Source organism: Mus caroli, unplaced genomic scaffold (assembly GCF_978045245.1).
Source record: "Mus caroli unplaced genomic scaffold, Mus_caroli_1 scaffold_19, whole genome shotgun sequence".
Taxonomy (NCBI): Eukaryota; Metazoa; Chordata; class Mammalia; order Rodentia; family Muridae; genus Mus; species Mus caroli.
The window spans coordinates 28,104,358-28,248,536 of NW_028227274.1; positions in this window are offsets into that span (position 1 = coordinate 28,104,358).

Here is a 144,179-nt window from a genome sequence, read left to right on the forward strand (position 1 = left end):
CAATGCATCTACAAAGATGAGTTGTGTTTAACTGACCACAAGTGCACACACATCTATTTAATGCACCTGAGTTTTCTTTTTTTTTTCTTTTTTTTTAATTTTTAATATTTTTATTACATATTTTCCTCAGTTACATTTCCAATGCTATCCCAAAAGTCCCCCATAGCGCCCCCCACTTCCCTACCCACCCATTCCCATTCTTTTGGCCCTGGCATTCCCCTATATTGGGGCATATAAAGTTTGCAAGTCCAATGGGCCTCTCTTTCCAGTGATGGCCAACTAGGCCATCTTTCGATACATATGCAGCTAGAGACAAGAGCTCCGGGGTTCTGGTTAGTACATCATGTTGTTCCAACAATAGGGTTGCAGATCCCTTTAGCTCCTTGGGTACTTTCTCTAGCTTCTCCATTGGGAGCCCTGTGATACATCCAATAGCTGACTGTGAACATCCACTCCTGTGTTTGCTAGGCCCCGGCATCATCTCACAAGAGACAGCTATATTTGGGTCCTTTCAGCAAAATCTTGCTACTGTATGTAATGGTGTCAGCGTTTAGAAGCTGCTTATGGGATGGATCCCTGGATACGGCAGTCTCTAAATGGTCCATCCTTTCATCACAGCTACGAACTTTGTCTCTGTAACTCCTTCCCTGGGTGTTTTGTTCCCAATTCTAAGAAGGGGCACAGTGTCCACACTTTGGTCTTCATTCTTCTTGAGTTTCATGCGTTTAGCAAATTGTATCTTATATCTTGGGTATCCTAAGTTTTGGGCTAATATCCACTTATCAGTGAATACATATTGTGTGAGTTCTTTTGTGATTGTGTTACTTCACTCAAGATGATGCCCTCCAGGTCCATCCATTTGGCTAGGAATTTCATAAATTCATTCTTTTTAATAGCTGAGTAGTACTCCATTGTGTAAATGTACCATAATTTCTGTATCCATTCCTCTGTTGAGGGACATCTGGGTTCTTTCCAGCTTCTGGCTATTATAAATAGGGCTGCTATGAACATAGTGGAGCATGTGTCCTTTTTACCGGTTGGGACATCTTCTGGATATATGCCCAGGAGAGGTATTGCTGGATCCTCCGGTAGTACTATGTCCAATTTTCTGAGGAACCGCCAGACTGATTTCCAGAGTGGTTGTACAAGCTTGCAATCCCACCAACAATGGAGGAGTGTTCCTCTTTCTCCACATCCTCGCCAGCATCTGCTGTCACCTGAATTTTTGATCTTAGCCATTCTGACTGGTGTGAGGTGGAATCTCAGGGTTGTTTTGATTTGCATTTCCCTGATGATTAAGGATGTTGAACATTTTTTCAGGTGTTTCTCTGCCATTCGGTATTCCTCAGGTGAGAATTCTTTGTTCAGTTCTGAGCCCCATTTTTTAATGAGGTTATTTGACTTTCTGGAGTCCACCTTCTTGAATTCTTTATATATATTGGATATTAGTCCCTTATCTGATTTAGGATAGGTGAAGATACTTTCCCAATCTGTTGGTGGTTTTTTTTGTCTTATTGATGGTGTCTTTAGCCTTGCAGAAGCTTTGCAGTTTCATGAGGTCCCACTTGTCAATTCTCGATCTTACAGCACAAGCCATTACTGTTCTATTCAAGAATTTTTCCTCTGTGCCCATATCTTCAAGGCTTTTCCCCACTTTCTCCTCTATAAGTTTCAGTGTCTCTGGTTTTATGTGAAGTTCCTTGATCCACTTAGACTTGACCTTAGTACAAGGAGATAGGAATGGATCGATTCGCATTCTTCTACATGTTAACAACCAGTTGTGCCAGCACCATTTGTTGAAAGTGCTGTCTTTCTTCCACTGGATGGTTTTAGCTCCCTTGTCGAAGATCAAGTGACCGTAGGTGTGTGGCTTCATTTCTGGGTCTTCAATTCTATTCCATTGGTCTATTTGTCTGTCACTATACCAGTACCATGCAGTTTTTATCACAATTGCTCTGTAGTAAAGCTTTAGGTCCGGCATGGTGATTCCACCAGAGGTTCTTTTATCCTTGAGAAGAGTTTTTGCTATCCTAGGTTTTTTGTTATTCCAGATGAATTTGCAGTTTGCACTTTCTAATTCGTTGAAGAATTGATTTGGAATTTTGATGGGGATTGCATTGAATCTGTAGATTGCTTTTGGCAAGATAGCCATTTTTACAATGTTGATCCTGCCAATCCATGAGCATGGGAGAACTTTCCATCTTCTGAGATCTTCTATAATTTCTTTCTTCAGAGACTTGAAGTTTTTATTATACAGATCTTTCACTTCCTTAGTTAGAGTCACGCCAAGATATTTTATATTATTTGTGACTATTGAGAAGGGTGTTGTTTCCCTAATTTCTTTCTCAGCCTGTTTATTCTTTGTGTAGAGAAAGGCCATTGATTTGTTTGAGTTAATTTTATATCCAGCTACTTCACCGAAGCTGTTTATCAGGCTTAGGAGTTCTCTGGTGGAATTTTTAGGGTCACTTATATATACTATCATATCATCTGCAAAAAGTGATATTTTGACTTCATCTTTTCCAATTTGTATCCCTTTGATCTCCTTTTGTTGTCGAATTGCTCTGGCTAGGACTTCAAGTACAATGTTGAATAGGTATGGAGAAAGTGGACAGTCTTGTCTAGTCCCTGATTTTAGAGGGATTGCTTCAAGCTTCTCACCATTTACTTTGATGTTGGCTACTGGTTTGCTGTAGATTGCTTTTATCATGTTTAGGTATGGGCCTTGAATTCCTGATCTTTCCAAGACTTTTATCATGAATGGGTGTTGGATCTTGTCAAATGCTTTTTCCGCATCTAACGAGATGACCATGTGGTTTTTGTCTTTGAGTTTGTTTATATACTGGATTACGTTGATGGATTTCCGTATATTGAACCATCCCTGCATCCCTGGGATGAAACCTACTTGGTCAGGATGGATGATTGTTTTGATGTGTTCTTGGATTCGGTTAGCAAGAACTTTATTGAGGATTTTTGCATCAATATTCATAAGGGATACTGGTCTGAAGTTTTCTATCTTTGTTGGGTCTTTTTGTGGTTTAGGTATCAGAGTAATTGTGGCTTCATAGAATGAGTTGGGTAGAGTACCTTCTGTTTCTATTTTGTGGAATAGTTTGTGAAGAACTGGGATTAGATCTTCTTTGAAGGACTGATAGAACTCTGCACTAAACCCATCTGGTCCTGGGCTTTTTTTAGTTGGGAGACTATTAATGACTGCTTCTATTTCTTTGGGGGATATAGGGCTGTTTAGATCATTAACCTGATCTTGATTCAACTTTGGTACCTGGTATCTGTCTAGGAACTTCTCCATTTCATCCAGGTTCTCCAGTTTTGTTGAGTATAGCCTTTGGTAGAAGGATCTGATGGTGTTTTGGATGTCTTCAGGATCTGTTATGTCTCCTTTTTCATTTCTGATTTTGTTAATTAGGATGCTTTCCCTGTGCCCTCTAGTGAGTCTGGCTAAGGGTTTATCTATCTTGTTGATTTTCTCAAAGAACCAGCTCCTTGATTGGTTGATTGTTTGAATAGTTCTTCTTGTTTCCACTTGGTTGATTTCGCCCCTGAGTTTGATTATTTCCTGCCGTCTACTCCTCTTGGGTGAATTTGCTTCCTTTTGTTCTAGTGCTTTTAGGTATGTTGTCAAGCTGCTAATGTGTGCTCTCTCTAGTTTCCTTTTGGAGGCACTCAGAGCTATGAGTTTTCCTCTTAGAAATGCTTTCATTGTGTCCCATAAGTTTGGGTATGTTGTGGCTTCATTTTCATTGAACTCTAAAAAGTCCTTAATTTCTTTCTTTATTCCTTCCTTGACCAAGGTATCATTGAGAAGAGTGTTGTTCAGTTTCCACGTGAAGGTTGGCTTTCTATTATTTATTTTGTTATTGAAGATCAGCCTTAGTCCATGGTGATCTGATAGGATGCATGGGACAATTTCAATATTTTTGTATCTGTTGAGGCCTGTTTTGTGACCAATTATGTGGTCAGTTTTGGAGAAGGTACCATGAGGTGCTGAAAAGAAGGTATATCCTTTTGTTTTAGGATAGAATGTTCTGTAGATATCTGCCAGATCCATTTGATTCATAATTTCTGTTAGTTTCACTGTGTCCCTGTTTAGTTTCTGTTTCCATGATCTGTCCATTGGTGAAAGTGATGTGTTGAAGTCTCCCACTATTATTGTATGAGGTGCAATGTGTGCTTTGAGATTTACTAAAGTTTCTTTAATGAATGTGGCTGCCTTTGTATTTGGAGCATAGATATTCAGGATTGATAGTTCCTCTTGGAGGATTTTACCTTTGATGAGTATGAAGTGTCCCTCCCTGTCTTTTTTAATGACTTCGGGTTGGAAGTCAATCTTATCAGATATTAGAATGGCTACTCCAGCTTGTTTCTTCATACCATTTGCTTGGAAAATTGTTTTCCAGCCTTTCATTCTGAGGTAGTGTCTATCCTTTTCTCTGAGATGAGTTTCCTGTAAGCAGCAAAATGTTGGGTCTTGTTTGTGTAGCCAGTTTGTTAGTCTATGTCTTTTTATCGGGGAGTTGAGTCCATTGATATTAAGAGATATTAAGGAAAAGTAATTGTTGTTTCCTGTTATTTTTGTTGTTAAAGTTGGCATTCTGTTCTTGTGGCTGTCTTCTTTTAGGTTTGTTGAGGGATTACCTTCCTGTTGTTTCTAGGGCGTGGTTCCTGTCCTTGTATTGGTTTATTTCTGTTATTATCCTTTGAAGGGCTGGATTCGTGGAGAGATAATGTGTGAATTTGGTTTTGTCGTGGAATACTTTGGTTTCTCCATCAATGTTAATTGAGAGTTTGGCTGGGTATAGTAGCCTGGGCTGGAGTTTGTGTTCTTTTAGTGTCTGTATAACATCCGTCCAGGATCTTCTGGCTTTCATAGTCTCTGGTGAGAAATCTGGTGTAATTCTGATAGGCTTGCCTTTATATGTTACTTGGCCTTTTTCTCTTACTGCTTTTAGTATTCTGTCTTTATTTAGAGCATTTGTTGTTCTGATTATTATGTGTCGGGAGGTATTTCTTTTCTGGTCCAGTCTATTTGGAGTTCTGTAGGCTTCTTGTATGTTCATGGGCATCTCTTTTTTTAGATTTGGGAAGTTTTCTTCTATAGTTTTGTTGAAGATGTTTGCTGGTCCTTTGAGTTGAAAATCTTCATTCTCATCCACTCCTATTATCCGTAGGTTTGGTCTTCTCATTGTGTCCTGTATTTCTTGGATGTTTTGAGTTAGGATCTTTTTGCATTTTACATTTTCCTTGATTGTTGTGCCGATGTTCTCTATGGAATCTTCTGCACCTGAGATTCTCTCTTCCATCTCTTGTATTCTGTTGCTGATGCTCGTATCTATGGTTCCAGATTTCTTTCCTAGGGTTTCTATCTCCAGTGTTGCCTCATTTTGGGTTTTCTTTATTGTGTCTACTTCCCTTTTTAGGTCTAGTATGATTTTGTTCATTTCCATCATCTGTTTGGATGTGTTTTCCTGTTTTTCTGTATGGACTTCTACCGGTTTGATTATGTTATCCTGTTTTTCTTTAAGGATTTGTAACTCTTTAGCAGTGTTCTCCTTCAATTCTTTAAGGGATTTTTGTGCTTCCTCTTTACTGTCTTCTACCTGTTTACCAGTGTTCCTTTGTATTTCTTTAAGTGTGTTATTAAAGTCCTTCTTGAGGTCCTCTACCATCATCATGAGATATGCTTTTAGGTCCGTGTCTAGCTTTTCCGGTGTGTTGGGGTGCCCTGGACTGGGCGAAGTGGGAGTGCTGGGTTCTGATGATGGTGAGTGGTCTTGGTTTCTGTTAGTAAGATTATTACGTTTACCTTTCGCCATCTGGTAATCTCTGGGGTTAGTTGTTGTCATTGTCACTGTTTAAAGATTGGAGCAGAAGCTGTGTTCCACTCACCAGAAGTCTTAAGATCCTGTGGCGGGTGTTGTGGGTAGCTGGCGAGTGTCAGCCGACCCTGCGCCCTAGCTACCCCGGTGCTTTTCTGACCGGAGAGGCTTGAGGCCCTACTGAGGCAGGATTTCTGCCTCCCCAACCAAAACAGTCTCAGGTCCCGTGTGATTGGACTGGAGCAGAAGCTGTGTTCCACTCACCAGCAGTCTCAAAATCCTGTGGCGGGGGTCGTGGGTAGCTGGCGGGTGTCAGCCGACCCTGTGCTCTAGCTACCCCGGTGCTGGTCCAGCCGGAAGAGGCCTATGGTCCTACTCAGGCCGCTTTTCTGCTTCCCTAACTAATGCAGTCTCAGGTCCCGCGCGCAATTGGATTGGAGCAGAAGCTGTGTTCCACTCACCATAAGTCTTAAGATCCTGTGGCAGGTGTTGTGGGTAGCTGGCGAGTGTCAGCCGACCCTGCGCCCTAGCTACCCCGGTGCTTTTCTGACCGGAGAGGCTTGTGGCCCTACTCGCACCTGAGTTTTCAAGTGCACCACTGTAAAGTAAATTGGAAAAACTTTCAAGCACACAAGTCTTAGGTAGACACATCCTTGAAGATTAATTGGCACTTAGCATTTTCAGCTTTCACATATGAAATTGCATGGAAACTAAAGTCACTACTTTGAGGCTGAATAAAGGACACTGAGTACAAGCGCTCCACCATCATGGATTTGGCTTGAATGCACATCCAGCTCTAGACTGACTGAAAGGCATTAGCTTTTGTCACCTACCTGGTGACTTATGGAATGATGTAAGCTTCTTTGTTAAGTTCTGACGATAGCCATAAGCAACAACAAAAACAATCCTTCACATCTGATGCTCACTAGTGATGCTGGAACTTCAGGGGAAGAGTCTCTGATTAGATTGGTAAATCAAATTAGCATTTCCCTGGCCATGCTTAAACTGTTTAACCCTCTTTTTTTTTAGAAGAAAGTGGTTTCAAGTTGTTCTCTGGGCATCATCCATTAGCATAACATGGCAAGTTATGACTGGTTTCTCATTATGACAGCACCCCTTCCCCACTTTATCCCATGGAGAATTTGCTGAGGGTATAGGACTCTAGCAATCCACAGGAAAGGTTCAATTTCAATTTCTTTTTCTTCCTTTGGTTTTCTATCTCACAAACTGAGGAATAAGAGGGAAGATAGTAATCAGCGTCACTATTTCATCTGTGGGGACAACAATATGCTGGGATCTGCATGTCATTTTATTTGGGGAGGCAAAACACATGGTGCAGTTGAGAAGCATCTTTCTGTAAGGGTTGGTGTTGGCTGGGCTTTGTGTTCTTGCTCTGACTATGGATCTTAGATACTGCTATCTTGGAACTCTGTTGCTTACTCTTAAGGTAGCCTGGACTTCTCAGGATCTTTTGACAAAACTGGATTCTAAAGTATGCAGGATTTTACCTTTCCTAACATGTCCCCAGGAGTTCTAGGTCCATCTGCAATCTGAACCTCCTGGAAGGTCTTTGTTACTTTAATGGATATCTGTTAGATTTACCTGGAAGTCATTAATTTTTTTTCACACATGAATAGTGGAAACTAGTAGAGACAGCACTACCCAACCCGAGGATCCATCCCATAATTAGCCACCAAACACAGACACTATTGCATATGCCAGCAAGACTTTGCTGAAAGGACCCTGATATAGTTGTCTCTTGTGAGGCTATGCCAGTGCCTGGCAAATACAGAAGTGGATGCTCACAGTCATCTATTGGATGGAACACAGGGCACCCAATGGAGGAGCTAGAGAAAGCACCTGAGGAGCTGAAGGGGTCTGTAACCCTATAGGTGGAACAACAATATGAACTAACCAGTACCCCCGGAGCTCATGTCTCTAGCTACATATGTAGCAGAAGATGGCCTAGTCAGCCATCATTGGGAAGAGAGGCCCCTTGGTCTTGCAAACTTTATATGCCCCAGTACAGGGGAACGCCAGGGCTAAGATGTGGGCGTGGGTGGGTAGGGGAGCAGGCAGGCGGAGGGTATAGGGAACTTTTGAGATAGCATTTGAAATGTAAATAAAGAAAATATCTAATTTTTAAAAAAGGAAAAAAAAGAAAAAGAACAACAAACTGAATACTGCAGCTACAAGGTAAAAGGAAAATGGGTCCTCATACTCAGTCCCAAAAGTTAGTTTAGTGTCAGAAATACAATGCTTATGAACATCAAATAAGGGAATGGCTAACTCTTGTGTGCTAGTTAATTTTGTCAATTTGGCAGGATCTGAAATAACCTGGGAGAGAAAATTTTTGTCATGCCTGTAAGAGACCTTCTAGACTGGTTTAACTGTGTGGAAAGAATAAAAAAAGCCGAAGGCCATCACTCTCCTCTTTCTGACTACAGAGAGGACATGATGGTGTCCCTTGCAATCTTGTCCTCTTTTTGACTACAGAGATGACATGACGATGTTCCTTACAATCCCACTGATGTGGCTTCCTTGTGGAGATGGACTGTACCATCCAACTTTGAACCAAAAGAAACTCTCCTGGCATCAAGTTTAATATGGGAGTCCTTCTGTCCTAATTAGAATAAAAAGGTGACATACATGTCACATATGTTAAGTGATTACTGTAGGGCCAGCAGAACGGTCAATCAACCCCCAACCTCTTACTCTTTTTGAAAATCGCTGAAGATGAAGGTAGCAAGCTACCTTAAGTCTAGGCAGGATGGCTATGAGGTCACAATGGGGTTGGCAAGACTATGGTAAAGATACTTTGTTTTTGTAAAAACAAAGACAGGGTAGTGAGGCATCTTCACCATCACTGATGCCTCTGGCAAACACCTGCTTGAAGAAAAATATTTCTGTCCCTTCCTGAGTGATATTTCTGGGGGATTTTCTTAGAAAAGTGACATCCATCATGCTTTACCTAATTAACCCCTGGAAATTAGGTTTAATAAAGTATCCAATTCTGCAATTTCCTTACCTCCTTATCTTCTCCTCCATCCTAATTCTTTTGTCATTCAATCCTATTTTATTCTAGATTGATATCAATTGAATCAATTTCCCTGGGTATCTTAATGACATTTTCTCTGAGAAAGAAATATCAGATCTTGATTTCCCTGGTGCATTAGATTTTGGAGTTATCAAAACAAAATCCCAAGTAGTTAACATAACAGAAATGTACATTACTACATTTATGGGGTCTAGAAGTTGGAATTAAAGATATCAATTCCTTGGTGCTAATTCTGAAGTGTCTAGGAACTTGTAATTTCTTATCCCTTGCTCCTTGTTATTCTTGTCAATCCTAGCCTACTGACATTTTTGTGTCAGACTGTAATTCTGTCCTCAGAAGGTGCTTTACCACTGTTGGTTTTTTGTTTGTGTTTTTCTTCTTTATTGCATTGATGGGAATTGAACCCAGAGCCATGCAAAAGCTATACAAATAAGGTATCAATGAGCTATGTTCTCAGTGGCCTCTGCTTCCAAATCTACCTCTTCTTGTCAGCCTCTTCTTGTTAGCTCGCCACTTATATTTAACTAAGGAACTACCCCACTCCTTTATGACCTCATATTAATGGTATTTATGTGGATTCAAATGAAGTAAAACAGGTTAGAGATAAATGTGAATATTCAACAAAGAAACTATTTAAACCAGTATATAGACTAAGGAGCACGTAAAGGAACATTTCATGATGACTTTTGTTTCATATATACATTGTGTTTCAGAGATGTTCATGGTCTTCAGTATGTGAAATAGTTTTATACATAGTGGATAATTATTGAAGAATCAAAAGCAAATTCAAAGAGAGCACTGACAATGATTTCTGAGGCTGTCCCCTTCTACTGCACACTCCTGCATCTGAGTTCAGCTTTGAACTAACTCAGACATGATGTCAGAGGGTACCTGAGTTCCAACACATTGGTACCCGGGGTCCCCACTGTGTTTCTGAAGTCATCATCTGGCAGTATGTTCGTGAACCTCTCAATATTTGGAGCTTGAGGTAATGCTTTCAAGTTCAAGCCTGAAGGATGAGGGATTACGTGTTCAACAGTGTCACTGAGAGATGGGTCCTTAAATGGATGTTAGATAGTATTTGTATTGACAGTAAAAGTAGAGACAGTTAATCTACAGATTCACGTGTCAATGTAAAGTCAGCTATTTAGCTAAATCCTCCTGTTCTCTTCAAAAAGGTCAATATAGTACAAGTCTAAGCTTTAAAGTTGCCTTATAGGAAGATGCAGTACTGTGTGGCCTAAGGATGGCACTTTCTAAATATCCCATTTGGTCACTGTGAAGCAAATAGACTTGCAGTGTATTCATCCCTCCAGTGAAGAACAGTAATGCTGAGGGGAAGATGTGGCAGTCTCAGAATTGGAAAGGGTGAAGGGAGAATGTCAGCATGGTACCTGTGTCATTATCCCTGTTCCTCCTAAGCATCCACCTCCTTCCCATTGTCAGGCATGCTTGAATCATTAGAGTTTATTTCCAGAATATTTACTTATCCTGAACAAGTTGCTGCTAGCATCTTCATCGGCCTTCACCATGCTCCGGTTTGTTTAGGAAACACTGAGCTTTGGAGGGTTACATTACTTTTAGCATGATTTTACTTCTCATAGTCTTTTCTTTTAAATCACATCTTAAATACAAACAAAACTGAAAGGCAATAAAAGCTTGGACAAAGAGTATCAGATCAGTCTGCTTACTAGTCCTGTGTGGTTAGGGATGATCTGTGGCCTTCCTAGTGTGTGCAAGGGTACCACAACAGTTTGAGAAACAGCAAATGCTGATCCTGAAACTTCGGCATTGGCAGAGGAAAAATGTACAGAGATGGGGAAGAAGAAGCATAGATGTGAACTGGTCATTTTCGTTACATTGCTAATGAGATTTTGCCCCACACACCAATGGCTCGGGACCTATTGATGTTTACTGTGACATGTGAATGTTTAGTACACTATTGATTCTGATGTCAAGCCCGGTGCTTAGGTGCTATTTTTATGTGATGAATGAACAGCCAAAGAATACCAAAAGAACCAAGGAGACACATACATAGACTCACAGGTGCACATACGTTTACCTACTCACACCCCTATCTTCAGAATGTCAGAAAACACCAACACTAATTTTAATGCATGCTTAATCACAGCTTACTCTCAACCTTGCCAGGAGTAAAACAATAATATTTGGAATGTCACTCCATAGTTTATGGTTAGCTTCAAAGAATAAGATGCTCCTAAGATTAATTCTTCAGTATTTGAAACCGGTGTAATTCAACTGCTGTTTTTAAGAAAGCCTACGTGGTACCTAACATGGTTTCTAACAAGATCATGAACACTCACAAACTAAATCCTAATGAAAGAGGAAAACATCAATCGTCACCTCATTCATTAAAGAAAATTAAAGGAATTTAACAGAATCAAATTGATTGAGAGAAGGTTTGGAAGAGTGATTTTTCTCAAAGTAGCTCTGTAAACGCTAAGATAATTTCACAGACATAGTTTTAAATAGTTGAAAGACCATGTACCAGTTATAACAACCAATCAATATTCTGTGACTCTTTGGAATTTTGGAAGCATGAGCTCGACTATTCCCCAAAGCTGTTTATAGCCTTCACAGCTTGTATTTTCACAGGTTCACAAAAAACATTTAGAATTCTTTTGGCCACAGTTCTCAACATCTATCATTTACTTGCTGTTCAGTAGCGAAGGTCTCTGCCCTAGTTAGTACTAACAGTCAGCTTGACACAGCCTTCCCTCCCCTGAGAATGGAGTTCATTTGGGGGAAGGCTCATATCAGACTGGCCTGTGCTCATGCCTTTGGGGATTATCTTGGTCATTAATTGGTGAAGAAGTGTTCAGCCCCGTGTGGGTGACACCATTCCCTGAGCAAGTAGTCTGGACTGTATAAGACAACTAAGCACCAACTTGCCAGTAACATTCTTCCATGGTTTATGTTTCCAGTTGCTACTTGAGTTGCTGTCCTAACTCCCCTTGAAGATGGACTATAGCATGGAAGCTGAAATAAGTCTCTTCTTTCCCTACCTTGTTCTTGGCTAAAGTTCTTTATTTATCACAGAGGCAGAATGAAACTAGACCAGCTCACCTAACAAACTCGCATACCCATAGGCTTTTTATCCACACTTCTTTCCTTCCTCTTTTCCATCTTATTCCCATGTACATTGAAGCTTGCTTCTTCCATCTTATTTTATTTTATTTTATCTTATTTTCTGATGTATGGAGAACTGAGTTTAGGGCTTCTCCTATCCTATACTATCATCTCATACTAAACTACACTCTACAGCCCTTTTCTCTTCTGTTACAGAACAATAAATAATAAACCCTGTTGATATCACTAGTCCAGCCACTGATTTTTAGTCATACTTATAAATTAAACCATCTAACATAACTCTTTTAGGAATTTTACATAACATGATTCAGTTTTTTTTAGCTCATTCACTTTTTCAGATACAGATACATCCTACATACATAAAATAATTTTAACCAAAAGCTAGCTCTATCTTTAGTGTAAAATAAACAAGAATGATAGGCTGGACTTACAGCTCAGTGGCATAGACATCCCTAGCACAGGAATGTCCTGTACTTGACATCCAGCACTGAAAATAGTAAAGAATATGTGTAAACGATAATACATGAAAAAATAAAATTGGTAAGCAAATGTCTACCTCCTACATATCTGAAAAATATTGGTATTTATGTCAAAGAACAGGAAATATGAGATTAAAATTAGATAAGAACATTTATGGTTCAATGATTAGCTATGAAATTACCTACTATGGAAAATCTTGAGCCCTGCTCCTTTCTACTTCTAACATGCAACTGAGGTCAGAAGGGCCTGCAGAGACCAAGTTTCTTACGTAATTGCAGGTGTTTCTGTGTTTCCAGCTCAGTGCTCCATGCTGTTCTACAAGATAAAGTTACAAAATTCTTTCTGTACTGTGAAGAATGGTACACTTGTTTACTATGATTGAAACCCTACAGCAGCTGTCTAGATTCCCCACAGCCCCAAACCTCAGCAGTAAACCACTCTCTCTGTCAGTTTAAACTCTACTTCCATAAACCATAGTCTGCAATCTCTAGGGCCCCAAAGCCAAGGTAAAGTTATGTAAAACTCTCTGTGAATTTGAATTGAAAACGGGCAATGCAGATGATTTATGGCTTGAAGTGTCTCATGACATGGCCTGTGGAGCATCTTGGAGGAGAGCAGTGTGCAGCTGAGTTTGCCGCTGGGTTTTGGACTCACCCCCACATGTTGATAACTTGCAGACCTTCAGGCTGATCCTGGGTGCTGAGGGCATCCTTTCATGTTCCCTCACAAAGATAAGGGTTGAATGCAGCTTGCCAAGCCTTTACAGAATTATCCTAGGGTTTTTTTTTTTCCTTCAAAAGTCAACTTAAATGTGATCAAATCAGATAGCTGAGTGCTCTTATTTGCAAGGTTATCTGCTCTGGCATATACAAACAGCTGATGTACTTACACCAGCAGGGCGTTTAAATAGGTCACAACACCAGAAAAAAAAGGATGGGTTTCAAAGACTGTGCTGGGACCTAGTGTAATCCAATGCAGCAGATCTGATTTTGTTGATTACACTTGACACACTAAACATTTTTAGTCAGGATGAGGAGTCCCCTAACCTCACCTATGTCAATTCTTGTGTGATTATAGGTCCCCAAGACAAAAGTATCTGACTCATTATCATGAAGTATTGTCTACACTGTCAAAAGAATAAGATGTTTTTCTCAGACCTAAAGAGATGGAAAGATAATGCCACAGTCAACTGTGTGTGTACATGCATATGTGCTTCTCTCTCTCTCTCTCTCTCTCTCTCTCTCTCTCTCTCTCTCTCTCTCTCTCCCTCTCCCTCTCCCTCTCCCTCTCCCTCTCCCTCTCCCTCTCCCTCTCCCTCTCCCTCTCTCTCTCTCTCTGTGTGTGTGTCTATGCCTATGTCTATGTGCATGTGTGTATGTGTGTGTGTGCCATCTGTGTTTGTGCTGAATGTAGTGTGCCTGTGTGTGCATTTGTGTAGGCCAGAGATTGATAACAGGTTCTTCTTCCACCTTATATAACAAGACAGGGGCTTTTGATGAACTTTTAGTTTATTGGCTCAGCCAGCCCAGCAAGCCAGCTTACTTGGAACATGTCCCATCTTTTGTCTTTCATCTTTTCCTCCTGTGTGCTGGCATTCCCAGCTGGCAACCATGACTTCGCAGCAGCATCTACATGAGTGTTGAAAGTCTGAACAACCATCCTCACATGTGTATGCTAAGTGCTTTACCTATCTTCCCAGCCTCCCATTAGCTATTTTAAAAACAATGGCTTGTTTGAGGAAATTCAATTTTGTTAGAATAGAAAAAAAATATGCATGTTTTAAAAAGTGGTGGGTATGATTCCAGATTCATGTATTCAGCTTGCAAGAGATACTGCTTTTAATAATTACTTTTAAAATAGTATTTTACTCTCACCATATTCACTCTCTATTCCTCTAACTTCTCCCAGCCCTAGCCACCAACCTCTAATTCTGTGATCTTTTCATTTTTAACAATAGACTGAGTCCAGTTTATGCTGCCCATGTACTCATGGGTTGGAGTTATCCACAGGTGAGTGGTTGGCACAACATGGATGACATCCTTAAAGAAAACATGCCCTCCCTCCTCCAGAACCCATAAGCTATCTGTAGCTCCTCAGCAGTGTTGTCTCGTGAGCCCCTGTTCCCTAGATGCTACCATGTTGAAAAGCTTGATCTTATGCAGGCAACCACAGCTGCTGTTTCTAACTTAAAATAAACACCATGCTTCTGCCACATCCAAGAGGCCCTATTTCAGTCCATTCCTCTCTACCCTCTGGCTCTTACTATCTTTCTACTCTTCTCTCCATGCTGGTCCTTGAGGTTTGCAGTAGGAGTGATACAGATATTCCTTCAATGGAGAAGCATTCCATTGGCATGTATTCTCTGCACTTTGACCAGTTGTGAGTTTTTTCATTAACAACTGTCCACTGCACAAACAAACTTCTGTAATGAGACTAGAAAACTGAACCTACCCAAAGGTAAATAGGAACACACTTAGAGGACATTTTGATAACAATGTTCATTTAGCAGAATAATAGAAATATGTTTCCTGGGGTCCAGGAGCTCCACAACTATGGGCTCTTGGCTGGATTTACAATGCCAGACATTATTGTTTTCTCCTATGTATCAGGTTTTAAATCCAATCAGAAAGGATCTAGCTATCCCCACAACATGAATGCTACTATTGCATCCGTGATCATATATTCCCACACCTGCCATTATTGTAGTGCCCAGGGATGACATCTAGGTAAGACTGCTGATAACATCTCCCCTCCCCACAACCTGCCCTATCCCAGTACTATAAAAAGCTAGCCAGAAGGAAGGTCAGCACCGACTTGATTTTTCTATGCCCCGTCACCAAAGTGTATGATTTATTTTCTTAAGTCAGTCCTTTCCAAACCCCAGAGTCTGACTTGCTGCCATTTGAAGGTAAAATGATGTCAGGTTATTTGTGGTTTGGGCTTCAGGAGCTTGTCAAGGGTTGTGTCAACTGACTGTAGTTTGTACCTAGGAGGTCTAGGGAACCATGGTCCTCAGTGTTTGTGCTGCTAATGGGTGTGATGTTAAGAACGCTTGTTTGGGCTCCCAAGAATCTTTAGTCTTGAATCACCACCTGGTCTGTGTCTTTAAATAGACACATGGAGCTGTTTGTTGTCATCTAGAGCTTGCTCTACTTTGCTCATCCTAGAATCTTGCCTGATTCCCTAGGTACCCTTGAGTCCTTTGTCTTCATTCCTCCTCAGATGTCACCCTTGCCAGCTTTAATTAATCAAATCAGAAGTCAAATAATTAAGTCAATGAGTTCAGCAAGCAGGTGGAGGCATCCATGTTGTCTTAGCCAATTATGTTAGAGGGAAGGTATGTCTAAGAGTCACAAGATTGCTAACGTCTATTAGTAATGACAAGAGCAAAGGTTCTTTCATGAGTTTTGCCAATTTTTTTTTTAATTTCAAGTTCACTTTAAAAGTAAGTTGATCTATTGTTTTACATCCCAAATGAGAATGGCCACCAATTAGGACACATGCGATTATCATTCCACCAATGTGAGTATTTTAAAAATGAAAAAAAAAAAAAAAAGATGGAGGTATTTTCTCAGAAGGTACTGATTTTCAATCAATGTCTAGCCCTCTCTATGGCAAATACTTCTCTTATCCTGAAGGTCAAGTGATGAGATGCATTGAGGAATAGATGTGGAAGCAGGAGGAAAATACTTCTGAAAGCAGAGATGCAGTCTTTCACAGGCTTGATTATAAAGACGATGCCTTGGACTCAGAAACACAGTTTAGAATGATATCTTATTTGTTTATTGACTTACTCAATTTTAATTTCTCGTTTACTCACTAGATGAACATCTATCTGTTTTTTTTTGTTGTTGTTGTTGTTTTGTTTTGTTTTGTTTTGTTTTGTTTTGTTTTGTTTTTTCGAGACAGGGTTTCTCTGTGTAGCCCTGGCTATCCTGGAACTCACTCTGTAGACCAGGCTGGCCTCAAACTCAGAAATCCGCCTGCCTCTGCCTCCCAAATGCTGGGATTAAAGGCGTGCACCACCACTGCCTAGCTATCTGTTTTCTCTTAAGATACTGTCTTTCCAGTTTTGCAGTCTTCCATTCACTCCTTATTTTTGTAACCTCAAACTGTAGCAAGATTATTTTGAATTATTTTTAAAAAGACATTTAGGATGTTATTGCAAATGTGAGTCTATGGTGGTCCACTAGAAGAATTACATGTTTTCTTTGTTCTTCTGTTATGTTCTCTGTATTGGTCTCCATTTTGTCTTATGAATGAAGCATGCTACTTTCAGATCATCAGAATTGCCAGCCAGGGATAAAACCAGCAGTTGCGTTTGACTCCAGGCAACAGGGTTGACACATCTTCATGGGGTCTAACCCTCTCAGTTTGAGAAAATCCAAGTTCTTGAAAGCTGCCTTTTAAAATGAAAGGCCACATTTTCTAAAATCCAGCTGGGAATATGACTGTCCCCCTCTAGCAGCTGGGCTCTAATTACTGCACATAAACAAACATCGTCTGGAACAGAGCCATCTCACAACCCTGGCTACAATTCATTTTCAAGCTGACCAGGCTCATTTATTACTAATGACAGTAGTCTGTAGCAGGCTGGAGTTGGCAGAGCCAACTCCCTATGTATGCATCCTTTCAAACTGGCTCTATGAACCTTAAATTACACACTGCCTAAACTCATGGTTCTCCAACCTCCACCCACTTCCATGCCCTGTGTCACTACATTGTCTATTTGTTGTCCATTTAAAATATGCAGACAGAGCTCTGTGTTGTTAAATGTTGCAATTTGATTCTTGTATGTTTCTACCATGCCTCTTTATGTGATAAATAGGGGTCCTTTTAGAAAGCACCTGTTTAATGTTTGAATTATTCAAAGCTGTAAGCAGAGAATTTTGACATTGTTGAATGTGTAGAGAAAATAAACAGGGAACCATCTGAGGCACCATCCTGTTCTAATCTGAGAGATAACAAGCGGAGAGCAGCCTGGCAGCAGAGTCTGAGCTGCAGTAATCATCTCTTCTTCCTAGAGTCAGGAAGAGCTGGAGCCTGTCACTCTCATTTCTACGTTAACAATGATATTATCCCTATTTAATTATCCTTGTTTCTTATTTTAAGAAAGAGTAAGATACAGAATGTACCATCCTTAATATAGGCTGGTACCATTTTTTTCTTTATGTTTTTAATTATTTAATTTTTTATTTGCTGTTTCTACCATGTTTTCTAGATCTTGTGTCTGATAATTACTCTATTTCCCTTTTTAGGTGCTGATAATAATTTTGAGGGACATGTACTATATACCAAGCAGTATTATAAACACTAAATGTATTTTTTTTATTCTCCAAGTACTATAGAACATGTAGTATTTATGTATACATATAGTATATGATTCCATTTCAGAATTCTGAGAAAACTGAGGTTAAGAGAAATTAGGATTTTTCCCAAGGTCCCAGAGCCAAGCACATTAGCACTTAAATGCAGCAGCCTCATTCCAAAGCCCATTCTTGTCATACTCTGTCTATATTTTTAACATGATATCTTTTGAAGAGATACTAGTTGTTGCTTCAGTGGACATAGCTGGTTACTGTCTATTCTCATTATTGAGCTAGAGAACATTTGACCAGAAAGTCAGTCTTAATGGTTCCTGAGCAGTTTCTGACCTTGGCCTGGAGCTGAACATGAATGTTTCTCAGAGAGCTGATAAAAATAAAAGTCTGGCTATTGGTTGTGAATGACAGTAAAACCATGCCAGGAAGTTTGGTGAGATAGAGCAGGATGAGACCCAGAGGCTCTGTAGGCACACACCTGAGACTTAGATGACTGCCCGCTCTCTGCTAGACTGCTGGCCTGGAACATGTACCATGCTCCTCACATAAAAGAAATGAGCCCTATGGTCATGTAGGCTCAAAACAGAGTTCTCCATGCTAATGAGGTACGCAAAGGCCAGGAGGATTTAGCCAATAAGCTTCCCTTCCCAGACTTTCCTCCCTTCAAAAGGTATTTAAGCTCAGGCCTACCCCGAGAAGTGGGTTTGGCACATTATACATCCATTTTCTGCCATGAACAACCAGTAAACTATTTAGAACCATGGACTGTCTCTTTCATGAAGATCCGCCATGGGCAGCCATGGAGAAGGCGTTCAACTAAAGAGCCTCAACTTAATTCTCCCATAGAAGGCCTCTCTGTGCTCTCAGCCACAGCTGCCATCAAGCCTGCCTCTGCCAAGCTAAGGCCAATCACTCTTGGGACAAGCCAGAGCTCCCAGAGCTTCCCTTTCCCCTGGCCCAGGGCTAGGTGCTATCACCAACCTAAGGGCCCCTGACTCTGTTCTCGGCTCCTCTGAAACTCCCAGTAGTGTTAGGATGTCCAAGAGTCTGAGAACCCCTCATCCCAGCCTCTGCAGGCCTGTGATGCCCAAACCAGCTCCAGTTTCCCACATCTCAAACTGTGGTTTTACACCCCCAGTGCTTCCCTATAGCCTAACACCCACCCTGGTGGTGATGTGGGACAAACACAGTCAAACTCCCCACATTCTGCCTTCCCAAGTGGCCATGCCCAGTGACAGAGCAGACACAGACAGTCCAAGAGTAAGGAAGAGTCATGGCATCTAGGATATACTCTCTGTCATAGAACTGATTAGTTAGAGTAATTCATGAATATAGCCTTGATTAAAAAAGAATTGAATTAGTAATATGGGTTAGTAACAAGGACCATAATGTGGAAGAATGGAGGGGGTCTGTAAAATAAATGGAGCCTTACCACCAGAAAACAAATGGAAAAACCTATATGGGACACCAGAGTCCAGGAAGTAAGTTGGGAGGTAGACAGATACATGAACAATAGAGATGCAGGTAAAAGGCAAACCCTATATGAACTTTTCCTTCTTTGCCATACAGACAAAAGTAGCAAAAATAAAGTATCAGGGTTTACATACTGGCAAAGAAGATGGACCAACCAAGCCAGGGCTAAGAGACACAGTGTACCCGTGTTTTGAAGAACAGCTCTATCCAGAACTCCTCATCCTCTTGGAAGTTTGCTTGACCCTAATATAGTGCTTATCACTAACCTTGCTTTCCTTCCCATCATGCCCAGAGCACTTTCCTTATATAGCTTATTATATGTTTATGTTCATTTATGTTTGTTTATTTTTTAACATTCTAATTGACATAAAATTACATTACTTTCTCTCTTACTGGCCTCCAAGTTAACTTCCCACAAGACCCTCCCTTGTCTTCCTACTCTTGAGGTGATAGCTTTGTGTGTACATGTGCGTGTGCGCATGCACGCGAGTGTGTGTGTGTGTGTGTAGGTGGATGTATATATATGTATGCATATATGTATATATATGTATGCATATATGTATATATATATATATGCATACATATATATACATCCTGCTGAGCCCTTTTTGTTGGTGATATGTATGGCTTCATGTTGACCACTTCACACTGATCAACCAATAAGGACCTGGCTCATTCCTAGGAGAGTCTAATTTTCCTTCTTCCTGAATCCACTGGTTTCCAGATTTGTCTTTGTTTTTGTTTTGACTAAAGGTGGGAACTTATATATTTTTCAGTCTTCCACAGTACATGTCCATTGGTATTTCCATTGTTCTAGTCTTATACAGCCATTTCTTATTTATATGGTCTTTCTAGAAAGGACTGTTTGAGAACAAACTTCCTAGTACCTTGGATCTGATGATCCTTTTTCTCCCTTTCCTATGATGGTCTCTGTGTCATGGATGCAGAAAGTGTAAGTGTAGACTTGTTTATTGAGACTAGGCTCCCCACAGTCTGTTGAGCTCTGAATTATGCTCAGTTGTGATTTTTCAGTGATTGTCTCCATCTGCTATAAAGGAAGTTTCTTTGAGGAGGGGTTATAGCTGCTCTTATCTGTATGCATATAAGATTTAGAATGTAGTAAAGGATTATGCTAGTCTAGCAAAATGACCTTAGGAGATTTATTTTAAGGTTCTTGACATCGCTAGCCCTAGAAAGCTGGCTAGCTACCTTTTAAATGCCAGACATAATTTCCCTCTTGGTGAGTGGGCCTTAAGTCACACTAAACAGCTGTTGGTTGCCACTGATGTGTGTGTGTGTGTGTGTGTGTGTGTGTGTGTGTGTGTGTGCACGCGCGCACGAGCACGTGTGCTCGAGCACCTTATGCATATTTTGCCATGCTGGTGGTAGTAGTTGTCTTGATTTGTGGTTGGTGCATCTGGGTAGGACTGCTTAATTGCTTTCCTTTCCTCTCTTAGGAACTTGCACAGTATTTTCTGGAACCACAGAAACTAGATCACAGAAAACAGGCTTTTAGGTTAAATGCAGCTTGACTCATCCAAGTCCTGTATCCTATTCTGTATCCTAAGCATTTAGTATCTTCAACAATAGAGAACTACAGTCACCTCCTGAGAGGCAATCAATGGTTGCATTGGTTTGTTTTGGGAATTTCATAGGTTATCCTGACCAACCCTTGCAAGGGAGGTCTCTCATGCCTGGTTCTGGGGTTTTGTTAGTCTATGTCTCTTGTGCAGAGCACTGTCCACTGAAGTGACTGAACTTCCTTTAGATTTTATATATCGAACCACCTATGTGGTATTTAGTCTTCATCCTCCTTCTCCTTTTGGATTGACTCCACTCCCTCCATCCCAGCTGAAGCCATATGTCTTTATTCTATTTCCCACATCATATCATATATATCCTATAACACCCCTTCAGGGCCACCATCAGTGGTCCCTTTATATTTTACTGGCTTTTGTGGTTACTTCATGTCGTATACTCATAACTGAAGATTTGAAGCTATGAAGTACATATGAAAGAGAATATGTACCACTGGTCTTTCTGGTTCTGGGTTACCTCATTCAACATAATCTTTTCTAGTTCCGTCTATTGGCCTATGAATTTCATGATTTTGTTTTTCATCACAGATGAATAGCAACCCACTGTTTGTATTCACTCCATCTTCATTATCAATTCATTGATTGAAGGATGTTCACCTTGTTTTTCTTTCTTGGATATTATGAATAGGGTAGCAATGAACATCACTGAGAGGTATCTGTGGAGTAGGATTCTCTTTCCTCACAACCTCACCAGCATTTGTTGTTGGTTGTTTTGTTGAACTTTGCCATTGTGGCTGGAGTGAGCTGAAATTTCAAGTTGTTTTAATTTAGATTTCCCAAATTGCTAAGGAGGATGGACACTTTTGAGATATTTCTTCTGTTAAGAACTCTATGTCTCGATCTCTAGCCTGTTCTTGGAATTCTTTGTTTCCTTGAGTCTCATATATAAACTCTGTAAATTAGCGATTAGATCCATTTTGTTCATAGTTTCTTACATAGTGCCTGGTGCCAATATGTGTGGAAGGAAGGAAGGAAGGCAGAGAGAGAGTTCAGGCCTAGAGATGAAAAAGAATGAGTTCATTTAATATACTGAGTCTAAGTTCAACAGTGGGGAAAAAAACAATTTTACTTGAATAGAGTTACTGCTTTGTCATCACTTAGCATTGATGAGAACACACTCTAGTGTCAGATATTATAGATATATAAGGAAGACCAGAGCCAGATATGCCAAAAGGGCCCTTAAAAATGGCATCACGGAGAACAAGTCTGTTCTTTGACCTAAGCTATTTGGGAATGCAGTTTGCTAACAAGGTAGAATGTTCCACAGAAATGAACACATTTTTAAGAAGTTCTTTTTAATAAGACTCTTTGGAATTATAGAATTGAATGAATAAACTAACTTATTCCACTATGCATAGATGATATAAGATGCTTTTCTTCCTATCTATGCATTAAGTATAATAAATATGCTGCAGTTTTTCCTCCTGCTCCCCCTTCCAGGAACACTTATCGTTTTCATGAAAGAAAACCCTTTCTTACATGAGTCTGTAAGGGTGTGGAATTATGAACAAGACACAGTCCAGCAGTCTCTAATGCAGAAGGCCCAAGACAAACAAATGGTAATACCTTTTTTTTTTTTTTTTTTTACTGAAAGCCAGGGCCATCCTGCCACAAGCAAACCCCTTGGGCTGCTTTGCTTTGAATGCTTTTATGTGATCTTTAATAAAGCATATTAAGACTGTATGTTGCCTGCTTCGTACAAATCCTCAAATGCAGATCTACATCAGAGAAGCCAGGACAGAATGGAGCCCTGTGGAAAGTAGAAAATCAAGAATATCTGATGCTTTGAGCTCTTCACCCCTATGCTCAGTCCTGAGGCATAGTGGAAAGAGAATGCCTCTTATCAAGGGGCTGCCAGATGCATGGATCTCATTAGAGATCTGGGACTGCCCTTGGCACCCTGTCCATATCCTATTTATCTATTATTGATGTCAGAGTTCTCTTTCTTCCCTTTTAGGATGCTTCTCCCATTGTCAACCCAAAGTCCCAACCCCTTCTTATTAACAAGGTCAGGAGCTAAAAGATTAAGGGTGACTGTATCAAAAGAAATAAGCAGCATAAACAATCCTGTTCACCTCTTATCGTTTCAAACAATAAACAGATAAACAGCAGCAACAACAAGTGCTAGAGAAAGTACTGGCTATGGTCATTTGAATGGACCACTTATCTAGTTTCTGATTTCAAGGCAGTTAATAGGCAATGTTTGAACTTTACTATTTATACGTACATTTATCCTTGTCTATAGGACTATACCTAAGAGTTAATGGAGTAGGTGATTGAATTGTTGAATGATCATGGGAACTACCTTCCAACTGCACTCAGCCCTCTCTGACTCTCTTCAGAGGAACTGTGTGTAGTTCCAGAATGAGTGACTAGACTTTGAAAGGTGTTTGCACAGAGAAGTAGCTCTGCTTCTTGGCTTGTCTAGACTCTATCTAAAGGTGTAGCCATGTTCTCTGCCTTGATAACTGACAACACTTTCTCATTAAAATTCCTGGTCATGTTGTAGACAAATCACCCTTTGACTGCTAACACCCTAGTATGCATAAGAGTTCTTGCTTTGCATATACTACAACTTTATTGAGCCAGAGGGAGCTGTTCTGTGGACAGTCACCTTTAGTGGAAGGTGGGGGGACTGTACCCTGTTAAAACCAATGAGGGGAGACAGACACAGATCTGAAGGATGCTGAATTAATTACCAGCTTTCCTCAAGACCTAGTTTTCCTTTATTATAATATCCAAATTACTAAATTATTCCCAGAACCTTTTGTTCAGCACTGCTGTTAGCAAGCTCATACAAGCAACATAGAACCCAAGTGACAAGGAGATGGTGAAGGACAGAGCCGGGCATTCCTTACAAGATGATACATTGTGTGGCATTTAGATTTTGTTTTTAAGTAGATTTACAATGCTCCATGTAATCTTTTCCCTTCTCACTTCTCCTTTTTTTGGCTTTTTATTTTTTTTAAACATCCTTACACATTCTCCTCCAGGCTTGATGTGCCAGCCATTAAGGTGAGTGCACGAAAACCAGAGATTGGTTGTCAACGTCTGTGATGAATGAAGTTTAGAGGCAGATGCCAGAGAAGAACTAACCAGATAATCAGCTTTTCAATCCTCTTGCCTGCCTCCTCTTTCACAGATCTGTGTCTACAAGGTTCCAATCATTCTTCATGCCAGGAAAGCCTCTCACAGGAAGACCCAGAGAGGAATAATGGAGTCTAGGCTGGAACCAAGAGTAACTGCAAGAGCTGGCTATAAAATGATACTGGGAAATGATGAAGTCAGGTCATAAGACAGCTTTCAAAACAAGAATTGACTTAATAGGTGAATGAGATGCAATTTGCAGACAGAAATTTGCAGGAAATCATTCTGCATGAGAAAGGACCCGGGTACTGAAGCAGAAGCATCCTGGGGGACAAAAAGGGCTCGGCTTGTGACATCCCTACTGAGTAGCAAAAAAAAAAAAAATCAATGCTTCTTCTTTGTGTTTGATTTTATATCAGAAGAAAAGCTATTTCTGTGGACTTGAACCTGGTGCACATACCCTACTTCCCTTTCCGCCATTTAGTTACTGGATAAATTCACCATAATGGATTGTATGGGGCCAGACATCACTACTATGATAAAATCATACTAAAAGTTAAGTTAGAGACAGCTTGAAAAATGGCCCCCTAGTGAAATATTCGCGTTATGTTGAAGTTATTAGAAACAGTCTCTAGAATGAGTTTTGACAATGATAAAAGAGAAGCATCTATTTCTGAGCAGAAATAAATCATTTCCTTTAAGTCTCGGCTGTTTTACTTCCTCCCAGCACCAGAAATGTAGATATGACTCGGCCAACTGATCCCAGCCCCTGTTCAGTCTGCTCTTCATTCCATGATTCATCCATTCAGATGTTCAATGGAATACTTAGGAATGTGTTCCTGGGCATGTTGGTACCCAGGAAGGAAGATGCAACCTCTGTCTCTAAGGAAATCTTTGGTTTCCAACAATAGCCTCCTCTAATGTTAACAGAGATGCTATACTTTTCTGTTCTGGCCATTTGCTTTTCCAAATTTTCAGAAAGGTTAACAGGGTAGAAACAATATAGGCTTGGACAAAGTAATACAAAAAACAGACATCCAGAATCAATAAAACTTTTTATTATTTATCTTTTTCTTTTAGATTACATGAGTACTGGATTTACATCAGTTTTCCCCACTCCAATTCCTATGTATTTCCCCAACCAGCTCTCTTTCAAATTCATAACTTTTAAAATTACTGTGAATGTGCATGTGTGCATATGTGTATGCATGTGTATGTGTGTGAGTGTGTGTGTGTGTGTGCTTATGTGTGCATGTGTGTATGTGTATATGTGCATGTATGTGTGTGCCTGTGTATGTGTGTGTGTCTGTGTGTGTGTGTGTGTGTGTCCTGAGTCCATTTCATGTTAATTTTAACCAGGATAAGCATATTTACTAACAGCATGCTCCTTTCCTTAACTTGTAGGTAACAGGGAGTGATTTTGATAGAAGGTCCAGATGAAACAGTATTCTTAGTCCTTTGATGGATAAAGTCTGAGTAAGTACTAACTTTAATGACTCTACTTGAGTGCAGAGGAAAGGGAATCCAAATGAGTCATAGGGACTGAAGAAGTTCCCATGAAATAATGGGGCTTGTGGGTTCAGATGAACACTAACAGTGATTCAAACCCCCACAGAGATCGAGCAGTCCTATCCTATGAACACTGGAGGCTGAACACCAGAGGCCTATAGAAACTTGCCTCAAGCCAGGCCCAGCATGGAAGAAACATCCACTGTTCAAGAGAGTATAAAAATTGACCTTTGTTTTTATGTGTCTTCTCTCCCATTGTAAATAGTGGGGATTATTGTGTACTGCAAATGGGACAAATTTGTGGGGTAGATCTTTTCTAAAGGCTTATTCTTTTTAATGTATGTGTATGAGAATTTTGCCCACTGGTATGTATATGGGTCACATGCATACCTGGTGCCTGCAGACCTCAGAAGAGAGTGCTGAGTCTCCTGGAGCAGAGTCATGGTTCTAAGCCACCATATGGGCCCTGGGAATCCAACTCTAGTCCCTCTGCAGCACATGCTTATAACCACTAACCACTGAGCCATCCCTCCAGTCCCAAGGAGATCTTTTCTAAGCGCAGTAACTTCAGGGCTTCTTTGTGAAAACAGTAAGAGTGGTGTGTTGAAAAGTCACCTCCTCAGGAACAATGTTGTACTTCGAACAACAACAGTGCCATGTGGTTAAAATCTTGCAAGGACAGACCTCGTGTTATTTGATTTTAAAAAATGAATATGGGAGATAAGAGGGGGGATTGCAGAGAGCCCGCAGTTAGGGTGATGCCTCTGCAAATATTCACTGTCTACCAAGGAATCAGAAGAGCAGGAAAGGAAATCTGGAGTAAAATGAGGGTTCTTTGGAAGGGGCACCCACATGCACAGGATATTACTTCAAAGTTTCACAGAGATCAGCTTTGAGTTTGAGCACAGAAACAATAAGAAGACTATTTGGTTATGTGAACAGGCTTTTATTCCCTCTACTTTTATAAAATGCATCAAGTAATTTTATGGCATCAATAACTCTTGTTTATGTATTTCTGAACAGTGACCTCTTGGGAAAGATAGCATTCATTTGGGTGCAGCCATAAAATGCACAATTTGTATCTGAAAACCAAAACTTGACAGCAAGTGACTTGTATCTTTTTTTTTTAATCAAACAATTCTGAAGGAAAAAATACATTTTTCATTTTTATAGCTAGGAACAGGGTATCACATAACGAGGATACAGCTTTTCAGTTGTGAAAAATGACGTCGGGAATGGCTGCAAGCAATAAATTCCCCCCCACCCACACACTCACAAAATGTTACAGCTTTTATGTCATGTATATCTATCCTAAGACAGCCTTAAGCTACATGGAAATATATGTTTTCTTGAGGAGGAAAGGGCCTAGACGGCTAGAGTTAAATGCCAGCTTTTGCCCTCTGCAAGATCCCATAGCTGCAAATTGTTACCAAAGCTCCATGAGATTCCCATCATCAATGTAGCTAAATGCTTTCTTCTGCATTCCTAGTTCGCAGCAGACTCTGACTCAGAAGCAGTATTGACATCGTTTGTCAGGATGGAGTGGCTTGTAATACTATTGCTTTCTTAAACAAATCCAATTTGGCATGTTGCTCAATAATGAGAATGTATTAACCCAATTATAACAGCCATAATTTGAAGATGTTTCTCACGTGATAAAATTCATTTGATGGGTAGTTGTTTCTATAAATTTACATGATATAATTGTTACGATTTTAATGATAAAATATGAAATTGATTGTATTTATTTAATTAATCATAAATGAATGCTTGAGTTTTCTATAGAGAAATGTAATTAAAAGTGCAGAATGATGCTTTTACTACATTTAGGCTAGCTTCATAGGAAGTCCGACCTAGGCCAAGTTCCCATTGATCAGCCACATTCCCATAATCCTCCTGGTTGTGTGTCAGAGGCCAGGCCTGACTCACCTCACTCTCTCTCTCTGTGTCCTTCAAGAGAGTTTGTCAGCAGCACTTGCACACTCGGCTCCTCTCGTCACTTTTCTTTCCCTCTGGGCTTCCCCAGGGTCAGTCTCATCATCAGGGAGAGTTGGCAATGCCCAGCTTGAAGCATCCCTCCAACCATGTAATGAAAAGCCTTGGTATATGAATGGAATTCTCAGCTGTCTGAAGGAAAATATGTCTAAGCTAAAAAATAATAATAGTGTCTAAGGTTCCCCAAGCAGCTCTAATGGCCAGTGTCTCTTGTTTCCCTGATCATGACATCCTCACTTGTCTAAAAACAAGAGACATGATTGCTGCTTGTTAAGTCAAAGAAACACATGAAAATGTAAGTGTTGGCTTGGGTGTGTTATAGGCTGTGAGATAGGAGCTAGCACAGGGGCCTTACCTCTGTATATATAGTCCTCATGTAGACACTAGCAAGGGACGTGTGGTACTTAGTTGGCTTTGGGCTCATTTTCTCATACCTCATATACATCAAGTCCTTTATGCTCTTGGAGTTTTCTCTTAAATACCATTTAAATTGTGTACATACTATTAAAATGTGTATATATAGCGTATTGTGAATATGTTGGCTGTATACCCAAGTATACAAATACTATTATTAGTCCTTATATTTGAATTTGTAGGGTCTTATAATCATTCTTAAAAGACATAATCATCTTTTTAAAATTATCTTTAATCATTTTTACAGTCCAGTCATTATCCCCACTCCCAGTCCATCCTCCAACAGTTTCTTATCCCATTCCTCCACCCCTGTCTACAAGAGGATGTCCCCAGCCCTCGACCCTGGCAGGCCTTCCCACTCCCTGGGGCCTCTAGTCTCTGGAGGATTAGGTGCATCTTCTCTCACTGAGGCCAGACCAGGCAGTCCTCTCTGTATATGTGTTGGGGGCCTCATATCTGTTTGTGTATGCTACCTGGTTGGGGGCTCTGTGCCTGAGAGATAATGGGAGTGGGGGGAGGTTCCAGGTTAATTGAAGCTGCTGGTCTTCCTATGGGGTCACCCTCCTCTTTAGCTTCTTTCAGCCTTTCCCTAATTGAATCACAGGGGTCTCCAACTTCTGTCCATTGGTTGGGTATAAGTATCTGTGTCTGACTCCGATCAGCTACATGTTAGCCCTCTCAGAGGGCAGCAATGCTAGGCTCCTGTCTGCAAGCACACCATAGCATAATCATCTTTTAATTAGCTAGTAAATCTTGATGCAGTTCATTGGGAAATTTTCAACTAATTTGAGATCTTTGTATAAAACAAACAAACAAACAAACAAACAACAACAACATAAAAGCAAAGATGCTAAACAGACAGGATAAAACGTGTCGTACTCAGTCCAAGTTAGCATTAAATGTATCTGTGCCACTGTTTTGGTATTAAACTGAAAATTTTTAATTGCCCAAATTGAAATTTTTCCTACAGTGTCCTGTGCCAAAAGCTCAGTTATGCTATCCTTGAGCTCTCTCTTTGTAACACTGACGTAGAAAAATGAATCTTCGTTTCCCCAGAGGAAATAAGAGGCAGCCTCCACTATTCTGATTCTGGGGAGCTAGATCTCTAACTTTTTTTTCTTTTGTCTTTTTTTTTTTTTTTACTTTATTTTATTTCTTTTTATGTTCTTTTTTTTTTAATTAGGTATTTTCCTTGTTTACATTTCCAATGCTATCCCAAAAGTCCCCCATACCCACCCCCCCCAATCCCCTACCCACCCACTCCCCCTTTTTGGCCCTGGCGTTCCCCTGTACTGGGGCATATAAAGTTTGCAAGTCCAAAGGGCCTCTCTTTCCAGTGATGGCCGACTAGGCCATCTTTTGATACATATGCAGCTAGAGACAAGAGCTCCGGGGTACTGGTTAGTTCATCATGTTGTTCCACATATAGGGTTGCAGTTCCCTTTAGCTCCTTGGGTACTTTCTCTAGCTCCTCCATTGGGAGCCGTGTGACCCATCCAATAGCTGACTGTGAGCATCCACTTCTGTGTTTGCTAGGCCCCGGCATAGTCTTACAAGAGACAGCTATATCTGGGTCCTTTCAGCAAAATCTTGCTAGTGTATGCAATGGTGTCAGCATTTGGAAGCTGTTTATGGGATGGATCCCTGGATATGGCAATCACTAGATGGTCCATCCTTTCGTCACAGCTCCAAATTTTGTCTCTGTAACTCCTTCCATGGGTGTTTTGTTCCCATTTCTAGGAAGGGGCAAAGTGTCCACACTTTGGTCTTCGTTCTTCTTGAGTTTCATGCGTTTAGCAAATTGTATCTTATATCTTGTGTATCCTAAGTTTCTGGGCTAATATCCACTTATCAGTGAGTACATATTGTGCGAGTTCCTTTCTGATTGGGTTACCTCACTCAGGATGATGCCCTCCGGGTCCATCCATTTGCCTAGGAATTTCATAAATTCATTCTTTTTAATAGCTGAGTAGTACTCCATTGTCTTTTGGTTTTTTTGAGATAGGGTTTCTCTGTATAGCCCTGACTGTCCTGGAACTCATTTTGTAGACCAGGCTGGTCTCAAACTCAGAAATCCTCCTGCCTCTGATCTCTAACTTTTAACTCGTACTCAGAAATCCGAACTCAGAAATCCGCCTGCCTCTGCCTCCCGAGTGCTGGGATTAAAGGCGTGTGCCACCACGCCCGGCTACTAATATTTCTTATATTATTAAGCAAGATAAACAGTGAGAATTCCTACAATTTCTAAATTGTGACAATTGAAACATCCAATTTTAAATATATTTATTAATATAGGATAGAGAAAACATTTTTATCAAAATTTATAAAATTTGGACCAAGACAAATTGATTATGGTATAAATGATAAGATATAAGGTAAGATTTTAAAAAATTTAATCTGGATTTTTATTGTACAGTGTAACCATTAGTATTTGAAGCTGAAATGATTTTCAGATAAAATTTTGAATGAAAAGATTGAAAAGTTTGCTGTGTAAATTTTACAAAAGGAAACATAGAAATGAGAAGTTAATTAGATCCATAGAATCCAATCTGGACAATACACAAGAATATTTCACCAATATTAGCAAAATTAGAATGAAAATATCTCAATGATTTCAGAGTCAAATGTAAATCTCAGTAGAGGAGCTTACAGCCTGCTCCCAGCTGTGAAAAGGAGCCCAGGTTTCCAGGGCAATTTTGAAACAGTAAACATTGTAGGTGAAAGTATAGGCATAAACCATTATCACCTTGTGAGGAAAATTTCTCAAGATATAGTAAAATACTCCTTATAGAAAATAAAAACTGCTTATTGATAGAGATTATTAAAAACAAAACTCCATCCTTAGACCCTAAAACATGCTCACTGAAGACTTATAACCAGAATAAATACATTTACACCTTAAAAGGAAAAGAGCCCACTCTCTCCCCACCCCCAACAACAACAACAAAAAACCTGACAAAAACCTAAAAGAGACACTTAATAAAAAACTGCTGACCATGCAGTCAAAATCAGAATAAGGAGTCTAAATGAAATATAAGTTAAAGTGCTTAAAATCCAGTACTTTATCAGTGTATGCTATCATACACCTTTTATCCCAGAACTTGGGGGCAGAAGCAGGCAGATCTCTGTGAGTTCTGAGGCTACATAGTGAGACTCTGTATGAAAATAATAAATAAAAATAATAAAATCCAGTGGATTAAAATCAAACAGCATTATCAAAAGGAAAAAAATGTGTGTATGTTTGTGTGTGTGTGTGTGTGTGACAAAGAGAGACACAGAGACAGTAAGAGCACAGAATTTTATTTCTTACCAGCAGTTGTATGTTTTCATAGCTACTTTGAAACATATTTTGTTTATCTATAAGAGCTGCACAGGTATACGCATTCTTCCATAAATCTCCTTAAGAAACACAACCGAAAAAGAATATTTATATCTACAAAAACACATATGACAATTCTTCCCAATAGGATTATTAATAACTGCCTAAAATAATGAACAAAAATGAACACATTGTTTAAATCTACACAGAATACTACATAGCAGTTAAAATAAGTAAATCCCGAGTATACAGTACTGTGGATGACCTCACAGTTATATCACTGAGTGCACAAATCTACAAACAAATGGTCACACATTTTGGCTCCAGATTTATACACCCCAAAAAGAAGCCAAAGGTATTCACACCATTAAGAATCAGCAGGTTTCCTTGGCTGGCTGAAGATACCATGGTAGATGAAGAAGAGGCTTTTTCTATACCTGAAAGTCAATTACATAATTGCTTTCCCTTTTCTTAAGACTGGATTCAATTTGCTTCATTTGAAAATTGATGTAGCTATGGGGGACTTTTGGGATAGTATTGGAAATGTAATTGAGGAAAATATGTAATAAAAATATATAAAAAAAAAAAAAAAAAAAAAAAAAAAAAAAAAGAAAATTGATGTAGTTTTCTTTCATGCCTTGGCATATTGCAGTAAAAATAGCTCATATGCAGCAGACTTACAGGAAACTAACTGAAAATCATGTGTTCTTAATTTCTCTGCACCCTTTCTCCCAATGCCTGTTATATGAAAAAGTAAGAAGAAAGCTCATAACTACAGAGAAGGATTCTATAAGACTTCCTCTTTCCTGGCTCGTTGTGTTCCATGCCTGGCATTTACTGTGGGGAAAGGGGATGTGGAGATCTTCTCTCTCTGGAGTGGGGAAAGGGAATGAGAATCTTCAGTGCATAAAATCTTATGACATCATCAAAAATGTTCTTGTACCCAGGGCCACGGAGATGTGGAGGGACTTTAATTGTACTGTCACTGTCATGAAGAAGGTAAGATGCTAGACTTGCTTCAACTGAAACTTGTTACTTGGTTGCACAGCTAGGAAAGGTATTCTAGATGCTGAAATGGACAACTAAAGGTCTGTAGGAAACCACTGGATCATGAGTCTATAATTAAGGGTACGTGCACTCCTTGGCTAGAGCCTTGTTGTGGAACAAAAGAGGGAAGTGTGTTGCACCACTCCATCTCTCTCCACTCTTGAGGTATGTGACATAGACGTACATCTGAACAGAAAGACTGACCAGTCAACTGAGCTACACACACAAGCTCCTAGATGAATTCATGAATTGCAAACTCTTGTCCCAGTTTGTCTATGGCATGGCTTTGCTCCTGTGAGTTGCACAGGGAAATGATAACTGTGGTCCTGACAACCCAGGTGCTGGTTACATGGGAATGCTGCCACTCCCCCAGCACTGTATTAGCTGACAGAAAGTGTGTCTTTTGTAGGTTTTTTTCTAGGAATCTAATCAGGATTATATGTAAGGTGATAACAAATATAGCATTGTTTCTTTTTATATTGTCTAAGTTTTTTCCTAGTAACATCTACTACCCTCCTTCACCCTGCTTTATTCTCTTTATAGTTTTGTTTCTAGTATTTACTAGATTTGAATGTCTACTAGAATTGAATCAACTAAGGAGATAATGCATGCTTGACACTGCTGACTGATCATTTCTCACAGTATTGAGTGTATTGGACTTAATAGCCATAATTATCCACTTTGAAATGCACCAGCCATTGTTGAACAAAGGGGAAAATTTAAAGACCCTTTGTAATTTCAGTTAGGCCTCTTCTTCTTCCTTCTCTCCTTCCTTGTCCTTCTCCTCTTATATTTTTGGTTGTGAGCCTACCGTTTAACAGCTGAGCCATCTCTCCAGCCTGCATCCTCTTTCTCATCTCCATCTTTCTCCTCCTCCTCTCCTCCTCTCACTACTAGAGATTGAACTCAGGGATTTGCATATACTAGGCAAGTGTTCCACTGCAGAGCTATATCCTAGTACACTTTCCATATAGTGTTCTTCAATAGCATATAAAACAGGCTTGGTTTTCATGGCTACATTAAACATTGTTTCCAACAACACAGTTTGGAAAACAAAGAGCCAGTATCTTCCCTCCTATAGCCTATAGAATTATTCTATAGGCTTTTCCTGTTCCTGTAACATGGAAAGTTTCCTCCTGGGAGCTTCATCAGCATTAGATCAAAAGAGGAATTTATAAAAGCCAATGATAACATCAGGTATTACTCCATGTTTATGTTTTCTATTAAACTGAAAATTAAATAATGCCTCCGTCTGCCCCAGAAAAGGGTGGGTACGTGCATATCTAGATGATTTTTATGAGTGAATCAATCAGGCTCTTGTGAAAGTCAGCATCTTCCAGGTTGCAGCTTACACACTTAATTAAAACTCCATTAGCTTCACTTCTTAAGCAAAATGGTGATCTTGGGATTTCAGGTCTTTTTCTCGAGAACCACAAAGTGCTGGCTTCACAGGCTTTCTTCATAGAGTGAATTCTATATATGGACATAGTGGTGATACATTCCACAAAGGTTTGAAACAAAGAACGATGTGCTCAGGGTTTAGAAGCAGGAACATACGGTGTCTTTTCTTTTATTTCCTTTATTGCCACTTCCCCATATGTATAGATCGCTCATTTTAGTCTATACCAAAAATAAATAATGAGACCTCCTCAGAATGAGACAGATCCTCTGTCCTTGCTTGTGAAATGATTATCCTCCAGTGCTTATGGTAGACTACTCACAAGGGAGGGAAGGCTCTTGAATGATTATGTATGAGAACTCTATTCATCAAAGGCAACCTCACGGCATTGGCTATGCAGTGTAAAGCCCTGTGCCCTTCTAAGGCTTCAGAAGAATTTCTACTGACCCAAGTTATTGGCACTGTTGAATGACTGAAACTATTTGGCCACATGGAAACACATACACTCACATATACTTTTACATTCCTTGTTAGGTGGCACAGTTCTCAACATATTTCTCAGTCTAAATACTGAAACCAAGGAATGGTGAAGGTTCAAAGTCACACAGACAGGCCTGTCTTTTCTTGAGACGGTGGGTCTGATGTCTGATTTCTTAGCCATGCACTCTCCCTATAGCTACATAAATATGACATATAGAGGGGAAAGTGACAACAACTGAGCAAATGTGTTGGGAAATGGAAAGCCGTGGTTCTTTCAGGGTCAGGAGGGGAAGTAGAGGTTAGGGATGTAGCACAATTAGTAGACTGCTTTGTATGAATGAAGCCTGAGTTTGAACCCCACACCAAAGAAAGGGGATGTTCTAACATGGAACTATTAGAACATTATGCATTCCCCAGTAACTATGGTGGTAGATGCTAATATGAAATGCTTTCATTGTTCTGCATTTTGATTCACATTCTTTGAAGCCTATTATATATGTAAAAATATGTATTTTAGGTGAATAGAGTTTATACTATAATTACCATGCTTCACTGTTCTTTAATTTCTTTGTTGGCTGTCTAAAGGAATCACAAGTTAGTAAATCAGGTTAAGAGAAATTAGAGAGCTGGAGTCTTTTATTTAACTCTCACATTGTATATGTTCTATACTCTTACAGCAAACTCTACGAGATATTGTCTCACTCTGTCTTGTCACTTTCTTTGAGGAGAGAGATCCTACTTAGAACCAAAGTGACTCATTCAATCACTGAGACTGGGGGAGAAGTGTGTATGAGTATGGCAGTGAGCCCTGTCTTCAAAGTCCCAAGTTCCATTGCTCATCATCCTGTAGGATCACTCCCAATCTTTCTATACCTCAATTGCTGTTTCTGTCAAGGTGATAAAATAATGTCCACAATGAGAGTGACTATCAAAACACAAAATTCAGCACACAGTATTTTCTCAGGCATTATATACCATACATAGGAACTGGAATAGTCCTGAGTCCTTAGAGGAGGAAAGGAACTTAAAGTACATTGTATACATTAAAGTAAACTGAATAGAGGAGGAATAGATTTGGGCGAGGTTCACTGGTTCAATAATAGCTGTGGTGGGAACAGATGCACCTCTTGGATTTGTGGAGAAACCAGGTCACCTGTAGCAGAGAAAGCAGGTAGATGAGAAATCGTGCTGAACAGGTCAGAGGTACGGGGAAACTGCCTGCAGGATGATTTTGTGATGAGCTAGCCTGGCCTGTGAAGTGGGTACTCACCAAGTGGCCAGAAAGCTAGAGCACAAAACTGGCTGTAGCTGCAGCAATTGGACTCCTTTAAAACTCAAAAAAGATTTACTTACACAGCAGGCCTAGATGCTTGGCCCCTTATTTAATTGTAAAATTGTGTTTCAGTCATTCAAATTCAGTTATTCACTGTGAATTGTGCAGTTACTTCAAAGGAATGACCTGGTTTTAAATACTAGGAAATCTTTTTTTTTTTTTTTTGCTAGAGCTTTTCTTAGACAATCTTATAAATGAAAAAAGGAAGATTTCAATTCCAGTGATGCTGCCTGGATGCTGAAGCTCTGTTTGAACACCGAGGTTTAGTGTTCCTCAGGACAGGTGAAGAAGCTACGCTATGCCATTTCTGCATAAGGCCATGGTCCTTTCTCACACGTGTCCAGTATCCCAGAGCTTCAAGTGCTTTGCCACTATTTCCTTTTGAGTCACTTTCTCCCAAATAAGACATTACCAAGTTATGTCTAATCCTCAAGGTCTTCCTGGCAGAGAAGCTAACTATATACACAGCCATCCAGGTCAGAATATTTGTATTCACATTGTTTTATATATATATGTCACATTGATTTTTAATAACTTGGAAGCTACAGATAATTGGCACCCTGACATCTGAAAGGACAGTAGCATCAAAAGCTGCAGCTGGACTGTGCCTCCTTGGAAAGGTGCCGTGGGGCTGGCCTGGGCAATTCTGAAAAGCAGCTGGAGAGGAATATGAAAGCAAGAGTGGCCAGAGCCACCGTATCATGGGGACTAATCCACACTTGTGGGTTTGCCCTCTGTTAAATTTTCTTCTGGAAAAAAAATGTTAAATATGACAATATTTAATCTTACAAAGGGGCTACTATTTGTTCGCTGATGCCAACCTAGAGCCAGGATTCTTCCATGCACTTCCCTCTATTGCAGGCACAGTTACTCCTTAGGTATAAGGCATATGATGGCATGTATGGAACTGGGTGCAAGTCTTTCTGAAGAAGCAATTATAAAGAGACTCTATATTCATTTTTTATTTTTACTTTATTTATTTTAACTTTTTAAAAACAAGGACTTTTGTATATTTCTGGTTGGCTAGCTTCAAAGACACTGTAAATCAAAGAATACAGTTGAATTTATTATCTTCATGCCTCTCCCTCTAAAATGCTGGGATTGCAGGCATGCTACCATTTCTGGCTTATAGAAGGCTGGAATTGGAACCCAGGGTGTCATGCATGCTAAGTGAGCATTCTGCCAATTGACCTACATCCCCAAGCCAGACCAAGCCAAACACAGTGTTTTAATTCTTTCTTTATCCCTCAAGGCAAGTTGGTGCCTTTTAAAGTCATTAACTCAAAATGGTAATATATATTAAAATTTTGGTTTAAGATAGGAAATGATGTTTTGATATAATTTTGGGAAAGGTTGTTGTATTCTGATATTATGAGTATAGTTAAATTCTGAAGTGTAGATTATATAAAATGATAATATAATATATGCAGAGAGCTGAAGAGGAGAGAATATTTAAGTTTTCTTCCAAGGCATAAGAAGGGAATAAATAGAAGTCCCCTTTCTATGATTAACTGCAAATGAAAGAACCTGAATCAGAGTCAATGATAAGATGATATCGGGGGATGATCAGGGTAACAAGAAGAGCTGTTCAGAAATGGGTGAGCATCATGCCTGAGAAGTTTGAGTCTAATACGCTTTGTTTTTTCAGTCACAGGGACACACTGAAGGTCTTTGCATATTTACTGCTTTTTCTGCTTCCTTTTATTTTAGCCAACAAAGAAAGAAACAAATTTACTGATGTATAGCCCCATTAAATACGAATCTTGTAACTCAATTTCATTAACACGAATTAATACAAATCTTGTAACACATTCTATTAACATTCTTATTGGTTCTTAAAACCAATTCATTTGTAGACTTTCCTTCCCACTATTCCACATGTAGAATAAAAGGGGTTGTTTTCATTCTAAATGAGAAAAAGTCTTCAAGAAATGACAGTATTTAAAAACAAGGAGTCGATGGCTATTAATTTCTGTTTCAAATTCACAGGGCTGGTTACCAACTCAAAGGGAGCCATTAAGTTTTAGAAACTTAACTAATATTTTAAAATAGAGCTATGTTGTTTAACTTTGTTGGGGGTGGTGTCTTGTGGTTAGACAATCTCCATGCTGACTCTGTGAGCAGAAACAAGGATGCCCTTGGCAAAATGTCTTACCCTCTGGAGGAAAGTATCCACTTGTGCAAGCAAGGATTCCAAATGCCCCACTTCTCAAGTGATGAGCAGCTCCTGTTTTCCCAGGTACATGCTGCTTTGAACTTATTATTCACAAGTGCCATCCTAGACAGCAAACATGTCCTGCCTCTGCCAAATAACATCTCACACAGCCCTGCCCCGGGTTGGGTGGACTCAGTTAATCTATGTAATGGCATGTGATCTCACCAGCAGACAGGAAAGTGACACAGACAACGGTCTCCTGTATCTAGATTATTTCCAAATGCATGGGGAGTCCAAAGTAGAGTGGCCCTTTCCAACTTCATCAGCTGTTTGTCCAGGATAAAAGCTCACACCACCTTCTTGGTTAATTTGTCTTGAATTTGAGGGAATTCAAGCATGTAGGTGCAGAAGAAGAATTTTGGATATGTGTATAGTGTATAGAAGTTGCACTAAAAATTAAAACTAAATTCTGACTTTGTAAGATAATTTTTAAGAGAATAATTTAGGAAGAGACTATTTTTTTCTGATACGTAAAGACCTAAATATGAACACCAAAAACTGCTCATAAGGACTTTTCCTCTTGTGACTTAGACATATAATTGCTAATTGGACTAGTTAATCAGTCTTATCAGCTTAGTATTCAGAACTCTCTTGTAGTAACACAGTGCTCCATAATGAAGTACTGTGTTAGAATCAACTAATGTCAGTTAGAGCCATGTGAGAGGGTTGAATAATAGCAATAATCATAGTTCTCAAAACAAATATAAGGAATTAAACTAGAAATTTTATTGTTAAACTTATGTACAAATCAAGGCATGATACTATATGTATCATTTTATTGTATTGTATACATGACAATGTATACAATAAAGTATTCTCATTGAAAATAAAAATGAAATCAGAAAACGGATAAAAAGTAATAATAGTAATAATTCATAATACTCTTATTTTCATGATTTGAAACATAAAAATTATCTCAAGAACATGAGGTAAATTCAATGACCTCTAAACTGTTACTTTTTAAAAACACGATACTTGCTTTTTTTCTGGGCCCACTCTTGCTATCTTTTCCAACTTCATCATAACCACCAGTTTGGACCAACACCATGATGTTTAACGATGCAGATATGCTTATAATCAAACTAAGACAAAACTAGTGAGGTTGGTAGTAATTACCGTTTATTCAACAAAAACAAGTAAAAGGTAATTACTACCAATGAAAAGCATCCTTTAAAATGTTCTTTGTATTAGTCTGGGATTTCTAGGGCAGCAGAACTTACAGGACATATAATAATTTCTTACACGTGACCCTCCATTTCTGGATTGTAGTTCACTATAGATATAGTCAAGTTCACAAGCAAGAATAGCCAGCACACTCTTGATAAGTTTCATGATTGTCTCAGACGCCTGACAAACTATTCCAAGATAATTTAATCCATAAATTAAATGCTCTTAATATGTTGAAAAAATAATCACTCATTCTAGAAGCCACACAGCAGAAAGAGCTATTCTTCAATGCCCACCTTTCCTTGCTCTGCTCCAGAATGAGCACCATCCACAAGTGAACTAAGAGGTTTGGGTTATGATAATGGCTCTGTATACCACTCCACAGAATCCTGAAGCCAGCTTTTGCTAAAGCTGGTTGTTCCCTTTTTTCCACCAGAGATGAATGATTAAAATTAATAAAAGACTTGGCACTTTTATAGTCATTTGGTGTCTGCCTCTTTCTTGCCTTAATCTTTGAATCAGGCTGTGGTTAGCTTTTTATATGGGCAAACAATGCCAAGCTGGCCTACAGTCTCTGAACTTGTGCATGCTCCTTCTGCTCTACCCTCGTAATTTCTCACCACTCTAAGCACTGAAAACTTACATAATTGGAACATTTATGCAAGATGATGATGCCAGTAACTGGAAGGATTTAACAATTCCAAACTATAATTATTTGCTAGCGTACCAAGCACAAGGTAAAAATAGTTTTATACATGAAGAGAATTTTTTTTGCAATCATGTCTTAGTCTGATAGACAAAATCCCAAACTTTAGCCCATGCCCCACAAGAGGGTACAAGTTGTGAGCACCCTGGGTCTACACGGCCCATACATGTTCCCTTCAGATCTGATCAGTGCCTTGATTTGAGATCTCAATATAGGAACCTCATCTATCTTACTCATAATATGAGGCTTGGTTTTGTTCCTACTGTTCCTGTGATCCAATTGCTGGTGATGATGCTATCCATATCTTGAGACCTTCTCTATCTCTTTCCATACTGTCTATGAGCTTGGCTATTTGACTTATTTGGCCTGTAGGCTGGACAAAGATGTGACAGATTTGATAAGTAGTTTTCCATGGGTTTACCCACTTTCTGATGATCTCTGGTCACCAGTTTGACCTCTAGTGATCAACTGAATAAAGATGGTCTTCTGATGTTGAATTACTACACATGTGTAAGCTCACATGTTTGAGTCACAGTCATATGACCCAAATCTGACAAAGCAGTCTACATAGTAGTTCGAAATAATGTTTGCATGAATTCTGATATGCCTAGCCTGTAGCAGAACTACCAAAGTATTTGTTGATCTATAGAAATGTGAAAAAATTGGCTGAATTTCATCCAAATGGGTTTTTATTAGTAGTAACAAAAACTAACTGATAGAGCACGAAATGGTAGTACTTCCAAAATATTTCTTATTTATATATGGTATTGAAGTGTTAAGGAACTAGCACAAACAATGGCAAACTTATAAAAATTCTACAATCCATTTCCTACATCAAGAAAGTAGATTCCACTAGAAAAAAATGACTTTTCTGAACTACCTTAGCTAATGAGTATCATATTTCAACCCAAGTCATTTTAATTCTATATTAATGTTGTGCATTCTGTTCCAAGTTGTTTATGAAAAATGTCTTCATCTCTGTTGTCTCCAAGTGGCGTCTTTTGTTTCTAATACTAAGAATGTCCATGTGACATACTTTGACCTGTGCCTGTGACTTCTTCAGGTGAGTTCCTATTCCAGATTTTAAAGAGTACTTTGTGCCTCCCTGTGCTACATATATTCAGGAATGTGCCCTCAGTTATGAGCTCATTCTATTTCTAATCCCCAACTAAACAGCCACTGACAGCCTGCTTGCTTCTTCATTTCTTCATTCATCAAACATTTAATGTTTGCTTACTGTAATGTCCCCTGTGAGAAACCTTGGCCAATGGGGCAAAATTGTCTCAATTTTCATAGTCCTTTGTTTTAAAACAAAGATAATCCCAGAATAGCCATTTCCATAAGAAGTCATTGAGTTACAATTGATAAAAGATACTAAAAAGAAAAGCATTCCATATACCTGTAGAAACTTTAATGGAACTCCTTATAAATGTCCCTCTTTCCTGAATCCCAACCTGGTAGAACCAACTATTACGAAAAAGAAGAGATGACCTTTACTTCCCTCTCTTCTCCATTCTTTGTCCCTGTATTTCCTTTAGACATGAGCAATTCTGGGTTAAAATTTTGGAGATGGGTGGGTGGCCCTATCTCTCATCCCACATGCAGACACCAAACTCAGAAACTATTATGGATGCCAAGAAGTGTTTGCTGAAGGCTCTGCCAGATCCTGACCAATACAGATGCAGATGCTCGCAGCCAACCATCAGACTGAGCACGGGGACCCCAATGGGGAAGTTAGGGGAAGGACTGAAAGCTCTGAAGGGGCCTAATCTGTCATAAATGGGAGGGGAGGCCCTTGGTCCTCTGAAAGCTTGATGCCCCAGTGTAGAGGAATGCTAGGGTGGTGAGGAGGGAATGAGAAGGTGGGTCAGGTAACACTCTTATAGAAGCAGGATAAGGCAGGATGGGATAGAGGGTTTGCAGAGGGGAAACTGCAAAGGGGAAAAACATTTGAAATGTCAATAAATAAAAAAATATTGTTGAAAATATAAGAAAAAGCAAAAGAAAAGAAACCAGGCAGTTCTGGTACAGGCAGGCAAAGACAGACATATCTCATGAGTTCAAAGACAGCCTGGTCTATAGAGCTAGTTCCAAGACAACCAGAGCTACACAAAGAAGACCTGTCTCAAAATAACAAAACAAGAAGAAGAAGAAGAAAAGAAGAAGAAGAAGAAGAAGAAGAAGAAGAAGAAGAAGAAGAAGAAGAAGAAGAAGAAGAAGAAGAAGAAGAAGAAGAGGAAGAAGAAGAAGAAGAAGAAGAAGAAGAAGAAGAAGAAGAAGAAGAAGAAGAAGAAGAAGAAGAAGAAGAAGAAGAAGAAGAAGAGGAAGAAGAAGAAGAAGAGGAGGAGGAGGAGGAGGAAGATGAGTAAGTAAAAGAAAAACCAGAAAAATACTAGAAATTTTCTTTTATTAACCCATCTAGTCATATAAAATACTTAATACACCCTTCAGAAAGACCCACTTTTGAGCTCAACTCTATGTGTTTCCTACCACACCCCACCTCTAGAACTCTGAAAGTGATACAGTTTTACACTATGTGGTTACGCTTCTTCTCCTATGATACCTTTCAGAGTTACCCCAAAACTAGCATAATTGCAAAAACTGAAAAATGATCTTTATTATAGGCATCATCCTATTTTTACATTAACCAAGTTAATAGGGAAATAATTTTTATTGGAAAGAACAGGAGTTCCATTTCTTATGTTCATAATAACTGACAAGTAAAAATAAAGTATATATCTGGTTTTCTGTGAATATATGCATATATATGCATATGTGATGAAAGGCCCAGTATGCAGCTAATTAACAGTCTCACTTCACACAGCATTCTGTATGATGACAGTTAAGATGGACTTAGCACATTTTATGTATGAAATACATTACTAATTGTTGTCACCATACTCCATGGAGTCTCCAAAAACTGCCCTTCCTTGAAGAACTGAACCTTTGTTCCTGTTGGCTAGCACTTTTTCTACTCTGTTAATGTTACTTGGAGTATTAACATTATATTACATTAATATTACCAACATTATTCTAAACCCTGTTTCTTCAGGTCTGTTTAATTCCACATGTAAGTAAGGTCATGTGTCTTGTTTTGTTTAGCATAATGATACAAGATTCACATGTGATCACAAATGATATTCTATTATAACCTATGACATATATATGTATATATATTAACATTTTTATGTTTCATTTCTTAACTACTCCAATAGCAACATAGTTATTTCTTTGTAATACCAAGTGTACTTTATTTCAAAATATACTAAGAGTAGACTAGCTGATATGATGGTTGCATCTTTAATTCTTTAAGGAACCAAGTGATAGTTAAACTGATATAAATGGCAACATTGAATATTGTACAAGGCTTCTCTTTTCTGCCCATTCTTGACATCACTTGCTATAACCTGTCTTTTTTTCCTGTGTTGTAGCATATCTTATTTCTTTTTTATTATTATTTTAATTTATTTATAAAATACATATTACATCCCTTCCCTTCCCTACCCACTGGCCTCTCCCACTTACATCTCCCTCCCCCCAGATCCACCCCTTTCATCTACCCTCAGAAAAGAGTAGGCTTTCCAGGGATACCAACCAAATACAACAACAAGCTACAAAAAGACCAAGCTCATATTCTACATCCAGCCTGGACAAGGGAACACAGCAAGAAGAAGAGTTCCAGAGGAAGAAAAAAGAATAAGGCCCATGCTTCCACTTTTAGGAATCTCACAAGAACACCAAGCCACACAACCCAAATGTATATTCAGAGGACAGGTCAGACCTCTACAGACTCCCTGATCTCTGTGAGCCCACTTGAATCCCCGTCAGTTGATTCTGTGGGCTATGTGATGTTCTTGACCCCTCTTCCCACTCCAATTCCTCCTCCCCCTCCTCCATGGGAATATGGTGACTACAGTTAGTGGTATATCTCATACTTAAATGTGCTAAGAGTCCATCTTAACTGTGCTCATCAAACAGATCGCTGTTTGAAGTGAGAATGTTAATTAGCTGTATAGTGGTCTTTTCATCACATATGCATATGTATTGCATATATACATTTAAAAACAGGCGATGTAATTTATTTGGCTGTGCAAATCTACATCTGCTCCTATCCGATGCTGGATGAAGTCTCTCTGGTCTCTCTGATGACTGTTATGCTAGGCTCTACTCATAGCATATACTATAGGTATGGCAAACTGTAGATTGGAGGTTTTGTGTTTGGGTTGGTGTCCCAAGTTCCCCCATTTGAGGCCTTGCCTGGTTAAAGAGGATGGCAGGTACAGGGTGTATGTCTGCATTACTAGAAGTCTTCACTAGGTTGACTGTCAGACTCCATGGATTTTCCTTTGCAATAGGTTTCTACATTGCTCCTGAAATGCTCCACAATTCCAGTTCAAGAGTCGTCTACCTCCATTCCTCACCAACCCCATCTGATTGCTCCTGTTTTCATCCCTACCCAGCTCACCCTTGAAATCTATTTTATTTCACTTTCCTAGGGAGATCCTTGAGTCCTGCTTAACCCTTCCATCTTACATAGCCTTTCTGGGTCTTTGATTTTTATTATGATTATCCTCTACTTTACAGCTAATATTCACTCATAAGTAGGTCCATGTTTATCTTTCTGGATGATTTTCTTTAAGATTCCATCCACTTACCTACAAACTTCATGATGTCAAATTTTTAACACTTGAGTCATACTCTAATTTATAAATTTACCACATTAATTTTATTCTATTTTTCAGTTGAGGGGAATCTACATTGTACTCAGTTTCTGGGTATTATGAATAAAGCTATGAACATAGTTGAGCAAACATGGTAGGATGAAGCAAACTTCAGGAATATGCTCAAAAGTGGTATACCTGAGTCTTGAGATAAAAGTAGTTCCAATTTTCTGAGGAACCACCATATTGATTTCCAAAGTGGCTGTACACATTTGTACACCCACAATCAATGGAAGAGTATTTTTCTTGCTCCTCATCCTTTCCAGCATAAGCTGTCACTTGTAGTTTTGATCTTACTCCTTCTAATGGGTGTAAGATAGAATCTCAAAGTTATTTTGACTTGCATTTCCCTGATGACAAAAAAATGTTTCCCTGATATTGATCATGTCTTTAAGTGTTTCTCAGTCATGTTAGATTCCTTTGTTGAGAATTCCCAGTTTAGATCTGTACCCCATATTTAACTGGATTATTTAGTTCATTGATTTCTACCTTCTTGAGTCTTCATATATTTTGGCTATTAGCCCTGTGCCAGATATGGAGTTGGTAAAATTTTTTTCCCATTCTATATGCTGCAATTTTGTCCCATTGACAGTATCCTTTGGCTTACAGAAGCTTTACAGTTTCATTAGGTCCCATTTATTAATTATTTATTTTTATTACATATTTTCCTCAATTACATTTCCAATGCTATCCCAAAAGTCCCCCATAAGCCCCCCCCCACTTCCCTACCCACCCATTCCCATTCTTTTGACACTGGCATTCCCCTGTATTGGGGCATATAAAGTTTGCAAGTCCAATAAGTCCAATGGGCCTCTCTTTCCAGTGATGGCCGACTAGGCCATCTTTCCATATATATGTAGCTAGACACAAGAACTCCGGGGTACTGATTAGTTCTTATTGTTGTTCCAACTATAGGGTTGCAGATCCCTTTACTCCATGGGTACTTTCTCTAGCTTCTCCATTGGGAGCCCTGTGATACATCCAATAGCTGACTGTGAGCATCCACATCTGTGTTTGCTAGGTCCCGGCATCGTCTCACAAGAGACAGCTATATTTGGGTCCTTTCAGCAAAATCTTGCTAGTGTATGCAATGGTGTCAGCATTTGGAAGCTGATTATGGGATGGATCCCTGGGTATGGCAGTCTCTAGATGGTCCATTCTTTCATCACAGCTCCAAACTTTGTCTCTGTAACTCCTTCCAAGGGTGTTTTGTTCCCAGTTCTAAGAAGGGGCACAGTGTCCACACTTTGGTCTTCATTCTTCTTGAGTTTCATGCGTTTAGCAAATTGTATCTTATATCTTGGGTATCATAAGTTTCGGGCTAATATCCACTTATCAGTGAATACATATTGTGTGAGTTCCTTTGTGATTGTGTTACCTCACTCAAGATGATGCCCTCCAGGTCCATCCATTTGGCTAGGAATTTCATAAATTCATTCTTTTTAATAGCTGAGTAGTACTCTGTTGTGTAAATGTACCATATTTTCTGTATCCATTCCTCTGTTGAGGGGCATCTGGGTTCTTTCCAGCTTCTGTCTATTATAAATAAGGCTGCTATGAACATAGTGGAGCATGTGTCCTTCTTACTGGTTGGAACATCTTCTGGATATATGCCCAGGAGAGGTATTGCTGGATACTCCAGTAGTACTATGTCCAATTTTCTGAGGAACCGCCAGACTGATTTCCAGAGTGGTTGTACAAGCTTGCAATCCCACCAACAATGGAGGAGTGTTCCTCTTTCTCCACATCCAGCCAGCATCTGCTGTCACCTGAATTTTTGATCTTAGCCATTCTGACTGGTGTGAGGTGGAATCTCAGGGTTGTTTTGAGTTGCATTTCCCTGATGATTAAGGATGTTGAACATTTTTTCAGGTGCTTCTCTGCCATTCGGTATTCCTCAGGTGAGAATTCTTTGTTCAGTTCTGAGCCATATTTTTTAATGGGGCTATTTGATTTTCTGGAGTCCACCTTCTTGAGTTCTTTATATATATTGAATATTAGTCCCTTATCTGATTTAGGATAGGTAAAGATCCTTTCCCAATCTGTTAGTGGTCTTTTTGTCTTATTGATGGTATCTTTTGCCTTGCAGAAGCTTTGCAGTTTCATGAGTTCCCACTTGTCAATTCTTGATCTTACAGCACAAGCCATTGCTGTTCTATTCAAGAATTTTTCCCCTGTGCCCATATCTTCAAGGCTTTTCCCCACTTTCTCCTCTATAAGTTTCAGTGTCTCTGGTTTTATGTGAAGTTCCTTGATCCACTTAGATTTGACCTTAGTACAAGGAGATAGGAATGGATCAATTTGCATTCTTCTACATGATAACAACCAGTTGTGCCAGCACCATTTGTTGAAAGTGCTGTCTTTCTTCCACTGGATGGTTTTAGCTCCCTTGTCGAAGATCAAGTGACCATAGGTGTGTGGCTTCATTTCTAGATCTTCAATTCTATTCCATTGGTCTACTTGTCTGTCATTATACCAGTACCATGCAGTTTTTATCACAATTGCTCTGTAGTAAAGCTTTAGGTCCCGCATGGTGATTCCACCAGAGGTTCTTTTATCCTTGAGAAGAGTTTTTGCTATCCTAGGTTTTTTGTTATTCCAGATGAATTTGCAGATTGCACTTTCAAATTCGTTGAAGAATTGAGTTGGAATTTTGATGGGGATTGCATTGAATCTGTAGATTGCTTTTGGCAAGATAGCCATTTTTACAATGTTGATCCTGCCAATCCATGAGCATGGGAGAACTTTCCATCTTCTGAGATCTTCTATAATTTCTTTCTTCAGAGACTTGAAGTTTTTATTATACAGATCTTTCACTTCCTTAGTTAGAGTCACGCCAACATATTTTATATTATTTGTGACTATTGAGAAGGGTGTTGTTTCGCTAATTTCTTTCTCAGCCTGTTTATTCTTTGTGTAGAGAAAGGCCATTGACTTCTTTGAGTTAATTTTATATCCAGCTATTTCACCGAAGCTGTTTATCAGGTTTAGGAGTTCTCTGGTGGAATTTTTAGGGTCACTTATATATACTATCATATCATCTGCAAAAAGTGATATTTTGACTTCATCTTTTCCAATTTGTATCCCTTTGATCTCCTTTTGTTGTCGAATTGCTCTGGCTAGGACTTCAAGTACAATGTTGAATAGGTATGGAGAGAGTGGACAGCCTTGTCTAGTCCCTGATTTTAGTGGGATTGCTTCAAGCTTCTGACCATTTACTTTGATGTTGGCTACTGGTTTGCTGTAGATTGCTTTTATCATGTTTAGGTATGGGCCTTGAATTCCTGATCTTTCCAAGACTTTTATCATGAATGGGTGTTGGATCTTGTCAAATGCTTTTTCCGCATCTAACGAGATGACCATGTGGTTTTTGTCTTTGAGTTTGTTTATATACTGGATTACGTTGATGGATTTCCGTATATTGAACCATCCCTGCATCCCTGGGATGAAACCTACTTGGTCAGGATGGATGATTGTTTTGATGTGTTTTTGGATTTGGTTAGCAAGAACTTTATTGAGGATTTTTGCATCAATATTCATAAGGGATATTGGTCTGAAGTTTTCTATCTTTGTTGGGTCTTTTTGTGGTTTAGGTATCAAAGTAACTGTGGCTTCATAGAATGAGTTGGGTAGAGTACCTTCTGTTTCTATTTTGTGGAATAGTTTGTGAAGAACTGGGATTACATCTTCTTTGAAGGTCTGATAGAACTCTGCACTAAACCCATCTGGTCCTGGGCTTTTTTTAGTTGGGAGACTATTAATGACTGCTTCTATTTCTTCGGGGGATATAGGGCTGTTTAGATCATTAACCTGATCTTGATTCAGCTTTGGTACCTGGTATCTGTCTAGGAACTTCTCCATTTCATCCAGGTTCTCCAGTTTTGTTGAGTATAGCCTTTGGTAGAAGGATCTGATGGTGTTTTGGATGTCTTCAGGATCTGTTGTTATGTCTCCTTTTTCATTTCTGATTTTGTTAATTGGAATGCTTTCCCTGTGCCCTCTAGTGAGTCTGGCTAAGGGTTTATCTATCTTGTTGATTTTCTCAAAGAACCAGCTCCTTGATTGGTTGAATCTTTGAATAGTTCTTCTTGTTTCCACGTGGTTGATTTCGCCCCTGAGTTTGGTTATTTCCTGCTGTCTACTCCTCTTGGGTGAATTTGCTTCCTTTTGTTCTAGAGCTATTAGGTGTGTTGTCAAGCTGCTAATGTGTGCTCTCTCTAGTTTCTTTTTCGAGGCACTCAGAGCTATGAGTTTTCCTCTTAGAAATGCTTTCATTGCATCCCATAAGTTTGGGTATGTTGTGGCTTCATTTTCATTGAACTCTAAAAAGTCCTTAATTTCTTTCTTTATTCCTTCCTTGACCAAGGCATCATTGAGAAGAGTGTTGTTCAGTTTCCACGTGAAGGTTGGCTTTCTATTATTTATTTTGTTATTGAAGATCAGCCTTAGTCCATGGTGATCTGATAGGATGCATGGGACAATTTCAATAATTTTGTATCTGTTGAGGCCTGTTTTATGACCAATCATGTGGTCAGTTTTGGAGAAGGTACCATGAGGTGCTGAGAAGAAGGTATATCCTTTTGTTTTAGGATAGAATGTTCTGTATTTATCTGTTAAGTCCATTTGATTCATAACTTCTGTTAGTTTCACTGTGTCCCTGTTTAGTTTCTGTTTCCATGATCTGTCCATTGGTGAAAGTGGTGTGTTGAAGTCTCCCACTATTATTGTGTGAGGTGCAATGTGTGCTTTGAGCTTTACTAAAGTTTCTTTAATGAATGTGGCTGCCTTTGTATTTGGAGCATAGATATTCAGGATTGATAGTTTCTCTTGGAGGATTTTACCTTTGATGAGTATGAAGTGCTCCTCTCTGTTTTTTTTGATGACTTTGGGTTGGATGTCAACCTTATCAGATATTAGAATGGCTACTCCAGCTTGTTTCTTCCTACCATTTGCTTGGAAAATTGTTTTCCAGCCTTTCATTCTGAGGTAGTGTCTATCTTTTTCTCTGAGATGAGTTTTCTGTAAACAGCAAAATGTTGGGTCTTTTTTGTGTAGCCAGTTTGTTAGTCTATGTCTTTTTATTCGGGAGTTGAGTCCATTGATATTAAGAGATATTAAGGAAAAGTAATTCTTCCATCCTGTTATTTTTGTTGTTAAAGTTGGCATTCTTTTCTTTTGGCTGTCTTCTTTTAGGTTTGTTGAGGGATTACCTTCCTGTTGTTTCTAGGGTGTGGTTCCTGTCCTTGTATTGGTTTTTTTCTGTTATTATCCTCTGAAGGGCTGGATTCGTGGAAAGATAATGTGTGAATTTGGTTTTGTCGTGGAATATTTTGGTTTCTCCATCTATGTTAATTGAGAGTTTGGCTGGGTATATAGTAGCCTGGGCTGGAATTTGTGTTCTTTTAGTGTCTGTATAACATCTGTCCAGGATCTTCTGGCTTTCATAGTCTCTGGTGAAAAATCTGGTGTAATTCTGATAGGCTTGCCTTTATATGTTACTTGGCCTTTTTCTCTTACTGCTTTTAGTATTCTATCTTTATTTAGAGCATTTGTTGTTCTGATTATTATGTGTCGGGAGGTATTTCTTTTCTGGTCCAGTCTATTTGGAGTTCTGTAGGCTCTTGTATGTTCATGGGCATCTCTTTCTTTAGATTTGGGAAGTTTTCTTCTATAATTTTGTTGAAGATGTTTGCTGGTTCTTTGAGTTGAAAATCTTCATTCTCATCCACTCCTATTATCCGTAGGTTTGGTCTTCTCATTGTGTCCTGTATTTCTTGGATGTTTTGAGTTAGGATCTTTTTGCGTTTTACATTTTCCTTGATTGTTGTGCCGATGTTCTCTATGGAATCTTCTGCACCTGAGATTCTCTCTTCCATCTCTTGTATTCTGTTGCTGATGCTCGTATCTATGGTTCCAGATTTTTTTCCTAGGGTTTCTATCTCCAGTGTTGCCTCATTTTGGGTTTTCTTTATTGTGTCTACTTCCCTTTTTAGGTCTAGTATGGTTTTGTTCATTTCCATCACCTGATTGGATGTGTTTTCCTGTTTTTCTTTAAGGACTTCTACCTGTTTGGTTGTCTTTTCCTGTTTTTCTTTAAGAACTTCTACCTGTTTGATTGTGTTATCCTGTTTTTCTTTAAGGACTTGTAACTCTTTAGCAATGTTCTCCTGTAATTCTTTAAGTGAGTTATTAAAGTCCTTCTTGATGTATTCTACCATCATCATGAGATATGCTTTTAAATCCAGGTCTAGCTTTTCGGGTGTGTTGAGGTGCCCTGCACTGGGCGAAGTGGGAGTGCTGGGTTCTGATGATGGTGAGTGTTCTTGGTTTCTGTTAGTAAGATTCTTATGTTTACCTTTTGCCATCTGGTAATCTCTGGATTTAGTTGTTATAGTTGTCTCTGTTTAGAGATTGTTCTTCTGGTGATTCTGATTACTGTCCATCAGCAGACCTGGGAGACAGGCTCTCTCCTCTGAGTTTCAGTGGTTAGAGTACTCTCTGCTGGCAAGCTCTCCTCTTACAGGAAAGGTGCACAGATATCTGGTGTTTGGCCCTCCTCCTGGCCGAAGAAGAAGAAGGCCCAAAACATGACCTTTCCCAGATGCTGTGTTGCTTTGGCAGGTCACAGAAGCTGTCAGCTTCTGTGGTGCACACTCTCACCTGTGCAGACTAAGTTCCTAAGTTTGGTGGAGTCCGGGAACCAAGATGGCACTCCCTGCTCCTGAGGCAGAGGGTTCCCGTGCAGGGTGGACTCCTGTCCTCCTCCAGCTGGGAGGGTGGGCGGATGTCTGTGGCCCGAAAAGGGTGCTGCCTCAGCGGCTCTGTGGCTCCCGCCTGTCCCAGAAACTGTCTGCCTCTGTGGTGCACACTCTCACCTGTGCAGACTAAGTTCCTAAGTTCGGAGTAGTCCCGTAACCAAGATGGTGCTCCCTGCTCCTGAGGCAGAGGGCTCCCATGCAGGGCGGACTCCTGTCCTCCTCCCATTTATTAATTATTGATTTTAGTCCCTATTTCTGTTCAGAAAGTTGATTTCACCTGTCAGTAATAGGTAATAAGAATTCATGATGGCATCTTGAGGTTTTGATTTGAATTTCTTTTATAATTAAAGAGCTCAAATATTTATAATTTTATCTGTCAGTCTTGTTTGTTTGTTTGTTTGTTTGTTTGTTTGTTTGTTATTTTGGTTTCTGCCTCTGCCTCTGCCTCTGCCTCTGCCACTGCCTCTGCCTCTGCCTCTGCCTCTGCCTCTGCCTCTGCCTCTGCCTCTGCCTCTGCCTCTGCCTCTGCCTCTGCCTCTGCCTCTGCCTCTGCCTCTGCCTCTGCCTCTGCCTCTGCCTCTGCCTCTGCCTCTGCCTCTGCCTCTGCCTCCTCTGCCTCTGCCTCTGCCTCTGCCTCCCGAGTGCTGGGATTAAAGGCATGCACCACCACACCTGGTTTATCGGTCTTCTTTTAAGAAATATTTAGTCAGGTTCTCTATTCATTCTTTGCTTGTTTCTCATTTTAAGTAATTATGAGTTTCTTTTATATTTTATATTTTTAATATTAATTCCTTATCAGCTGTGAGGTTAGCATTTTTTTGTCATGTTGGCTATCACATGCAGGATATACATGCTTGGTGAAAAATTGCATCATTATTGAACTACATCTTCATGCTAGGTTTTGGAGGGAAGAAAGTCTTGCCAAGTATCCATGGATACCCTTAAGCTTGACATTTCTGGAACCTCAAAAGTACTGAAAGCAAAAGTATATGTCACCCATAAATATTTTCTCCCATTCCATGGGGTTTTTGTTTTAACTCATGTAACTATTTTCTGTATGGTGTTTGCTTGAAGTAATCCTGTTTGTCTGGGTATCTATATTTGCTTTTGTTGCTGATGCCTCAAGCTTTGTATCAAATGAAACAAAACAAATAAACAAATTTCAAAAACAAAACAACAAACAAACCAATCAAAGAAAACTTGTCAAAACCAAAGTCAAGATCTCTTTTCCTCTGTTCTAAGAAAGATCATTCCTGAATGAAATTTCTTAATATGTTTTTAAGAGAAGAAGTGATGCTAAGGTTTGGGTTTGCAAAGCTGGTCTCTAGAATCTTGACCAGAGTTAACTATAACTATTGGATATCCAGATTTTTGAGCTCTGCTCCAATAAATGGAACAAATATGCTTGGACAAAAGACAAGGTTTGAATACCTGCTACAAGGTTATTTTCTGTAGATGACAGAATATTTGCAACATAGCCATCTGCACAATGACACCATCAGCAGATGCCTCAGAATGGGTGGAAGAAATCTCATATTTTCCCCACATGAAGATCTACAGACCATTGTGGCTACTAAGAGAGGGAGAATCAGTCTTTTCCAATAATGAGACCCATGGTAGTTTATCCAATCCCAAGTGATAAACCCTAAATGTAAATACATATGGGCAGCACTGAGTTGACTCAGCAATTTGTATCTATGTGTAACAAGTAATGATTAAGGAGGAAGATGTCATTAACTGGAAAGGTAGTGGGGAGAGTCTTACATAAACAATTTTTTTAAAGCAGATATTCTTTCATTCTCTCTGAATGGAATGTTGTTTCTTGGTGAAAGCAAATTTGAATCAAATAACCTTTCTTTCACCATACATAGGATATAATTTCATCAAGAACTAGATTCTGACTATAATACACTTTAAAACGAAATAAAACTGAAGATCTGGCCAGTGAATGGTAGGGCAGAAAAAAATGGTAACTATTAAACCTAATGACTGGAGGCTGATCCCTGAGACCCACTTGCTGGAAAGAGATAGGATACTTCTACAAATTTGTCCCCCTCCTCCAAATGTGTGCTGTGGGGTACACACACACACACACACGTGCGCACTGTAAATGTTTTTCAAATGATCTAGAGATCTTTGTTTTTTAAAGTGCTGATTTTAACAGAGGTGCAATGACATCTCAGGAAATTAACTTTCCACTTATCTGTCTCCAAAATGTATCTAGTGGTAAACAATGAGTCTCCTGTACTCTGGCTTCACTGACCTCTTTGGGAATTAGCTTCCATATAGAATTTACTTAAACATGTTTATCTCTCTTCCCTTGTCAAGCTGTCTGTTGCTTCCCTGAGACACTTGTTGCTCTCATGAAATCCATTAGTCTCCGGAATGCAGAAGGACTTCATTCCATTAACTAACTATAAATTGTAGTGGTTCATACTTTATTTCCCTCGAATTTGTGTTTTAAACTCACCCCAGATGTACAGATGGGAAAAAGCATTTTGGTACACATAGCTCCTACATCAGATTTTAGATGTGGGCTTTCCTGGTTGTACATTGCTGTATGAACAGGAGGCTCATTTAGTGACATTCGTGAATATCTGTAGTTTGTGTAGATCTTGAGACATTTAAACAGTCCAGACTGATTGTGAGTGAAACTATTCTGCATGTGTGAAATACACTAAATTTTCACAACTTAAAGATACAATAAGACTTCCTTCCTATGAAATAAGCAGTTAAGACATTAAATAGTGTCAGAATAAATTATTCAGCAAACTGAATAAAGTAGAGGTGAAAGGAAGCTTTATCTTTAACATGAAATTCCATAATAAATATTGTCCATCGACATTTTATACTAGTATATGAGCCTTATCATGAATCTATTTAAATGCCACTAAAAGATTTTACCTCCTTTAAGAATTAATACATTATATCATTTTAATTAAAAGATTTAATTTTATGCCCCATAAGATTATTTGTTGTATTCTGATAATGAGCAATATCTACAAAAGTCGTGATCTCCATTTTCATCCCTCCATAAATTAATGCCTGGCATTCAAAGCACTCAGTATGAAGGAGCTTCTGGTGGACCATGCTGGCACATTGGCCAGACTTCTTTCCATGACATATAAATCACTGGTGACAGGTCCCAAATGATAAACTCTCAATATATTCTAAGCCTCAAATAACTATCAATGGATGAAACCATCAATCAATACCCCAGGCACCTAACAGGAACAAAAAGTGCTGGCCAAGAGTACTATCGAATACAGAAGAATGTCATCTTATATTTGTGGTTTGATTCAATTTTTTTTAAAGTATGGAATTTAAATTATAGTAAACTCCAGATATAGAGGGGATTAATGTAACATAAAGCAACAGGCATGCTCAGCACAGACTGTCACTTCTGGAAAAAAATTTAGAAGCATGTTTTAAATTACAAATCTATTCTTGCTTTGCCTATTCGAAGTGATGTGCTATTACTGATCATTATACTAAACTATATTCATTGTTTTCTCTCTCTCTTTCTTTCTTTCTTTCTTTCTTTCTTTCTTTCTTTCTTTCTTTCTTTCTTCCTTCCTTCCTTCCTTCCTTCCTTCCTTTCTTCCTTCCTTCCTTTCTTCCTTCCTTTTTCTTTCTTTCTTTCTTTCTTTCTTTCTTTCTTTCTTTCTTTCTTTCCTTCTTTCTTTCCTTCTTTCTTCAATGTAACATATATGTTGACCAATCACCTTTACTCACAGAATAGAATGTGTGTGTGTGTGGTTTAACTTTTTATTGGTTCTTTGTGAATTTCACATCATGTACCCCACCTACTCATCTCCCCCTCCTGTGGGACCCATCCTCACCCTTGCAACCTCCCCCACAATTGAGAAAAAAAATCTCCGTGTAGAAGTTGTAATATGTGACCCAGAGTATATGCTTTTCTCTACACTTCTTTGCTTACAAATGTTCATTTCAACGACTCGTTTGTCTGGTCTGAGGCCTCTGGCTTCCAATACTCTATCATTTTGGGAACCTTGCTGGGACTCCTCTCAGATATCTTGTTGTTGACCTTTATCATGGAGATACTGTAGTTTTGGATCTGTAGGACAGGTCCTTTCATGAATTCCAGCAGTTCGTCGATGGGATAGATGTTGGGGTGGGCTAATTCAAAGACCTGGGTCTGGGCCTGAGAAGTGTCTGAGCTGCTCAGCCCATCCACTCTGAAGCTCTCATGTCCTTTGGGACAGCTCACCAGCAACCCCTGAATCAAGGGCCAGCTCTACCCTGCTATGTCAGCAAGGCACAGGGCTTGCTGGTGAAAGACATTGCCAGTTCTCCCATTCTTATAGTCCCGGGGCCGGCTCTTCCACCAGCTACAGACAGTGAGGGACTAGAGGGAGGAGGGTGTCTTTGCCCTGTCCATGCTACCCCATGGGAGAGTGGTAGGGCAGCTCTCCTGTGCTTGTGTTCTGGGGCTGGTTCACCTGCAACACCATGGAGCCTACTCTCCCAGAGTACTACAGCTAACTAGGAGCAGGGTCAGCTCACCGACTTTCATGCCCTCCACGACCAGCTCTCCCACAATGCCCAGAGAGGGGTGGGGCAAGTTCTACATAGCCCTTAGACACCAGCAGGGCCCCACAAGTCAGCCCAGACTAGGGATGTCTGCCTAGCCTTTGGTGGTAGCAGACCTCTGCTGCTGTAGGGCCACAGCCCCAGACGTGGTCCCTGGTGGCTAGGATTCTACCAAGATCATGATCCCAAGTAGCATTACTAGCTACTTTCACCGGGCTGTTTCTCAGTGCCCTCCAGTCTCCAATTCTGTCACTGTTCATTGTGCCTACATCCTTCTTTTCCTCTTTCTCTTTCATTTCTCGACCACCCACTTGCTCCTCTTAGCAGTACCCTGGTCTCTGAGTGTCTGTGGTCATCTCAGGAATGGTCTCAGGAGTGCTGTGTTCCCCTTGAGCATTATTGCTGCAAGGCAGGGTCATCTCAGGCATTGAATGCCCCCAGGCCTGCACAACACTGCACTGGTGGTCACATCAAAATGGTCTTGTAAGAGTCCTCTTTCTTGGGCTCACTGCTGCTCAGGATCTATGGTTCCAGTCAGACCCTTTTGTTTTAGTCTCCAGCTCCCTATTCTGGGAGCTCATTTTGGACTTCCTGGTGCTATACTGGTGTTCTTTTCAGGCTAGCTCCCTGTCTAGACCCCTGGATCTGGACTGGTGGTCATCTCAGGTTTGTTTTGGTCAGCAAATGTAAGGCTACTAAAACATGTTCATAGGTCAGAACACTGAGGGTAGTAGATGTAGCCTTCTTATTGGCTCTTCCAGTGATGATACAGATTTTTCAGATGTGATTTAACAGTTTTCTTTATTCTTAGTTGCTTACATAGATATCGTCCATAGAACAGGGTGGAGATGGAAATGGGAAATCAACAGAGGAAGCGGTAAGGAACACACCTCAGTTATTAGACTTCTGGTATGAAGCACTTGTTGGAAGATAGAAATTCAGTATCACTAGAGGAGTGAATTTAAACAGGATACATGTAGCTATCGAATTTTTTAAAAAATATATTTATTTTCTTATTTTAAATTGTGGTGTGTGTGTGTGTGTGTGTGTGTGTGTGTGTGTGTGTGTGTGTGTTCACACAGAAGTACATATGGCCGTAGAGGGACAGAGGCCTCAGCTTACCTGGAACTGGAACGATAAGCAGTTGGAAGCCCCAGGAAACAGGAACTGGAAACTGAACTTGAGTCATTTACAAGAGCAGTGTGCAGTCTTAACTGTGAGACCTCTCCAGTCCCTGGTTCTGGAATTCAATCAAAGTCCCTGTGTCAGCCACTTCTTCATTTTACAAGTGATGAAGATGAAGCTGGTATGAAAAACATTTGCTGGGCCTCATCTCCCAAGATTTAATAATTGAAAGATAGTATGTGAAAAAAAACTGTTTTAGAAAACTGAATGTACACAGAAAATGGTAGTATTGTTGGTGATCTTCATCTACTCAATAGATACTCATGGCTCTTGTCATAGGTGCAACAGTACAGAAAACTAACCTGGATATCATGGCTGCTTTGATTTTAAAATCTATCTATTCTTTACAGAGAAACAGCAGCCATGTAGAACAGGTTTTTAAATGCCTGAATCTGTTCGTTAACAGATGGACTTCCTCTAAAATGTGGGCTTTCAAGACCAAAAGATTCCAAGGCCAAGTGGCTTGTGGGGGACATGTAATTTTCCAGCCAGACTGCCAATCAGGCATCCTTGCATTTGGATGGCTGGTTTCTCAGGGACCTTGGACAGATTGGGCTCAGCACTGCCACGGAGGTAGGCTGGAGAATAATCTCCTGGAAGCCTCAATTAGTGTTTGGTGTATGAACATTAAACAATGCGGAATGTGGAAACAATACATCACCCGGCAGGCCCCAGAAAATAAGCAGAAGGCTGGCCACAGGCCAGGGCCCAGGGCCAAATCCCCTGTCAAGGACAGTTCTTCCTGGAGAAATGACAGCAGGTTTGAGGACAGCAGGTACAGCCTTAAGAGGTAATAATATTAATTACACTTTGCAGTGTAATAGGAAGAATAGGAGAAGGTGGCTTTGCTTGCTTGTCTAATAGACATTTCGCATCTTTGTCACAACGTTTTTGACAGTCTAAAATAAATGAACTTTATAGAGATAATAACAAAAAAAAAAGTAAGGAGGCAACCGAAGACAAGGGCAATGGTCTTTATTGTTTTGGGAGTCTCTTAGATTGCCCAGCTGATCAACAACTCAAAGGGAAGTTTCCTATGTCTGCCACTTAAGATTTGTTAGATGGTCTATAGTTCTTTAGGGGAGCATTATCACCCTGCAAGTGGCAGAACTTTATTTTATATATAAATATATGTATATACTTATATATTATATTTTTACTTCCAAATGAACATACAAAATGTTTACCGGTGGCTTTTCTGAACATCTTTAGGGTCATGTATCTCCACCCCTACACCTTTCTGTGTATTTCTCTCGCTCCACCCTTTCAGTTCAAGCTCTCACTCTCATTTCCCACAACCCTCCTGTCATAGCCCCACCCCCACCCCGTGTTCTACCACTGCCCACTCTTTATAGCTTCACTCCTGCTGTAGCCCTTTTTACTTTTCTGGTTTCCATGGTTACTGCAGACTACATGCTTAAATGTAAAGATTCAGAACGAAGATCCACAGAATGGGTGAAGAAGTTGAGATTCCTATATTGGCATATTGAGCTGCAAATAATACATTCAGTTAGCTATATGGCAATGGTAGATAAGAACCCAAGTTTGCAAACCCTGTGCCAGTTCATGACAGAAGACAAAAATGAGGAGGCAAGTGATTTGACTTATATGGACATATTGAACCCACTTTGGGTTATGTTTAAAATCTTTAAGTTTCACTTTCCTCATTTGAAAGGTATTTGAAAAATACTGTAGCACAGCGGTATTATTAATAAGGACAAAGAACAATGGAGTTGGATTTAGAAGACCAATATGTGAGCCCCTGGCTCTTCAGCTGGCTAATGTGAGCACTCTAGATAAGTTATATAACTCATTCAGGTTTCATTTCTTTAACTTTAAAATGATGAAATTAAAATCAATACCCTCATTGGTCTTTTCTTGTCTAATGTTCAAAAAGAAAGCCTTCCCTTCTGTCTTAATGTTAGCTATCCCCATTCACTAAGAAGAGAATGGGTTGTAGTAATTTAGCTGTAAATTAATTAAACACACAAAACTTTGTAATCACTTTATCTGAAAAGCATTAAGTCCTTAAATAGAAAAGCAAAAAACATTTTAACTTTGCTTAGGGAGGGATCACAAAACCAGACTCGATTCTTCACTATCTATGCAATTTGCTCAGAAGATAAACACGTTTTTCTCACTTTGAATTGGAATGGCCAGTTAATTTAGGCAGCACAGAGCTAGAAACAGGGATAAATCATAGCAAACAAAAGAGAAAGCAAATTGTTTGAGATAATGTCATGATGGAAAAATAAAAAAAAAAAAACCTTCATTTTCATAACTAAGCAAAGTCACTATGGGTAGACCAGATATTTCAACAGAATAGTTTACACTGAGTTCATGGGTTTGGGGTGATCATTACCTCTGTGTAATCTGTATGCAAATTTATGACTAGCCAACTGGCTCTTAGAGGGTAGCTGAGAATGAACTGGCCAGTTTACACACCAAACAAAAATACCACTAATCTTAATGTTCTACATTCATGCACAGAATCAGAAATTACAGAATTAGAAAGCTTAGCGCTTAAGTTTTCCTTTTACACTTAGGATCAATTTGCAACAACCCCGACTATGTCAAAGACAATGACCAATATCTTATGGACAGTCTACATGATGCCTGTGAAATTCAAAATGGAAAGTAGTCCTTTACACGTTAAAACCATAAAGTGGGAGTCCAATCCTTTCATTCCAGTCTTTTTCTTTAAAGGAACAAATAGACAATGTCATCATTAAGTGTCTTTGACTTGTTAGAAGATACGATGGTGTTTTGCAACTTTGTATCTTTATGTTGAGTCTCTGCTCTGAACATGCTCATCAGAATTTGCCCTTCATGCATGAACTCATTTCATTGCTTTACTCTTTAAATGTGGTAGCCAGAACAAACCATAATTAATTAGACATGATCTGGTAATTTTAGATCTTGGTAGAAATTACTACTTTCAAATTTTACATATATGGAGCTTGAAAAATTAGAAAGTCACAGTTTTCTGTAAGATTGCCAAGACAGACACTACTACATATGTACTTTTGTGGTTTGCTATTTTTTCTTGACTAAATTTAATGTTTGGTATATTACATTCTAAACCTGTTTTGCTGCTTAAATGTGCTCTGTTCATTTGATGCCCGGAGTCACAACTGTGTACATCGATCTATTCTATCATGTGTACCAATGAGAACATTAATGGTCAGCACTGTAGTTTTACAAACAATATTTCACTTCAAAGGTGCTTATCAAATTCCTTTGTGCCAGGCTGTGTCTTTAATTTTAACAAAAGGGAAAAAAGTCTAGCTTTTGAGCCAGTTTTATTTAGAACTATGGGTCCTCCAACCCTGACAAGAGCTAGCAATTCTTATTTTCATAGTGTTATAATTCATATCCTGATGGAAAATGTGGTATCTATCATTTATAAAATGATGAAGTTACTGTCATGTGCCATTTATTCTTGTTAATTTTCGCCTCAGATTTCAGTCACTGACACCAGTTTGGATATGTATAATGGCTTTTACTATGTTAACAAGCCACACTTAAGGCCACAGTAGAATGTCTCTGTCACTTTAGAATGACTGTGTTATGAAGACAACTCTGAGAATCATAACTCACAGCCATGGTGAAACATGTTCTATTTCTTTCCAGATCTATTCCATGCTCAAAGTAGCATCTGTCACCTTTGGGATTGAGTCAAATTAATGTACTCTATTTCCTTTTCTGACTTTTTCTTAAGTCCCTGCTCTTTCTTAACATCTCTCTTTATCTTTCCACTGCCCTTTCACTCTGCCTTTCCTGCCATTTTCTTCTATTCCTGTCTTTATCTCTCCTATAATACATATCTGGTAAAAAAAAAAAAAATCCTTGCTGAAATCTGTCACTGTTACTTATAATATTTTCTTATATCTTAATTCTGATGTTTTAAACTTAGAATAAAAGATCCTCAATTTCATACCATTTTCTTCTTCTCATGATTTTACTGTGCATATACTCTTTTTGGACGTACCTAAACTCATATGCCTGTACTGGAGGGACTGCTTTGTGGTATCTCATATGGAAACACATTCCATGTTTCTAATCACAGGAACTGTTTCCCACTTCTTTTTGTTTCTCCCTTTGGGATCTTGCCAAGTTACCCTAAGTTGAAAGTCTCCTTCTCTGTCTAAAGCCAGTACCACTAGCTTTTTCCTTCATAAAATCCTTGCCCCACATCACATCTAGAGATGCATTGATATAGTCACCACTTAATTATTATTGGTATTAACCCTCTGTTTCTAAAATGCCTAGCCTTGTTATTAACATAATTTTTGTAATAATGTGATTATCATCAGCCTATTAAAAAGTCATAACATCAAAGAGCTTAATTAGAGCTATTAAGTTTGCTTTGGTAATGACATGATAAATGAGTAAAAAAAAAAATCCCATACACTCCAAGCCGTTTTTATCACATCTTCTTCAATGTCCAATACCCTACTAAGTCCCTCCATTGATTGGCATCATCTCCAAAGATGCAAATTCATAGAATTGATCATCTATTAACTTAACATTTTCAAATGCCAAGGTGTAAATCTGTGCCTTGTAAAGATAGCCTACAAACTGCTTCTCAGACAAATTTTAAGATCATGTGAATGCTTGGGTCCCAACTGCTTGGCCCAAAGCTTCAGATGATCAGTTTCCTTTAAATAAAGAAAAAGTAATTAATTAAAGATTATTTTCATTAAATTATTTATGTTCATCCTCACCTCAACTCTATAGTTATCTTAATCTTGTATATAGATAGGGACAGAAAATCTCCAGAAATAATAGTTACATAAAGAATTTAAAGAGCACTGCAGAGACAATTCAGTCCATAAAGTGTTGGGCACATATGCTGGCTAATGTTTTGTCAACTTGGTACAAACTAGGGTTATCTGGGAAGAAGAAACCTCGACAGAGTAAACATCAGGTTGGTCTGAAGGTTGTATGTAGGGAGCATCCCTTGATTAATAATTTTGAAATACGATCTTATGTCTAGAGCTTCCCAGGTTTATGACATTGGATAAGTTATTTAACTTTTCTCCTATAGTTTTCCTCATGTGTAAAATGGGCATAGATATAGTGCAGTCTTTCAGGTCTATCTTCCAAATTAAGTGTAAACTTACTTGTTGCAATAAACTTTTCCTGGGTAGACTTAAATGTCTGAACACACCACATAGAGCACCAGTGACACATCAGGATACAATTACTTATGAAACATGGATGAGGGGTTATTTACAGCAATATGGGTGACTCAAGACAGTTGTCTCACAAAAAAAGCCCATATCCACATAGGTGATAAGGTCCCCATAGTTCAAGAGATGTTACTTTTTAACATTCTATATAACCTTGCATCTTCACAAGACCATGTGAAACTTAGGTAGAATTATATACAACTTGAAGAGAGACAAAAACTTAGCATCTCTCCTGATTCCCCTTTTCTTTATGAGAATCACCCAACAGGCATGATCTTAGGGTCCAAAGTCTCTTCAAAATAATCACAACTGACCTGATATAGATAGAAAAGGCTGTTTTGTTCAGAAGACAGTGTTCTGTAACACTAGTGTAGTTTTGGTGCATAGAATACTTATTCTAATCATTGTGAGTAATCATTACTAGAGGTGAAGCCACTCAGAGAAATCATGGAAGAAGTTTTATAGTTGTGTAACTACTACTACTTCATATTCTTTCTTCCCAAGAGAAAGCCAGGTGGTCCGTGGTACGAACTTGTCCCTTACCATCCTGACGATGAGCAGGTTGGGATCCATTTTTCAGACTGTGAGCAAACCCTGCTCTTTAATTACTCCTGGTCTCTGTTACCACATAGTGGGATTCATTCAGTTAAAATCACTATGATGGTTGCTGTCATAACAAATGCTTTCCTGAGAGTCGGACTGATGACCCCCCATTGTTTCCAGCTCTTCATAGGCCTGTCTGCAGTAATAGACTCAACCCAAACAAGCATATTTTTCACTCACAGCCTGCCTTTTATGAGACCCACTGACAGCTCCTTAATAAATAATGCATTTCTAAATGTTGCTACGCTTTTCTCCCTATTAATAATTCCAGTAGCTTTCCCAAAGCTTAAGGGTTTTATTTGGTCACTGGCTAGATTTTATTCTTACCTTGTTTTCTGATTTTGCACTGCTAGAAAAATACTGGACTGGTTGATGTTACAACTGTGTTCTGTTCCTAGTAGGTGTCCCAAAACTGAGTTAGTACACAGCATATACTGAAATGTTTAACAAGAATTTTCTGTTCTCCAATTTTTTTCCTCCTCTCTGTGTCTATTTTTTTTTCTGGGACCAAAAGAAAATAAATGGGTCTAAAGAAAATTTAGGGATGGTTCTGGAGAGGTACTTGACATGATGTTTGTAAAATGAATTTTAATTATGCTGAGACATATGATGGCTACTTTTGATATTTGCAATGAATATATACTTATCAAGTTATAATAATGACTTCAAACTTATCCATACTGAAAGATATATTTGTCGTGACAACACATTTGGCTTAATAAATTCAGGAAAGTATACACATCCATGAGAGAATTCAAACACACACACACACACACACAAATGAGAAAATTCCTGGAAAAGAGTATAGATCCCATGCTAAGCAGTAGTCAGGAGATCTAGTTCTCTTTAATTTTGAAATACTTCAGCAGACAAAAACAAGTTGGTCCTGTTAAAGAAATATGAAATGTTTTTAATGTTGTTTGAGAGCTGTTGAAAGAGATAAGCTGAAACAAAGAAGCCTCTGATCTGTCTCTTTTAGTTCTGAATCCTGAAAAAAAAAATAGCCCAGAGGGGCAAGAAGACGAATGAGTTGCATGGCTCATTCATTAGTCTCCTTTTAAAAGGTCACCTGAACTGCTTTAAGTGATTGGGGGCTCAGAATCCTCTAACTTCTACATAGATGACAAACAGGGAGATGTAGAAAGACCACCGGATTGCCTCAGAGAATGGTCCATCTAAGCACTGTAATAAACCTTAACAGATGGCAAAAATCCAGAACATAATTTATTTGATGACCCATCAAATTCAAACTGGTTTGAGATGGGACCCAAAGATGAGACAAAATGATCACTAACTGGGACTTTGTTTCCTTCCCACTCTGGATCCTGCCATCGATCACTCCTTGCCTCCATGCACTTCCCGTGTGTATTTTTAAACTCCTAACAGAAGTTCCTCCTGGATCAAATCAGGACCATCTCTAGGTCCACATCAGGAAGATGACAAGTCTGGCTAAATTCCACACCAGATCTGCTAATCTCTGTTCTCATCTTATTCACCATAGCCCCCTGCCTATTGGAATGTTCCCAAAGGTTTCTCCAAGAGCAAATGATGGCAGCCACTTGATCTTCTCCTGTACATGAAGCCACCTGGACCTATTTTCCCTTAGATCCCAGAGCCAGAGTCTAGACCCACCCAACTCCCCGCCTCCTATCATTGTCTCACTCCTGCAGGCAGGAGCCAATGAGAGAATATGTCATCTCCTTTCTCATTACTTGTTCCCAAGGTCTGGAATGAAGGGTTTATGACCTAAAAGCTTCCTAGTGATATGAGATACTCCAGACAGAACAGATGACTTGAGTGGTGACACCTGATTGGTAACACCTGTGGCCTGTTAGGATCTGGTACACTTCTGATAAAAAGATCAACATATCCATGTTGGTATGTACCACTTTTGAGAGCACCTCATAGAACTGACCTGCAGATGGAATCTTCCATCCTGAAGGTTCCCTTTCCTGCCCTATAGAAGCCCTCAACACCATGACTCAAGTGGCTCTCTGCTCCTGAGAAGAGATTGCTGCCTGCCAATTGTTCTGATTATAGGACAATCCCATATCTGAAGAAGAAAGTGTGTGTGTGTGTGTGTGTGTGTGTGTGTGTGTGTGTGTGTGTGTGTGTGTGTGTGGAGAGAGAGAGGGGGGTGGGAGAGGGAGAGGGGAAAGAGACAAGGGAGAGGGGGGAGAAGGGGGAGAGGGGGGAGAGGGGGGAGAGGGGAGAGAGAGAGAGAGAGAGAGAGAGAGAGAGAGAGCAGATCAATATATACCAACCCTTCATGATTCATTTTTTGGTATTCTAATTCCAACTGGAAATATCTACTCTGTTTCCCATCATGCCTCATTCTTTCCACAGCTTGCTGGCTGAGCTAAGAACACATACCAAGCCATGTGTGCACTCTGCTGTTTCCTTATTGTTTCTTGCAAGTGAAAGTTTTTGTTTAGTCACTTAAAATTGAACAAGTCATTTCTCCAAGGAAAGGATACTAAAAGTATAGTCAGGTTCATTCATTAGTATCTATTTCTATATCCCATTTTAGTTATGTTATATCTTTTTGTATGTTTGTCAGTAATTTTATTTTGTGGTGCAAACATTCACAAGCAAATAGATTTTGGCTTCTTTCACATCTTTGCTAGCAATAAGATTATTTCACATAGAGTTAGTACTAATAAATGATGATCATCTTTAAAGAGAAGGGTCTGCGATCTCACCATGATAAGAAACGTATTGAAGTACCTCTTTCTAGAAGAATTAAATGGTCCTTCAAGTGTTGACTATAATAAAATATGGAATATGTATCTTGAGTGCTTTTGTATTATGAGGGATTTTTTCATAGTTTATGAATGGGAGGTAGAATGGTGAAAAGAAAAGAATCTCTTCTTATGAAGACTCTTGGAAGGTACTCTTGGTGTGCAATTCCAATAGTGTTATTGTGTCAGGCAGATATTCTGGAATGCATTATATTTGCTACTATTTCTCTTACCCTCCCCCTTTGGTGCACACCCATCCTGTTCCACATTTCAGCACTTTCTGTCACAGGAAGTCACAACACTGCCCCAGCTGCCAATGCAGGAGTTGCAGGGTCTCCCAGAGTTTTCTGCTGGCTTCACCCCAGGTTTCTGTAGTGGGCATGCTCATTCACTGACACTTGCTGATCTTCCATTGGTTGTGCTTCTGCTCTCAGTCTTTACTCCCCACTTCCTACTCCTTTTATTTCTAAATAAAGCTGCACTTGGATTATTGAATCTCTGCCTACTTCTGGGAAAATTCAAAGTAGAGCACGCACACACTCCTTTTAATAGAAACATGCATTTTATTTTAATTATTAGAATGTCCTCATTTTTTACTAATTATATGTTTATTTTATAGAAGTTCATCATGGGCATCTATAGAATTCTTCATGTAAAACCTTTAAAATTGCTTTATCTGATTTTCCCCGTAAGTATAGATACAAGCAGCGTCATGGCAAGCAAGCTGAAGTTGCTCTAAGAATCTATTTGCAGTGCTATTGAGAAAGCAGATAAACACATCACAGAGTGGCACAAATGTACACTCACATTCTAGTACCTTGGGGAATAATTTTTTAATCCTAAGGCCACAAGGGGAGAAAAAGCAGACTTACATACAAGTCCTATAGGCACAGTATTGGTGAAGCAAAACTTAAACCTAAGGTTTGAAGATTGGAAACCCAAACCTGTTGACATCCTCCTACTTCATTCATACCCACCTCAGGAATGATCTAGAAACACTGACTTAGGACCAGCTAGGTACCAATGAGACTTGTTGGGTGAGTTAGGATGGGCCACATTGACTCGACTTCTTGAGTAGAGACATCAGAGCTTGACTTACCATAGATTTACAGTTTGTATGGCCAACACTCTGTCCTTTCACTAAGAATTCAAAATTAAAACTCTACATTTTACCCATGATATGGACCTCAGAATACAAGTTATAAACATTTGAATTTTGGAATCTAACATTTCTAGGTGGGTGTGTGTCAACACTATACATTAGCCTTGGATAGGCTCCTCCTCTGTGGAACCCCTGTGGCTATTGTTAGCTTTGAACATTATTTGCTTTGCAGTGCCTGAAAGCAGATGAAATTGATCTTTTCCTTCTCACAGAAGCTATTGTTGCATTTTAAGTTGTTTTCCCACATTCATTGTAAACCACTCATTTGTGACTCTTATAAGAAAGTTAGCTTTTGAAAAGTTAGAATACAATTAAGGATTTCATGTATTTTTCACTTCCAGACTCATATTCACTAATCTTTATTTCTTCCAAACTAATTCAAACCTTACTGTATCTCTTATATGACCATACCAGACTCACTTTGACCACTAGCTCTAGGAGGGGTTCTCTAAGAATATTCTCTACTTTGCCACTAAGACCTTTCTAAATCATTAATTACTTCCTATTCTTTCGCTGAGAATCATTCAATAGATCATTCTGTAATCGTTTACAACTTGCTTAACAGAAGTTTTAATGCAACCTACAAAGCAGTCTCAGTCCTACCTCTACAGACTTGGCTTTCTTGAATTCATCTTATATTGTTATAGCAACATGGTGTTTAATTGATGTTTCTTAAATATTTCTTGTTTCACTTTAAAATTCCCTATGAGGTCTCCTCATCCTTGAGTGACATCCTCAGAATCTGCCACTCAACCAATCATTACACACCCTCCTTTCCTACCCCATCTCTTACCCTGCTTGCCCCCTCCCCCTTCTTTCTTTTCCTCCTCCTTTGTTTGTAGGAAATTAAGAGTTTATTTTGTGCCAAGAATAACACTATAGCTATTTGTTCATAAAGGCGTTCAAGATGTTTGATAAGGAAAGTTCAGTAAGTGTAATGAAGTCAGCAATATCTGGCAATCACAGGATGACCAAGTAAACCAATTAGATTAGTGAAGAAGATTATGGAGGGCCATCTGGAAGGCTTCACTGAAGAATAAAAGCTAATTTGAAAGAACTAGTGAGTGCTTATGTTTCCTACTATTATTTTAAACAGGTCACAAGTAGAGAGCAAACAAATCGAAGAATTCAAATGAGGAGAGAGTGAAGTTAATTCCCCTTCTACTATTGACATAGAGGCATCTGTCCTAGGAGGTGCTCAAGTTTTCCCACACTTTTCTAGCTGTACTTCATATATTAGAAATCTAGTCATTATTTCTTTCCATAAGTGAAATAGAATTTGGCACTAGCATTGTCCAAAATAAAAATATTATAAATTACGTATGTACTTTTCTATTTTCTAGAATCTCAGTCAGCAGTTGTGGTTCGAATAGAAATGGCCCCCATAAATTCATGAGTTTGAATGCTTGGCCATATGTAATGGCACTATATGAATGTGTGGCCTTGTTAGAGGAAGTGTGCCACTGTGTAGATGGGCTTTGAGGCCTCCGGCACTGCCCAGTGCTGATATTAGTCTCCTCCTGGCTGTCTTCAGATCGAAATTTAGAAATTTTGCCCTCCCCTCAGCACCATATCTGCCTGTACAATGCCAGGCTTCCTGCCATGTTGATAATGGGCTGAACCTGTGAAACGTTAAGGCAGCCCCGATTAAATGTTTGTCTTTAAAGTGTTGTCTTGGTCATTACATTTCTTCACAGCAATAAAACCCTAGTGAAGATAGCAATCAAAACAAAAAGAAATGGTGAGAGGAGACAGGGCTGTGGAGAGAAGGGCATTCTAGTTTCTAACCTCCTTCTTTTTCTAGGCCACATCACACACCAATGGTCTCATGTGGTTGGCCTCAATGGTTCAGAGTGGAGGGAGGTCACAGGTAGTATTGATCATTTTTTTTTCATGCAAACACTGCCATGTATTTTTTGTAGTTGGAATCTCCTGACATATGTAGAGTAATTAAGAAATTCTTTTTTTTTATTTCATAATTTTTCTTATATATATGTGTGTATATATATATATATATATATATATATATATATAGTTACATATTTTCCTCAATTACATTTCCTTTTTTTTTATTACGTAGGTAGGGAAGTGGGGGTAGTATTGATCTTAACTACGTTGCTCTGCTTGGCATCAGACCCCAGAGGATCAAGAAGGAAGAACACTGCAGCAGTTCACTGACAAGCTATCTCATAGTTTCCTCACCTGTGACTTTATGGGAAACAATGCACTATCCTTTACAAAGTATGATCTTATACTCTGAGAAATGGTGGTTATTGAATCTGAGAGGAAAAGATTTCCTAAAAATCTGGTACTCAATTTTCAATCAAGAAGCAAAGGCCTTTGATTCAAATTCTTCTAATTTTTAGTGAAAAAAAATCCTTAAAATTATTTATATACATTTATGCAATAAACTATGTGCATTATATACTGACAGTGGTTCCTCCAAGTGCCAAAGACCACCTAGCAAAACCCCATAATACTAGATATGACAAACCCTCTTCTGAGTTGTTATCCAGGACAGTCCAGGGGACTCCTAAAACATATAGACTATTGATATTGTATTTGGTGACCTTTCAGAAGTAGAAGGTAAGTCCCTATTCTAAAAATACACCACACACTTAGAAGACAGAACTCAGTAAACCTTGAGCTGGAGCTGACTGGAAGGCCCCATCCATGAGGATTAGATTTCATGTAATGCCATGCAAGCTTCCAAACGAGTGAGGCGACAGCAATCCTACTCTGCTATTTTCACTATGGATCTCATTAATGACCAGCATATCCTAAAAACTTTATGGGTGCACAAGTGGCCCACAAATTTTGGAAGTGACCAACAGTTATCTAATTGGAATTAAGACCTGTTCTTAATAGAGATACCATTCTTGGTACCAGACACCTAGATAACTATTTAATGCTAGTGAAGTCATGGTTATTGAAAGAAAAAAAATCTATAACCACCAATTTACTAAACCAACATAATTCCTATTAGCATTCTATAACAATTTGTCTTTATGCACATAGAGAAGTGCAATCTTTACCCCTCATATAAAAAACCAAAAACAAACAAACTTCTATTTTCAATAGATGGAGACCACTATAGAAAACAACAGCCAGCCGGGCGTGGTGGCGCACGCCTTTAATCCCAGCACTCGGGAGGCAGAGGCAGGCGGATTTCTGAGTTCGAGGCCAGCCTGGTCTACAAAGTGAGTTCCAGGACAGCCAGGGCTATACAGAGAAACCCTGTCTCGAAAAAACTAAAAAAAAAAAAAAAAAAAAAAAAAAGAAAACAACAGCCAATCAAAATGCAGAGTTGTAGAGCCCAGTCCCAAAAGTTGTATCTACAATAAATACCTTTCTGTACCTTTGTAGAACAAAGGAGAGATTTTTAAGATACAGAGAACCAACAATTTTGCTGTGAGATTATATATCAGAGTAACATCAGAAGCTATGCCCATAAAGTATAAAGTCTCACCAACATGAGCAGACGAGACACCAAGAAAAAAAATGACAAGCTGGGAGGGAAAAAGTTCATGGGCTTCAACTCTACACAGATAACTACAGGAAACTGAGTAAAACTGTGAGTGGGAAAAACAGTTCTGTCTGAGGAAGATCAGACTAATTGGTTTTCCAGGACCAAACCACCACTCTTGAGAAAACATACATAAGTAACATGGATCAACAAGTTATATTTAGGAATATATATGTATATGCAAATGTGTGTGTGTGTGATAACAATTAATGGAAAAAGCAGCTATAAATTTGAAGGAGAACAGAGAGGAGTATATGGAAGGGTTTGGAGGAACAAAGGGGAGAGACACACAGTAATTAAATTATGTTATCAAAATTTTACAATACATTTTAGTCATGTTTTCCTTTCTGTAATTCCTCCCTGACCCTCCCTACCCACTCAATATTTTATTATTTACCTTTCTCTCAGTCTTTCACTCTCTCTTTAAAGGAGACAAAAGAAAAAGTGAAACAAAAATCAAGAAATGAATAAAAACTTCACCATGAAACCCAAAAATCAAAATAAAAAAGCCAATAATACAATAACACACATACATACACACAATGATCAAACAAAGGGAAATGAGTTTTGTTTTTTTTTAGTCTAGAAAAACACCATTGAGTTTCCTGTTGACCTACTATTCTTTTGAGCATGGGGCCTCCCTAGAGTATGGTGCATATATCCAGTGAGACACCTTTAGAAAACATTGATTTTTTCCTTTGCCATCAGGTATAACTTGCAGATAGTGTCTTGGCTAGGAGTGCCAACTAGGGACCACTTCCCCCTACCAGCACTGGTACCCTATCTGGCTTAACCATGCTTTATGTGTGCTGCCACATTCTGTACGAGCTCACATGTGCATCAGTTCTGCTGAGTCTGGAAGCACTGTTTCCTTAGAGCCATCAATTACCCGTCAACTTTTACAATTTTTCTGACTCCTCTTCCAAATAAATCCCTGAGATTTAAGAGAGGGCTTTTCTGAAGATATCCTGTTTAGGTCCAAATGCTCCAAAGTTTCTCATTCTCTGTGCATTGTCCCATTGTCCATTTATGGGTCTCAGTGTTTGTTCCCATAAACTATAAGTGTACGCTTTTCTGATGAGGGCATTAATCTTTGGATGTAGCAGCATGCCATTGGGAGTCATTTCATTGGTATGGTATTAGGTCTTCCACTAGGCCAATTACTTATCTCATCTTAAGTTCTTGAACATTTCAACAGTGTCAGAAATTGGCTCCATCTCAGAGAGTAGGTCTTAACTCCATCAAGAAAATGGTTGGTTACTCCTATAACATCTGTGCCATGGTTGCATCAGTATATTTTGCAGCTAGGTTATGATTTTAGGTCATAGTTTTTGTACCTAGGAAATATTGATGATCACCTTTCTCCTCTGATAGAATGCAGAGTATGTTCCAGGACCAGAAATTCTAGTCAGTAATGTTGAAGCTACTAGTTAGGCACCGCTCAACTTCTCTATGAATAATGAATGTAGGTGTTGTTTTTTAACAGTGGGGACTTACCATTAGATGTGTGCAGTAACTAATGAATTTAACAGCAGCCTGTGATATTTGAGGGTTTCTATGTGGCTTTTTGACCAAAGACTTACTAAGATATAACCCATTCCTGACACTGAAGGCTTTACTTGGTAACAAAAGATGCATAGTTGTGGCTTTGACTCCCCTATTATTTGGTGACTCCGTTAATATTCCTTTTATATATGTATATCTTTTAGAAGCTTCTACAGTAGTAGGTTTCCACATTGTTTTATCCCTCTCATATTTCATCTTTTATTCTTTTATCCCCTCCCTATTTAATCTTCCTATTTCAGTTTCCTCCTGGCTTTCCGTAACAAAGATTTCTGTTTCCTTGGGAGATAGTCTTCTTCTCCATAATTCCTTACTAGGGACCTAACCCCTTTGGTTACTCAGATCAAAGTAGAATATTAAGGGTTTAAAAACTAAAATCCACATATAATAGAAGAACCAATATTTGTCTTTTTGGCTCTTGTTTCCTCAGTTGTATGTTTTCTAACAACATCCTTTTACACGTAAATTTATTTTCTTAACTGAATATTATTATATTCTATAAATTTACTATACTTTCATGAATATCTAGGCTATTTACAGTTCCTGGCCATTTGAATATTTCATTGGTGAACATGGATAAGCAAGTGTCTCTGTAGTACTGTATAGAGTTCTTTGGGTATATGCCCAATAATAATTTAGCTGAATTTCAAAGTATATGTATTCTCAATTTTCTGGACAAACTGCTACACTGATTTTCATACTGGTCATATCAGTTTTCACTCAACAGCACTAAATAAGTGTTTCCCTCTCCTCGTATTCTTGCCATCTTGTGTTATAAGTTGTTTTTGTTAATCCTAGCCATTCTGACTAGTATATGAAGGAATCTCAATGTAGTTTTAACATGCATTTCCCTGATATGCTGGTGTTTAAAAGTGTTTCTCAGGCATTTGTGTTTCATCTCTAGAGAAATTTGAGTGAAGTTTTGTAGCCTAATTTTTAATTAGATTATCTATTTGTTTGTTTGTTTGTTCAGTTAGTTGGTTGGTTTTTATGTTAGCTTTATTATTTCTTAACATACTCTGCTAGCCTTCTCTCAGCAAAATCTTTTCCCACTCTGTAGGCTGTCTCTCTGCCCTAATGATGGTACCATTGTGTTTGGTGAATAAATGTTTCGAATTGCTATATCTTCTTGAAAGATATTTTCCTTTGATGGGTCTTTGGTGTTCTTCCCCATGTCTTCTGATTCAGGTTTTAATTCTATTTTGTCAGATACAAAATGGCTCTAATGTCTTCATTCTTAGTTTACATTTGCTCAAACTATTTTTTCTATCCTTTTACTTTCAATATTTTCATCCAAACATTTCTATCTTTGATGCTAAGATGTGTTTCTTGAATGTGTCAGCAAGATGGTCCCTGTTTTGGAATCCAACCTGTTAGCTTGTGTCTTTCTATTAGGGAATTAAGACCATTAATATTGAGAGTTATCAGTAAGTAGTGTTTATTGATTCCTATTGTTTTGTAGTCATACTATGGGTCACCCCCTTTGATTTATTTTTTGGGGATTATTTATTCCCTGTGTCTTCTGGGATATGGTTCCCCTTTCAGACTGGAGTTTCCCTTCTATTGTCTTTTGTAGACATGGAATTCTTGTTTGTTTGTTTTTTGTTTTGTTTTGTTTTTCATCTTGCAAAATACAATTTATTATTTATGCCAGATAAATAAAATGGTAATGTAATGAGCCTTTCTTTGTTGTTTTTTCTTTTTTTTATTAGGTATTTTCGTTATTTACATTTCAAATGTTATCATCTTTCCTTGTTTCCTCTCCCAAAACCCCCTACCCCACCTACCTTCCTCCTGTTCACCAACCCACCCACTCCCGTTTCCTGGCCCTGCATTCCCTTATACTGGGGCATTGAACCTTCACAGGACCAAGGGCCTCTCCTCCCATTGATGTCCAACAAGGCCATCCTCTGTTACATATGCAGCTGGAACCATGGGTCCCTTCATGTGTAGTCTTTGATTGGTGGTTTAGTCTCTGGAAGCTCTGGGATACTAATGGGCTGATCATTACATGTTACTTTGTCTTTTTACATTCAAGGTTTTAATATCATTTTTTCTGTATATGTTTTGATAACTATGTCTTTTGAGAAAATTTTTATGGTCCTGTCTGTTTGGTGTTTTGTATGTTTCTTGTATTTTGATGAGTTCCTTCTTCTTTTGATTGAGGGCATTTTCTTCTATGATTTTGTTGAAAATATTTTCTTTACATTTGATCTGTGGTCTTCTCCTTCTTCTATATCTATTACTCATAAATTTGGTCTCTTCATAGTGTTCCAAATTTTCTAGATGTTTTAATGCCTGGTATTTTTAGATTTAATATTGTCTTTGACCAAGATATTCATTTTTTCCTCCTTATCTACAATATATTAGGTTTTTACTTCTATGTCTTATAATCTGTTAGTCAGACTTACCTTTGAAAGGTTTTATTTAAGTTTGGATTTTCTTTAGTGTGCCTCTTTAAATTCTACCTTCATGTCTTGAATTATTTTTATTGTTTTATTCAACTGTTCCTTTATTTTTACACTGTGTTTCTTAAGGAATTTATTCATTTTCTCCTTAAGTACCTCAAATATATTCATAAATATGGTTCTGAAGTCTTTGTCTTATGCTTCAGTTATATTCCATCTCTCAGAGCCTACTGTAGTGGAGTTGATGATTCTGATGATGGCACATATTTTCTTAGCTGTTTATGTTTGTGTTTTTGTACCAGCATCTAGGCATCCGAAGTTATGGTGTTTGAGGCTTGTTGGTGGTAATATATGCTCTTGTCTGTTTGGATTCCTTCTTTGCTATTGTTGCCCTGTCTGGATCCTAATAAAATAAGGTGGGTGTATGCTTCCTAGTATGGAGTATTTTTGCAGGTAGATAAGAGAAAGGCATGGAGATGAGCTAGAGGGAATGCTGAGAAAGGGCTGTGGGGAAAGCTATGGGGACCAGGGTCCATACCAAGAGACAGTTCCTAGGAAATGGAGGTTGAAGTATAAGTAAGGCCTGGAGAATTTAAAAACAAACAAACAAACAAACAAAACCAACGCTGACGAATAAGTATGGAAAGATCATAATGGAGGCTAGGAAGGATAGTGAGTCCCAACCCAATGTGTGGCTGGGGATCCCTGGTAGAAAGTGTTTCTGCAGATTAGTGACTGACACAAAGGAATGGAAAAAGACTAAAAACAGAAGGCTGGGAGTGTTTGCAGGAAAGAGCTTGGGTAGATATGTACCAAGAGGCTATGTTCCAAGAGAAGAGAGGTAGGGTATAAGGAGGGGCACCTGCAGCCTGCCCAGAGTAGGACAAAGAAGACTGGAAAGACATGGATAAAGTGATTCAACTTCTTACAGATAATTAAATAGAAGAACAGAGTTTAGCTTTGCCCAGAAGCATTTACCTTAGATAAAATTAGAGTATCTTATTAATATATATTGATTTGTGGTCACCAGAGGATATGGTGTTGAGGATATAATTATTAAATGAATCACATTCAATAACAGCATCCCGACAGCTAAATTCTCTAAGGGAGAGCCTGTTTGAAATTTCCAGAAGCTATATATTATTATTTTTTCTTCTTTAAAAGTTTTTGTTTTACTTTTTGGCAACGAACTGTTCTGGGGCCCAAATTCTGTTGATGACATTTTCAAACTGACCCCAGGCTAGAGATTTCTGTCTTTCTGTTCATTTCAAATGGAGACTGTAAGAAATTGAAGGACTTACAGGTACACACGGCATTCACAGGAAAGTGTTGAATTCTTACAGTAGACTAAAAGCAAAGATTGGGAGGGTATGCTTTTATTTTGTGCTAGATGTCAGACATGTCTGAGCTTTCATGAAAGACAATATGTGTGGCTTTATATCACTTCCAGTCTTTCCATCAAACTTGAAAAAGCACACCGAGAAATCTGTTTCTTTGACTCTAGGAGCCGCATGTTGAGCAGTAGACTGCCTCATGTCACATTCAAATACCCAAGATTCTGTTAGAATCACAGAAAGCTACCCTGTAGGCAGAAGTTAGAAAACTGTTTTTGGGGGTTTGTTTGTTTTTTTTTCTTAAAAAAAAAAAGGTTAGACACAGACATTCCAATCATTACAAGTCAGTCTCCTGAACAACCTTGCCAGAGTCCCATATCACATGTTAGAGGGTTCCAAACTGCAAGGCATTTACCTTCAGTATGACAGCATTCTGCCTAGACAAGACTTTCATTCTTATTCTGTGTTCTAGTCCTCTTAGCTAATTACAGTGACTTTAATCCCTCTTTCTCTTGGCAATCATTTCAGCACTGAGAAATTTCATTATCATCTTTTCACTAAATTCTCTCCCTTAAATAGTGTATAGTAATACTGGGATTAAGTCCTAGAGTTCTGACGACTGCACGATGCGTGGCCATACATCTCTAATCCAGTTGTTGAGATGACATGGATAAGTAGAGTCTTTGGTAATGTTTAGCATACATACAATGCCATAGTCTTCTTAAGTCTTTTTGAGTGTAGAACAAATGTTCTTACCAGCATCTTCAGAACGATTGCCTGGGTTTAAGTTTCCTTCCAATAAAATCCCAGGGTGTTGATACTTGTAGGAAGTAGATAGGCACGCCCTTCTAATAACTAGTTCTTGCCCTTCTAACAACTAGTTCTTGGTCTTCTTTGCCTGGCTTTCAAGTGAACTAGTTTCCAGTTTGTGCCCTTCATTCTTTTACTTAAGTCAAATGTTGCATTTATTTTCCATACTGATTCTTTTGCTTGGCTTCTCTCCCTGTTTTATTTTTCCTCTTTAATTCATTTACCGATTTACTTTATAACCTGATTGCAGGGCCCTCTCTCCTCTTCTCCCAGTCTCACCCCCTCAGTCTCCCCCATTCCTTCCTAGGTACCCACCCACCCTGGTACATCAAGTCACAACAGGACCAACCACATCTTTTTCCACTGAAGCCAAACAAGGTAACCCAGCCATGGGAAAAAGTCCCAAAGGCCCACAACACAATCAGAGAGAGCCCCTGTTCCAACTGCCAGAGGACCCACATGAAAAACAAGCTGCAATTCTGCCATACATGTAAAAGGGGCCATTCATATTCCCCAGCTGGCGGTTCAGTCAGGCCCTAGTTATTTTACTTTGTAGGTCTTCTTGTGATGTCTTTAACAAAACAGACTCCTTTACTCCTTTCCCTCCACTCTACCACAATACTCCCTAAGTTCCACCTATTGTTCGGCTGTGGGTCTCTGTACCTGCTTCCATTAGCTGCTGGATGAAACCTCTTAGAAGAGTTATGCTAGGTTCCGGTCAGCAAGCATAACAGAAAATCATTAACAGTGTCAGGGTTTGGCTATCTCTCATGAAATGGGTCTCAAATTGGTTCAGTCATTGGTAACAACGAGGGCCCAAGGGAGGATTCTTGAATCTCACTCAGAAGAGAAAATAAAATGAGATTTAGAGTAGATGGAAGGAGAAGAGCTGGGGAGGAGAACAGGGTGGAGATCAGGTGTTCAGGGAGGGATGGGAGAGAACAGAATTCAGTTGGGGCCCACTCTGGGATGGGGGATGGAGGGACTTCCAGGAGTCTTTGTGGGTGACCCTAGCTGAGACTCCTAGCAATGGGGGATGTGGAGCCTGGAGAGGGCACTCCTATAGCCAGGCAAGTCTTTCAATGTAAGGAGTGGGGGTGAGGGGGGACACCAACCCACTCACTCACTATTTTTAACTGTTATATACAGATCCTTTTTTTTTTTTTTTAGGAGTTTCTTGTTGTATAAAAGATGAAGAGCAGATAAGCATGCTATTTACTTCACTCATACTGTGCCACATAAACAGAACCTCAACAAAAAGACTTGGTTGATTTCATGGGTGCTGTGCGGGGCAGGTCTTTGTTCTTTTTGCTGGCCCTGGGAATGGAATACAGACTTTTCACATGCTAGGTCAGTATTGTACCACTGAGATACACCATTGGCCACTCCCCTTGACTGGGCTGTGTTATTTCTTGGATTACATTATGATCCCTTTATGCAGAAATAGGACACTTTGCCTCACTAACAATAGTATTATAGTAAATATTTCTCCGAAATGAAGTATAATAAAAAGACATGAATCTTAACATTGATCAGCCCCCACCATGATCTGACAAAGAAGCAGGAACTCATAATAAATGTTGGGACTACCATGAACCGTAGGATCTGCAGTCTCACATTTGTGGGTTAGGCCGTGTAATACACCATTGGAGATATGAGACTCTGGGTTCACTGACCAACTTGCTGAAGGTGTTTGTATTTTTACCACATCTTCATCTTGCCCTTGCTTAGAAAATATCCATCTATGAGTCCTTGAATCTCCAGGCTGTTCGGCATTTACATTGATTTGGCTTCTTTTTGAAAAGGAAAGGTATCACAAAGTAACACTCAGAACAAAGGAAGCAATCAATTTCACATCAGTTGAGATTTCACCTTAAGCTCAGGTTGGGTTATCCCTGCACATCATGTCTGAAAAGGTAATTGGAGAATGGTGGACTACTGTGGCTAAAGACTCTTTCAGTGACATGGCATGCCCAGCCAGAAACACTCACTATCTGACTCTTAGGTAAAGCGTTTGTTAAGAAGTTAGACACAGATTGGCATTCCCCATAGAGACTTAGTAGAAATGAGATTAGGAGAGAATATGAGTCTAAGCTATGACTTTTCACTTTCTGTCCAAAATGGTGTATGGTTTGAAGTGACCAGTATGGTTCTCTGTGGTTTAGAAGGCCCCTCTTTGATTTTCACTCAGGTTCTTCCTGGTATGAATAATTAGTCTTTGATAAAGAGATAAGCAAAACTCCAGTGAAGGAAGTATTATTTGTAGCTTACATAGAAGAATCAGACCACAATTCAGAATACACATCCACAGGCAAGCGGCCTCTGCTGTGTCTGAAGAACAAGGAATAGGCTGTGGTTTATTAAGATGGAGAATTCTATGAAATATTTAGGATAGAAAGCTTATTGGCATTTAAAGTGCTTGGGAGCTGGCAAGCTGGCTGCTACGAGGCAGCAGTGAATGAAAGCTCCTCGTTATAAAGTCATTCTTGAGAGCTGCACAAAAACTCACTGAGAATGAAAATCTTACAAACCAGACCAGCTATATTGCTGGAATGGCCTGGTAGAGCAATACTTTGAACAGTTTTTCATGATCTAAGAATTTTCGATTCATGTCTTCTTGACTTTATCGTAATGGATATGAATAGAACATTTTTATTTGAGTTGGTTAAATTTCCATATAGCATTAAGTCCCAGTCCTCATTTCTGTACACTTATAGCTTTTTGTGTGTGTGTGTGTGAATGTGTTTTATATTTCTTTGTCTTACCAAAGTATCAACTGTTTTAAAATACATGGTTAAAGTTTTATTATAATTGCTTAATCTCGCCAAATACTTTTGTTTACTATATCTCTAGTCCTGAAACACATATAACTCAATACACGAAATACATATGATATAATATTTACATATTGCTGCCTGTGCCTTGGACTACTCACTGTCCACCCCTACCTGCCCTTGGGGGTTGCCTGTGAGGTGTCACAGAGTCAGTGACACAGACTCTGGAAGCCCATGAGAAATGCTGCACCAAGCTTAACTGAACACTGGTACAAGCTCCTTTAATACCCTCCACTCATGCTTTATTGGTCCCAAGAAAGCCTCTCTTCTAGACAGCAGTTTCCAGTTGATTGGCTGGCATTGTCTGCATTAGCAATCCTTGGTATCTCAGGCAGTCCTCAATTAGGTCCTCCTGTAGGAGATGCTTTTATGGCTGCACAACCGTAGGTGTTTACATAGAGATGGCTCTGCCATTCCTGCTTTAACATATGTTCAAGGTAACATAGTTTATAGGTATTGGATGGTGGGTCTTGACTTAGTAACAAATGGGATATCTCAATTTGATAGGCACAGTATAATTCCTGCACAGGGCCTCCACAATGGAGATAGTGGACATTATCTCCCATCCTTAAATAAGAAGCTTTCCCAAATTGACAACCACTCACACACAAAAAATAAGTTTTCTCTAAGACAGTCTCACTGGGTATAAAACCACACTTAAAAGCCTGGCCATACACAGCTGTATTAAATCAATAGCATTTTTGGAGATGTTTTTTCTCTGGGCATTTTTTTTACCTCAGTGATCATTGCCCATGTATTATACTATTCAGTTTGTGTGTTTTTTTTTTGATTTTTAATATTTTTATTACATATTTTCCTCAATTACATTTCCAATGCTATCCCAAAAGTCCCCCATAGCGCCCCCCACTTCCCTACCCACCCATTCCCATTCTTTTGGCCCTGGCATTCCCCTATATTGGGGCATATAAAGTTTGCAAGTCCAATGGGCCTCTCTTTCCATTGATGGCCGACTAGGCCATCTTTCGATACATATGCAGCTAGAGACAAGAGCTCCGGGGTTCTGGTTAGTACATCATGTTGTTCCAACAATAGGGTTGCAGATCCCTTTAGCTCCTTGGGTACTTTCTCTAGCTTCTCCATTGGGAGCCCTGTGATACATCCAATAGCTGACTGTGAACATCCACTCCTGTGTTTGCTAGGCCCCGGCATCGTCTCACAAGAGACAGCTATATTTGGGTCCTTTCAGCAAAATCTTGCTAGTGTATGCAATGGTGTCAGCGTTTAGAAGCTGCTTATGGGATGGATCCCTGGATACGGCAGTCTCTAAATGGTCCATCCTTTCATCACAGCTACGAACTTTGTCTCTGTAACTCCTTCCCTGGGTGTTTTGTTCCCAATTCTAAGAAGGTGCACAGTGTCCACACTTTGGTCTTCATTCTTCTTGAGTTTCATGCGTTTATCAAATTGTATCTTATATCTTGGGTATCCTAAGTTTTGGGCTAATATCCACTTATCAATGAATACATATTGTGTGAGTTCTTTTGTGATTGTGTTACTTCACTCAAGATGATGCCCTCCAGGTCCATCCATTTGGCTAGGAATTTCATAAATTCATTCTTTTTAATAGCTGAGTAGTACTCCATTGTGTAAATGTACCATAATTTCTGTATCCATTCCTCTGTTGAGGGACATCTGGGTTCTTTCCAGCTTCTGGCTATTATAAATAGGGCTGCTATGAACATAGTGGAGCATGTGTCCTTTTTACCGGCTGGGACATCTTCTGGATATATGCCCAGGAGAGGTATTGCTGGATCCTCCGGTAGTACTATGTCCAATTTTCTGAGGAACCACCAGACTGATTTCCAGAGTGGTTGTACAAGCTTGCAATCCCACCAACAATGGAGGAGTGTTCCTCTTTCTCCACATCCTCGCCAGTATCTGCTGTCACCTGAATTTTTGATCTTAGCCATTCTGACTGGTGTGAGGTGGAATCTCAGGGTTGTTTTGATTTGCATTTCCCTGATGATTAAGGATGTTGAACATTTTTTCAGGTGTTTCTCTGCCATTCGGTATTCCTCAGGTGAGAATTCTTTGTTCAGTTCTGAGCCCCATTTTTTAATGGGGTTATTTGACTTTCTGGAGTCCACCTTCTTGAGTTCTTTATATATATTGGATATTAGTCCCTTATCTGATTTAGGATAGGTGAAGATCCTTTCCCAATCTGTTGGTGGTTTTTTTGTCTTATTGATGGTGTCTTTAGCCTTGCAGAAGCTTTGTAGTTTCATGAGGTCCCACTTGTCAATTCTCGATCTTACAGCACAAGCCATTACTGTTCTATTCAGGAATTTTTCCCCTGTGCCCATATCTTCAAGGCTTTTCCTCACTTTCTCCTCTATAAGTTTCAGTGTCTCTGGTTTTATGTGAAGTTCCTTGATCCACTTAGACTTGACCTTAGTACAAGGAGATAGGAATGGATCGATTCGCATTCTTCTACATGTTAACAACCAGTTGTGCCAGCACCATTTGTTGAAAATGCTGTCTTTCTTCCACAGGATGTTTTTAGCTCCCTTGTCGAAGATCAAGTGACCATAGGTGTGTGGGTTCATTTCTGGGTCTTCAATTCTATTCCATTGGTCTATTTGTCTGTCACTATACCAGTACCATGCAGTTTTTATCACAATTGCTCTGTAGTAGAGCTTTAGGTCCGGCATGGTGATTCCACCAGAGGTTCTTTTATCCTTGAGAAGAGTTTTTGCTATCCTAGGTTTTTTGTTATTCCAGATGAATTTGCAGATTGCACTTTCTAATTCGTTGAAGAATTGATTTGGAATTTTGATGGGGATTACATTGAAACTGTAGATTGCTTTTGGCAAGATAGCCATTTTTACAATGTTGATCCTGCCAATCCATGAGCATGGGAGATCTTTCCATCTTCTGAGATCTTCTAGAATTTCTTTCTTCAGAGACTTGAAGTTTTTATTATACAGATCTTTCACTTCCTTAGTTAGAGTCACGCCAAGATATTTTATATTATTTGTGACTATTGAGAAGGGTGTTGTTTCCCTAATTTCTTTCTCAGCCTGTTTATTCTTTGTGTAGAGAAAGGCCATTGATGTGTTTGAGTTAATTTTATATCCAGCTACTTCACCGAAGCTGTTTATCAGGCTTAGGAGTTCTCTGGTGGAATTTTTAGGGTCACTTATATATACTATCATATCATCTGCAAAGAGTGATATTTTGACTTCATCTTTTCCAATTTGTATCCCTTTGATCTCCTTTTGTTGTTGAATTGCTCTGGCTAGGACTTCAAGTACAATGTTGAATAGGTTTGGAGAAAGTGGACAGCCTTGTCTAGTCCCTGATTTTAGAGGGATTGCTTCAAGCTTCTCACCATTTACTTTGATGTTGGCTACTGGTTTGCTGTAGATTGCTTTTATCATGTTTAGGTATGGGCCTTGAATTCCTGATCTTTCCAAGACTTTTATCATGAATGGGTATTGGATCTTGTCAAATGCTTTTTCCGCATCTAACGAGATGACCATTTGGTTTTTGTCTTTGAGTTTGTTTATATACTGGATTACGTTGATGGATTTCCGTATATTGAACCATCCCTGCATCCCTGGGATGAAACCTACTTGGTCAGGATGGATGATTGTTTTGATGTGTTCTTGGATTCGGTTAGCAAGAACTTTATTGAGGATTTTTGCATCAATATTCATAAGGGATATTGGTCTGAAGTTTTCTATCTTTGTTGGGTCTTTTTGTGGTTTAGGTATCAGAGTAATTGTGGCTTCATAGAATGAGTTGGGTAGAGTACCATCTGTTTCTATTTTGTGGAATAGTTTGTGAAGAACTGGGATTAGATCTTCTTTGAAGGTCTGATAGAACTCTACACTAAACCCATCTGGTCCTGGGCTTTTTTTAGTTGGGAGACTATTAATGACTGCTTCTATTTCTTTGGGGGATATAGGGCTGTTTAGGTCATTAACCTGATCTTGATTCAACTTTGGTACCTGGTATCTGTCTAGGAACTTCTCCATTTCATCCAGGTTCTCCAGTTTTGTTGAGTATAGCCTTTGGTAGAAGGATCTGATGGTGTATTGGATGTCTTCAGGATCTGTTGTTATGTCTCCTTTTTCATTTCTGATTTTGTTAATTAGGATGCTTTCCCTGTGCCCTCTAGTGAGTCTGGCTAAGGGTTTATCTATCTTGTTGATTTTCTCAAAGAACCAGCTCCTTGATTGGTTGATTCTTTGAATAGTTTTTCTTGTTTCCACTTGGTTGATTTCACCCCTGAGTTTGATTATTTCCTGCCGTCTACTCCTCTTGGGTGAATTTGCTTCCTTTTGTTCTAGTGCTTTTAGGTGTGTTGTCAAGCTGCTAATGTGTGCTCTCTCTAGTTTCCTTTTGGAGGCACTCAGAGCTATGAGTTTTCCTCTTAGAAATGCTTTCATTGCGTCCCATAAGTTTGGGTATGTTGTGGCTTCATTTTCATTGAACTCTAAAAAGTCCTTAATTTCTTTCTTTATTCCTTCCTTGACCAAGGTATCATTGAGAAGAGTGTTGTTCAGTTTCCACGTGAAGGTTGGCTTTCTATTATTTATTTTGTTATTGAAGATCAGCCTTAGTCCATGGTGATCTGATAGGATGCATGGGACAATTTCAATATTTTTGTATCTGTTGAGGCCTGCTTTGTGACCAATTATGTGATCAATTTTGGAGAAGGTAGCATGAGGTGCTGAGAAGAAGGTATATCCTTTTGTTTTAGGATAGAATGTTCTGTAGATATCTGCCAGATCCATTTGATTCATAATTTCTGTTAGTTTCACTGTGTCCCTGTTTTGTTTCTGTTTCCATGATCTGTCCATTGGTGAAAGTGGTGTGTTGAAGTCTCCCACTATTATTGTATGAGGTGCAATGTGTGCTTTGAGATTTACTAAAGTTTCTTTAATGAATGTGGCTGCCTTTGTATTTGGAGCATAGATATTCAGGATTGATAGTTCCTCTTGGAGGATTTTACCTTTGATGAGTATGAAGTGTCCCTCCCTGTCTTTTTTAATGACTTTGGGTTGGAAGTCAATCTTATCAGATATTAGAATGGCTACTCCAGCTTGTTTCTTCATGCCATTTGCTTGGAAAATTGTTTTCCAGCCTTTCATTCTGAGGTAGTGTCTATCCTTTTCTCTGAGATGAGTTTCCTGTAAGCAGCAAAATGTTGGGTCTTGTTTGTGTAGCCAGTTTGTTAGTCTATGTCTTTTTATCGGGGAGTTGCATCCATTGATATTAAGAGATATTAAGGAAAAGTAATTGTTGTTTCCTGTTATTATTGTTGTTAAAGTTGGCATTTTGTTCTTGTGGCTGTCTTCTTTTAGGTTTGTTGAGGGATTACCTTCTTGTTGTTTCTAGGGCGTGGTTCCTGTCCTTGTATTGGTTTTTTTCTGTTATTATCCTTTGAAGGGCTGGATTCGTGGAGAGATAATGTGTGAATTTGGTTTTGTCGTGGAATACTTTGGTTTCTCCATCTATGTTAATTGAGAGTTTGGCTGGGTATAGTAGCCTGGGCTGGAATTTGTGTTCTTTTAGTGTCTGTATAACATCCGTCCAGGATCTTCTGGCCTTCATAGTCTCTGGTGAAAAATCTGGTGTAATTCTGATAGGCTTGCCTTTATATGTTACTTGGCCTTTTTCTCTTACTGCTTTTAGTATTCTATCTTTATTTAGAGCATTTGTTGTTCTGATTATAATGTGTCGGGAGGTATTTCTTTTCTGGTCCAGTCTATTTGGAGTTCTGTAGGCTTCTTGTATGTTCATGGGCATCTCTTTCTTTAGATTTGGGAAGTTTTCTTCTATAATTTTGTTGAAGATGTTTGCTGGTCCTTTGAGTTGAAAATCTTCATTCTCATCCACTCCTATTATCCGTAGGTTTGGTCTTCTCATTGCGTCCTTTATTTCTTGGATGTTTTGAGTTAGGATCTTTTTGCATTTTACATTTTCCTTGATTGTTGTGCCGATGTTCTCTATGGAATCTTCTGCACCTGAGATTCTCTCTTCCATCTCTTGTATTCTGTTGCTGATGCTCGTATCTATGGTTCCAGATTTCTTTCCTAGGGTTTCTATCTCCAGTGTTGCCTCCTTTTGGGTTTTCTTTATTGTGTCTACTTCCCTTTTTAGGTCTAGTATGGTTTTGTTCATTTCCATCATCTGTTTGGATGTGTTTTCCTATTTTTCTGTAAGGACTTCTACCTGTTTGATTATGTTATCCTGTTTTTCTTTAAGGATTTGTAACTCTTTAGCAGTGTTCTCCTGCAATTCTTTAAGGGATTTTTGTGCTTCCTCTTTATTGTCTTCTGCCTGTTTAGCAGTGTTCTCCTGCATTTCTTTAAGTGTGTTATTAAAGTCCTTCTTGAAGTCCTCTATCATCATCAGGAGATATGCTTTTAAATCCGTTTCTAGCTTTTCCGGTGTGTTGGGGTGCCCTGGACTGGGCGAAGTGGGGGTGCTGGGTTCTGATGATGGTGAGTGGTCTTGGTTTCTGTTAGTAAGATTATTATGTTTACCTTTTGCCATCTGGTAATCTCTGTGGTTAGTTGTTATTGTTGTCACTGTTTAAAGATTGGAGCAGAAGCTGTGTTCCACTCACCAGCAGTCCCAAAATCCTGCGGCGGGGGTCGTGGGTAGCTGGCGGGTGTCAGGCAACCCTGCTCTCCCACTACCCCGGCGCTGATCCGGCTGGATGAAGCCTGTGGCCCTACTCAGGCCGGTTTCTGCTTCCCTAACTAATGCAGTCTCAGGTCCCGCGCAATTGGATTGGAGCAGAAGCTGTGCTCCACTCACCAGAAGTCTTAAGATCCTGTGGTGGGTGTTGTGGGTAGCTGGCGAGTGTCAGCCGACCCTGCTGCCCCGGTGCTTTTCTGACCGGAAGAGGGTTGTGGCCCTATGTAGGCCGGATTTCTCTCTCCCCAACCAGAGTAGTCTCAGGTCCCGCGTGATTGGACTGGGGCAGAAGCTGTGTTCCACTCACCAGCAGTCCCAAAATCCTGTGGCAGGGGTCGTGGGTAGCTGGCGGGTGTCAGGCAACCCTGCACTCCCGCTACCCCGGCGCTGATCCGGCCGGATGAGGCCTGTGGCCCTACTCAGGCCGGTTTCTGCTTCCCTAACTAATGCAGTCTCAGGTCTTGCGCAATTGGATTGGAGCAGAAGCTGTGCTCCACTCACCAGAAGTCTTAAGATCCTGTGGCGGGTGTTGTGGGTAGCTGGCGAGTGTCAGTCGACCCTGCGCCCCAGCTGCCCCGGTGCTTTTCTGACCGGAAGAGCCAGTTTGTGTTTTTATGGATCTCTCTCTCTCTCTTTCTCTCTCTCTCTCTCTGTGTGTGTGTGTGTGTGTGTGTGTGTGTGTGTGTATGTGTGATACTTTTCAGTTTGTGTTTTTATGGATTTGTGTGTTTGTGTGTATGTATGTGTGTTTGTGTGTGCACACATGTGTTTGTGCAGGCATGTAAATGTATTCTTGTCACATGCCTGAAGATCTGCATTTAGAAAACATACAAGAGTAGGGGGAACCATTCTTATTCAAACCACTATATATATATATATATATATATATATATATATATATATATATATATATTGAGAGAACCAGAAACACTCAATGACTACCTCATGAAGCAGTATTTTCAGGCTGCTAAATATATGAGCTCACAGCACAGTGCCAGCATATACAAGGCCCACACAGATTTACAGAAGACAAAAATCTCAGCAGAGAACATGAGGAACTCATAAACTCTAACCCCTAGTTGTGGATCTGTAAGAAACTGATGGTTGATGGGTGAAAGGGAGTCCATTATCTTTAGAGATGCTGGCCAAAAACGCTGCCCCTGGTCTACTCCATGACCCTACATCAGTGGACTACAAAAAGAAAAGAGAGACAGAGAGACAGAGAGACAGAGAGACAGAGAGACAGAGAGACAGAGAGACAGAGAGACAGAGAGACAGAGAGACAGAGAGACAGAGAGACAGAGACAGAGGGAGAGGGAGAGGGAGAGGGAACAGAAAATTAGGAGGACAAAGCAATGGGAGGGTTGATGGGGGCTTAGAAGAGAGGAAATTGGAGCAGCAGATTTGACCAAAATATATGGGCATGAATTAAATCTAAAAAAAACAGAACAAACAAAAAAGCCCTGCTTGTGTAACAGAAAAAGGAGAATCATATGGACTTGCTCTTCAACTAGTCTAGTTAAGTCAATGGGTTCCAGGATCAAAAGATAAGGTATAAGATGTAAGAAGGCACCTAACTTAGACCTTTGCCTCGTTAGACATACATAATAACACACACACACACACACACACACACACTTAATAACTCCTGTAAATTTTATCATACAGTTTAGACAGTATATAACAAGGACAAGAGCCGGGCATGGTGGCACACACCTTTAATCCCAGCACTCGGGAGGCTGAGGCAGGCAGATTTCTGAGTTCAAAAGGCCAGCCTGGTCTACAAAGTGAGTTCCAGGACAGCCAAGGCTACACAGAGAAACACTGTCTTGAAAAAAACAAAAAACAAAAACAAAACAAAACAAAACAAAAACAACAACAACCCCAAGGACAAGAGATTATGTCACCAATGCATGGAGCTTGTGTAATATTAAAGAAATTAGGTCTCCCTTTCCAGCAGAGATGTTGACCAGAGTGAAACCATAGGCAGAGGGACACTCAAGTAGTCTAAGAACACCAGATGTCCCCGGTTTGGGAAGCTCCTAAGAAGTGATTTAGTATCTACAAGAAAATGTATACTTGAAAATAAATGTAGTAATATCATGTTTGAAGAGGAGTGTAGCAACTACCTGTATCATATTCCCAAAGACCAATTGAACCAGGTATATTTTAGAGACATTAGCTCTGGGCAATATGAGCAAGGAGCTTCAGATAACATCACACTAAACACATGAGGAAGAAGAGTTTAAAATACTTTTAATGTGAACCCTCAAACTCAGAGAACAGTACAGCAAATTCTGGTCTAAGTCCTTGTACTGGTTAGTTTTGTGTCAACTTGACACAGCTGGAGTTATCACAGATACAGGAGCTTCAGTTGAGGAAATGCCTCCATGAGATCCAACTGTAAGGCATTTTCTCAATTAGTGATCAAGGGGGAAGGGCCCCTTGTGAGTGGTGCCATCTCTGGGCTGGTAGTCTTGGGTTCTATAAGAGAGCTGGCTGAGCATGCCAGGGGAAGCAAGCCAGTAAAGAACATCCCTCCATGGCTTCTGCATCAGCGCCTGCTTTCTGACCTGCTGAGTTCCAGTCCTGACTTCTTTGGTGATGAACAGCAGTATGGAAGTGTAAGCTGAATAAACCCTTTCCTCCCCAACTTGCTTCTTGCTCATGATGTTTGTGCAGGAATAGAAACCCTGACTAAGACAGTCCTCATTTTCAATGTTTTTCTTTGTCAGAAATTGACACTATTGTTCATGGGAAAGAAAGATGAGAACGGCTTAAGAAAGTGAGAGTAATTTTGAAAGGCCAGCAAGTTAATCAAGTAAAAGCAAATTACAAATTATAAATCCACAATGACATTAAGATGTGAATAGAGATAAAACAGATGGGTGAGCTAAAATAGCAAAACTTAAATAAAAAGAAAACCAGTGGTTTCATATCTAAATTTAGGTGTATGTGTGTGTGTGCAAGCCAGATGCAACCTTGTATGTCATCCTTCAGGAGCACCCTTCAACTTCTTTTGAGATAAAAAGACTTTTCATTCTGAAACTCTCCAATTAAGTTAGACTGGCTGGCCAGTGACCCACAGGAATCCATTATCCCTGCCTTGCCAGTGTTAGGATTGCAAATAATTACCATCATGGTGGCTTTTTACATGAGTTCTGGGAAAGCAACTTGGGCTTTTGTGTTTGTGGGCAAGCAGTTTACTAACCGAAACATCTCTCCGGCTCCTAAATTTAGATTAAAAATTTTAAGCCTATTAAATGTCTTCCTCCAAGAGTCCATATTAATTATTGAAGGGTTATAGTTATGAACTGAAGGGAAACAGGCTGTGCAGGGGATAAGGAAGTGCCAAAGCTGTGATCACACACTGTGATCTCAGTTGTCCATCAGCTAAACCCACAGACACAAAACATCACAGAAGTTCTGAGACCACAGTAGAGCAAAACAGCAACTGATAATCAAATGAAAGCAGCATTAAAATGGTGTGAGGATAAACCAGTGGCCAACTTAGCAAGAAAATAAATCTCATTAACGTTTTAGTTCTTTCCTTTTGTTCTTTAGGTTTGGTTTGATAGTCAACAAAGAAGGTTTTTAAGTTGGATGAAAAATACATGCCTTCCAAGGGAAAATGCCTGACATTAATGGTGTTTTCTCATCTGCCAAGATGTGCTTCCTTTCTAAAAGCAATTCTTCTCCATTGACATTGCACCATTACGTCTCACAAAGTCCTCCGAAAGACCTGTTCTTAAATCATCAAGTCTGGCAGAGTCTCCATAAGGAAATGGCATGCAAAACCTTGAATGGTTCCTTCACTTACAGTTTTGCATAATTATGCAAAATTATGAGTAAATTACACGTTACAAATGTTCACCAAAGTATAGCTTGCACAGACGTACTAAATGGAATGAACAGTGGAAAAATACCTGCTTGGAGTAAAAGGAGAGATTGGCTTTTAGTCATACAGTTATGATAGAGTGAAATTGAGTAGAAATATGAGATGCAATGCTCAGTGTATTTTTTTTAAGAAAAAATACATTTTGTTGCAGTAATTTCTCCTGATGCTAAGAGAATTGGTTCTTTAAACCAAGTTTATTGTTATAGTCTCTGTGCTAATTTATTTTTTTCTAAGTTGGCATTGATTTAGATTGCTGTTCATGCACAATTTATGCTACCAACGTAACTGATTTTTTTTTTCTGGAAGAGCTTTTACTGGCCTGCACCAAAGCCACTGGCAGCTCACACAGAATGTAATTCTCCTATTTATTATCTACCTCTTAGTTAAATTACTCATTTGAGGCTATTCTTCCTAAATATTCATTGTGCTTGGTTGAACTCAAAGGCATTGATGGATCTGTATGTATATATTTAGTTACATTTTTTCAGCACAAATTAACCTTTTGTTTGTTCCTCAGATGGCCATAGGATCTTACAGTGACATCCACATGTAGGGTGGTAGTTCTCTCTATTGTCACACATGTCATTCCTATTTGAAAACACCCTACAAACACACCCAGAAGTGCCTCACAGTGCTAGATTCCCTGGTCTAGTGAGACTGATGATATAAAACATCACAACATTCAAACCAGAATTTGAAGCAGCCTGATTCTGTATGTCATGTAGAATATGTGGCCCAGAGCAAACATCTACTTTCCAGTCTCCACTGACATCATAAACATCAAATGTCATGCATCTGAAAATGTGGCTTAGAGATTTAATTAATTAATTTAAATAATATCCCAATACATATACATATCCACACAGGCAAAAAAAAAAATCTATCTTACTCTTTAAGTCTATAAAATTGCACCATGTTTAATGATGAGATTTTGGATTAGGAAGGCACTGCATTGTATCACTATGTATGAGACAGATTTGGGGCTGGCGTATAAATCCTGATAACCCCAAAGTCTCTCAAGATACTGAGGAGAGTGGATACATCTATTTTTTAATCGGTTTGGACAGATGTCTACACAGCTGCATGTGGGTGATTTGTCTCTGCCCAGCCACATGGCCCAGGACATCTGTCTGTGCTGCTTCTCAGCCCTGAGGAAACTAACGAGCTTGTGAGATCTGCATCTCAACTGGAACTGTTGGTCTGCTTTTGCTCCTCTGGCTGTTGCATTACAGGTGTGCATTCTATAAAATACCTCATTATTTTTAGTGGAATCCCAGACCCTACCCAGACCTTACCTTCTCTTATGCTCAGAGTAAGCACAGCATTCATTTATTGGTTGATTTCAAATGCTAACAACTACCAGTAGGGAAAATAAAACCGTGAAACTGATCATTGGCTCTCCCCTTTGGTAGAGCTGCCCTTGAGAACTGAGGGCATTAGCTAAATGCAGAGACCTGAATGATGCTCCAGTCTGCACTGCCTATCACCTCCCTAGTACCAAATCCCAATCCTTGGCAGTTAGCAAATGCATATATTCTTTGTTCTTCACCTGCAATGTTTATCTCCCCCTTTCCCTGTAACTTTACTGTAGGCTTTGTCTCTGAGGCTTCCCATTCAAACCTTATTTGTCCTTTTCATCTACTCAAATGTCACTTATTCTCAGTCTCAGCTTTTGCATCGTCTGGTGTTTATGGTTTCCACGTCTCCTGTTTTCCTTTGTAATAAAGTCTGAGATGATGCCCATTCATCTTCCCGTCTGACATGTCACAGTGTCAGTGAGTTGCAAGGTCTTCATACTTGCTGAATTATATTTTTTGCTACTGAATGAGTTACAGAAAAATCCACTAAAATTATTAAAGAGGAACTGTGTGCCTTGAAGATAAAAGCATATGATTAAATGGCTATGTTCTTCTTTGGTGGACAAGAACACCAAATATTTCTAGATGAAAATAGCTACACTGCAATTTTAAATCTGGCAACTGAGTGTTACCTGCTCCACAATACCAGACATAAAAGTGCAAAACTATATATGAAACATAGGGTGCTGGCAGGCAGGAGGCTATGGGGAAAAGCCAGCAGATGATGATTATGGCTACTGTATTGTCAATATTTGAGGAATCTGGTAGTCTCTAAATTCTGAAGAGTGTTCCATTATCTCATTTCCAAGCCATGAGAAACTTGTCAGATTTTCAGCCTAGAGTGAGCTTCTCTAAAGATGGAATGAAAGAAGAAACTGAACGTGAAGGAAAGAGAGAAGATGGCAAGCAAAAATGTGGAGCCCAAGGCCACCAGAAAACAAGAGGCACAATTAGAGGTTCACAGAGAAAACTCCCATAAGTATGTGTACCTATAAACACTTATACCAAGTACCTAGTCCTGAAAAGCTGGCTGGGCAACATAATCAGGAACAGACAAAAGTCTAAAAGCATCTGCCCTCTTGTCCAACCAGGCCAATGATAGGATACGTGAGGCTAGCCAGCGGGAAACTCATAGAATACCATTATGCACTAACTTCAGGAAGGCACTGGGTACCTCACTGTGCATCATCATGGTACAGTCTAGAGTGTGCAGGGAGGGAGACAATGATGATGTCTCCCCTCTTTACATCATAACATCTCAAGGTAAGAAAGCAAAAACAAAACAAATAAACAAAAAAACAAATCACAAATAGAAAAATAAAATATATAGTTAAGAATAGGTTAACATTTAAAAAAATAAAAGAAAATAAAACAAAAACACATAATTTGGAAAATTGTAACTTTATTTATTTATTTATTTATTTATTTATTTTTCATACACAAAGATGAGGCAAAGAAACCTTACTCTATCTTTAACTTTTTTTTTCTTTTTTATTGGAAATAGGATTTCCCCCTCACATGACATATCCTATTCTCAGTTTTTTCTCCCTGGAATCCTCCCAGTTCCTCACCATTTACCCTCTTATTCAGATCTACAACTTTTCTCTCCCTCATTAAAAACAAATACAAAACAGGCTTCTAAAAATAATAATAAAATAAAATAAGATAATACAAAAATCTAACACGTTGAACTAAGACAAAAGTAACAGTAAAAAAAAGCCCCAGAGAAATCACAAGAAACAGAAACTCACTTGTCCGCTCATTTATAAATCCCATAAACATAAAACTAGAAGCCATAATATATACCCATATTACCAGGCACACAATCACGTAACCCTGTGTGTGCTCCTAGTTTCTGTGTTTTATATGAACTATGCTTATGTTTATTTAGAGGCCTTGATTTATCTGTGTCTTCCATCCACTCTCTTACACTCTTTCTGCTTCCTCTTATGCAGGATTCCCTGGTTTCTCTGAATCATGTCTGTCTATGGGTCTCTGTATTTGATCCCATGTATTGCAAGAGAAAGCTTCCCTTGGCTGAGCAAGGCACTGATGTGTGGGTATAGCAAATGTCACTAGACATCATTTTATAGTCACACTTTTTTTTTTTTTAAAGAAGAGTAGTATTTGGTTTACCCTACATCTCCTCCACTGTTCCCTATGAGACAATTAAGTCATCTATCTGGTGGGACCTGCAGTGGACAATTCATGTCCTATAGACATGAGCACATACCCAGATGGTAGCAAAGGAAGTTATAAAGTCATGCAAGCTGAAAGTCAGATTAAACATTTGTGGGTATAAGTCTAATTATTAAATAGCATCTTTCTGTCATAATACTTTTTAAATTGCAGACAGAGATGGTTCATTGTACCAAATAACCTTTTCTGATAGGCACCTATCATTTTCTGATAGCATCTTTCCAAGAACCATTTTTTTTTTTAAGACTCTATTGATCAGACATAGCTTTCCTATTTTCTAAGTCTCTGTTGATCAGAATTGGCTTCCTCATTTTAGTCTTTGTTGATAAGACATATCTTTCTCAAAACAGTTTTGCAAACATGACTGACTGCTTTCAACACATGCCACCTGCTGACTCAGTGTGACTGTAGCTGTTTCTCTAGGAACATGATTACATCTCCCAAAACACCCAGGATTAAAGGTCACATCTGACGATCAATAGAGACAGAGAGAGAAAAGAAAAAGAGTGTTGAGAAAAATGGAATCATCCACAGGCTTTCAGCCTGCATGATCCTGGCCTTGCCCATGACAAAGGTGAAACTAAATTTTGCTGAGAGGATAGACAGCATAGCAAAAGCAAGGGGAGCTTGTAGCACATGAGATCTGGGTAAAAAGCATAGAGGCCACCAAATTCACCATGGGTCTCTGCAAAGTGGGAAGGGATTTCTATGAGCTTACCACAGTAGAGTCCCGACAGTGAAGTACTCATATGCTATTCCCTGAAGATATTGCATGATAACAGCCATTTCTCTGTCTAGTTTTTGCTTGGGCGACCTGTCTACTGGCAAGCATGGGCTACTACAGTCTCACAAGATCTGTGTATGAGGCTCAATATGTGATTTAAGCTACTGTAATGTTCCTTTTATGAACTTGGGTGCCCTTGTGTGTTAGGACACAGATGTTAAGAATTATATTGTCTTCTTGATGGATTTCTCCTTTTATGAATATATAGTATTCTTTATCTCTTCTGATTAGTTTTGGTTTGAAGTCTATTTTGTCAGATACTAGAATGGCTCCACGAGCTTGACTCTTAGGTCTATTTGTTTAGAATATCTCTTCCATGACTGTACTTTGAGGTGATGGCTACCTTGATGTTAAAGTGTATTCTTGGATACAGCAAAAAGATGGGGAGCTGATTTGCATCCATTCTGTAAGTCTGTATCTTTTTACTGGTGATTTAAGACCAATGATTTTGAGATATATCAATGAGCAGTGTTTGCTGATACCTGTTATTTTGTCATGGTGGTAATATGTGTGTGTGTGTGTGTGTGGTATTTCTTCTTTTGATTTTCTAGTGTGGGATTACTTATTCCTTATATTTTTCTGTGTGCTGTTAACCTCTTTAGTTAGGAATGTTACTTCTAGTACCTTCTGTTTTATTGAATACTATATTTTTAATAACATAATCTGATGCAGTTCTACTTGCTCTGTGTTATGGGAAAATCTCTGAGAACAGACATCCTCTTGGATCTCACTGTGCCAATGGCAACCCGTGTGACCTTTCATGGTGTATTGTGGGCATTGTGCACAGGTGCTGGCTTGGTGTTTTGGCCTGATACTCTCCCTCAGAAAGTACTCAGAAGCATAAGCAAAAAAAAAAAAGACCAAAGCAGGAGGAGGCTCCTGGCTCCACACAACAGATAGAGGAAGGTGCAAAGTCAGATATGATGTCTTCTATATCATCCAAACTAAGTGACATTTTAAAGTCTGCATGTCAAATTTTGTTTTTATTTGTTTAATCATTATGCTATTCAGAGAAACTTGTAAGCACCAGAGAAAGGTGAAGCTTTGGAAACTTTAAAGGCCATACTCAATGACACAATTCCCCCAAGGCTACCCCCCTCATCATTCATTCTAATTCTTTCAAATAGTGTCATTCCCTGGGGAGTAAGTATTCCAAGTATGTGGGCCTATGGAGAACTATTCATATTCAAACCACCCAATTGCCCTCCCTGGCTCCCATAGGGTTGTAGCCATATTACAACACTAAGCACATTCAGTTCAGCTTCAGAAGTCCCCATAGTCTACCTCAGGCTCAACAGTGTCCAAAAGTTCAAAGTTCAAAGTACTCAAGGACCATGGAAGTCTCTTAACTCTAACCCTCTGTGAAATCAAAATCAAAAAGTAGGCCACACACTTCCAACATACAATGAGAGAGAATATCCATTACCATCCCGAAAGAGAGGGGAGGGAGCACTGTGAGGAAGCACAAGACCAAAGCAAGACTCAAAACCAGAAGCACAAACTCCAAACCCTGCATCTCCATGTCTGATGTCAAAGTTCTCTGCAGATCACCAACTCCTTACAACTTCATTGACTTCAGCATACTAGTCCCTCTTATGCTGCTTCCACTCCTGGTCTCCAGCTTTCCTCAGCAGCTATCCCATGATTCTGGTATTTCCAACATCTTGAGGTCTCCAACACTATCTAGGCTTCACCCTCATAACTTTATGCAATGGCATTCCCAGGCCTACATGAAGAGATGCCCATAATACATGCCTGGCCTAAGTTAGAGCTACTCTTGCCATAATGGAACACCATGATCATATCGAAGTTGAAGAGGAAAGTGTTCTTTTCCTTTACACATCATAGATCATCATTGAAGGATGTTGAGACAGGAGGTCAAGCAGGTCAAGAACCTGGAGGGAGGAGCTAGTGCAGAGGCCATGGAAGAATAAGGTTTACTGGCTTGCTCTTTTTCATTATAGATTTGAATAAAAGTAATAACATAGTCAATACCAGGCTGTCTTGAAATCTTCTCTGCCAGTACCGTTAATCCAAGTTTTCAATTTCACTGTAAGCAAAGCTTTAGGACTGGACAAAAACAAACAAACAAACAAACAAAACAACAACAAAAACCCCACATTTCTTTGCCAAAATATCACAAGCCTGGTCTCTAGGCTTGTTATTAACATTCTTCCCTCTGACACTTCTTGATCTAGGTCCCCACAGTTGAAATTACTCTCAGCATTTTCTTCAATGCTCTTGTTAGGATGCCACATTAGACTCTGCTTAAAGAATCCAAACACATTTGTAGTCTAAAGTCACAAAGTTTTCTATATTCCTCTAAAAAAAATTATGGTAAGGCTTGTCATAACAATACCATACTCCTGGTACCAATATCTGTCTTAGTTAGGGTTACTGTTGCTGGGAAAAGACACAATGACCAAGGTGGCTCATATAAAAGAAAGAATTCAATTGCGGAACTTGCTTACTGTGTCAGAGGTTAGCCCATTATCATCTTGGTGAGAAGTATACTAGCATACAAGCAAACATGGTTGATGGAGAAGTAGCTTAGGGTTCTACATTCTGACTCCCAGGCAGCAGAAATACAGGGAGAGACCTGGTCTAGCATGGCCTTTTGATACCTCAAAGCCCACCCCCAGTAACATATTTCCTCCCACAAGGCCATACCTTCTAATCCTTCTAACATTTTTCAAATACTATCACTCCCTTGTGACTATGATTTCAAATATATGAGCCTATGGTGGCCATTCTTAGTCAATCTACTACACATAGGGAATATGCTTAGGGACTTTTCTGAGCAGGTAGATTGAAAATCAAGGATAGGAAGTCCCAGAAGTTTATTGCTCATGATTCTAGAAAATACCAACTGTCCAGCAATTTTAGCATTACTCTGATACCTAGATCTTCAACCTTCACTGTAGCTAGTATCTTCTCTAATGCTGTTTGGGACTAAGGACTAAGGTACAAGGAGGAACTTGAGAGACACAGACATGGGTTCTGGCACAAATTCAGATGAAAAACCACATAGATCATGGTTTGTCTTTTGATGACTAACAGAATTAGTGACAGAGTATCCTGGCTATTTGGGCAAGCCCATTAGTATTCTGGTCTCTGCTTGGAGGAGGAATATTCTCCATCCCTCAAGCTCTTAACTTTTCAGAAAGTCTCCATTCATTCTCCATCATTTTGGTTGGGATTCTTCCCTTTCTAAGATACCATGGCCAGCACCTCCTACAATTATAAGTTTGAGGACTAATTTTTGGGCTTATCAGAAATATTTTCCTTTTTATGGTTGGTAATAGTATAAACTCAATCTTTTATCAACATTAAAGGCCCATGAGCAGATGGGGTTGCTTATCACCTGATGCCCTCATCTTTTCCTGTGACCCATGGTGTACACATATATCCATGAGCATTCCTTTGACAGAGAGAGACAGCTATGAAGACTTGGTATTTGGCTTAAAATTTAAATGTTTGGATATTGTCCTTCCAGGAGATGAAACAGGATTGGATAGACAATGGTAATAAATAGATATTTGCAGAAGAAAGAAATTAAATAAAACCTTTTGAATATATTCACAATAAGATCAAAATTGTGAATGTGAGTTGTTATAATTTAAACTATATTCAAACCTATCATAACATATATGTATATATATATGTATATATATGTATATGCATATATATACACACACATACAAATATATGATTTACTGGTTATTTCTTTGGAACTCCTTAGTCTAGAGATTAGAACTCAAAAATATAATTATCTGCCCAGTTCAGGTAAGTGATTCTCCCAGTGTTCAAATTCAGGTCAGACAGTGTAAGGATTAAGCGAGCTGATAACTGCATTTTGGTGAGATTTGTAGTAAACACCCATTCAATCTAATTTTCACAAAGTAAGAACAGCTAGCAAATTAAATTTCAAAACAGTGACTCAAGGGTTTTGTCTCATGAATGAAAACAGCAACTTCTTATGGGTGCAATCTGAAACCCTACTTTCCCTTTGTATGTTAAATGGAAAACATCCTTAGAAAAACTATATATGTGTGTTATGGGAAATATTATTCTTGCAGTGACAATTCATCATATCATGATCACAGTGCTGGGATTCCTGGCAAACAATAACTAGATAAACCCCCAAAACAGATGATGCATGGTGCATGCTAATTCTCTAGAGGTTGGAAGTATTTGAAAACATGGCCTCATATGACCTGTATCATATTGAACATCTACTGGGGCAATGAACACCTTTTAGTTTTATTTCTGGTATTCAGAAATGAAAAACATAAATCCATCTTTCAAAATGCACAGAGCAGCCATGTGAGTCGAAGGATGCCTCCATTACCAAGGTTTGATTTCTTGCTTGGTCTGTTCAGTGAAAACCTTGGCAGTTTATTAAATTTTGTTTCCTTTTTTGCAGAAGAGTTGATATGTTTCCATGTACATACGACCCTGCTCTCTCATGTTTAGAATAGATGATGTCTGTTTTGTTTTCCTGTTTCTAAATGTTAGCCTTGCTGAATGAGCACAGCATTTTATTTTAGTCAGGTCCATTTAACTATTACTTTTGCTCTCAGAAATAAATGATGCTGGAACACCATACACATCTCAGGTTGGAGCCACACACCTTGCTGTGATTTTCAGTGGTTAACCTAGGCTACCTGTGAACTTCAGTTTCAGATCAGAATTGAGAGGCTGCCCCAAATACTCTCTTTCCTTGTATTGTCCTTACCAATTACTTATAAAAATAATTTTAAATAAAATTTATATTGGATTTTAAGGAGTGAAAACTGCATAAGTGCCATATTTTATTGATTCTTTTGTAGCCAGCTAGGTGTCAGAGGACTCCTGTCATTACTCTGGGCAATTAGCTGAGAGAGAGAGAGAGAGAGAGAGAGAGGGAGAGAGAGAGAGAGAGAGAGAGAGACAGGGTTCACTCAATGGCTCCCTAGATATAGTTGTTACAGAATGAGAACCACTTTAAAGGGTTGATGAAAATTTCAAGGATAAAAAAAAACCATAATGATTAGAGTTTGGTGAAAGAAGCTCCATGTTAGGCATTCTTTCTTCATCTACCACCTTGCCATATCTCTGATCACCTGACATGGCTGTTTAGATTGAATTTTGCTGGATACAGAAAAAAAAAAAAACAAAAAACAAAAAACTTTCTACACTTCTGGACATAACCCAAGAGCCATTACTAAACAGTTGTATAAATCCAGTGCCACTCTGGTGTTTTTGTTTTGTGTATCTTGTTGCTTGGTTAAAATTAGCTAATGCGTGCATAAAGAAGTTAGAAAATATCTGATTTCAACATGTAAGCCAGGCATGGCTGCACAAATCTATAACGGCAGCAATGAGAAGGTAGAGCAATTAGGCAGGAAGACAAGGAGTTCAAGGTTATCCTGCACTCAATGTACTTTACTGATTTCTAAGCTATCTAGAACTACATCCCACCTTGTCACAACCATCTAGCTAAGTAACTAACTAGGTAAATACTATATTTTAAATCTGAGATCAGAAATAAATACATTATTACTGGAAAAAAGCATAGTCAATGCCTTTTGAAAAGTGGGCTATACATTTTCAGATGACATTCAATCTAAAACTCATCCCCTCAATGCTGAGAGTCTAAATTATGACAGTGTTGCTCTAAAAAAAATAATGTCCACGAATGAGGAGTCTCCAGAGTGACAAGTTGGTGGTCCAGTTCCTCACGGGGCTCTACAGAATACCTGTTTTTACCAAAGCATTGAAAATCTGACTTCAAGATTTAAAAATTCCTTTCATCTAATAATGAAATGCTGGTTTGACTTTTCCAGAAGAGAATGTGTGCAGTGACTTCACCATGGGAGAATGATAACCAGCCCTTCTCAGGATGTCCTATTCCTCAGAAAATGTCATTGCTGCTTGCAGCTGACCTCTGCGACAAGGACACCTAGTAATCAGTAAATTTTGGTACTAAATGCTCTGATCTGACAGTGAGCCTCAGCTGCATCTGACAACAAAGGCTGGGATTGCCAGAAAGCAGAACCAGGGAGTGGCCATTTCACAGTCAGGTTACTTGTGTTGCCTTAACCACAGAATTGTTGCCAACCTCCAAAGAGAAGATGAATTGCTTGGAGGTTGACTTGCAAACAGTCAAGCCAGTCAGCTGTGGAGACACAGCAATGCAATACAGAGGTCAGCTTCTCACTCAGTTGTTGAGTGATGGAGGGTTTTGCAGCTCCAGGTCATTTATATGAAATAGGATCCATGCTGGCAGGAATAAGGAAAGGGCTCCTTAGTTCAATACACTGAAATCTGGAATTTATTAGGATTCATAAAGAAGCCTTAGAGAGTTTTCTGTCAGATCCCTTATTTTTCTTTAAAGGAAAAGAGAAGCAAAGGAGATTACTACATTGTCCAACATAACTAGAGCTAGGAGTACAGATTAAAATGCATGATTTTATCTTTTAATCCAGTGCTCATAGTCTACACAGGGGGAAAGTATTCGCCAGTTTCCTTTTAAATTTCCTTTTGCCAAAGTTGCAACTAAGGAAGTTTTATTCTCCACCATACCCGAAGCCCACTGTGACTAAGGAATGGGTGAACAAGAGGGGGGAAATATCCCGTTGAAAGTTTTAACACTAGTATTCATATGCTCAAGAATATGAGAATGTGTCCTCTGTGAATGATATCATTCTTCCACACAACAGCCTTCACCATCCACAGAAAACATCCTTTACAAAGCAACAACTTCCATAAAGGGTGTGGGGAAAGATGCTTTCCTTCTACAGGGAGGCTTGCTTCTTAGCCTTAAGTTTTATATTGGCCATCAGACTCCACTGTTTTTAGTTTTTTGTTTTTTTGTTTTTAACCATAATTATAGACATACAGTCACTCTGAAAAATAATTGCAAAAAAATAGTTTTCCTCCTTATCATTGAGGAAAACAGGTTTGTAAAAATATTGAGCTATTTCTATTTGAATACAATGCAACATGAATAATAAATGTTTAGCCTATGTTTAAAAGTGAATTTTACAATATTAGGGGGCATGAAGAGGGAAGCTGGTGGCGCTGTTGTTTTTCTAGGACCCACAACGTGTAGATTCTCTTGACAGAGGAGCACTCTGAACAAAGCAACACCCTACTGAGATGAAGAGTTTCCATATGCTCAGAGGACATTCGCCACAGAGGAACATCCTTTACAGAGAACACCTGTAACAGCAACAACTTGTACTGAGTAACATTTACCACAGAACAACACACTTTACAGAGCAATACCCTTCACAGAGGACACCTACCCAGAGAAATATCCCTCACAGAGGACACAGACACAGAGAAACAAGTTCCTAGAAGAAGACCCTCCATAAAGCAACGTTTGGCACAGAGCATCACCCTCCATAGAATGACAACTTTCATAGAGTAAAATCCTCTACAGAACAACACCCTTTACAGAGCAACAGCTTCCAAAAAGCAGCATACTCCATAGAGAAATGCCATCCATAGGGCAATAACTTCCATAGAGCAACTCCACTGAAGCATAACCCATCCCCCCAAAAAAAGACGCATAGAAGCACCTTCTATGTCATATCCATGAATGTTTGCTCACAACAGATGCTGAGCACCCACAGTGGTAACTCTTCACAGAGTAACACCTACAATAACAATAGAGAAGCCACAGCTCATGATCACATTATTTATTTTCAAAAAAAAATTTTTTTTTGGCTTAAAACACTACTCCCCTAGTACTTTTCTCATGTAGTCAATAAGCAAGAAACATACATTAACTAAGCTTTCTCTGTTAATTTTTAATTGCCAAATTGATTGTTGTTAAGAACCAGGTAGGAAGCTGGGTGTGGTGGCACACGCCTTTAATCCCATCACTCAGGAGGCCGAGGAAGGCGGATTTCTGAGTTTGAGGCCAGCCTGGTCTACAAAGTGAGTTCCAGGACAGTCAGGGCTATACAGAGAAACCCTGTCTTAAAAAACAAAAACAAAAACAAAAACAAAAACAGAAACAGAAACAGAAACAGAAACAGAAACAGAAACAGAAACAGAAACAGAAACAGGTAGGGACCCACTCTATACCCAGACTTCCTACGTTCTTTCTGGGGTCTACCCTGATGAGTAACCCTACTACCTGATCCTTTTTTATGGAACCCACCATCTCTAGCTTGCGGTCCCTAGCCAGTGACCTGGTCTAGTACTGCCACCAGAGACTGTAAAGCAGCTGATCTCTAAGCTTCAAAAGCAACCCACATTCAGTGCCCTGCCCTAGTTCTAAAACCTCTACAGTACAGCCAACTTGTTGGCTTCCTCCAGGACCCTTATTCTCTCTGTGCCCTACACCTCCTACTCTGGGTATGTTTAGACTTCCCAAGTCCTCCTCCACTGTCTAGCCTAGTAGCTATTTACACACTCAGTGCAATCCTGAACAAAACCTCATAGCATTCATTGCAGAAATAGAAAAAAAAAAAAACTAAACTAAAATTCATATAGACCCATAAAAGTTCCTGGATGGCCAAAAGAATAAAGATCAAAATAACAATGTTGGAAGGACTTCTATCTCAGATCTTAATATAAGACAAAGACGGTGTAATCAAAGCAACATGGTATTGCCAAAATAACAAACATGAAGGCCAAGGAATGAAATCAGACCCCAAAATAAGCACATGTATTTCAGCTCCTTAACATTTGACGTAGACATAAAAAAACATATGCTTAACAAAAGAGCATATTTATCAGTGCCAGGAACACTGGATATTCACATGCCAAGGAATGAAATTGAAGCTCTAACTATCACATTGCACAAAAAGTCACTCCAAATGGATCAAAGACTTAAGAAACGTGAGACACTGAAGATTCTAGAAGAGAACATAGAGAGTGCCCCGCATGGCATAGGTGTACAAAAGGACTTCCTAAATACGATTTTATTTGCTCAAAAATGTACACCATCAACTTACACATGGAACGCCACAAAACTAAAATATTTCGGCACAGTTAAAGAAACAATTGTCCAGATGGAAAGTAAGATCACAGAACAGGGAAAACTTTTGTCAGCTGTATATCTGACTGAAGACTGATATCCAGAATATACAAAGAAGACTCAAAAAAGGAAAACAAAATAAATGACCCATTCAAAACATAGATCTGAAACCTGAATAAAGAGTACTCAAAAAAAATGTTTTGAAGTATCTCACAAAGTGTTCATCACTCCTAGCAATTAGAGAAATGTAAATCAAAACAATTTGAGAATTTATCATACTTCAGCCAGAATGGCAAAGATCAATGAAACAACCAACCACATGCTGGAGGGGATGCAAGGAAAAGGAATCCAGTTAACAGGACTGCAAACTGGTCCAGCGACTACATAAATCAGTGTGGACCACTATCAGAAAAATGCTATTCAGCTGTAAAACAAAACAAAATAATGAACTTTGCAGGTAAATGGATGAATCTAGAAGAGATCATATTGAGCGAGGTAACTCAGACCAAGAAAGACAAACTTCTCCTGTTCTTTCTTATCAGAGACTTACAGCTCCAAACCTTCAGATATGAGTATATAATAACTACAGAAACTAGGCAAGTAAAATGGGAACATGCCCGTATATGGGGAGTTAGGGAACAATACAGGTGTGTGGGGGATAGTAAGGTACAAACATCTTATCAGAGAAATAGTAAGGGGAGTGCTCCTTATGGAAAGTTAAGAAGGTAAAGAAGAAAGTGGGAAAAGGGTAAAGTTGAGTGACAGGACACAAATGATCTGAGAGTGCAATTTGAAAGGGAGGGATTTTTATGTAGTGGGAATAAATACAGTGGAAAGAGGAAGGTAGGTAAACAGCAACATGGAGATATGAAAAAGCCACAAAGAATCATACTATTATTTACCTAAAATGTTCCCACAAAGCTACTATTCAGTATATAAATACACAATACTGTTTTAATGAGCATTTAAAAAAAATCTGGAATGACTGTACTCCTTCCAAAACCCAAAGATCACCTAACACAAATCCTAATACCAGACATGAAAAGCTCTCATGAGTATTTGACCAGGGCCATCATTGTAGATGCCCTTGCTCATCTCTCAGAGATGGGATGTGAGTCTATATTATGAAGACACTATGCACTTCAGAGACAGAACCCAGAGAGGCCTGAGATGGAGCTGACTCAAAACTCCTCCCTGGGGCTTAACTTTTATACCAAAACATGTCGCAGTAAATGGGGGAAAGCCTGTGAGTCCACAAACCTAAACTTACGCCTAAACTATAGGCAAATGAGGGAAATCGGGAGCATGAGAGATGATTATGCCCAGAGAAGAGCATACCAATTGGTTGTGCAGTGCTAAATACCCAGTCCTGAAAACATACATACATATGGAATCAAAGGTTATATTTAGAAATATATATGTATACACATATACCTACACACACACACACACACATACATGCATGCAAGAACAATGAGTGAAAAAGGATGCCATGAATATGAAGGAGAGTGGGTATGGGTATGTGGGGGTGTTTGAAGGAAATGTTGCAATTATACTAATATTTAAAAGGGGGGGGGCATGTAGAAATAGGTGAAACTCACCACTCACTGTGTTTGTAGTGGATTTCTAAGAGATGAATAGGGCTCTATCTGGTCAAAAGACTAATCTTTTGGAGGAATTCTAACATGATAATGTTGTTGACAAGGATGAGCCATAGAAGGTGGGGTCTGGCAAGAGGAAACTGGTCTCAGAGGATGTGTCTGTGAGAATACATCTTGCTGGGATCCTTCTATGTTCACCTTCCTTTACTCTTAACATTTCCAATGGAAAAAAAGAAAAAAAAAATCTGAAAAACTAAACATAACTAGATAACCTAAATTATGATTTATTGATATTTTTATTATGATACAATACATAAACTTGCCTCTAAATTTATAATTGCTTAAAAATATGAAGAGATAAAGACATATAAGATTCCTGTGACAGCCCCTACTTTTACCAACATGACAGCCTAGACAGAAAGCTGTCAAAGAGAACTCTTAAAAATTGTGATAAGGATGCTAAAATATAGCTCTCCACAATTGATGGCTTCTGGCGAGTGTGCAGGTGAAGAAGAACTCAGTTTTCTTTAAGGGACTGGACACTGGGAGTTTGACCATGCCCCAGTGAGTTTATAAGGAACACAAATTGCACATTTTTTTTGAGGGGAGAGATCACAAAGAAGGGGTGGGGGCTGGGAAGTGAGTGGGATTGGGTATATTATATGAAATTCCTTAATACTCAATAAAAATATTATGTTGGTAAAAAATGAGCATACTTGAAATTGCATTTAAATTTTTCAAACCCGATCATCAAAGGTAAAAATATGCTTCAAAGTTTTAAAATCCACGGCTAGTATCTCTACTTGTTACTTGATAAAGCTCAGTACTCAATTATATTTATGTTATTCATATTGTCCTTCATAAAAATAATTTGTAAATACTTACCAGAGAAATTAATTTTATTTTCTCTGATAAGTCTCCTCATGAACTTGGAGGTTTTGAGAAAGTCACCCGGTCAGTGATGGCTTTAACAGCATCAATACTATTACTGTGTTTATCCTTGGTATCGGAATGCTATCAGTGATTATGTCCTACTGCAGAAGCAGATAGCTCATCTAACCTCCATCTCCATAGTGCCTAATAGATACTGCAGGCACACAGATAAATCTCATTTTATGTTATGCTTGGTCACAAAAAAGAATTATATTGTGTTGTTCTAAGGAGCATGAGAATTTATAACCACTGAAATCATCTGTAAAATTGTCTTAAGATGAATCCTTTGAGCTTTTTAAACACATGCAAAATCTAGAGCACAAGTTCGGTCCATTTTATTTTGATTTGGAAAAAATAATGTGTCTCAAAGTGATTTGCACCTGACCTTTAGAGAGATGAAATTTTGAATTTTCCTCTTAAGACACACATTACAAAGTAGAATTATTGATTTTATTTCATTCAGGTAAAATTGGTTATTTTGTTTTACTTATGACCATTATAAAACAAGGCTGAGCTGCCTCACTATGATCAAATAAGAATGATCTATAATGTTTTCCCAGGTATTGAATAGATGCCAAGCCATATTGAGGTCAGCAGTGTTAGCCAGGTTTCCAGCAATGAGATGTTTTGCTGCAGACTACACATCTGAGTCTGAGCATCAACAGCAGCTGCACAGGTTCTTCCATTAGGACACAAGCCTCGTTTCAGACATGATAAAGATACAGGCATAGATGCCCAGAGTACAGTTATACTTGTAATTATTTTTCAGTACTCTATTGGACACTGATTTTTGCTAAAATGGACAATCACCTGGGCCCATATTTGGGAGATACACATATACACACATACTTACATTTGCAAATACAGATACATACACATATACTCATAAACATATATGCATTCACATATATCACTTGCACATAAGTAAACAATATTATTAATGCCAAATACTTTTGACTTATAGTATCTAAAAATACAAAGAAACTAAATCTGTGTAAAAGGAAGTATTATAAATATTTTTGGCTCTTAAAAGGCAGTTGATTTTTATAATTCATCTTCTTAATATTCAAAATGATAGAACTATAACCGCATCCTTAAAATGGCTGTTATCTTACCCCCATGTTCCCAGGGAGTCTCTGTTAATGACTGGATCTGGCATATCAACAGTTCTCCTGTATGTGTAAGTGGCTCCATCTGGGTCCCTAGTGACTTAACCCAACAAGATTTTTTTCCCACCTTTTTCTTCTATCTTCAGTCTAGGCCACACCTTTATCCCTAGAGGGAACTTTATAACCTCATTGATCCATTTGTTATATTTTTGTATTTGCACTTTGAAAAATTGGTTCTTTACATTAAGTAACCCCTAAAGGTTTTGCTTATATATTAGAATCCAGCTTCATCTCAGTGCCCCCTAAACACACACATACACACATACACATAAGCACACACACACACACACACACACACACACACACACATGAGAGCCCCCTGATGTTGAATCTTCTTGTGTTTTCTATCCATGTTTTTGACTTAAACAATGTCCAGGACCAAACAGTTGCTTAATATTTGATAATTTAATAAAAGAAACAGATGAGACAGAACGAAAATATGAAAATCAATAATTCTTGAAGTTCAGAGAGGAAGTATAAAAGACATTAGCTGTTATGATACTGAGAATAGAATTTGTACATCTTGTGAAGATATAAAACAAAAATACATATCAGTGAGGAGAAGCCATAAATGAAGAAGAAAGTGTGGATATTTGCAAGAAATCAGAGAGGTTCCAGTATCTGTGTAATATCCCTAAAGATGCCGACATTTTCATCCATACAATCTTTGAAATTGTTGCTCTGTGTGGCAAAAAGAATTTTCAAGATATAATTTAAGGGTCTTAAGTGTCACATCTTGAAGAGTTCAGGCTATATCAGTGCAGTTGCCAGGATCCATAAATGGAGATAGAGGAGTCAAATGAAGTGGGATGAGAGGGAGAGATTGAGATTTGTTTCTGTGGCACTTAAGTAGGAGAGGACACAATTTTTCCTCTGAGTCTGCAGAAGTTGTAACTTGTCACTATACTCTGGACTTCACATCACCAGACCTATAACACAATGAGTGCATTTTCTAGTATGTTGGATTGTTTGGTAATTTGTTTAATCTTTAATGAGAAACCAATATGGGGCACTGTGAAATATGCACTTTAAAGCTATTTCTTTTTCTTCTTATAATTTGAATTTCAGAATTGTCATTCTAGAAAATCAAAAAATGATCAGTGAGGAAATGAGCTTACTAGGTAATTTCTCTACTCAGGGGAGCAAGCACTAACATTATGTGTTTTCCTTTCATGAGTAGTCTTCTGAGCAATGGAGATGGATAAAAGGAATTATTATAGTATTGATATTAAAGCATTCTGCTACATTGAAATAAATGGTCAGTTAAATTTTAAATTAGGAGGCTGGGCGGTGGTGGTGCATACTTTTAATCCCAGCACTTGGGAGGCAGAGGCAGGAGGATTTCTGAGTTCCAGGCCAGCCTGGTCTACAAAGTGAGTTCCAGGACAGCCAGGGCTATACAGAGAAACCCTGTCTCGAAAAAAAAAATTAAATTAGAAGTCATATTTAATTTAGTTATATTTCGTTCATCTGAGTATGATGAAAATATGGATTAAGGAAAACCCATGTTTACTGCCCTCCTCTTTATACAGATAAATTACTATGTAAAAGCCTCAAGCACAAACAGGTGCCACTGCTCACTCTGTCATGCCTTTGTAAGGTGCCAACACAAAGCAAGGTAGACAGGGTTGACATCGTGCTCTGACTCAATAAGTCACACCATTCACATATCCTTTCCCTTGTCTGCAGCTCAAATCATTCCCTAAAATCATGACAGCACATTTATGTCTCTTCCAGGTCTAACTTCCTAGGATCCAGTTACAAATTCTATTAACAGAACCTGTGTTATTTCCACCTTTATTAACCTCTTTGCTCTCAAGGTATTCTTTGTCTACACACCATGTGCTAATTGACTTTCCTTTCTGAAGGAGTTAAAGAAAGCACAGCTTTCTGAAATAATGAAGAGACTATGAATAAAGAAGGTTTACCCAAGGAAACTGATCAGATCTGAAAATACTGTCATCTGGTCATGAACTGGAAACATTTCCAAGAAACCCTGTAGTTTTTCGGACTTTGTTCAGAGGGTCAAACTAATGTCAATAGACATGGTGACTTCAGTAATACCTCCTCTACTTTCTGAAGTCAGTTGAGCTTAAGAGACTAGGTTTAACAGGTGAAAGAACATAGATAATACTCAAAACTACCTGAGATTTCTCAAAAATTCTCAGTGTTATGACCCAAAACCTTCTGTCACAACTGAGGCCTAGATGAATGTGGGGACACAAGCTTTAATTCTAGAATTTGAGAGACAAAAACAGATAGATTTCTATATGTTTGAGGCCAACATGATCTAAACAGGGAGCTCCATATGTAATGTAATATATATATATATATATATATATATATATATATATATATATATATATATATATATATATATATATATGTAATATGTAAGCAGAGTTACTTAATAGGAAAAACATGTCCCACACAAAAAATAGAAATAAACAAAACAAAACAAAAACTAATGAAGTCTACCAATATATACAGGGACTAGAGGAGTCTGACAGATTTAAATTGTTTCTATATATACTAGTTTGTGGTTTGGAGAAGAGGTAACCATGGAACTGATGTGTTTATCTATGAAGGCTTTAGAGTTGTTTTTATAAATAATAAACTTCTAAGTGAGGGAAAACGCTGAATAGAACTTGTCATGCTCCATGTTTATGTGTGGGAGATCAAAACCTTAAGATGTATGTTAATACCAAAACTCCTTTCCCTAACAGATTCTTTTTTTTTTGGGGGGGGGGATATTACATTGTTTCTTTATTATTATTATTATTATTTATTTTCTTCATTTACATTTCAATTGGTATCGCCTTTCTTAGTTTCCTCTCCAAAAATCCTCTACACCATCCCCCTTCCCCCTGCTCCCCAACCCACACATTCCCACTTCCTGGCCCTGCCATTCCCCTATACTGGGGAATAGAATCTTCACAAGACCAAGGGTCTCTCCTTCCATTGATGGCTGAATAGGCCATCCTCTGCTACATATACAACTAGAGACACAAGTCCCACCATGTGTTTTCTTTGATTAGTGGTTTAGTCCCAAGGAGCTCTGGAGGTAATAGTTAGTTCATATTGTCGTTCCTCCCCTAGGGATGCAAACCCCTTCAGTTCCTTGTGTATTTTCTCTTTATCCTTCATTGGGGATCCTGTGTTCCATCCAATAGATGACTGTGAGCATCCACTTCTGTATTTGCCAGGCACTGGCATAGCCTCACAGGAGACAGCTATATCAGGGTCCTTTCAGCAAAAATCTTCCTGGCGTATGAATAGTGTCTGCATTTGGTGGCTGATTATGGGATAGATCCCTGGGTGGGGCAGTCTCTGGATGGTCTTTCCTTCCACCTCAGCTCCAAACTTTGTCTCTGTAACTCCTTCCATGGGTATTTTGTTCCCTCTTTTAAGAAGGATTGAAGTATCCATACTTTGTTCTTCCTTCTTCTTGAGATTCATGTGTTTTGCAAACTGTATCTTGGTTATTCTAAGTTTCTGGGCTAAATTCACTTATCAGTGAGTACATATCATGTGTGTTCTTTTGTGATTGGGTTACCTCACTCGGCATGATATACTCCAGATCCACCCATTAGCCTAAAAATTTCATAAATTCATTGCCTTTTAATACCTGAGTAGTACCATTGTGTAAATGTATCACATACTCTGTATCCATTCCTCTGTTGAGCGACACCTGGTTTCTTTCCAGCTCCTGGCTATTATAAATAAGGCTGCAATGAACATAGTGGAGCATGCATCCTTATTACAAGTTGGAACATCTTCTAAGTATATGCCCAGGAGTGGTATTGCTGGATCATCCTGTAGTACTATGTCCAATTTCCTGAAGAATTGCCAAATTGATTTCCAGAGTGGTTGTACCAGCTTGCAATCCCACCAGAAATGGAGGAGTGTTCCTCTTTCTCCACATCCTCGACAGCATCTGCTGTCACCTGAATTTTTTATCTTAGACATTCTAAATAGTGTGAGGTGGAATCTCAAGGTTGTTTTGATTTGCATTTCCTTGATGATTAAGAATGTTGAACATGCCGGGCGTGGTGGCGCACGCCTTTAATCCCAGCACTCGGGAGGCAGAGGCAGGCGGATTTCTGAGTTCGAGGCCAGCCTGGTCTACAAAGTGAGTTCCAGGACAGCCAGGGCTACACAGAGAAACCCTGTCTCGAAAAACCAAAAAAAAAAAAAAAAAAAAGAATGTTGAACATTTTTTCAGGTGCTTCTCAGCCATTCAGTGTTCCTCAGTTGAGAATTCTTTGTTTAGCTCTGTACCCCATTTTTTAATAGGGTTATTTGGTTTTCTGGACTCCAACTTCTTGAGTTCTTTATATATTTGATATTTGTCCCCTATCAGATTTTCCAGTCTGTTGGTGACCTTTTAGTCTTATTGACAATGTCCTTTGCCTTACAGAAGCTTTGCAATTTTATGAGGTCCCATTTGTCAATTCTTGATCTTACAGCACAAGCCATTGCTGTTCTGTTCAGGAATCTTTCCCCTGTGCCCAGGTGTAATTCTAATAGATCTGCATTTATATGTTACTTGACCTTTTTCCCTTACTACTTTTCATATTCTATCTTTATTCAGTGCATTTGTTGTTCTGATTATTATGTGTTGGGAGGAATTTCTTTTCTGGTCCAGTCTATTTGGAGTTCTGGAGGCTTCTTGTATATTCATCGGCATCTCTTTCTTTAGGTTAGGGAAGTTTTCTTCTATAATTTTGTTTTGCTTTGTTTTGTTTTGTTTTTCGAGACAAGGGTTTCTCTGTATAACCCTAGCTGTCCTGGAACTCACTTTGTAGACCAGACTGGCCTCAAACTCAGAAATCTGCCTGCCTCTGCCTCCTGAGTGCTGGGATTAAAGATGTGCACTACCACGCCAGACTTCTATAATTTTGTTGAAGATATTTACTGCCCCTTTAAGTTGAAAATCTCCTTTCTCATCTATACCAACTATCCTTAGGTTTGGTGTTCTCATTGTGTTCTGGATTTCCTGGATGTTTTGAGTTAGGATCTTTTTGCAGTTTGCATTTTCTTTGATTGTCGTGTCTATGTTTTTTATGGAATCTTCTGCACCTGAGATTCTCTCTTCCATCTCTTGTATTCTGTTGGTGATGCTTGCATCTATAGCTCCTGCTTTCTTTCCTAGGATTTCTATCTCCAGAGTTGTCTCACTTTGGCTTTTCTTTATTGTTTCTACTTCCATTTTTAGATCTTTGATGGTTTTGTTCAATTCCTTCACCTGTTTGGTTGTGTTTTCCTGTAATTCTTTAAGGGATTTTTGTGTTTCCTCTTTAAGGGCTTCTACCTGTTTACCTGTGTTCTCCTGTATTTCTTTAAGGGAGTTATTAATGTCCTTCTTAAAATCCTCTACCAGCATCATAAGATATGATTTTAAATCCAAATCTTGCTTTTCTGGTGTGTTTGGGTATCCAGGACTCATTGTGGTAGGAGTACTGTGTTCTGATGATGCCAAATATTAATGGTTTCTTTTAGTAAGATTCTTATGTTTGCCTTTTGCCATCTGGTAATCTCTGGTGTTAGATGTTCTAGCCGTATCTGGCTGGAGCTTGTTCCTCCTGTGTGTTTGTTACTTTCATTCAGCACTCCTGGGAGACCAGCACTCTCCTGAGCCCTGGGGATCAGAGCACTCACTGGAGGCCAACTCTCCCCTGGCAGGAAAGGTGCACAGAGGACTGAGGATCAGCTCCACCTCCTGACTGAGGATGAAGGCCTTAAAGGACCCTGTCCAAAAAGCTCTTTCGCTTCTGTGGCTGGCCCGCATGCTTTCAAAGAAGCTCTGATGCTTCTATGGCCCATGTGCTCTCCTGAGCGGTCCGCCTCAGAGAGACCCTGGATAGAAATTCAACAAATTCTTTTCTTAGGTCTTGCTTGAGGGGAGAATTGCTCCCCTGGTACAGGGAGGATAAGAAGTGGACTTTCATAAAGCATTCAGTTAATTGTGTGTAAAAATACCTAAAACCCTGACTTGAACACTGGATGAATGACCTCCTTCAAAATCAGGACAAACTCAACAATTGTTCATGCTTGCAATAAGTCTGAAATTTTGAAAAAGCTCTAATTTGGTTGAGTACCTCCAAGCAAATAAAAACTTAAAGGAGTTAAAAGGGTGTTAGGAAAAATATTTGAAGAACTAAAAGATGTTCTTTGTGCATAGGCCTCGATTTCACAGTACAAAGAAATCGTCGAAGATGTAGTTATGTAATTCTTGAGAAAAAGAATACCCTTCATGTCAGTTAGTGAAGAACCTAACATCTAGAACTCTGTAACAGTACAGGCTAAACAGTGATGGGGTTGCAATGCAAACCTGATCTGGAAAATTCTAAAAGTATAGGGCAACAAGAGATCACAGTTTTATAATCTTGAAAAGTTAGTATTTGGAAGGTCTCTCATGAGCAATTCTGATAACCAGTATTGAACTAAGATGTGAGGACAGAGTACCACAACCCACTTTCATGGAATCAGACACACATAATAAATAAGACCACTATAATATAAGAACAATCATAGAGTCACAGGTGAGGTATGATAGGAATATTAAATAATGGAATAAGGTAAAAGTTGAAGTACTATTGCATATAGAAAATATTATGTGAGCTTTAGTATATGCAATAATATATTATGAAAATAATCTAGAGTTTTTCCAGTAGGAAAATTATATTGTAAAGTAATGGTTCTTTAATCTAAACAAAAGTTGAGTTTGCATATTCTACAAAGTAATTTTTTTACTTGTTGCTGTGATTATCATTTATTTAGTTGTTCATCTCCATGGAGTTAGAGAGGAAGATAAAATGATAATTCTGAAAAGGAGACAAAAATCAAGTTTTGAAAGGAAATTACATGAGTTTAAGGAATTTGTACTTTATTCTTGAGGCATTAGACAGATGTTGGAAAATTAGAGACAAATAGATCCTTAACTTGTCAATATGTTTTCTTTTTAAAGGCTACTTTAGAGAGGCCATTGTGGCTGTATTATAGAGGCTGAATTTCATGTGAGAAATACTGTGTGAAAGAATGCTTAGGAGTTAAGACAAATGAGCATCGGTGGCAGTTTTCTCTCAAGACAATAGGAAAAATGCAGAATTTAGGAAGAGGGACTCAGACTCTTAGTTTATAAACCTGAGGTCAAGAACCCAATGATGATGGAGTTGACTGGGTATTATGGGTTTTGTTGGTGATAATTAAAGTAGGATCATGAAATGGGAATATAGAATTTTTTTAAGGAAATGATGACTTTGAAATAGTTAACTTATACATATGAGTAAAGTGAACCGCCAAATGACATGACAAGTGATGGGCAGAAAGGAAAGGCCTCTGATCATGTGTATCTGGAAGAGGGTAGTCTCAGAAGTTAGATGACACAGGACAGTCACTATCCTTCATCAAAAAGACCTTCAAAAGGATGCTTCAGGGAATCAGCATGGACTTTATTCAAAGCATGAGTCTGAATGCTGCATCCACATCTAAGAACAGCAAGGCAAATGGAGTGTTAGTAATTAGTATAAATAATTAGTCATTCTCAATAGAGAGTATAATAGCTGAAGGGACAGAATGTCCTTCTTCTCTGACATGATTATTTTGCCCTGTATGTATATACTGAGTTACCTTAATGTAACTCAAAAAATGACAGCCATTTTGATGGCCAGTTTATAAACAATGAAACAGTATGTAGAAAAATACTCTAATTTCTTGTATTTTAAAAATCTGATTTTGGTGTTTCAAACTATGTTGAAATTAACATGTTGCCAACAGATAAATTTCTCATACTGTGTCAGTGGACTTATCCTCAAATAGTTATTCACAAATAGTTATCTGAAATTTTCTGTAAAATTGAGCATCTTGGATATCACTGGAGAAGTTTCCTTAATTGGCTTTATTAGACGGGCTGTTGGCATGATTGGTGAAAGGTCTTAACTTCAGGGCATGAGGTGAAGCTCATGGAAGAATGTATCCCATTTTCTTCAAGAAAGGGTTTAACCTTGGTCTTGGGTATCACAGCAACAGGAATGCAGTTAGTTTCTATGTCATGTTCTCTCATATGGGCCAATGAAAGCTGAAAGCTTCTATGTACTATGAAATGGCCTAGCAATCCAGACTTAGTGTTCAGTCCAGAGTGAGTGTGCTTTCATCTAAGTTAAGGTAACTGCCCATCACCCATCATGGACAAACAGTCACTGGAACTGAGGAACTACAGCCTGAAGGACCTCCGTTCATGTCTGCTCTTGTGGCAGTCCTACATGGTAGTCTCTGAATCTGTGCTCTTTCATGGGAAATGCTACAGAAAATGATGGTATGCCTTTGTTTCTATAATGCTGTCCTCTTTCCTTTAGCTTGGGAAAACCTGGTGAAGCTCACGGTTTTGGAGGAACACCATATTCTGTTTTTTCTTGGAGGATATGTAGAGACAAGTTCTGTATGTTCCATGAAAGTTATCATAATATGCCAGCCATAAATGCTTTTAAATTGTTTTCCCAAGTAAAAATAAATTAAATTTTATTATTAAAACATTAAGAGACAGACTTTAACTTTGGCCAGTGAAAGTGCCTCCTGAAAGATTAATTCTTGTACTTTTAGTGATATATATACATATATATGCATATATACTATATACTATACTATATATAGTATATATGTACATACATATGTATATATCATTATATAATATTTATATATATTAGTACTTTATATTTAGTGATTATGCCTTTTTAAAAAATTTATAAGATTTTAATGAGTTAAAATATATGAAAGAACAATTGTTAAAACTAAGAGATTTAAAATATGCTTATGCTAAATTATATGTTTACATATCAATAGAAAAATTAATTAGTAATCTACATTTAACTTTAATGCTTTTCCCAGTAACTTCTCCTGCAATATGATGCATGCCTGCTATTATTTTTTCAGATACACTGGTATGTTATCTACTTTAATAATGTTCTTTTTCTTTAACTGCATGAATGAAACCATTTCCAGCCTCAATATTTTTCAAATAAAGCTTAGAATTGCAAATACAACCCTGGTTTATAGTGAATGTTGGGTGAGGTAATGTAAGCAAAATATTTAACAAGAAGAGTAGTCTCTTTTGAGGGAGGTCAATAAATATTAGCTGTTATAGAAAGATGGGAATTTGGCAACTTTTCCCTTCCTGACTAGTGGTAGTGTTGGTTTATTGGCCCAATGAATCAAAACTGTCTCATTGATCAATAATGTGAATGCCTATACTTTTAGTGTTCCATAAATTTACTGAAATTTATCATCATTTTCTATATTAATTAATTATATGGTTGCTCCACAATTTATTTAGAAAATCTCATGAATTTGTCCAGTCAATGACATGTGTTAAACACAGTACCTAGATTTTGCCCCTGAGATTACTTGTTTAGTCAAAAACTGAAAGCATAGGTACAATATACAATAAGTCTTATAACAGACTTATTGCTTGTTTCAGTTATTTTAATTCTCTTTAGGTCATAAAAAACACCATAACACTTTGAAAATGGGGGATGGGGGGAGAGTATAAGGCTCAGACTCTATGTAAAGCCAGAGCAAGAAATCACAGGACCCTGTTATCTATCCCAGTGAGAGTTCAGATAGCAAGATGCTAGAAGATGGGAACAGGAAAGAAAGCATTCACTGATAGCTTTTCGATCTGAGAGAAACTAGAGGTCTGGAACTGGAACTGAGAGGAAAGGATGGGTTTTGAATTACAGGCAGAAGAAGGCACATCTGTGGAGGAATAAAAGTGCAGAGTGGTTAGAACAAGGCATGTATGCTATAAGTGGGGCAAGAAAGAGGACTTCGATAAACAGTTCAGCAGAATCAGGTGGTGTGCTGTCGTTACTTCCAATTCTTAGCAATATTCTTTATAGGAAATCTAGTTATTTCTCCACTTGGAGCTTAGAAGAAATACAATCAAGTGTCCTCATCTGTTAATTTCCTGTCATAAAAGATGGTAACACATGAGTTTTATGATATATAATGTACTTGGGTAGAGAGAAAAGAGAATGGGAAACTCCTCTTCTCTCTCTCTCTCTCTCTCTCTCTCTCTCTCTCTCTCTCTCTCTCTCTCTCTCTCTGTGTATGTGTGTGTGTGTGCGTGCTGATTCTGAGTCACATTCTGTTCTATTATTCTAAGATCTGAGGTCATTACTTCATTCCTATCTTAAAAACAGTCTCACGTCAACACCTAGTTCTTCCTGTAAGGATTAGAGTTGCCCCAGATAGGAGCTGCTTTCTTCTCGTTTGTTTTTGATTTATTTCAAATTTCTATTCTTGATATTGACAAATTTGTGTAACCACACTCATTGTTGTTGATCTTGGGTGTTGTTGTTGTTGTTTGTTTTGCTATGCCTCAAATCAGGTCAGTATTATTGACCTGAAGGCCATAGAAGTTCCAAAGGAACAGAGAAGCCATGTGAGAGCACTACACACAGATCTGGTGTTGTAGAACGCTCAGCCAAAGCATACAGTTCATCTTTCAACCCTACTCCTTCCATTTACAGAAGGCAGAGAAGCATCTGTGTAATTCTGGGCAAACAGTCCTAGGGTTCCCATCTTTCCCTCAATGGAGCATTGAGGGAAATGTTGGTTTCTGAGCCTCATTTGTGAATCAAGAACTGAACCAGGCAGCAGGGCTATCTGACATTTAGACCAGTACCTATACTAAACTAGCAACTATTCTACAACAGGTCTTTCTAAAAAACATATTTGGTTTACATTTTAAGATTATAATATAATTACAAGATTTTACCCTTCCTTTTTCTACCTCTAAGCTCTTCTTTTCTACCTGCTAAGCTCTTCGATGTACACCTCCTTTCTCTCTTTCAAATTCATGCTCTCTCTCTCTCTCTCTCTCTCTCTCTCTCTCTCTCTCTGTGTCTCTCTCTTTCTCTTTGTGTGTGTGTGTGTTTGTGTGTCTCTGTGTCTGTGGTGTGTATCTGTTTAATTGGTTGGTTTTGCTTATATTAAAGGAGCTCTGATATATAGTTAAAAACTAGAGAAATTGAGGGTTTTGAAGCATGTTTTAGAAATAATAACACATTGCCCTACAAGACATGTTAAATCAAAAAAACAAAATTGGAACCCATGACACAGATGGAAAATCACTACACTTCTGTAGCAAATGTATAGATTGAGCACAAATGTTTATCTGGTGTTAGGGTGGGTACTTGGTTGTAAATCATAATGCTGAATAAGTGAGATTATTGTATGCAAGTTTTGAAATAATCCCCTCCCCAAAGTAGGTTGTAAGAAATAATTCTACTCAAGGCTTGAATCAATTAAATGGAAAAAAATCCAAAGAAGGCAGGGGATTATTTCATCATCTTTCTAGAGTTTTCAATTATGCTGGTAAGGTACTAATATGAGATCTCTTCAAAGTGCTATGAATTGGTCTCTTAAAGACACCTTCATTTTATCGTCTAGGTTTGGGTACATTATATCTTTAATCTTCATTTAATTCTAATTTCTGTTTTGATTTCTGTTTTTACCCAATTTTCTTTCAGTAGTGGCTTGCTCAGCTCCATGAGTTCATATACTTTCTGCTGCTTTTATTGTTATTGATATCCAACTTTAATCCATGGTGATTAGACAAAATACAATGTGTTATTTCAGTTTTGAAGTATCTGTGGAGACTTGTTTGTATCCTAACACTAAATTAATTTTTCAGAAAGCTCCATTGGCTGCTGAGGAGAAAGCCTATTGTTTATGTTTGGGTGGGATGTTCTGCAAACTTATATTAGGTGCATTTAGTAGCACTCATAGTACTAGGAAGGAACCCTGCATGCTACCAGAGGAGAAAAGGAATTAGCAAATTCACCCAGCTAAAAATGCTGAAGCCTACAGCAATGGATTCCCTGTAAGATACACTGGTGCTAATACTGGTACACAATGTTACATGAGTAACCAACCACTTCTTAATTGGATTTAAAGCACACTCCATGAGATGGAACCTATGCCTGACACTGCTAAAGTGGTCATGATCCTGGGACTAGATAGTCATAGGCCTAGGGAAACATCTACTAATTCTACCAAATGAAAATAGCACTGAAATGTCTCCTAATGACACATTGCTATTCCCATAGATCAGGGCAGAGCTTAGTCCTCATCAGTGAACACTCTTCTTGCAGTAAATATCACAGAGACCTACCACTAGACAGTGTGCACAGTGTGAGAGACTTTAGAATACTCATACCTAAATGAGTGTCTTTTCTTTATCAAATACTCTCTTCCAGGGCTCAGAAATCCATGGGGAACAGGATGTAGAAAGATTGATTTTAAGAGACAGAGATGATGGATGAGTCTAAGTAAATCGACTTCCAGACACAACAGAACAGATACACATATGAATTCAGAGAGACTTCAACTGCATCCACAAGACCAGCACAGGTTCAAACAAGACAACATTCCAGCACTAAGAAGGGAAAATAGACATACCACCCCCTGCCCCAGCCCTGAAAATGAAACTACATATATAACAGACCAGGGCAGACCCCATGCCTAGGGGTAGTTGACCAACACAAAACAGACATTATGTTTGTTATTGTTGTTGTTGTTGTAGGCTTATTATTTTAGTTTGGCTTGTTTTTTGTTTGGTTGGATTTTTTTGTTTTTTGTTTGTTTGGTTTTTTCTTTTTTGTTTGTTTGTCTGTCTGTTTTGTCTTACTTTTGGTTTGTGTGTTGATTTTAGTTTTCTTTCTGGGTGTTTGTTTGTTTGTTTGTTTGTTTGTTTTTCTTGAAAGGAAAGAGAGTATGTAAATAAATGAACATGAGGCTGGGAATATAGGGAAGTAGGGTGATCTGGGAGGAGATGAATAAGGAAAAACATGATCAAAATCTTTGTCTAAAAAAATAAAAATGAGTAAAATAAACCTCTTAGCAAATTTGACTCAGATTCACAGATATGATGCAGCAATTATATTTTGATTTCAACATGAAGAGCTATATAAAAATAATGATGTTATAAAATTATAATTAATGATTCAAAGTTTCTACTACTCTTCTCATCTAAAATCTATTCCTCTAAAAGTAGCAATTATGTTTCCTTTAATGTATTGTCTCTGCATGATTTTAAGCTTTGTATATATATCTTACTTTTGACTTCTATGATATATTCAACATGCTTTACCCCTAAAATATCTAAATTTAGTTTAGCATTTTTATTGCTACTTAATATTCTCATTACATAAATATTTATGCTGAACAAATCTATGCAATATATTTTTATATTCTATTATGGATTGTGTTAGAAACATTTATAGTTTGGAAATCCTTAATATAGTGTAGTTTTATACTTGTATATGTCAGAAATATATATTTCACATTATTTATATTCCTAAAAGTATACTTTTAGACCAAAATCCATGTATTTATGTTGCAAATACTTTTCTACTTTTATTTTTTATTTATTACATTTATTTTATATTTATTATACCTTTAATACAAAGGTGTAAGGAAAAATATTTTCAAGTAAAATCACTGAAACAATTTATATATATATATATACACACACATATATATGTGTGTGTGTGTGTATAAATATATAAACACTTTCATATTTACCTCATATAATATACAAAACTTAATAGCATGTAAGTTTTAGTAAATAATTTATTTAAAAATAAAATTTTAAGAAGCTTTATTACCAAAATGGTAGTACATAGCCATTGAATGCATCACATTGGAGGCAAAGGCAGGAGTATCATGAATTCAATATATATCTATGTATATAATGATCCCTTGTCTTAAAAACAACAAATAGACAAACAACAACAAAAAAAAACTATATTAGGGAATATTTTTATGACTTGAAGATAAAAAAAAATCTTATTTTGTTTAGATTGATAAATAAAAATAGTTAACAATGATATAAAATACCTATAATATATACCTATAATAATAATACATATATAGTTTAAATAAAAATTTCTCATCTAAGCTGATAATGCTCCCTCTAAGAGCCAAAGAACACCCAGTAAAATCCTCAACCCCAGACATGAGAAACCCTCTTTTGAGTTGTTGGTCAGGGTTGTCCAAGAGACTCCCAAGATATTTTAGACTGTTACTATTGCCCTTGATTTCTCTACAGATTTGGAAGATAACTTCCCATTGCTGAAGGCAACATGCACTTCAAAGACAGGGCCAAAGGTCCCTGAGTTGGATCTGCAAACTATCAAAAGCAGGAAGCAACTAAGAGTCTTGTACGATGCATGTGAAGCACTACAATGACCCCATGGCACCATAACCCTAAAGGCTTTCAGTAGTGTTATGTGTACTTTGTCAGTGACCAACAGTTCTCTAATTGTATTTAAAGCCCACTCAAGAGAGAAACCAAGCCTGGAATTGGAAAACTAAGCAACTATCCAGAGCTAGAAAGCCTTAGACTTTGGAGGAAAACTACACTAACCACTTTATTAAAGCAGCATAATACTTAACTACATTCTAAATGTTTGTTCTTATACCCAAAGATAAGTATAGTCTTTACCCCTCATCAAGTAAAGAACAGGTATCATTACAGAAAACAATAGCCAATCCAAACATAGAGTTGTAGAGCCCACTCCTAATGGGTACATCTATAAAACAACGTCCACCCCAAGGCTCAGGGAACACTGTAGAAAAAGGATCAGAAAGAATGTCAGAGCCAGAGTACTCAGGTTTGCTGTGAGACTGCCTCCTCTTAATCTTACAACTCATAGAGTTTCAGCAACCTGACATCAGCCGAACAAGAACAATAGATAGGTCAAAATTCTAGATTATCAGCCATTCTAATCATAATGCCCTTTATATGAAAACATCACATGTGTTTTATCAGAAGTAGTGGAGATGAACTATTCTTGCTTTATGTAGTACTGTAGAACACAATTTAGAAAGCTTTTTCTTCAGGGAAAATTAGTGATGAAGAGGAAGAAGCACAGAGCCTGTAACCTTATCTCTATCATATACATTTCGCTTTAGGATTATTGTCTGAGCCTTGTAGGTTTTGTAAGTTCATCTGTAGCACACTGCATTTTATACTGAAAATGGCTTAAAACGACAAACAGGCTCATCAAACATTTATTCAGAACTTGTACATTAGAATAGATGGAGAATTACTATGGGGAGAAATAAAAGTATTTTTAAAGTAAACAGAAGTTTTAGGAATGAAGTTAAATTCACGTCTTGATTTCACAGTACCTTAAAGAAACCATTATTGTATCCTGAAGAAATAAAATATAAATACATTTAGGGGTTGGGTGGGAGCTTTCCTTAGGAGCCGTTCCTTGGTGATAATTTAGGTTGGCTTGGAAGAGAAATAAGGGGTATTGGTTGTTTTTTAAGTAGATTTCAGGAGACTGCAGTATTATCAGGAGAATATAGCAATTCCTTCTTATCCATGAAAGATATGTTTCAGAGAAGCCTGAAACCACAGTAGTCCTGGGATTATTATACAGTATGCTTTTTACCTTATTTTTATGAAAAGAAAAGACATGTCTTTTCCATCTCAATGAAGCATATATTGTACACAGTGGGAATAACTTGAGTTTGAAATGCAAGACAAAACTGGGGTAAGTTTCTTTATTCTTTTTCACAATTGTACTGAAAGAAGACTCATTCTTATTGTAGGTCTTAGCTTCAACATGTGATTTCTAATTTTTTCCTTATTAATAGTTGTCACTCTTCACAGAAAATCTTTTACAGATTTTTCCCTTGGTAAACATGAATTGCCAGATGTTCTGCCTTTGCACTTGGCCCATTAGTAAGTAAAACAAGGATCCTTTGGACACAAGCCTTCACAATGCATGGACACGTAGATATGATAACCGCTGTTCTGAAGTAACTAATGGTGAGTGCACACTGGGTTTTCTAGATAAGAGATGATTCATGCACTGGGCAGAACAGAGAACAGCACAAGATCTTATCATGCTATTAAATATGATGTGCAATTTCAATAGCTTGTATTGTTTATTTCTGCTACTTTCATGTGATTTTTTTTAAAAAAAAAAGTAGACTAAAAGTAAATTGTAACTTTAGAAAGCGAATTTGTGGACAAGGGAGAAAACTGCACAGGGTGTTCATTTTCATACTGCATTTGAACCCCCAAGTCATAGTCCTTTGTTCCATTTGTTAAGGTGGGTCAGCTTCCTTCTTCTGTACATATGGCACTGTCTCCCAGCAGACATCATGATCATATGGCCCTCACAGTCTCTCAGCCTCCTTTTTTGAATGTTTCCTGAGCTTTGATGAAAGAGCTGTGTTGCAGTTGTATCAAATGATGTAGGGCTCCACACAGCCACTTATCCTATGCATACTGAGTGGTTTGGGATTTCTGTAGTAGCCTGTATCTGTTGCATACAGAAGCCTCTTTGATGAGACCTAGTGGCTACATCCTTATTCATAAAAATAAGGATAATTTAAAAATCCTGTATCACCTGATTGCGAATGATGATGGTAGAGGAGCATTTACATGTGTGTTGTAAACATAAAGTTTGGACATACTAATTTTTGAACTAACAAATATAAAGAAAGGATGGACTATGCATTAAAATGTTAACATAGTGAGAAAAGCAAAGGCATGTTTTAAAAAGACTTTGGTTTTTAAAGAAGATGCAGTGAAAAGCACTCATAAATGTTCTTTGAAAGAGTTGGCAACTGGATAGAAGAGTGGGGGGGCATGGATTAGGAGAGCTGTTGATGCAAGAATTAGGAGGACAGCTTGTAGAAAGAAAACAAAGAATGAACCGTTAAGGATACTAATCAGGCATCAAGACAAAGTTCAATTTTCTCACTGGCAGAAAATTGTTTTGTTGTTGTAAGTTGAATTTGGGACTCAAAAGAAACCACACACTAAAACATCATAGTTATATTATATTAAAACATTATAAAAAACAGTATATTAAACTGATTCCAACATAAATCATGTGGTGATATGGCTAATAATAGGAATATAGGGTTGGGACTTGAAAAAATATTCATTGATTCGATATGAGAAGTAGAACTAGAATTTAAGTGAAAAGAATGAGCTATGCAATGCCTGTGTCATGATAGAGGGAATGCAAATGAAATCACTGTGTCATTTGAGACATCCCCTGGTTTTGTGAAGGATGGTTTTGAGTCACCTGGATAACTCTGCATCCTTATTTCTCTTGTCTTTGCTCATCCAGAAAATATAAAGACCTAGATTTGTGCCAATAATTGATAGCACAAAACCTGCAGTCAGAACTACTGGCAGAACTCATAACTGTGCATAATGAAGCAACCAGTACAAGACATTGCTGTACAGATGTTGTAGATGGTGTAGAAAATATATAAACAGGTAACTAACCTGGACTGTGAATTGAAGGTACTCATTTCATGAGATGGTGACATATTTGATGAAGTCAGCCTTCCTTAGAATGATTAGAACATAACTGACATTGAAAGACTCCAAAACTCCCAAAGGGAGGCACTTACTCAAGCCTCGGGTCAGCCGCGCACCCAAGAAGACACTGAGACCGGTACTTAAGATGTATAGAGAGTAAGATTTAATACAGCAACGACAAGAAAGCATACAAAAAGCACATATACCAGATATCTGGGGTCGAAACTCATGCAGCCTGCAAGGTGCAGAGGAGATTCGGCCCCTAGCCCAAATTTTCACAGGCTTTTATAGGAAGGAGGCAAGGGGGGAGCAGGGCAGGGAAAATACAGGTTTTACGTCACTAAGAGATTCAGCCAAGGGTTTTTTCAAAGTGCTTTTCGCAACGCGTCCCACACTTTGGCCATGTACTTGATTCATTGGAACTGAGGTTTTTACTCACACCCTTATCTCAAAAATGTCCCTGGCACAGTCCTTAGTTGGGAGGGGTTGGACTGGGTTCGTTCCAGGAGACCCTTATCTCAGAAATGTCCCCGGAACAGTTTTCATTTGAGAGGGGGTCTGACTCTGGTGTGAGAGTTCAGAATGTACTCTGGGGTGAGAAGTTCAGGAGGGTTCCGGGAACAATCTCCAGATGGGAGGGGTAGGACTCTGGGGTGAGAGTTCTGGTGGTCAGTAATTTTCCTCTTTCAACATCATTCTTCACTATCTCTCCTAACCATTGTCCTTTCAGTCTTTTAACTTGGAACTTGTTCCTTGGCTCTTCCTGGCATACATCCTGGTAACTTCCTAAATAAGGAAGGCTTACAAAGTTTGGAAGGCTGCATGTCTAGGTCATGTTTTACATGTCCCCTGGAATCTGTCATTTCTTTCCTATGTTCTTAGATGTTGTACTAAAACAAAACAAAACAAAACAAAACAAAACAAAACAAAACAAAACAAAACAAAACAAAACAAACAAACATTCACTGGAGATCGGAGATAGAGGAGATTAGGGCACATAGCAGCAATCTCTAAGTAGACCTACTCTAGCAGCTGCAGAAGAGTAAGTAGTGATGAATTCCCAGTATTTCCCCACTGGAAGGTTTATCAGCTCACCGTCTTCTGTCTTCAGCACTCTCATGACTACACAATAAGACCAAAAACTGCAGCATGTGCAAGGTGCAAGGAGGAGCTGAGCAATCTGCAAAGGACAAGAGGGTACTCTTGGCTGAGGCAGCACATTTTTCTACAAGGGAAGAAGAGGGCAATATGTCACAATGGTTGTCGTTCTCGATGCAAGAACCTGGGCTACATTCTCTTCCTTACACTTCTATCAGGAACTTTCACAGGTTCTCTTCCAGTCTGCTTTTGCTGTGGCTTCTTTATTTATAAATTAGCATTAAGTACTGTACTTCTTTGAGGAATTTCATGGGATATCACAGATGTAGCTCCCAGGTTAGAGAGTGTTTACTCTTATAAAACATTGCTACTGAAAATTGTTAAGATTCAGGACAGATTGGCTTAAAGAATGAAAATGAAAGAAATGTATTTTTATCTTAGAAAATAAGGAAGAACAAGTGGAATGGTCATCTTTAATAGTGTCAGGGGTTGGCTCTCCCTAGTGAGAGCAAGTGGGAAAAGCCTAGAGCACTCAAATCTCACCTGAGAACTCAGGATTTTCTCAGAATACACCTGTGGCAGATTGTTCACTCATCCTTTAGAGCATTTCTCTTAAATGACAGTAACACCACATGCTACTTTGCATGAAAAATGGGTCATTACAGAATCAGTTAAGGATCCTGAGGCAGAGTTTATCCTGGATTATGTGTGTCAGCTCAGAGTAGGCAGAGAGGCAATTGGTCTGCTAGTCAGTAAAGATGCAAGCCAAGCAGTGGGCAGGTGCTGGAGGAGACCATACGCCAAGTATCATAGTGTGTGTGTGTGTGTCTGTGTCTGTGTGTGTCTGTGTGTGTCTGTGTCTGTGTGTTTGTGTGTCTGAGTGTCTGTGTTGGTTACTGCAAGTAGGATGGAGGAGAATCTCCATGGAAATAAGGAGATCAAACATGGAGGACTTCAGCCCCTGTTTACATTTCCTCATCTCTAGGTGTACCTGAGTTTCTTTGGGCTTTAGTGTGCCAATCTGTAGTTGTTACATTAGACAACAAGTCTCATGAATATAAACAGAGCACATTGATTTTCTCCTATTGTCCAGGTGACTTTGCTTAGGAGGTGGGAAGTTCTTTTCTGTTTACTCGAAGAAAACCTCAGCAGGCTCACACTTTTCTTATCTCCTAATTTATTAAACATTCTATAGTTAGTTAGAGTCACAAAGCATACATCTCAGCATTCGGGCTCCTTTGTTCCTGGAGGAAAAAATTTGCATACCTTCACAGCTGTTTTCCTAGCTTCCCCTGCTGGAGGTGGCTCAGTGGGTGGTGGGGATATGGCAGGTTCTTATTTTTCCCTTGACTTTCTTTTAAACCTTCAGGGCTGAGAAAAAACACAGTGCTCATCGCATGGGGAAAATGCTGGTAATTGAATGGTACAATGACTTACAGGTTTTATGCTTTTTGAGGCTGGGCTGTTGATATAAGTTTATACTTAAAATAGATGAATGTTCAATTAAATTTGAATTTTATGCAAATATCAAATTTATGTTAGTATTCTTGTGTCTCGTGTGATATTAGATATTCATACCAAGTGGTAATTTGTTGTTTATCTAAAGTTAAAATGCACTGATATTCTATGTTTTTATTTCTCTGTCTATCAATTCTATATCTTTAAGTGCTCCTACTGGTATTGTTCAACTATAATGGCTTTGATGTATGACTCTTCCTATTCAGGCAGAGATACTATGGACATGTTGCTGAGGCTTCTCTTGCTGGCCTCCACAGTTCTACCATGGATAAGGTCCAACTGTCCCACGCGGCTGTGTTGCTATGTTTATCTAGAGTTTGGGCATAGGAAACATTTGTGCAACCTTTGTCCTGGGAAATGTAAGTGGCCATTTCCCCCAAATCACCTGTATTATTGAACCACTGTCTCTGAAATTCACCATTTCTAAATTACACACAAGTACTGGTACACAACACTTCTTTACATGCAAATGGCAAGTGTTCTATGAGAACAGGGGTTAAATTTAAGTCTAAGGTACTCCTATGAGGAGGGATTCATGGCAAAGGAAGGTAAATATTTTTTTAAAGAAATTTGCCTCACAATTTTTTTTGCAATTCAGGATCCTAACATCATTATTATTTATCTGTCTGTTACTAGCTTCCTTTCTAATTTTGAAACTTTGTTCTTTTTTCTGGGAGCTTACTATGCTACATCTTGTCTGAAAAGTTTGGCTGGACTTGAGGGAGGTGGCTCAGCAGGTAAAGGCACTTGCCACACAAACCTGGTGGCCTGAGTTTAATCTCCAGATCCCATAGTAGAAACAGAGATCCCATTCCCAAAACTTGTCCTCAGATTTCCACACGCACATGCTAACATGATCATAGTAAGTGACATTTTAAAAGGATAGCATGACTGACTTCTGAAGTCTATCTTTGCACTAGGTATCTCAATTTCCCTGGGATTCAGTTTCTTTGTTCTAAGTCACCTTGATCCCCTTATGCATGTGACATCTTATTTAAGCTTTACAAATCAACACTGGCTATACATTTCTGTCACCTAAAAAGATGATTAACTCTATAAAGATACAATTAGATTCAAAGTGTGTAAAATTTTATCTACATTAACTCTTTTGTTTAAAAACTGAATTTATATAACTCTGCTTAAAATCCCCAAAGACTCTCATTGATTACAATATTAAATGTCACATTCTTGGTACATTTTCTATATACCATGGCCTATATTTTGGTAACTCTTCCTAATATTACTTTAACATATTATAGTTCGTTAGTTAGTTAGTTAGTTGTGGGCAGGTACAGTATTTGTGTGGAGGTTTAACAAATGTGTGGGAGTTGGTTCTATTACTCTACATGTGGCTTCAGAAATTGAACTCAGATTGTCAGATTTCACAAAAAGTCCCTAATGCTGAGCCACTTAACAGGCCCATACTGTTACTTTTATTATTTTGCCTATCTCACTTTTTAATGTTGTTATGGGCAAACTGGACTTAGTTTATGGTCCCATCCTTTGTATGCCCTTTTTCTCTTTTTGTTTCAAATATTTGGCCTTCTCTACAAGTAGACTCTACTTAGATTTTAAACCTCACCAATTCTAACCAGGTTTGTGTCTTGCTTCTCTTCTGCAGAATAGATGGGTTGCTACACACACTCCAGTGTAGTCTGCTTGACAGGCTGAGAAGCCTCAAAGTACTCATGAGGCAAAGAGTTTCAGAGAAACTCATGTTCTTGGCATTCTCATAACCTGTATACTCATACCCTATCCCCCCATTAGTCTGGTGTATGGATCCACGTGCTCTCTTTTAGTATTATTTTATTATAAGTGCCTTTAAAGATTGAATTTTGACATAGCTAAGCCTTCGCCAGTGTTGCAATGTCATAGAAAATCCTTGAAGCTGACAAACTTGGAATTCAGTAGGAATTCAGTGAGAAGGTTATCTATTCAGTAACATTCAAATTTACTTCTAGTAAAGGAGGTGAAACTAATTAGGCATTACAAAGAAGGGAACCGGATTAGCTCAGGGCTGGTCTGCAGAGTGTTTAAGTGGGACAATAGCCAGTCTTACCCAAACAAGGGAATACACAATGGTCCCATGAATAGGTGAGTTTACCATGAAAGAGTTAGGGAATCCCTCTGAGACAGGTTTCTTCACTAGGCCCAAAGAAACAGCATAATCAGGCATTTACAAAGAACCCCTGGTGGTGGGCTTAACAATAGACTAGCTTTACACCTGGCTCCCTTCTTAGTGGCAGTGGGCTGGTCCCCACCTTCTTTTGATGTATACATTCCTTATGTTATGTGTCACTGTAACTCAGTGGATGTATCTCGCCTAATTTCTTGTTATTCTTCTGTATAAAAAGTTTGATGCTCAACTTGACAAATTACATTCAGATTCTACACAATCTCCAATGTTGCGGCTGTCTGTCATTCATTCGCTGACTCCTTGACCACCTGTAACCAGAGACCCATTCTACGCAGACAGGGACCAAAAGGGGTCTGCGGCAATTGGTTACTTTTTTCTTACACACATTCCTGGTATGAATTTCCATAAGAAGAGCCATGTTATATTTGATATAAAGTTTTTCCTGCTACCTATCTTGTGTTCTCTGAGGGAGGATATGTAGCATTCTTCTCTTAGTCAGTTTCCTGTCATGGTGCAACTCACTGTCCACCATAGCTCAGCCAGTGGACACTATGTGAGATCTTTTTCCACATGCTCATCTTGACGTTGTTGTTATTCTGTTGCTAATTGCTGTCTACTGTGAAAATCTTCACCAAAATTGCTTCCTAATAGTCTGTCATTGCATTCATTATAACATAAAAAATGATATCATGACTTTAAAACTCTAGTGGAACTGTGAAACTATATAACAAACCATTCTTATTCCTTCATAGTATTTAGTTATTACACAATAATTAAAACAAACTAGAATAAAGTAGACCAACACTCAAGCTCATGACCCAGACAGGAAGGATGAAGAGTACATACTTTAAAGAAGGTCTGAGTGCAGAGAACTAACTAGACAGTCTTTATTTATTTATTTATTTATTTATTTATTTATTTTAAGATTTATTTATTTTACATATATGAGTACACTGTTGCTGTCTTCAGACACACCAGAAGAGAGCATCGGATCCCATTACAGATGGTTGTAAGCCACCATGTAGTTGCTAGGAATTGAACTCAGGACCTCTTGAAGAACAATCATTGCTCTTAACTTCTGAGCCATCTCTCCACCTTAGGCAGTCTTTAAATTAAACATCCCACATGAATTAGCAATGAGTTATATTGGTTCTACAATAGCCATGTCTCAATCTCTTTCTAAATTCATAGACTTTATTTGAAAACTAGCTTAAAGAATTTGTCCTTTTCCACATAGATGTTAGGGGCTCTGAGGGCTTCCTAATAGTCTGTCATTGCATTCATTATAACATAAAAAATGATATCATTATACTTATCTAGGATTCAAATTCCAAGATTTTTATTATCCTTCACTTTTATTAACATATTTTAGTTACACAAAAGATTCTTCATTCTATACATGTTCATACACATAGAATTTACCTTGCTCATATTCACCCTCTTTGACCGTTTTTGTCCCCACCTTTTGGTATACTCCACTCATCCAACAGACTTCTCCTTCAACTTCCGTGCCTTTTCTTAGAAATGTCTGATTCCCTAGTGAGAAAAAACATGCAATTTTGTTGCTAGGTCTGGCTTATTTCACTGAAGCTGATGACTTCCAGTTACTTGGTGATCTAAATGGAGGATATGGAGTGGGTGATTATGTAAATGAAGTAACAGCTAGAAAATATGTAAAATTAGAACTGACATCAACTGCTTAAAGGTGTATCCCTATAAAAACAGTATGGTTCTGCTGGGAACAGGAACAGCTAGCTTGTTGCCCATTAGGCAGATTGATGTCTCTAGAAACAGTTTTAGGATGTGGTACTTAAAAAAAAAAAAAAAGATTTGTCTCTAACTAGCCAGCATCTGATAAATAATTGATGTTTTCCCAATTTTTGTATTTACTCTTAGGGCTGTAGAGAGACTATGTGGTATCCCTCTCATCAATCACACAAGGCATTTCTGATCGAAAGGAAGCCTACAGCTTCCTTTGCCACAACCCTCTATCATATACTGCTGAGACACCCTCTTCTGCCCTGCTTGGATCTGTCCTACTATAACCAAACATTATCAACTGGAAAATTCATAAATAAAACAAATTTTCTCATCACAGCTCGCTACACTTTGATCTCAAGTTAAAGAATCTAACGGTGACTCATCCATGAGAATAGAAGACCAAAGAACAAGAGATTACACATCAGAGAGAAAGTGTGGCTTAGATCTTTCAAAGTCTACATTAATAAGGGTTCTCAAATGCTTTGGCCTGCCCTCCTCCTTCTAACCTGCCAACCAAAGGTAGGGGAGAAAAGATGGCAAATAGGACAGGGGGATGTGGACCTGTTTAGAAGTAGTTCTTTAGGGGCAATTCCAATCTCTGTTTATCAGGATACCAGCAGTCCAGTTCAGTAGTGTCAGGGTACCAACAGTTCAGTTCAAAAGTGTCACCAAACACAAATCAGCAGTGGCCTGATCCAGCAGAAATCTCCAAGGCCTCCCCTGAGTTGGCATGCATCAGTGGGAATGATTAGGACCAGCCAGAATGCCAGGAGTTCTCTCTCAACAAAGTGAAGATCAGCAGAGATGCAAGATAATGAAGAGCTGCACAGCCAGCTGTACAAGTGCCCCCTCACCGTCCATTGATTCCTACTTACACCCTCTCTAAACATCATGTGTCCTCCCACAGGTCTTGCCCACATAACCAGACACTTATGCTTCAGGCAAAGGTCATTCTGTCATGAAGAACCCAGATCCAAAGTAAATAACCCACTTTTGCAATAGCAGCATAGATCAGTTAATCTACCTTCATGAACTTATGATCTCTTAAAGTTCTCACCTTTAAACACCTTTGCAGAGACAGTAAAATGTCTCCATAAGTAAAGGTTTGTGCCACCACCCCTGATAGCCTGATTTCAGTCCCATATACCACATGGTTCAAGGAGAGAACAGACTTCCATGGGTTATCCTCCAAGCTCTGTTTGCAATCACATTCATGGACACACACACACACTCTCTCTCTATTAAATAAATAAAATATAATAGATGGTACTGCAATGGAGACTAAAATTTCACACATGAATGTACAAAGCCCAAAGCATCCCATCTTTTCCTTTTCAGTCTGCATTTGGATCTTCAAACCTCAAATGACATGGCCGACTTCCTTGCTCCTGAGGTCCTCTTGAGGCACATTTTCATTCATTTCTATAAATGTGACATTCAAGCCTTCCTTACCTTCTTCAGAATTTAATAAATACTGGGTGCCTTTAAATTATTGTCTTTCTTTTTTATAATGAAGAGCCATGCACAATCCCAGCCATGATGAGCAGAACAGCTCCCATTTTTAGATAATAGCAGACTATATTTAGAATCTGGTTAGACTCTGATTTAACACAATAGCTCCTGCAATAGCTTCCCTTCTTTCTCACTGCTCCTGAATACCTAGTCACTAATTGCATTTTAATTATGCTTTCATGTCTCTGAAAGGTCATGAACCATTATAAGATAGAAAAGAGAGAGAGAGAAATAAAATTGCCTTCACACACACACACACACACATACACACACACACAAACATGTTGCATTTTTATGAATCATTGATTCCCAGTATTTTTTTCCACAGTGTTTGAAAAGTTTCCCAAGAGATGCAGAAACCACAGTTCAGATGGTACAAGGAGTCAGGCACCTGGGCTGAGGACTGGGGAATTACAGTTAAAATCACTGTGACAGACAGTCTGCCGGCAGCGGCAGCAGCAGCAGCAACAGCAACAGACTAGAATGTCATTTCTGCCTGAAATTTGTTGTGTGTACCAGAAGCCATTTCTAAAATTCAAGGTGTTGCCTGAAAAGCAAGAGCCTTAGGAAATGTCTCTGGTCATGTTCAGTATTACAACCCAGCATCTTGGAGAGAGAGGCTCTAGAAGTGGCCCTTCAGCTTTTGTCCTATGTTCACTGTCACTGTCACTTCTGTATAAGTTTAAACAAGTCACACAACAGAAGACCCATGTTCCAGATAAGTTAAACCACTTTGGTTTGGCAGTTGAGTGTAGCCTTTCTGGAGCCATTTCAGTGGTACTTTTCCAAATTAGGTATCTCCTTTATAAACTCCTCCACTATATTCTTGAGGCTGTATTCTTTGTGACATCTGTTAATCATGATAAAAGAAATCCTGGACTTGTTACTGTTAAGTCTCAAATCCTGGGATAAATTGCTAAGGTGCCTATTTGACATATCAAAGCAGACCTAGCCACAGTATCTCCCAGCATCCCTCAGTTCCTACTTCTGACAGTTTATGGTTGGCATACCCTGCCTTTTACTCCAGACTCTCAGCCCAGGGGCTGGGCTGCCATTCTTCCAGAGGCTTTTCCATATATAATCTAGACATTTTGGTTACCTGCTCACCCCCTTCCTTTATTTTTACCTTCTGTGTTCTCAGCTGCAGCCCAGGTTCTCCTCTCTCCTTTCTCCCTTCTCCTATCCCCTCTACTGACAAGGCTCAGACTCCTGTCTACTCTGTACTCCCCAAGATGTCCCTGCCTCTGACTATATTCTCCCTTTTAACTACAATAAATTTTCTCTTCCTCAATATCTAGGCGCATTCATGTCCTATCTTTTTTAATTCTTTTTTTCCATTCAGCTATAATGCCTATTTTGAAATCACTCTAGTCCTAGGCATTATAACCATAAAATCTGCTCACAGCATTTCTGATGGTTCCTATATCAATGTTGAGTAAGTAGAATGCTCTAATTGATAGTGAGGCTGGGGACTCCAGGCCATTTTTTTCTTAATTGCTCATGCTGAATGCAGTATCTGTTTTTTTCTGTGAGCATACTTAAGAGAAGTTAAGTGTTTGTTCAACTAGAATTGTGGCAGAGAACCACTTACTATGCTTGCTTTATACTTGCTATAGTTTAAGAATATGAACCATGTGCACCATGCTTCACAGCTTGCACTAAAAACAAAACAAACACAAAAAACAAACAAACAAAACTCAATGAGGCATAAAGGTCTGGAGACACCCCTCAGTTAGTTAAATATTTTTAATTCAGTAGGAAAACTTGAGATTGGATTGCCAAGTGCTTGTGTAAACCCAGTGCTGGGAAAGCCAGGTTGCAGGAATCCCAGGGCTCAGTAAGCAACCAGTCTAGTTCAATGAGTGAACCATGGGTTCAGTAGAGATGCTGTCTCAAAAACTAATTGGAGAACTACTGAGAAATATATTCAGTGTTGACTTCTGACCCAAGCATGTGTTCATACACATCTGCATGCACACATATATATGTGTATATATATATATATTTTACAGGTTCATAGGCTAAGGTCCAGGTACTCTGACAATACCTGTCAACTGATGGAAAATCCCAAAATAGTCCAATGGTTAGCTGTTTGGTCTATAAGGCAGGATGTCTCAGGTAGTATTCAATACACTGCAGAATTCTGGGGAAAATGTAGTGTCTAATACTAGTGAAGAAATAAACTTGCCAGCAAAACTAGAAGCAAGTAGGCAAAGAGCAAACAATCCCTTCTGCCAAGGCTGCTGCCAGAAAGTGTGGACCAGATTTACGGTGATTCTTCATACCTCAAAGGATTACATCAAGTAAAATTCTTCACAAGTATACCCTGAAGCTTAAGTTTTAGTTTATTCTGGATGTTGTTAAGTTGAAAACTAAGAATAGCCACTACAGCCCAGTAACTAAAAAACCATGGTAAATATAAAAAGCAAAGACAATGAATATGAACATGTGTTGAACATCCCATAGTATAGGACAAAGACAAGAATGTGTCCCAGCATCTGAGCCACTGAAGCCTGCTGAGTCCACACAGAACAGTTCTCTTTGTTTACTCACGAGCTGGTAAACAGGAAGCTAACTTGGATCTTGCTGCAATAAGCCCTATTTATTTGGCCAATTTTGAAAGCTAAATTACAGCTGTTATAATTGCTTTAACAACTCATTCTAGTTTCCTCTGACACAAAGAAATAATTTGTTTAAATAAACAAATTTACTAAGTAGAATTTGTTATTTCTAGATAAACCATTTATATGAGCTTGTTTATAGTATTTAGTATAACAGATTCAGGAGACACAAAATATTTTATCAGTTTTGTCAAGGATAGAACTTTCCTGATCAAAGGATTAAACACATATGAGTTAATCAGATATCCACGTTTCAAGGATTATTGATTTGATTTTTAAGGGTTAACTCTATTATTTTCATGCCATTAGAATCATTGTTGTGTAGCACAGTCATTATATCCTTGGTATGAGAGGAGACAGGGATGATATACAGAGGGTCAGGAAATTGAACAGAAATGTGTAGCAATGGGGATGGGGAACTGGGGGTAGCCACCACAAAGTCGCAGATGCCATGAAAGCAAGAGCCTCTTAGAACCCAACCAGGATGTAATTTGCTGAAATTCCCAACAAAGGGGAGGGAGAACTTATAGAGACCATATCCAGAGGTCTAGAAAGGCCCCTAGTTGGGGGATGGGACCACCCACTCATCTTCAAATTTTTAATCCAGAATTGCTCCTGTCTAAAGGAAATATGTTGACAAAGTGTAGAGCAGAGACTGAAGAAAAGGCCATCCAGACACTGCACCGCCTGGGGACACAGACACCAAACCCAGACACTATTGTGGATGCCAAGAAGTGCTTGCTGACAGGAGTCTGATATAGCTGTCTCCAGAGAGGCTCTGCCAAAGCATGACAAATACAGATGTAGATGCTGGCAGCCAACCATTGGACTTAGCATGGGGACTCCAAAGGAGGAGTTAGGGAAAGAACTGAAGGAGCTAAAGGGGTTTGTATGGTTCCAGCTGTATATGTAGCAGAGGATGGCCTTATCTGGCATCAGTGGAAGGAGAAGCCCTTGGTCCTGTGAAAGCTGGGAGTGAGTAGGTAGGTGGGAGAGCACTCTCATAGAATCAGGGATAGGGGATGTGATAGGGAGTTTTTCTAGGGGAAACATGGAAAGGGGTTGACATCTGAAATGTAAATAAATAAAATATCTAATAAAAAGGTGTACTATAAAGAAAAAGTGAAAATGCATGGTATTTGTATAGAAACAGAAAGGTTGATCAATGGAAGCAAAGTGATTATCCTAAAATAACCCCACACATCTGTGAACACTGTGATTCTTAAAAAAGGAGCCAAAACCATACAATGGAAAAAGGAAAGCATCTTTAAGAATTGTGCTGGTCTAACTAGATTCTGATGCAGAAGAAAGTAAATAGATCCATATGTATTCCCTGTCACAAAACTCAAGTCCAAGTGGATCAAGGATCTCAACATAAAATCAAATACACTAATAGAAGAGAAAGGAGAAATAGCCTTGAACACATTGGTATGGGAGACAGTTTCATGAACTCAGACTTTAAGATCAAGTTGACAAATAGGACCACATGAAACTGAAAGTCTTCTATAAGTCAAAGGGCACTATCAATAAGACAAAATGGCAGCCTACAAATAAAGAAAAGATCTTCCTTCAGTAGCTCTACATCTGACAGAGGACTAATATCCAAAATATATAGGAACTCAAGAAGTTAGACTCTAACAAAAAGCCCAATTTTTAAAAACACAAAAAACAAGCTAAGCAGAATTCTCTGCAAAAGAATCTCATCTCGAATGGGTAAAAAGCTCTTAAAGAAATGTTCAACACCTTTAGTCATCAGAGAAATCCAAATCAGAATGACCCTGAGATTCTACCTTACACCAATCAGTTGGCATCAGTTGGTTAAGATCAAAAACTCAAGTGATGAAACACATGCTTGTAATTTTGTGGAGAAAGAGGAACACTCCTCATTGCTGGTGGAGGTGCAAACTTGTACAAACACTCGGGAAATCAATCTGGTGTTTTCTCAGAAAATTGGAAATAGTCCTACCTGAAAACCCAGCTATACCACTCCTGGGCATATACCCAAAAAGATGTTCTACCATACCACAAGGACATGTGCTCTACTATGTTCATAGCAGATTTATTCATTACAGCCAGAAGCTGGAAACAACCCAGTTGTTCCTCAACTGAAGAATGGGATACAGAAGTGTGGTTCTTTTACACAATGGAATAAACACTATTTAGCTATTGAAAACAAGGACATCATGAATTTTGCAGGTGAATGGATGGAACTAGGAAACATCATCCTGAGTGAGGTCACCCAAACCCAAATGAACATCCATGTTATGTACTCTCTGACAAGTGGATAGTAGCCAAAAGCACAGAATACTCATAATACACTCCTCAGACCCAAAGCAATTAAACAAGAAGAAAGATGCAAGCATGAATGCTTGAATAACACTTAGAAGGGGGAATAAAATAGTCAAATGATGCAGAGGGAAGGAGGGAAGTAGGTGGGATAGGGGAGGGGAGGGAATGGGAGTCAGGATCAGTGGTGGGAAGAGACAGGAGAGAGGGCCAGAGGGTCAGGAGAATGAATGGAAATCTTTAGTTGCTGAGTTTGAGGGTGGGGGGAATCTCTAGGAAGCCTCAGAGATCAGGTATGAGGCAGGTTCCCAGGAATCAGTGCAGGTGACCTTAGCTGAGATGCCTAACAGTTAGACATAAAAACAGAATAGGCCACCTCCTGTAGCCAGGCAGGACCTCCTCCCCCAGTAGAGGGATAAGGACACAAACCCACCCACAAAACCTTCAACCCAAAATTTCTACTGTCTAAAAGAAATACAGAGACAAAAAAAAAAAAAAATGGAGCAGAGACTGAAAGAAAGAATGGCCATCCAATAACTGGCCCAATTTGAGACCCATTCCATTGGCAAATACTAATACCTGAGGCTTTTAATGATACTCTGATATACTTGCCTAGCCTAGCATAACTGTCCCCTGAGAGCCCCAGAACCTGACTGAAACAGATGTAAATACCCACAGCAAATATGGGATGGAGTGCCGGGACTCTTATGGAAGACTTGGGGGAATGATTGAAGGTTTTGAAGAGGAAAGGATGTACACAGGAAAACTAACAGGGTCAACTGACCCTTAGCAGCTGTCAGAGAGAAACTAAGCCACCAAGCAAAGAGCATACCCGAGCTGGACGGAGGACTCCAGCTGCTTTGTCAGCCCTCAGTGGGAAAGGATGCGCCAACCCTGCAAGAGTCTTGATGTACTGTGACTGGGGGGATACCCAGAGGGGTCCTCACCCCTCACAGGAGAAGAGGGATGGAGAAAGGAGCACTCAGAGGGGGAACTGGGAGGTGGGACAGTGTTTGGGATGTTAATTAATTAACTAGTAAAGAGGATAATTATAAATATATTTAGTATTAGTTTCCAAGCCATTAGCAATCACTGCTATATCAGAACATAAAACCACACGGTTGTACTGTACAGTATTTATGTGTTATTTTTAGTGGTGTTTTTTTTCATGTAACATTGTATCTTTGTATCATCTCTTAATCTTAATAATGAGAATAATTTAACTCATATAGCTGTTTTTTCTCTTTTTTCATGTTTAATGGTCCTGACATAGTCCAGGAAACTAGTCTAAAGAGATGCATCCATTCCTATGTAATAATACAACTGGAATTAATATCCAGTTTCTCTGTTCCTAGTTTTAGGGTATACTGTGTGTTGAGAACTCATTAGTGCATCTGTGCTGTTTTCACAAGAAGCATTCACCAGGATCCAAAGTCAGAATGTATAGTGAACCATACACAATTGTTGAATTATAGATCCATCATCACCAACAGATCACCCTGTTCAGTGGCTAACTGGGCAGTGGTAAGATCAGACAGTCTCAGAGCACCTGAATGCATTCAGTCAATGTTGCTGGTTGTGGATCACTGAAAGCAAGCAAAGCTACTTTAGTCACAGCAAAAGGGGGGGGGCACAGTTATAGACAAAAATAATTTAAAATAATAAGATAACCTAATCCTTAGAGATTGTATGAAGAATGTATCTACACCTTTTTTTTTTTTTTTTTTTTTTTTTTACTTACTAGTGTTTGCTCCTAGCTATTGTTAGGACATGCAAGTTTGTTCTTCTAATCTTATCAATGGTCAGTCTATATTTTAATTGTCTCTCCAATGATCAAATTACAGTTAAAGTCATATTTTCTCCTAGTTAAAGAACAAAATGAACAAACATACAAACAATAAAAAAGTGGCTTTGGAAACAAACTAAAAAAATATAGTCTAATATGAAAATCAAGGAATAATATTAGAGTGTACTTTGAACCCAATCATGTAATATAAATAGTACATTCTTCTCTTCTTCTTCTTCTTCTTCTTCTTCTTCTTCTTCTTCTTCTTCTTCTTCTTCTTCTTCTTCTTCTTCTTCTTCTTCTTCTTTTTTGGTTTTTCGAGACAGGGTTTCTCTGTGTAGTTCTGGCTGTCTTGGAACTCACTCTGCAGGAACTCACTCAGATCAGGCTGGCCTTGAACTCAGAAATCTGCCTACCAAATGCTGGAACTAAAGGCATGAGCCACCACTGCCTGGAAAATAGTGCATTCTTAATAATTTGATATTTTTAAAACTAATTTTTAAATTATGAAAAAATGATTATTATTGGTTAGCTGATATTTGGCCAGTGGTATTTAATATTTACTATGTAACTTTATACAAATTTCAGCTATTATTTATTGAATATATTGATCATAGTTTAGAAAACATAAAACCATCTTTATTAGTCCCAAACACTTATTTTTTTTCATTTAACAAATAAAGTATAATTGCATCATTTCTCCCCATGCCTCTGTCCCTACAAACCCTCTTTTGTATACTCCCCTTCCTTTCTTCCAAAATCATGGACTCCTAGAGAAGACTTGAAGAAGTACAACACTAGTAGACAGGCTACCATGCAAGGGGGAAGTCTCCTGGGATCCCAACCATAGACAGATATCTACAAATAAACTAAGGAATGCTGAGAGCAGGAGAAATAGCTCCCTAATAGTTATCTACTACCAAGTAGTGAGCCCTAAAATCATGTGCTTACAAGTAACACTAAACAGACTGAGCAGGTTGTATTTATACTAAGGTATTTTTTAAACTAGGTCATGTTCCTAACACCTCAGCACTTTAAGCTATCTTTAAATTAGAGAATTAATTGTTCCCAAGGAAGAAGTTTCCAGAAGGAAATATTCCTTAGAAGCACAATTCATGTAAAGAGATCTAAAATGATTAAAGGGGCTCAGTTTAGAGTAAGGGCCAGTATCAGAGAACACTGCTATTTTGAGATCTATTATTTAGTTTCTCCATGCCCATTTTTTTGAAAAAAAAATGGTTTCTAGATATTATGCTTTCTTCCTTAATTCAAAAGGAAAAAAAATGTACATTTTCTGTGGAATAATTATTTAGAGAAAAATGTAGTATCATTTTACAATCAGGGGTTACTGTCACTGTATTCTATAGTGTCAAAATTTACTAATCACTGTAACCTTGAGTTACCTTGAAATATGGCAATAATAACTGATTTTCCCCATATTCTTATCTTTTTTTATTCAAAACTGGTCAGCTGCTCTGTTGCTTTTGAAGAAGCAGCATTTCCTCCTGGTCAGAGTCGCTGGCTCTGGGGAATTCTGAGACAAGTGTGGGAGGAGAGAGTGGTGGGAAATGACCTTACAGTTTGTAGTTCTTTCTCTTTTCTCTATTACTTCTATAAAGAAAAACAAACATCTAGGAAAACTTCCTATGACCAGATTTATTTTACTTTCCTGATATGAAACTCATTAAATAACACTAGCAAATTAGATTATATTACATATTATTAAATTCTCCTGAGCATTGATCTGCTTCACATACCCAATCAGAAGCAGGCAGGCATTACTCTAGAGAGAGCAGACCTCTCTCTCTCTCTCTCTCTCTCTCTCTCTCTCTCTCTCTCTCTCTCTCTCTCTCTCTCTCTCTCAGAGGCCGTTCACATTTTGGATTCTGCAACCTCTGTTTCACTTGGAGCTGTTGGTGAACTCAAGAAAGGGTCCCTGCTTAATTCATCTGGTTTAGGTCAGTGTCTCGGGGAAGCAAACCTAGGATGTAGCATTTGGATTCCTAAGCGATTGTGCCTTCTTCTTGGCAGGGATGCAGATAATGAAGTATTCGTGACTACCTTAAAAGTATTTGGAGAGAATGTGCACCAAGAGAGATCATTGATGAGCCAGTGTTTTCTGGTTCCACACCCCATAGCTATTGTTAAATAATTAAGTTGTAACAAGCCAGAGTTTACATAGAAGGAGGTAGAAAGGGCTTGTTCACAGTTAGAAATATTCTGCTGTCCTACTCTATCTAATCCAAATTTTCTTACATCTGTTTGAGTTTTCTCTTAAAATACTCATAATATCCAACTGGATTATTTTTGATAAAACCTGTTACAGGAACACCGACTTTTTTTAAACAGCAGGGTTGAAAACCAATTACAAGTCACACTTGGTACAGGCCTGCAAGTAGAACAGAGAAGCTGAGGCAAGGAGAGATGAGTTTAAAGGTAGCCTTGACTACATATAAGATTCTGGTTTTTAAAAGGTGGGATAAGAAAATAAAATGAAAAGGGAACACATTAAGGCGGAAAACCAATTAGCCTTTCGTGAGTATGGTTAGCATTGGTTTGTACACAGGACCAATATCCCTCAAGACTCCTGCTTCCCAGTATTATCAAACTATTGGCACAGGAGAAAAGTTGAGTGTGTGATCAATTATTAAATTTTTAGATACCTACATGTCTAAATGGAAGGTGGACTGAATCTTGTCTAAGCGAGGATTTTTTCATGAGTAGTGAAAGATCTTCTGCCTTAGAGAAAAGTTTAAATTTACATGAACAGAAGAAGAAATGGTGGTTTATGGTAAAGATAAAAACAAATGAACGGAAGTATGGAGAGAGGAGTGCATGAAATTCAGAATGAAAACATTCTGTGAGGACATGACCTGAGTAGCCAAATAGAAGCGATCTTTATTGTCCACACAAGAAATATATGAATGGCATAGTCCATGTCCTGTCGGGAAGGTGGAGCAAGCAGCCCAAGGTGGGCTTGCCACATGCGCAAACACAAACCCAACAATGGAAGTCCAGCACACACAGTATCCCAGTCTCAGCAAAGTGAACAAATTGAATTGGGAATTTGTGTGCATGGCTCTTTCATATCAGGTCATAAACACAGGCATTTTCACAGCCTTGCATTAAATATGCAGGTTCTCATGGCTCTTTCATAAAAAGAAGCATTCCTGGCGTTCCTACTTCTAGGCGTTCCCACATTATCCTCTGACCTGCAAGTCTGAGGCTTCCTCTGCAAGGCTGAAACTTGCAGATACTTAATGGCTTATTTATGTTTCTGCTTCACTCAAACAACCACTGCTGGACTAGATGACAACTGTGTCCAGAGAACAGGATTTAACACCTCCTTATCTTTTTCTTTATCAAAGCCAATGTTTTGGTGAAATTCCTTTCACATTTTATAGATATTTAAGTATTTTATTTTCTAAATTTGAACCTTGTCATCTATGGAAATACTAGTCTAACTACTTGCCTCTGTAGTATGTTAAAATAGTTCCAGTGTCACTAATGGTAACATTAAAACTATAATTTATTATTAAAAATCTATTCTTTAATATCTGGTGTTTATAATATCTCATTCTGATTAATATGTTAATAAACATTTTACTACTTTATAAACCAATGTTTGCTTTATTTGAATAAATTCCTAAACTTAAAATATAATATTAAAGAAAATAGAAACTTTAGTTATCTTAGTATGTTATTAACAAATTGTCCTAATTATAATCAATTTATTATTTGTTTAATATATGAAAACTTATGTATCTCAGAAAAGATTCATGTAAAATTAGATAAAGCCCTTTAAAAAGATCTTTGTTAATATCTACAAAAATAAAGACATTGAATTTGCCTGTGCTGTTTCTTTATAAAGTTAAACATTTTGTCATTTATTTGATGGCTATTAATCTTATTTTATATGAGTGTTTCATTCTGAACTTTATTAAGTTTTCAATTTTTGTCAGTAAGCGTTAATAACAAATGTAAACAATGATTCTAGCAATAATAGTTCTTTCTTTTAAATTCCCCCAAACCTTCTTTTAGCTCTAAATTGGGATTAGGAATGAGTAAAGCATTGCAGCCAAGACATATTTAAGCCCATTTGCACACAGTATAGGAAGAAAATATGAACATTATAATTCCTTTGACCCATTATAAATTGGAATCGGGTTGACAAGCATAAGCACTGATGGATAATTGCTCCCTTTTAATAAGGACACAGAACGTTCCAAGCCTGGATCTGTTTGTCTTCCTTGCTGCATAACACACATCCTCCCACCTAGGAGAAGCCTATTTGGTCGGTTTGGTTTTGTTTACAGAGGAAGCATATGGTAATATCATTATATATTTTTAAAGAAATATCTTTGGAATGCATGAAATATTCAATAATCATCCACCCAATCTGCCATCTCCCCATTTTCTTTTTTCCCACATTTTTACTAGATATTTTCTTTATTTACATTTCAAATGTTATCCCAAAAGTCCCCTATACCCTCCCCCCACCCTGCTCCCCTTCCCACTCACTCCCACTTCTTGGCCCTGGCATTCCCCTGTACTAGGGCATATAAAGTTTGCTAAACCAAGGGGCCTCTCTTCCCAATGATGGCCGACTAGGCCATCTTCTGCTACATATGCAGCTAGAGACATGAGCTCTGGAGTACTGATTAGTTCATATTATTGTTCCACCTATAGGGTTGCAGACCCCTTCAGCTCTTGGGTACTTTCCCTAGCTCCTATATTGGGGGCCCTGTGTTCCATCCAATAGATGACTGTGAGCAATTCAGAGGTGAGAGCACCATTCCCTGTAGACATAGTTTCCTCCTTGCTACATTCTCCTGCTTTCCCCACAGCCTGTTAAAAGTTAACTTCCATTTTGTCCAGCTATGCCTTCAACATAAAAAATATTGCATTTAATCTGTTTTTCTCTTATCCATTTCAGCTTTAAAGTTTATTTCCACAAACTAGAACCAAGAGACTATATACTTTCATCCTTTTTATTTATTTGTTATATTTCCCCAAGTTATAGACTAGGAAGATCTGTCTACTAGTCTAGAATGGGCTGTATTATTCATTATACTGCAGTAAAACAAAAGTGTGCTTTTATATTGAAATAGTTTATATCTATTCTCATCAATAAGAATATTCACATGGGCTCCATAGAACAGCATCATACTTACCTAAATGCCTGCTTATAGGGGAGTTACCAGTTGTCCTTGAACTAATGTCAGAGGTCCTACAGAGCAAGGCTGACAGAAAATTTAGCCCCTTCTCTCAGTATCAAGAGTCAATCTTCAGTTTTACCTAGGGTGGATAGCACAACCTCTTTTAAAGTGTGATGAGCATTTCTTGCTGTTTAAACCATCAGCTGTTGAACATTGCAGAGAAAGCAGAGGAAGATATAGTCATCATTTTGAGACTTTGCATACTGTGGAATGGCTCAGTCTTGGAGTTCAATGGAGGTCAGTGGTGGCTATTTTGCTCACAGGTCACTCAAGTGACTTTTCATCAGCAATAAGACATGTCCAAGACCAGAAACTCTGCAGAGTCCTAGTGACACAGCTTGA